The 141,093-nt window shown below is 55.0% G+C and overlaps 1 protein-coding gene across 1 annotated transcript; it reads left to right on the top strand.

Annotated features, from left to right (window-relative positions):
- Window positions 1-28,400: 28,400 nt before the first annotated feature.
- On the top strand, window positions 28,401-112,869 carry CUNH10orf90 (chromosome unknown C10orf90 homolog). The gene is made up of 8 exons (XM_037051285.1): window positions 28,401-28,405; window positions 29,525-29,621; window positions 75,709-76,816; window positions 99,853-100,052; window positions 102,082-102,259; window positions 108,530-108,593; window positions 111,756-111,855; window positions 111,941-112,869. Exons 1-8 carry the CDS (start codon window positions 28,401-28,403, stop codon window positions 111,977-111,979), a joined length of 1,791 nt encoding a protein of 596 aa, XP_036907180.1. The 3' UTR covers window positions 111,980-112,869.
- The last annotated feature ends 28,224 nt before the right edge of the window (window positions 112,870-141,093 follow it).

Raw genomic sequence — 141,093 nt, 5'->3', positions numbered from 1 at the left:
TCCTGAAGAGAAGGACTAGGCTTTGCGATCTTGCATTGCCCTCCAGGGTAGCAGTGGCAAAGTGCACAGGGGGGTCGCCACACCCAGCTGCTGAGCTGACCAGCGGACACCCCCTCAATTTGAATCATGGGGGCGAGACCCCACCTTGCCACGATGGGGTCACTCACTCGACAACGATCTATTGGGTGGGCCTTGTGTGCCGGCCACCAGTCTGGGGGCTGAGACTGTGGCTGCGAGCAACCCAAGGCCTGGCCATGTGGGTCTGTCCATCTCCTGGGAGAGACTGACAGAGGGAGCTGCGTTGTCAGGTGACAGGCTCTGCAAAGACTAACGGGACGAAGTGAGGTGGCAGCTGAGGGGGGGGGTGCCCTGCCTCACACGGAGGTCAGAGACGACCTCTGGGAGAAAAGGGCTCGTGAGGGACCCCTACGAAAGAAGGAAGTAACTCAGGTGGAAAGTTGGGGGAGAACAAGCTCCTGAGGCTGGGACACTGTAGGGTGTTTGAGGACAGCCTGGGGCTGACGAGCATGCAGTCGCGGGGGTGACACTGGGGGCCCTAAAACCAGGTCCGGGAAAGGCTTCGAGCAGGGCGGGTGTGCCCTGTGGGTCTTCAGTGACGTCCAGCCGAGAGTTCATCGGTTCTGGGAGTTGCCGCCAGGCAGGGCCCGGGTCTGAGTCCGAGGCCCTGGGCTGTGCTCTCTGTTGTCACTCTGTGTCCCCCCTGGAGGACAATTGTGTGGAGCATTTCAAAATGAAATTACATTGTTAGTATTTCACGTGAGGCTCTCCAGTAGTGCTGGTTAATTTGTGGCCGTGATAAGTATGTGTGAACCTAAGTGCTTGCACATGTAAATTAAATAGTTTTGTGTCTAGTAGCCCCCTGAAGGGTCACTGAGGTTTCTCTGTGCCCCTGTGAGGCCACAGCGCTGCTGGCAGCACTGGGGACCACAGCTGTAGGCGGGGCATTCTGGCCACCTCTGGCGAAGCCCTCATATCATTCAGGCTTCTAGGTAACCGGGGACTGCTAGGTGGTGGCAGAGGGGCCACTAAGTGAGTGGGAAGGATGTCCCAGAGCAGAGTCCTCAGACTCTGAACACCTGACCTTGCAGCCGATGAAGCATCTTCCTCGTGGCGTGGGTGGGGAGCACCCGGGGGCCCCTCCATGGGCACGGCCCCACCCTGGCCAGGAAAACCGCAGATGTCTCCAGACTTTAACAAGCATCCCTTCGAGGCTGAAATAGTCCCAGTGAAGAACCCCTGGCCTAGGCCTTAAAAAACCACATGGGTAGAAAGAAAGCCTCAGGTTTGTTTTTTCTTGGTGGCTGAAAGGAGAGAGCAGAGGCTCACGGTGGGCGGGGGTGACAGAGAATAGGAAGTCGGGTCTTGGCCAGGATTAGAACATCGCCCACACACCGAGAGGCTGCAGGTCTGATTCAGGGCACACGCCCACGTTGCGGGTTCCACCCCTGGTCAGAGTGCGTGCGGGAGGCAACTGGTTGTTGCTTCTCTCACACCAGTGTCTCTCTCTCTCTCACCCCTCTTCCTCTCTCTCTAAAATCAATGAAAAACATATCCTCAGATGAGGGGCAAAAACAGAAAGAATGGAAAGTTGGGCCTGGTCTCCTCTGTAGCCTGATGAAATTATTCCTTAGGTGAGCTGGAGAACGCTCGTGTATATGGAGTTTGAATTATTTCCATCCACTTGACAGCACATCTTTCATCACTCCTGTGTCCCAGGGCCGTGACGGATTCGTGGGTGGAGGGGGCAGTGAGTGTGAGAATGAACCAGAGACGATCCTTACAGATGATTCTAATGCTTAAGGCAGAGTGCTGCGATGGGGGAAAATTCGGGGTGCTAGAAAAAATTAGTGGAGGAACACCCCAACCAGCTCATGAGAGAAAGAGGCCATGAAGGGGGTTGGAAAGCTGGGAATCCAGAGGAAGTGAGGGTCAGCTGGCCATGGGGCGGAGACAGGGCTGGGGTGGGGGTGGGGGCGGAGAAACAGCGAGTCCAAAGTCTAGGAGGTGAGAGAAAGCATGGTGTGTGGGGAATTCAGTGTCGCCGAAACTGGAAGTAACCGTGGGACCTGCACAGACGTGTGCTGATGAGTTAAAGCAACGTTGGGGGGAGTCCCCTGTACATGTTCATCTGTTACCACATTCATCTTACAGAGGAATTTTTATTAATACCGAGAACGATTGGAATGGCCTCGGGAAATGCAGTCCCCAAGACTGTCAGACTGCAATAACTAAGCTGGGACTCTCATTCCTGACAGATGCCACTAAAAATAAACATGCATATGTCATCATTATCATAATAAACAACCAGCGTCTACTAATGCCTTCCACGCACAAAGCGCAGATGGCAACAATAGATGGGAAAGAGAATTTGAAATGAGTATGACTTTACTCACTCAGCAAATATTGATTAAGCACATGCCGTGTGCGCGTCCTGTGCCAGGCACGGAAGACACGAGCTCCTCTGCACTGCCCCTGATCGCGAGGAGCACGGGGTCTCACCAAAGACAGCTCACTCCTGTTTTGTCATCTGTAGACGTGTCGTATGCACTGCTAAGAAAACGTGGAGACCTTGCTTGTGGATGCGCAAAGCGAAGGAGTCGTGACTAGGAAACACGTAGAAGGACGTCCAACCTCATCAAAGTGTAGTTGTTCACAACGTGTGTATCGAAGTCAGCACTGTCACATGAACTAGTGAAGAAATCATTCTAGGAAAATAGGGAAGAAATAATTCAACAGGAGGAAAACAGCTACCTACTTGAAGATGTTTGTGGCAGTATCCTCTATTCTGAAAAATATCAGAAGCAACCTTAAAACTTGATAGTAGAAAAAATTATGGAAATTTTTGTGAACTCCATCAAATATTGTGCTCATTTGTGGCAGAAGGTTGCAATAATATGAATCATACTGTAATACTTATGCCAAATTAAAAAGTAATAACCAGTTAGATATGTGAAATAAAGACCAGGCAAAAATCCTGCCTGGTCTTTACTTCACATATCTAATTTAATTCAACAATTATACATTTAATTCAACAATTAAATGTATGATTGTTTAATTCAATGGGAATAGAGATTATTCCCCTCCTGCCATTTACTGAAGTTTAGAAAATGTTTCTGTGGCTTCTGAAACCAAACATACTAAGAACAAGTGATTAACATTGAGTCCCCCTAGCCTTTTCTCCCCTCTGATGAGTGAAAAAGACTCCAGATTTCCTGAATTTCTCTCCCCTCCTCTCCCTTCACCCTCCAAGGAGGGTTGTCTATTTGCCCTTGACTTCAGCCACGGAAAATAGGAGAGTGAAGGAAGGTAGGCAGGAGAAAGGGGCTCGAAAACTGATGCTCAGGAAATACAAATAAAACTGTTGAATTCTTTTAAAATTCCTTAGTTCCAACGGACTGTGTTTTTTTTTGGTCGAGACAGTGTCCTGGACATGAGCCACATGGGTGACAGTTTGTAACATACATTTTAATGTGGCTTGATTTTGTATTAGTTAAAGCAAAAATGCTAAAGAGGTCAAGACAGTGTTACCCTGGGACAAGGACAGACTGGAGAGCCCGGACGAAGACTCACATGCAGAGGGCCACCATCCCAGGACACGGGGCCACAGCGGTGCCTGGGGGGGCAGAACGCCCGAGTCTGTTCTGTGTGCGTCAGATACATTTGGTTCCAGGTGGATTTTGAAATGTTTTACCTGAATGTGAAACCCGAAACCGCTCTATTGTAGAAGAGACCACTGGGAAATCTCTTCATGAGTGTAAGTTAGACAGAAAACACCAACTGTAAAGGAACACATGATTCAATTAGATTATTTAAAAATTCAATTAAAATTGAGAACTTTTGAACATCAACAGACTCCATGTAACATAATGACAGGACAAGCGACAGCGTGGCAGAATGTACTTGTGACGGATCCAACAAAAGCTTCATATCTAGCATTCAGAATATATGAAGACTTTCTCTACGGAAAACCAGCCTGAACGGGTTCTTCACAATGGCCAACAGATGTATGCAAAGGTTCTCAGGACCATGAATCCTGAGGGACATGCAGACTCAAGCTACAATGAGATACCACCCACCAGACTGGCTAAGGTAAAGCAGACAGTATGAAGTGTTGGTGAGGAGTGGGAGATCATGCCTTGCTCGTGGGAATACGAACTAACACAGTGACTTTGGAAAGCTGTTGAGCAGTCCGTTGTACAGCTGAACGTCGGCCTGCCCTGCGCCCAGCGATTCCGCCCTTGTGAATATTCACGGCAGAAATGTGTCCCGGAAGACGCACTTGACAATATCCCCAACAGCATTATGTGTAATGGGCGTTAATGGGAAACAACCGGAATGTCCATCAAGACTTGAAAGGATAAACATACTGTAGCAAAGGGTAGGTGTTCTGCTGCCGAGAGGGTGTGAGTAAAGCTGAGCGGAAGAACCAGACGCAGAGCCACGCTCCCCTTTGTGTTCAGCCCCACAGTGGGAGGCCTCTGGTTCTGACGGAAGTCGGAGTGGCTACCTTGGGGCGGGGAATGCGGTGGGGAGGCCTGAGGGAGGCTCTGGCTTTTTAAAAACCAGGATGGTGGTTTTCTGGGTGTGTTCATGTCACAAAAATTGTCAAGCTGCCCCTTTGTGGTTCGTTTCTGTTTGTATGTATGTATGTGCCAAACTTCAGTAAAATGGACCTAAAGTTGTTTGACATGTGGGGGGAAAGATGCGAGTGCTTGATTCCTGTCTTCAAGCAAATACAGGTTTTTATTTGAAATAAGGAAGGAGTCTGGCTCGTACCAGGTGAGTGGGAGGTGAAACAAGGGGGAGTGAAAGCAGCAGAAGAACCAGGGCAGGCAGGAAGGAGGCCTCGTGGAGGATAAGGACGATTCAAATGTGATGACAGTGTGTGGGGAGGTGACCGTCTTGTAGAATCTTCAAAAAGGAAATAAACAGCATCCCAGCACTGAAGGGTTTCATGTCAAAGTCAGGAGCAAAGCGAGGTAAAATAACGCATTTCACGGATTCCAAGGTATGCATGTCAATGCTTCTGAAACCGAGATGCATCACCCAAGGCACTTCGCAATTAATGGTAGTGTCTGGCTTTCTTAGGTGCAGAAAATAATGGAGCATGAATATAAGATTGTAAGATTGAAAGGCACCTTTCATTTGATGAAATATGGTAATGAAGCCTCTTCCTGCTTCACACTGAGGGAGGCTGATTCCCTCAGGAGAGCGTTTTCCATCCCTCCTGAGGGCTGTTCTGCGGGAGGGTCAGAAGGGGCCTCATTCATCAGGGGTACTCGATAAATATCAAGGGTGGGCCGTGGCTCACAGCCAGCTCTGAAGAAGAATCAGCATACGTTACCATTTAGTGCTCCTGGGTTTGCTGCCCGGTGATCGCTTCTCTCTGACTGTCTAGAATAATGCACATTCGTAACGGCAACATCAGGCGGGATGAAGGGAGAGCCTGTGGTAGACGGTGCTTCTCTGTCAACCCCGAGGGTGGGGTGAGGGGACGGAAAGAGGGGGGCCCGGGCACATGCAGGGACACAGTTCCTGATACTGGAGCGCCTCGTCCTAGCAAAGACCTCAGAAGCCATTCAAGCAAACAAGCGACCGTGTTGGGACTGGCCATCCTGCAGAGAAGGAAGCGGGGGGCTGGTACGTCAGTGTGTGCCCCCACCCAGAGATTGGGTGTCCGACCACCACACATGCACCCCGGTAGTGAGACTGGTTTGGGCTGGCAGAGTGCAGGAGTCCAGCTCTGGTGGCGTGACCCAGTGCTTCGGCACAACCAAAGCCGTCTCTATGAGCGGGAGGACCAGCCTCTCCGTGCGGGTGTGCGGGCCGGCTGTGTTGCCTCGCTGTGCTGCCTGTCCTGCACCACGGGCGAGTGAACGTGCTTCACCCTGGGACTTCGGGGAGAGGTGTGGGGTTCAAGCACTGGTCTGCTGACATGCCCTGCTGCGGGTCACATGGGAAGGAAGGCACCCGATTTTCTCGTGTGGGGTAGGGTGTGATCTAGACTGTCATTTGGGGAGGGGGCAGCTCAGTACTGTTGTATTGTGCACCCTGAGGTTTCCACTTTACCTCTCCTTGGGAATCAGAGACAGGAGGAAGCTTCTCTGGGTAGGAAGAAAGTCGGTTGGGTCTTTTGACCAGGACTGGTGCCTGGCAGGCTGGCATCTCCCATTGTCTCTCAAGTCCGACTGAGTAGCTCTGGTTGGGAAAGGGACATACGGGCTGCCGGAGGCCTGGTCGCTGGTCACTGCTGCAGGTCTTCCTGGCTGGGGCGCTGACGGTCATGGCACCAGGAGGGAAGATATGCTGTTATTTTTCTTTCTGCCTGAGATTCAATTAGAGGAGACAAGCAAAGAGCAAGGATCAAAGGTCTTGCTCTTCAAGTGGCTGAACCACCACAGGTTTGGCTTCAGTCTTGAATGGCTGTTAATTAAGAAGATGGATCATACAGGCCAGGAAGACCAGCCTCAGACACCCAAGGCCCTGCCCTGACCTCTGAGGTTAAGTCAGTGGACAAAGAGCCACCATGTGTCACTGGCCAACAGAGTGCCGGCAGCTGCTGTAGTTCACTTGGCAGGACCCCTGTGCCTTCGTCCACATCTACGAGGCCTTCCTGCCTCTGGGACCCCCCCAAGGTGCAGGCTCGTCCCACCTCCTCCCTGCACGAATGCCAGCTGGATGCCAGGCTGTCTGCTCCATTTAGGGGGTGGTGGGTCCTATCTGAGTGATTATTTGGTGTGCATGTCCCCCACTTCCCATATCCCCTTATGCAAATCCTACAGGGGAGTCCTGAAAACCTTCTCCCAAGGCACCTAGTGGGGGTCACCTACTGCTTGGTGGAAGGGGTCACTCAGACACAGAAGCATAGGTGGTGGCAAATACTAGATTATTCCATTCGAAAGCCATTGGTTTAGGTGTGAAACAGACAGATTTGGGGGCCCATTTACAGGCTCATCAATTCCACCCCCAGAACCGATAAGAGGCTTGCAGGCTTGGAAAGAGAACCCCTCAGGCAGTAGGAGCAGAGGACAAGAGACCACCCACTACGGGCGGACCACCGCACCAGCCTCGGGGGCCCACGCGCCCACTGGCCAGCTGCACGGGCTTCTCTGTGCCCGGAGACATTGCTCACCCACACGCCCAGCCATCCTGTGCTCCAGCACCCTCAGAAGTCCCTACCACTGGGGCTAAAATCTCGGGCACCAATGGGGTGGTGGCACTCTGATGGCAGGCTCCCCAGCACACGGCCAGGTTGGAACCAGATGGACAGTGTTTGGGGTTTCATGAAGCTTCAGCAGTGGGGTACATATGCAACCTATTTTGGTGCCGTTGGACTCTTATCTCCTTCTCCATTCCCATAATGCCTGTCTCCTCTCTGTGGCAAATGTCACAGTGATCTGAGCAGAGACCCCTTTGTCTCCCAGTGGGGTAGAGATTAAGTCATTCTCATGTTCGGGTCTTCACCACGCCTTACATGCCAGAGGTGCGGAACTAAGTTGTGTGCTGGATGACCAAAGGAAAGCTTGTATTTGCTTTATGATTTCCTTGTATTTTATTTATGAATTTCTTATGTAATATGAACTTCCTTACATTGTGTTCCTGAAGGAGATTTGATTAGAGAATAAAATATAAAGAAATTAAAAGCATAAGTCAGATTAAATCATTATATTTAAATTTTCTATTTTTAATATTCCTGTTTCAAATACGCTTTCTTCCATAGATAGCATTACTGAAGTCCCATGATGACACATTACTAAGAAGTGTAATGTCTTGGCTTAGGTTCTGGGTCAGTCTTCTCTACCCTTCATTCAACAGAAGAGACAGACTTGGCAGGTGGTGGTGCACCATGGTACCCGGGTTGCTCGTAACCGACGGCTGTGGAAGGGGCTCTGGGAGAAGCCAGACTGGTCAGCGAGGCCCTTCCGGGGCCTGTAGCCCCACACAGCCTGGCCAGCCCAGAGCAGAAGCCCCCCATGGCTGATGTACAAGATGGGCTGCGCTCAGAGTGACAGACTGTCTCGGGACCCTGGGTTTCTGCACCCACTCCCGTGCCAGAGTCAGCACCGACCGCCTCTGCGGCTGCCATTTGCAAAAGGGCTCCGTGCGCACGTCTGCTCAGTACGAGCTGATGCCACCCTTCTCCACACGACGGTTCCACGTCTTGTCTTCAGGAGGAACGATGCCCTTCGGGTCACGGAGCAGTGCCGTCCCCTTCTGACTGTTAGTCCTCAGGTTCAGTGAGCCTTCGCTGGTGTTCGAAGGCTAGACCACCACGGAAGGGTATTAGCCCTAACCTGCCTTAAGATTGGGAAAACTGGTCTCTTGTCCAAGTGTCCCACGTCCACCCCCATGCGACAATCTAGTCCACAGACCTGGGAAGGGCAGGGGCTGCCCCGGTTTGATAGCTTGGCTTCAGGACTGAGTAGAAGTCATGGTTACAAGGCCCCTTGGACTTTCTCTAACTTGAGTGCATCCACTGAGCAAAGGTAAGCTGTGTCTATTCTTGACCTTGAAATATACTTGGAGGTGCTGCCCCATGTTACAAATGTTTTTATCCCCTTTATGGTGACTTAGTTCCCATCCCGCCCCAATGCTCTTGAGTAAGTCCCTTCGTTTCTGTGTCCTTCTCGGTAAGGGGGCATGAGAAGACCCCCTCCTCAATGTGGAACAGGAGGAGAGTGGCAGGAGTCCTGCTCACTCCCTGTCCCCAAGACACCTGCAATCTCGCCCGCTCTCGAACCTGCTGTACAGCTGCGTGGACTTCCCCACCCCTGCCTGCTGCTTCGGAGATGCAAGACCCAAGGAGGCCGGCCGTGTGGTGGGCGCACTCAGTCCCCCCCTCGAGGTCCAGGGAGACTAGCACGTGCCTCTGAGAGGAGGACGGCACCGGCTCCGGTGGCCTGCGGGCTCCCAGCTGCCTTTGTGGGAGGCCGGGCCGGGCTGCCCGTTCCCATTCACTCACAAGGGGGAGGCATCAGGCTATCCCAGTCCACAACCTCTCAAGAGACCACACGCCCACTCTGGCCCCAGGCAAAATGTTGGAAACCTCAGGGAAGGCACCTGTCTCAGAGAGCAGAGTCCACCCGACGCCCTTCCATCTCACTGGCAGGTCACGTGTTGTCAATCCGAGTTCCACTGACTGAGAAGTCATCGATTGGCCTCTAAACCAGGACCTGGCAAGAGTCAGTTTATCCACAGTGACTTAAAAGGGTGGGGGAGCTCCACAGAGAACTTGTCTGTTCAGTTGTTTTAGATAGGTTTTCAGATTTGAATTAACGACTGCACACTGTGTGTAAGTGTACTGAAGAGTTCTCCTGGACTAACTTGGGACAAAGTGTAGTGTTACGACTTCGGAGGTTAGGCTGGTGCCCACCGAATATGCAAATGGGGAGAGGTGTTTGCCTGCTTTCAAGGTATGAGAATACACGCCTCGAACATTAGTAGTAAAGACGTGTGAAATGCAACAGTGGGTATGCTTCCCGGCTGGAGCCCAGCGTTCAAGGCCGACTCTGCTCTAGAATGAGACACACATTTCTGCTCAAGGGCAAATCTTCCTCCTTGGAACCATTTGGTTGCCATTTGGAACGTGCTGGAAGCTGAAAAGTGCTAATTGACTGCTAATTAGCAACAGCACACACACAGCAAGTCTTTACTTTTTGGGAACACGTGCATGCGGGCGTCCTTCACAGAAGAGGTTCCGGAAGGACGTCATCTCGGATGGGCAGCGTTTCCCGGGCCCCGGGGGGTGAAAAGAGCAGCTTGGATGTCGCTGAATTAATGGAAAAGTGCACAGCCCACCTGCGAGATCGGGAGGTCTAACTTGTGGCGTTTCCACTTCGAAACACCCACCTACCCTGCTCTTCTCGTCCCCAAGAATCCCGAGCCTCTTTGATGACTGGCAAGTTTGGTCCTGGGGGTATGTGTCATAGGCAGCTTAATGGAGGGTCTGGAGACAGAGCCACTGGGATTGACGTTTCTCCCAGGAGGTGACATGCACAGCCTTGCTCTCTCCTCTCCAGGGCTGACGAGCAGAATGTCTGCAGTGATGGAATGTGTTGTACCTGCGCCGTCCAACACGGCAGCCTCTGGTGCAGCCTCCGCCTGTGGCCGAGGAACACCTGAAGTGTGGCCAGCGTGACCAAGTGACTGAATGGTTCACTTCATTTTATTTTAACTACTTTAAATGATGATAGCCATGCCCTGGCCAGTGTGGCTCAGCTGGGGGAGCAGTGGCTGGAGAGGTCACAGGTTTGATTCCCATTCAGGGCATGTAGCGGGTCTGGGTGTCCGGTCCCCGGTCGGATGCATGTGGGAGGCAACCTATCAGTGGCACTCGATCGCACTGATGTTTCTCTCCCTCTCTGCCTCCCTTCCCCGCTCTCTAAAATCAGTAAGCATGTCCTCGGGTGAGGATAAAAAATTAATACAGCCACATATGGTGCGTAGCAATCACGTAGGATAGGACAGCTCTGGAGCGTGCAGAGTGCACATCCCTGTGAAGTCCGCCTGGACTTTCGAGGTGGACTTGGGGCCACGTCTGCCCATCCCCCTTGGAGCCTGGCTAGAGTTTCCAAAGTTGTGAGGGTGGGGAAGCAGTTCTCGAATGGCCCCTGAAGCATGTGGCCACGTAAGGGGGAGTCCAGGTAGCCGAGGGAAGCCCCTCCAGGGTGTTTAGGAGTGAGTGCGGAGCTATGGTGAAGAGCACGGACAAGAGTGTGTGGCGGCGAGGGCGTGGAGAAGCTGGAACCCCGGTGCACGGGGGCAGGGTGGAGAAAGTGCAGCTGCTCTAGAAAAGAAGCCCGGCCCCTCCTCAGAGGGTGAACATGGAGTTACCACGTGACCCAACAACTGTATGCGGGAGGAATGGAAACACATGTCCGCATAAAACTTGAACGTGAATGTGCATAGCAGCACTACTCGTAATAGCCAAAAAGCGGAAATAACTCAAATATCTATCAGCTGATGAATAGGTCAGTAAAATCTAGTGGAATATTATCTGGCAACAACAGGAGTGGAGTACTGGGACCCAGTGCGGCGTGAGCGAGTCTCAAACATACCGTGCTAAATGGAAGGACTGCCACAGAGGGCCCCGTGCTGTGCGATTGCGTGAATGTCCAGAACTGGCCAATCTAGAGGCGACGGTGGCCAAGGGCTGGGGGATGCAGACGGAGGGCCGTGCCTGCTAATGAGTGCAGAGTTTCCTTCCTGGTCGATGGAGAAGTTCCAGGCTTCGTCGTGGAGACGGCCGAACGTCTCTCCGAGGAAACCGGAAACCACAGACGAGGGCGCTGGGATGGCTGGACTGCACCACGTGCGAATTCTGTCCTGATCAAATTGTTGTATTACGAAATGCTATAAACTAAAGGGCAAGTGGAAAAACGAAATAAAGAAAAACAGAACCAACATGAAGACGTCCCCTGCCCCCTCCAAGAGCACGTCTTGGGGTTGGCATCCTCGGTGAGACTTCCAGATGGGACTCTGCTTTCTACGAACTCGTCACATGTCTGTTGTTCATTTATTAACTGCGGATGGGTGGAGGTTTGAGTATAGCTATGGATTAAAGTAATGACTAGGAGAGCCAATTAATTCCTAAAGTGTTTTAAAGCTTTTGATTTAAAATGTGGACAGAATGAAAATAGAAATTCACTTATCATTCGCTCATCTGTCGACTATTTAATAAGCGCTACAGTGTGCCTGGGACTCTCGTCAGCTCTGCAGAAGAGCAGGGAATGGAGGGGGCCCCGCCCCAGCCCCCAGGACCACCCAAGCCTGAGGTGTTGGCTTGCACTCCTGTGGGGCCACTGGTCTAGGCTGGGAGGAATGAGAGCACATTCTATTTGGGTGGTTTTAGGAGGGTTTAAAAAGGTGCCATTTGTCACAGATGGGCAGGGGATGGTGCAGAACACCAGGATGTGTCCGCCCTTCCCAGGCCTGCTGGAGGAAGTGGGGCAAAGCTGGTGACAGAGAGGGAGGCCAGAGGGAGACAAAGAGCCATCAGCAGGAGCTGGACATGGCCAGCCCTCAGAGAGCTCAGGAGGAGGGGCCAGAGGAGTCACTGCCAAAACTCCTGCCCCTCCTNTGTTTTAAAGCTTTTGATTTAAAATGTGGACAGAATGAAAATAGAAATTCACTTATCATTCGCTCATCTGTCGACTATTTAATAAGCGCTACAGTGTGCCTGGGACTCTCGTCAGCTCTGCAGAAGAGCAGGGAATGGAGGGGGCCCCGCCCCAGCCCCCAGGACCACCCAAGCCTGAGGTGTTGGCTTGCACTCCTGTGGGGCCACTGGTCTAGGCTGGGAGGAATGAGAGCACATTCTACTTGGGTGATTTTAGGAGGGTTTAAAAAGGTGCCATTTGTCACAGATGGGCAGGGGATGGTGCAGAACACCAGGATGTGTCCGCCCTTCCCAGGCCTGCTGGAGGGAGTGGCAAAGCTGGTGACAGAGAGGGAGGCCAGAGGGAGACAAAGAGCCATCAGCAGGAGCTGGACACGGCCAGCCCTCAGAGAGCTCAGGAGGAGGGGCCAGGGGAGTCACTGCCAAAACTCCTGCCCCTCCTACAGCCTGCCTGTGTGCCTTTGGGTGAAGCCACCTGGAAGCCAGAGTCCAGGGAGCTCTGCCAACACGTTCCATGCAGGTTGGCCTACGGGGCCAGGCACAGGTGAGAAGGACATCCAGGGACCGGGGGACACAGGGCAGAAGGATGCACCACCAACACAGACACTTGTCATCTTTAGGGCCCGCGGAGAAGAGGCAAAGAGATGACATATTTCTGGGCTCCCGAGAAGATTCCAAGTAAAGGTCCACTGTGAGCCGGCCCTGACACGTCCGCCCAGGCAAAGAGGGCAGTTCTGGGGAGGGGGGTGCACGTCGCACTTGATCTTGTGAAACTGGGAGTCAGGTCACATCACAGCTCTGCCCCTGTCTCCCACGCCTCCCTCAGAAGGTACCCAAAGTCTGGCCCATGCCCAGGGCCCTACTCTCTCCCACGCAGATCTGGTCTCCCTCTCCAGCCAGGTGGCCAGGCCGTCACAGGCCATCCTGCAGGGCCATGGGGTTGGATCCCTCGCCCCCTCTGGTCTTCAATCACACGCTACCTTCTCAGCAAGCCCCGGCCAACAGCCTGGATCTAACTCTCCGCTGCTCTCTGTGACACTCCCCCTCCCTCCGCCTTCGGGGTTGCTATCCCTGTCGCTTGCAATGGACACTTCATTTATGTGGCTCATTGTCTGCTTCTCTTGGCAGAAATGAGCTCCTTGAGGTCCAGGGAGTTTTGTCTGCTGCGTTTGCTCTCGATGCCTAGAACAGTGCTGGCACTTAGTAGATGCTCAGCAAACAGCGGTTGAGGACAGGTAAGCACTGGCACCCACTGTGGGCGGGTGCTGCACCATTTCGTGATTAATTACCCCATTTTGCAGACTCGGAAACGCGGGCCGAGGGATGATACGTCTTGCCCAGAGCCGCAGCCTGTGAAAGGCGGAGACAGAGCATAGGAAGCTGCTGTCCTCTAAGCTTCTACATCCTCCTCCGAATCGCTGAGGGTGCCCGAGAACTTTTTGCTTCTGTACGTTCCATCTGTATTTACTGACTAGAAACAAGAACTCGGAAAGACTTAAAATGTATTGACTCAGTTAAAAGATAAGTGATAACTCTATTACCTCTTGACTTCATATCTTCAGCGAAAGTAACTTCTTTAAAAACAAAAGTTATGAGAAGCCTAAACCCGCGTGACACTCCTGAATCTCTCTGCGGAGGCCCGGGCTCGCGAAGAGGAGCTGGCCCTCTCGTGCCCGCCCCTGCACGCAGCCCATTGCTGCGTGTGTGTGTGTGTGTGTGTGCGTGTCTTGTTTGGGTCGGCCTGCCGCAGGCGTGCAGCCGGAAAGGAGGGCCGTCTTGCATGCCTTTATGTATGATTGTGGACTGTCTTCTCTGATGCTCTGCTCAAACTTGCCAAGTGACGGTTTCCCAAAGGCTAGTTGTGCTGTAACATGAAACCCGGTCAGCGAACTTTTCTCACTTTGTCACGTTAGAACCCCTGAGTCTTCCTGTGAATGTGTCTTTTATGCAGGTAGGGTCTTGTGACGTCATGTGTTGGTGATTTGGAAAATACGGCTTCCCCGAGTTAGGGAGGCCTTCTAAGTATTGAAACGTTTAGTTTTATAATAAGAAAAGTTGAATTCATCGGTGTTAACCTGATCTCGTCGGAGAAACCTTCACTCACTGGGAAGCTGTCAAGCTGGAGGAGGCCTTTGCGGTGCCATTTTCAGAATTCTAATTGCCCTTGAAATTTCCAATTTTACCACTGGCAACTAAGATTATCGGTTGTCTTCCTTAAAGTGACAGGTTTGTCTGTTCAGTTTTTTCAAAGATTAAGTCTGCCAAACGCTCGTGTCTGAGAAACCGTGCTTGGCCGTCAGCAGTTCTCCCGAGCGGAAATGCGTTTTGTGGGTGCGAGGGCTGGGGCCGGCCCTGGACTATCAGCGGGCCCTTTCCCACGAGACGGCCGAGGCACTACCGGTCCGTGGGCTGCTCACGTGGTCGCAGAGAACATCTGAAACACGTTTCAGGGGCGGCCGTGGGGTAGAAGGAACAATTTTTCTGGTCTCACCCAAAGCACTGTGAGGGGAGCTTGGCTCCTTTGCGCTGTTTTCTGCACGAGGGTGTCCTAGGGACGGCACAGCGACTGTCTGGGCGGGAGCTAAGGGGTCCGCCGTGTTACCAGCCATTACTTTTCTGCTGTTGGTGGACACGCTAACGTGGTGGGCAGGCCCCATCTCGACAGCGTCAGGGAAGTGACTGAACCGGTGGAACTGCGCGGGGCTCACGGGGATCGCCCTGCTTTGAGAGCCGCAGCTCTGAGAGACCCCACTTTGAAAGCTTCCTCCTGCTGTCCTGTAGGTCGCTGCCCCGTCTGTTCTCGTGGCTGTCGCCCCTGCTTACGTTCTCCGTCGTATAGTTGAGTATGAAGCTGGGACACTGAGACCCTGGCGTCGCATTCCTCCCCCAGGCCCAGCAGATTTGTGATGGGACGACAGGGACAGTCCCCAGTGTGCCTGCAGAGTCCCAAACAAATGCCCCGCCCGCAGCAGCTCCTTCACTGGACTCTCCGAACCCGATTCAGCCGCGAGCTGAGCTGTTCCTAGTGCTGCTCCCCGCCCACAGCCCACTCCCAGGCCCCAGAAAGATAAGCCGCTAACTGTACCCTAACAGGACATTGTGAGAGCCCCTCAGAGCGTCTTGGAAGTAGACTACGGCAGGTCAAATGCCTAGAGCTTTTTTGTTTTGATTTTGTCAAGAAGGTCAACATTCTGCACCTCCCGCATAATTTCAGCAGTAGCGTGGCTGCCCTGTGGTGTCCTCATGCTCTCGGGTCACAAACAACGCCGAGCAGCACATGGCCGTCAGTGAGAACCAGACCGATGGACGGTACTGGCTCTCACGTGCCCTCTCCCCCCAGCATTTTGGAACCCAGATCATTCCTCATGCTGGTGATAACCTGCAAGAGTGACATTATTCATCTTTTTAATATCATTCCACGACTCTAAAGACATTCACTTAATCCCAACATCAATATTGTTCCTGCCCTGGCTGATTGTGGCTCAGTGGACTGAGTGCCGGCCTACAAACTGAAAGGTCACCGGTTCGATTCCCGGTCAGGGCACATGCCTGAGTCTGGGTTGCGGGCCAGGTCTCCAGTCGGGGGCGTGCGAGAGACAACCAGTTGCTGTATCTCTCACACGTGGATGTTTCTTTTTCTCTCTTTTTCGCTCCCTTCCCCTCTCTATAAAGAGTAAATAAATAAAATCTTAAAAATATATACAATTCCTGATGGGCACTCCTGAGAAGCCCTGGGCCCCCAGGGCACAGTGGGACGGTACTCAGGGCTCTGATCCTACCCTGTGTTGCCTCTTCATTGCTACTCTGAGTTGAGGTTATTTCTTGCAATTAATTTCAAGGCTACTAATTTGGGCCTCAGTGGCTGCCACTCTCCACCTCAATTCATAGATGGAATTTTGAAACTTGAAGATCAAAGTCGGTTAAAATCATTTAAAAAATTACTGCAATTGAATTTTATTGTTGTTCTTATGTAAATTTTCCTTTGTGACTTACAGTAGTGCTGTCTCACAAGAAGCCACCTTCTTGGGGGTTTGGGTCATTAGCTCACTCTTGGGCTGTGGGGCCCCCCGTTCTTGGGCTCCACCCACACCCCCATCCCAGAGCAGGTGGGAGCCGGGAGGCCTCTGAGCCTGCCCTCCCCTGGCCACAGAGGCAGGCAGCATGCTCCCCGGGCTGTGGGAGCGGGGTGCTGCCCCTCGTTTCTCCTTTCCCGTGCGTCTTCCCAGGCCCCCACATGCAGGCCGTTCCCACCAGGGACCTAGGGCCGCTGAGGGGCAGCTCCGCCGCAGGAACTGTGGGACCCGCATCCCACCGGCTGCCCTGGGGGAGGAGCGTGTGGGGGGTGGAGGAAGCCAGTCCCGTCTCCGCCTCAGGTCTGGCTCGCCGAGGCGCGTGCTCCTTTGAGGGTGTTTACAGTCATCCATATTCATGAGATGTTGGCCCAAATTCTGCCTCCACTTGGAATAAATATGAAGCAGTTCTTCAGAATGCATTTTTTTCCTGTCTTAGTTAGAAGGTTAAAAATAAACGGCCATTAAGTGATTAGCGTGACTGAAGACACTGTGCGACATTCGTTTGAAAGTCAAGTTCTTTTTAGCATGTGTGATCCGTTTTCTTCGGCCCTCCCTTATCCAGCCGAGTTTGCCTTTCCTCGGAAATTTCCCGGGGTGGCAGCAGATCAAAAGGGTGCGCCGGGGCAACTGTCTACCTTTTACGCAGGGGCTATGTGGCCACGCCCCAAGACCCGTTCATGGAAACGTACGCCTGCCTCTTGCACCCTGCTGTGAAAATGTGCCCCAGCTGATTAAACTGTCAGCTCTTGTTAACATGCAGCCGCGTGACTGTGAAACTCCGGCTGGGCGGAGCTTGCAGGGAGGGCGGACAGACTGTTCCCTCCGTAGAATCTGGGTCTGTGATCCCAGTTTCAGCCTTTCAGGCCCTCAGGCGTTGAGCGCTGTGGTGAGACCCAACTGCCTCACCCTATGGCTTCTGACGGGGGAAAAATCCTAAAATACACTTAGTCGTCTGGGGAGAGGGAAGGTGCCCCTGTGCGTTTGTACTTCTGGGTTTTGTCCACTGTCTTTCCTGTCTTGAAGACAGTGGTGAGGTTCTGCCCAGAGGCTGTGGACTTTCTGCTCAAGCAATTTTCTATCTTTTAAGACAGTGCAGCACATAGTGGGTTTGCATTCCCAATGCCCCCCCCCCCCACCTCCGCCACCACTTCAGCTAAAGATCGAGTCTAGGAAAGGAAATGAAGGGTCAAGACAGCCAAATAACTCAGGCGAAAATGTTGGATAAATTCCCAGAAGGATTTGTTTTTGTTTTTTTTTTGTTGTTGTTGATTTTTAAATTTTTGAAACTGGCCGAAGCCAGGGCTCTCAGCTGATACAGAGGTTTATGTTTCTACCCTAGCTCAGTGAGACGGAGGTGTCGAAAGACAGGCAGGTGGAAGGTCAAGGCCACGCTGATACCAGGGGAGCTGAGAGAGGACAGATGGCTTTTGCAAATTAAATCTGTGTTTCCCGAAGGAGCCCTGGATGCTAGGAGTTGGTGGGGGGGCATTGGGGTGGGGGTGGAAGTAAAAACATCACAAAGGAACTGAGCACTCAGAGAGCTGTGTTCAGGGAAAGTGAACACAAGCACCACCACCCCCCCGCCCTTATCCAATCCGATCTCCTCTCCACCTTTGTGCTCACCCACCCAGACAAGTGTGTGTCCTCCCCCAACTCAGAAGGCGAAGGGGAGGTCGGCCGTGAGGCAGTCTCTGGGGGGCCCTTTGCTTCTCCCTTACCTTCCTGTGCTCACAGTCCTTTCTGTCACCCATCAGAAGTGCCCCCCAAGGTCCAGTGTTTTGTGATTCCTGGAAGCAGTGTGAGAATTCTGGCATAGAGAAAGTGTGGGTTGGTAGCATCCTGGAATAACTGCCTTTACGCGCATTAATGCACTTAACCTTCATGCTGACCTGGGAGGGAGCTGCAGCTATTAGCCCCTTTTATGGATAAGAAAACGGAGGCTTGGAGGGCTCAAGCAGCCCACCTAAGGTCACAGAGCTAGCAGGTTGGGGACAAGCGGGAGTCACACCCAGGTGTATTGTCTTATTTGTGCCCAGACCTGCCCCTCCAGGCTACAGGTCTCCTCTGGTATCTCACAGGTGGTTCCTGCAGCCCACAGCCCACCTCTTCTAGACTGTCTGTCCCGCTGCCCTCCCCCACTCTGTCCCTCTCCCTAGTGGCTCATCTGTGGGTGCTGTGTCATCCATATTACCAACGGTTTGCTATTCCGAATTTTGAACACTGCCCGCTTGGGATGGTTGTGAACAATGGGGTAAAGAGACATGACCATACACCACATCAGATCCAAGAGCCTCCCACAATACAGGCTTCCCCGGTGTTCTACGGGCAGGCGAGAACCAACAAGGAAAGCCTGAAACCTGCCCCTTCAACTGTGACCCACCACCCCTTGTGAGACACATCCTGACTTCAGAGAGGCCAGAGAGCTCCCAGCAGAGGGCACATGGGCTCCCACGCCGTGTCCCAAACCAGGGCAGCCTTGGTGGTGTAGCTCCATCCACCTGGGGCTGTGTGCTCCTGGGCCCAGCTGTGTGCCCAAGCGGAATGGGCTGGAGCTGGGAGTCTGCAGCCAGAGCCCCCTGGTTGAGATCCAGCCAAGTCCTGTCACCAGCTGGGGACATGCTCCGCCTCCCCATGCAGGTGAAAAACGAGATAGTCCGAGGAAAGTGCAGGATTGGCGCTCAGTGACTGCTCACTCACCGGTAGCTCTCATTGTGATGATGATCACTGTTACTATGCTCCCAGCCATCTGTGCACCAGGAGGCTCAGGGGTCAGGGGTGAATGAGCTGTCAATACATCTGGCGCCTGTCCTGGAGCTTGAAGCCCAGGAGGCGGTGATTGATGTCACGGTGAACCCCTCTGTCTAGAGATGGGACTCCTCAAAGGGCTCATTCTGCATTCTGAGCCAATGAGCCAGGGACATGTCTCCGGGAGCCAGGTCTGCGGGCCACAGTGGCTCAGACGTCGGGAGGAGGCCAGCTGCAAAGAGAACCATTGCGGGTGTGGAAATGGCTGGCCCACTGGCCCTGCCGCCAGGCTCCAGCCTGGGGCACTTTCACTCCATGGGGTGCTTTGCTGCACCTGGAGTCGAGACCAGTTCCCCACGAGAGCGTGAGGGTATGAGAAAGGCCTGTGGCAGATTCCCTGTGGGCAGACATGGAGCAGTCCACACTCCCTGTCCCTGTGTTTCCTCAGGAGGTGGCTTGCCTGTTATTCTGGGTCCCAACACAAAGTCTGGGCAATGGGAGCCTCAGAGCGTGGAGCCCGGCCACTGAATTCTAGGGTGCAACTAACAACGGCACCTCCTTCTGTTAATTTATTGTTAAATAGCCGTTTAAATTGGATGCAGTCACTGGTGCACCAAGGCACCCAAATGGTGAGAAACTGGAAAAACTGGTTGTTGGAGGTCGGGTGTCACATCCGATGCTTTGGGGGGTGGGGGTGGGGAAGGAAGATAAATAAAACGCAGGCCAGGTCTCCAGTGCCCCTCATCAAACTGACACCCAGAAGCACCCAAGGTACATCTCACACATTTTTACATTTTTGGGTTTGACGTTCAGAATATGAATGTGATGGGCCCTGGGGCGAGGGGCAGGGTGAGGGGCATTCCTCGTCTCTCCGGTGTCCCTGAGCGCAGGTGTGCCGGAGGATTTCACCTGCTTGCATTTGCTTTGCTCCTGTCGCCACGAGCATCTCACTGCCTCTGTTTCGCTCGCTGGGTGTCCCCAGTTCCTGTGCACACCAGGGCTCCGTGGAGTTCACGTTGAAGTGGCCACGGGAGAACAATGTTATCCTCGACGTTTTCCGTGGGACCGTCCAAGGGAAGCCAAGCCCTGCCCAGGCCGGACCCAGGCCCGGCAAGCCAGCTGTGGAGAGGCGGGCACCTGTTGCTCTCGGCCACAGGGGCGCCACCCACTTGCACCCTACGCCCCAACATGGAAGCCTGGTTCCCATGAACTGAGTCCTCTCTGTGCTTCACTCTAAGTAATTTCACTGCAGTGGTCAATATGAAAATCCTCAGGGGAAAGGATAGACCCATGGCTTAGAACTTAAGGGATTTCTTACCGATTCAGGGGGAAGCGAATGGTTCATCCTCCCCCTGAGTCTTCATCAACCACAAAGCTTACTTAGCTCTGAGAATAAAGCAAGCTTGTGGTAACGCAGTCCTCGGTGGAAAACCCACACCAATGTTTCCCCACCCAACCGTGTTCTCTATTTCCTCCTTTTAAGGAAGTAGTGGGTGTTGCAGAATGAAAGAAAAAGGCACTTTAATTAATACTCACAATTGGAGGGGGATTAGCACCCAAATCCCCTATTACCAGTCTTTCTAATCCACCTCTAATTGTATTTGCAGCTGTCAGTAAAGCACTTAAAACCCTCCAAAGCAGGGAGGGTGGCCAGAGGGGGCGGCTCACCCCGGCGTCTGGGAGGCGTGCACGTGGGCCCCGCCGGCCTCCGCCTTCTGGTCTGCCCCGACTGCTGTGACTGGCCTCCTGGCTGCCTCCAGCTACTTTGGCTCCGCACACACACTGGGCGCTGCTCCCGGTGCAGGGGAGTGCTCCGCCGAAGGAGCCCGGGTCAGGGAGACATGCCGCAGGCCTAAACCAAGGTTCACCAACCCCAGCAGAAATGCCTCCCAGTTCTCGGCTATTGTCAACAACGTACAGCTCAAAGCTCGCCAGCATGTACGTGCAATGGTCTGTTCAGAAGACAGAGTGAAGCTCGGTTATAGATGATCAGAGCCAGCAGATTCTTCATCACTTAATCGAGAGAGGGAGCGAGAGAACAGGAGGTCTCTGTCATCTTGCCCCTCCTCACACCGATGCCAGAGACCAGCATGCTCCCCATAAACTCATCCATTCCGCTCTGTTTCTACAGCCTGCTGCTCACAGCGGCTCAGAAACGCCACTGTGCACAGGCCCGACCCTGACTTCGCAACCGCTTCCCTCCTCACGACCAGCTCCCAGGCCACCTGCCAACGAAACGATTTGCCCAAAGAGAAGCTTAATTACGGGGCTGGTGGAGAAAGACACAGACAATGTGTATGAACCGAAGAGTCAGCCTGCGAGGGGCGTGATGCCTCACAGGTGTGACGGACACTTACGTCATAACCTGCTAGATGGCATAGCTGGAGGGCAAGGTGAGTCTTCTCTAAACACCTGCTTCTGGTGGATTTGATGTCCAAAGACAATTCCCCCATGGTCAGACTACGCATTTTTCCAAAAAGAAAGACGAGAAGGGGATACTTCCTGATTTTTCCTCTCTCTCTTCCAGGAAAAGCCCATCAGGGCTAATTATCCTGAGTTTATAGCCCCCTGCACCGGAGGGGCACAGCTGGTTCTGGCAGGCTTGTCACTTCAGGGCCAGTGCTGGTGGGGAGCAGGTGGGGGACACGGGGGTCGGTGTCCTGTGTGTGCGACCGGTTCTGCCGCCGGTTGGTGATGGGCACAAGGATCACAGGCAAGTCCTGGAGACCTCCTGGGGGCTGGGACAGCTGACGAAAGAACAAGGCATGTTATGCTAGTCTCCCTGTTCTGACATGCAGTTCATAGGCACGCCAGAGAAATAGGGCATCTGGGTGCCCACGGGCCGTGTGGCCAGGTCTTCCCCGGTGTCCTGGGAGGAGGCAAAATGCGGGCCCGTTGGGTTCGGAGCTAGTAGAGGGAAGAACCTCATTTCCGGTCAGCTCAGAGGGGGGTGTCTGTTGTGCGTGGAGCCCCCACCTCGTCCCCACATTGGCGCAGTGACTCACTGGCACGGAACTCTGAGGGACGCTCATGTGCCAGATGGCAGAACCCAAAACTAAGGGTAGAAGCTAAGAAGGCAAAATGTCATAGGGATAAGTACAGCCATTTCCCCACGCCCAGTCGGTTGTCCGACTCTGGAGACAGAATCTGCCGGCGGCTTCTCTCTGTTCTCACTCCTTTCTAGATTACTCTTCCCAACAGCCAGTTTTTCTGTGAAAATGCAAATCTGGCCCAGTTCATACTTTCTCCACCCTTGGAATGAGTCTGGGCCAATAGCGCACTTCCCGGGGCTGCACGGCACCCAAGGCCAGCCTCCTCTCCAGCCTCCGTGTCCCACGCCACTCCGCCCACACCAGCCTCCCATTTCCTGGGACACACTGTGTGCTCCGCCCTCAAGCGTGTGAGATGGCCCTTGGCCCCCCCTGGAACGCCCCCGCTCCGAGTCCCTGCCAAGCAGCCGTCCGTGCTGGCTCCCAGCACTGCTGTGACTCGGGCGGTGATCAGTGAGCATCCTCCTACGAGGGTCTCGGGGTGTCCCAGGGTGGGCCCCCTGGGTCACGCGGTGAACCTCCGTGGCTGGACCTGGCTGAGATCGCCCCGCCTTCCCCACCACGGCACGTGCAAGTCTGCCACAGGCTCGGCAACACTCGGGGTCGTCACTGTGGGCGTGTAGGGACAGCTCACTGTGCTTTAACTTTCATTTCCCCGATGACCATGGACATGAAGGTCATTTCACGTGTGTATTCGTCATGAGTCCATCTTTCTTGATGACATGTTTGTTTAAATCTTCTGCTTATTTCTTTAAGTCGAGCTGCCTTCTCGGGCCACACCCTTCTCTGTGCAGTGTGGACACGTGCCTTATGCCATGTGTGATACAGACATTTTCTTCCGACCCATGACTTGTCCTTTTACTTTCCCAGCGCTGTCTCCCAACAGGAGGGCACGGCAGTTTTAAAGTTTGAGGGCCCGTGTTTTTCCTCTTACAGGCGGTAGTTTCAGAGTTGTAAGGAATCTTCGCTGCTCTGAGGCACAAAACGTGTCTCCTTAGTTCTGTCCTGTAAATTTTACAGCATTAACTATTACATTCAAGTCTTCGATCCATTGCAAATGAACTTTTGTAGGTGGTATGAGGTCAGGGTTGAAGCTCATTTCCCCTCCACGGTGTCAGGGAGGGGAAGCTGGAGGACTTTGGTGCCCACGATGAGACGCCATGCTGGGGTCCGTGCCACGGAAAGGGGTCCAGGTGTGAGGGCTGGGGGTCCCAGATCCACCCCCAACTCAGCCACCCCCTCCACATTTCACTGGCCTTTTTCATGGGGTTTCATTGGAACACGGGGTTCCATGTGCAGGAATGCTAGACTCCTGTCTACCCCCTGAGGTACGCATGGGATGGAGCAGCTGTGGCCTGGGCAGGGTGTGGTTTGCCCAGGGGGTGTCTGTGCCGGGACCAGAGCCCGAGGCAGGTGCACGGCACGCCCCCACGCCCCTCCGCAGTGCCCTGGTTGAGAGCTGCTGGAGATGCCACAGAATCCCTCATTTGCAGTTTGCCTCTTCAGCGTTTTAAACATTGAAAATGGGCAACCCATAGAGCTAAATAATTTAGGTCTTTTTCTGACACTGTCACTGGCAGGGGGAGAGAGATGGGCTGTCAGGAGGGTGGCAGTCGTCCAGAGGCTGGGCAAGCACATTCGGAGTCTCGGGGTGACGGCCGATCTGTCACCAGCTGCGTGGCGGAGGTCAGCCCCGGGGCTGTCCATCAGGGCCTCCCCCACTTTCTGCAGTGCAACCTGATATTCTCACGATCCGCTCGGGTTTCCAAAGACTCCACATTCTCGCAATTTCACCGATAACTGTAAGTGCAGGTGGAAGCACAGCAAGTGCTGGACTTTGTGGTTCAAGAGCAAGGCCAGAGGATTCGGGAGCCCTTAATGAGGGCTTTCCGGTGGCAGGGAGAACATGAATGTGTTCTCTCCATGCCTCGCTCCCACCCAGATTGTCTCCTTCCCACTGTGCGCACTGCTGTGCCCTGCTCATTAGTGACAGCTGCCCCGATCCTATCTGAGTGAGCGGCCATCTACCTTCAGAGTCCTCTGAGGCTCCGGACTTCAAGGCCACTTTGTCACCGGCTGCTCCCTGTCCTTCCCTGTCTCTCTTGACAGCCCCTCCCCTTCTCCAGACCCGGCACCTCGGTGGGGCCTGAGCTCCCTCCTCTCGTCTCCCTGCCCCGTGTCTCTGGGTGGGTCCCTTTGCCATGGTCGTGAGCACCAGCCAGGTGCCACCGATGGCCTCTTTACTTCAGCTTCCGTCTGGACTCCCCCTGTCCCCACACCTGTCTGTAGGACTGCCCACCCGTGCCTCCTCCCGACAGCCACTCAGGCTGGAAGCTCTGTTGACCTTCCCCCCAAATCTTGTGCACCCCTTCCCTGCCCCCAGTCTGACCAGTTTCAACGATGACACGTCTTTCACCAGGCCCTTCACTCCAGGGTGTAGCCAGCCCATCTCCTCCGCCACGTCCCACCTGAATGCACCTGTCAGGTGCATCCTGGCAGCTGCCCAAGTTTACTCCCAAGGGAGGCTCAGAATTCCTTCCATTTTCTCTGGCCTGACCTCTCCTGTCAGGGCCCTGGGGTACCCTCTCCGTCTGGGCTCCAGAAATGTGCTCTTTGGCTTAATTAAAGCAGAGGTTTTATTGGCTGCAGCTGCTGAGGGCCTTGGCTCCAGGACCCTGTCCTTGTCCTCCAGTCTCTTCCCCTTGGACAGACCCTTGGTGGCTCTTCCTCGGCACACCTGGACACAGGACCAGGTAGGTGTTTCTACGTTGGATGTGGTGTCGCAGCAGAGCCCTTTCTGAGATAACTAGGGCCGAATGTTAGAAAATATTTTCTGAAGGCGAGATATGGAACTAGGGCATGAGTCATCTTGAACATTGAATTTATCGTTTACATCTTGGAAAGCTGGGGAAAAATAAGTTACCTCTGTTTTGAGGACAGAGTTAGTTGTTTCTGTGTTCAGTAACCTTCAGGGATTCCCTAAGTCGTGGGTCTCAAGCTTTAGTAGCATCAGAGTGACCTGGTGGCTTCCTAAAATGCAGGTTGCCGTGCCAAGAAGGTCACCCAAGAACCTGCGTTTCTCTCTAGGTCCTGGGTTGTGCTGCTGCAGCTGACGCTGTGGCCTGGGGACCCTACTCGGAGAGCCACCAACTTTACAGCATAAGGTCCACATGGTCCGAGGTCTTGAATCCGGTGCTGCTATGCCTGTCCGACGCACACGTGCTTTACCTTAGCCATGGGGGTGTCCTCTGTTCTTTCGTATCGACACTTGCCCACACCTGCGGAATCTGACCATGTGGCCCATCCTCCCACCCTTACTGTCTCCCTCCCTTCTTTCCTTCCCTTCACTTTCTTCCAGAGCTAAATCCCATGTTCACCTTGCTTCCTCCCTTGCTTAACTTTGCCCTGAATAGCTGGGAAAGAATGTCCCAGCAGGAATCCTGTCCACAGCCTGGTCCCCCTCCATCCATCCTCCACGCAGTTGGGGACGCCGTGTCTGCTCTCTGCGTAGACCCCTGCCCGTCTCCACACTGGCCACAGCCAGCGTCTGCCAGCCTGGGGGTGGGGGTGTGTGCTTTCAGGGGAAGGCAGTGCCTGTTAGACCCTCCCGCGGAGCTTCCCAACCACGCGCAGGGTGTCACAGGGACTGAAGCGTGGGGGCATGAGAACTGCGAACAACTCTTTTAAAGGTGAGGACATTCTAAAATTTCAAAATAAAATAAGACTCTAGAATGCTAAAGAGGAATATGGTTTTTGACCCATGCCACCAGGTATCAGGAGTGTCTGCCAGTCTTGAGTCAGCGGGGCTCTGAGAGGGGACAGTGGGTCCCCTGTGACACAGCAGGGGCAAACGCTAACCACGGGTGTCTCCTGCAGATGGGAAGGTCCAGGTGGCTCCATGTCCCCGCACAGCACACGCGTGACTCAGGTCATGCTCCTGGACCCCACACTGACCACCAGCTGGGGACGGTCACCAGGCTTGCTGGACAGATCGCAGACTGGCTGCAGCTGTCGGGGTTTCCCTTCCAGTTCCAAGTGTGGACCTTCTGCCCAGTGTGGCTCATCCACCCCACGAGCCTGCAGGACCCTGGGGAGCTGAGTAGCTGGACACTTTCCTGAGAACGCGCACGGTGTGTTCCTGAACACGGAGTGCGGGGCTGTGGCCAGCTGTGACAAGCTTAGACACCGAGGCTGCTTTAGGCAGCAGTCGTCCCAGGGCTGAAGCTTTGATGGGGCCCAGAGCCTTCCACGCGCAGAGACGCTGCCCACCGGGCCTGGCTGACGCCCGACAGAGACACGCCCAGGAATGACTACATGGAAGGACGGGGCAGAGAGCGCTCATGATCACAAATGGGAAACAGAATGCGATGCCCGCAGAGATGCGGCGCCGTTGGCTGGCTAACGGGTGTTTTAGGCGGCCTAGGGTCTGCTTTCAATACAACATCTCAGGCAGAGGGGCATGACTCCTGAGGGTGAGAGATTTTCGGATTCTTCCAGTTAGAACTCGTAATGCTTTTTCCTCTCTAAATGTTTCAGAGATGAAGAAAAATTACTTTGGGGTTTCATGTACAACTCTTGAGTGTGACTAAAAAACATTCCTATGCTAAATCACGTGTGCGCGCACACACACACACACACACACGCTTCCTGCAGTTTGGTTTGGCAAAGTGGACTCTTAGGCCAGTTTTTAACAAAATCATAGATTTTGAGCCATTCTCACTAGCAGTGATTTTTGCCCCCCAAGGGTTGTGTGGCAAGGATGTCTGGAGACGTCTTTGGTGTTTACAACTGGGGAAGGGGTCCTGCGGGCCCCTTGTGGGGAGGGGCTGGGATGCCGCTACATGCCCTGCAATGCCCAGGACAGATCCCGCAACTGAGGAGTATCCAGCCCCAAATGTCCAAAGTGTCATCAGGGATGAGAAACCCTCCTTTGAATGACTTTGGGCCACTGAGAGGACAGCCCGTTGATCTGTGGTTTTGTGGCATCACCACCCCTTTGTAAGGGTGGTGCAGGGTGCACACCTGCAAGTTTGAAGTAGCCTGACACACCTGTCCCTTCAAGACTTTTGGCTCACTCCTTGAGACCATCGGAAGTCGCATGGGGTGCTGCTCGCATCTCTGGACCACACCGTTGTTACAGTGTTTGGAAAACAGGGAAGAAAAGTAATTATGAAATGAAAATAACCAAGTTGAAAAACACATACCCCCCTCATTCACGTTGGAAGTGATGGTGTCATTTATGTGCCCCCACCTCACTCCTACAAGTCAAGGGGCTTTGTCTCCCGTCCAACCGTGGAGATTAATGGGGAGTCAGCAGAGCGCCCCCCTTCCTGGTCGAGAGGTCACAGCAGGTGCTGTCACAGTGCACGCTGGGGTGTTCAGCAGGTTGCAGGTGTCCAACTCACTCTCCATGTGTTGAGTGTGCTTAGGTGTCGCCTGGGTTGTGGAAAAGGGAGTCAAAAAGACACCGGTCAGGGAAGCAGAGGACGCGCCTGCGCACTTTGAGCCCATGACACGGAGCCACTGAGGTGGGGTCAGGGAGGAAAAAGTCCTGGTCTGAAAACAACCCTTCTAACTGAGCACAGACCTGGGGCGGGTGGAGCTGCCCAGGGCCTTAGTTGGAGACACCAGGTCCCCTGCTGCTCGTCCAGCGGACGTGCTGAAGGACATCCGAGGAGGAAGCCTAGAAGCAGGCCGAACTCCTGAGCCGCTGGGGGATGACCGGGTAGATTCTCGGCCACTGCTAGGACACACGGTCCGTACCACAGCCAGGACGCTCCTGTGTCCCCACGCCGGAGCCCACTGTCCCTGCCACAACCGGGAGTTGGCACCGAGGCTGCCAGCCTCAGAATCACGGGGCGCTCTGCAGCTGGAATGTGGCAACAGCCCCCCAGCCAGTGGGTCCCACGAAGTTCCTTCCGCTCTTTGCTGTTCTTTGAACCCAAGTCCAGCAGGGGCGCATCTGATTGGTGGCCTCCGAGTCACATGTCTGCTGCCTAGCAGCAAAGTATGCTAGGAAATGTAGTTTTGTTTGCTCCTCTTTGTTTGAAGATTCTGTGCTCCAGGCCAGCATTCTGTGGGGCTCACCTTTCAGGCAGTTTTCAGAGTGAGTGGGGAAGGTGTTCATCCCACTCACACAGCCACGTGTGGCAGCGACTCCCGAGTGCACGTTTTACACCGGGGAGCACCGGCTGCTGTTGGTCTTAGACTCCGGCTGTCGGTGTCCGGCCTGTGGGGAGGATGGCTGCCTGTGAAAAGACAAGGCAAGGTCTGCCCCCTGAGGAGGGAGAAGAGAGGAGACGACCCGCGGGCACGAAGGAGCAGCCCCTGCACAGGGCCCAGGACTGCCTTCGGGGCGTCCGCTGCAGAGAGGGGCACAAGGCAGGACGCACGATGCGGTGAGGCCCTGGGATCAGACCCCCCGGGCAGCAGATCTGCGCCCCCCTCCTGGCCACCCCCACCCAAAGAGGCGCTCCTAGCAAAAGGGCCCGAGGGCCCCACGGCTGGCCCCAGGGTGTGCCGCCCCGCAGGTTGACTCTGGGGCTGGGATTCTCACCACAGTGGGGCTCTTTAAAGGTCGCGCTCCTCTGAGTTCTTCAGAACACCAGGCCCAGTGAGGTGTTCCTGCCGGCCCCACATTGCCAGAGGGGCCAAGCCAGGCCGAGGGGTGGGAAGGCCGACCCGGCCCAGCCCCCGCTGAGCAGCAGCAAATGTTTGGCAGGCGGTCCCGGAGCTCCCACTCGGCAGGGCTGCTGGTCTAAGTGGGGCATTTCTCCGGCCAGCTGCGGGCCAGTTGTCGGCCTAGACACCCGTGGCCCTGCCTGGTTAGCGCACAGTGGTGCCTCCCCTGACCACCGTGATGTCATGCCTCTGGACGACAGGGCCGGGAGCGCGGAGGGAACTGCCAATGCAGCTGGCCCCTGCGGGTGGGCCAGCGGGAGACACGCGCCGGGCAGGGCTGGGCACAGAGCAGGTGGAAAACCTGGGCCGTGTCTTGTCTTGTCAGAGTGGCCTTTTGCTTCTTCACTGTGGTGAGAGAAACCAACCCTGATTACCCTTTAGAGAAGTAGGTTCGTCAGAAAAGCAGCAGACCTCAGCCCCAGAGAGGAGGTGAAACCCTGATCTCTGGAGGAGAGAGCCACCCCCCCCCCAACCCCCGCCGGGGCCGCAGAAGAAGTCAGGTGTCCTGGCTCTCCCCCAGCGCTTTACCTTCCGTGCAGCCCCGCCCCACGCCCTTCCCTGGTAGCTTTCCTGCGCATTCTGGATGCTGGCCCGCACCCAGGTGCATTCCTGCCAGTCAGGTGTCTGCCCTTAGGAAACGGGCCGCAGCCCGCGAGAGGCGCGCTGACGCAGCACCCAGACACCAGACGCAGGCGCGCGCCCGTGGGCGGAGGTCGTTCCCAGACAGACCGTGCGCTCCGGAACTAGGCACCCGGGTCTGTGTCTTGTCCTCTCCGTGTGAGAGGTGTGTGGTCTCGAACAAACCGTCTGACCTCTGAGCTTCCCTGTCTGTGAAGTGGAGCTAATAACAGCCCCGGGCGGGGCCGCCGGCCCCAGGAGGACGGAGGGTTAGCGCGCCGACTGCCTGCGAGGAGCCTGCCGTGTGCGTGCTCGGTAAGACAGAGCTTTGTTTCCATTACTGCATCAACAGATATTTAGTGTGAAGTGTTCTGTGGCAAGCCAATGGCGGCTTTCAATACGCCGTTGCTCCCGAGAAATTCGCGCTGTTTTTGTCTTTTCTCCCACCATGAGTAGTGCACAAGCAAAGGGCTGCACAACTTCCAACGGTTTTTGGTTCAGATGGGGTTCGGTGACATTTGCTTGGTGTGACTGCATCTGGAAACACAGATATGTGAAAGAAACCCTTTTGGAGTGAAATCTTACCGAAACACCTGTGTGCAGGCAGTTGCTAAGTCTGCCCTGGGGCCATGCTCCCTCCGATCGGGGACGCTGGTATGCGGCCCCCTGGGCAGCTGGCCCTGCACACCCACCGGAAAGGCAGAGCTGACTGCTACAAAGACGCGTGCTAAACCGTGTATGGAAGTGCACGTGCCCTGCGCAGACCTGCACCAGGGGCCGGGGCGCAGGCAGGGAGCCAGTGAGCTTCCAGGGTGGAGCGGCACGTCGGGAGGGGAAGTTGGGGTGCAGGGTGGGTGGGTGCTGTCCCTAAGACCTCTCAGAGAGGCAGGGAGGGGACTCTCGGACGAGAACTTGAGGCAAGTGCGAAGGGGGACTGGGGGCAGGCCCAGGTGTGCTCAGGGGCCAGCCGAAAGGGAAGCAAGGCCCTGGGGGCTCTGCTGAGGCAACGGAGAACGGAGGGCTGTCTTCTCTGAGGGGCACAGGGCTCTGACCACCTACACCGGGACCTTGTCCGTGGTGCCTCTTGGGGTGCGGCTGCCTGAGGTCTCGAGGTTTTTGCGTGAATCTGGTGTCCTCGGTCCCCAGTCCAGCCCTCTCAGGAGGACTTGTCCTTTCAAGTCCCTGGTAGTGAACCTTTCCGCGCTGCGTGGTGGGTCAAGGGTAACCCTGGGGCAGGGTCCCCCTCCCGCTCCCCCACTGCCCCCCCATCCTGGGAGGCTGTGCTGCTCCTTTCAGCCAGGAATGTGAACGGGTGTTTCACGTGTGCGCTCTGCCTGCCCCGTTGACGTGGGAGGTGAGAACTCATCCATTATTCATGCCTTGTGCCCCACCTGGCCTCCTCCCAGGGTGCAGGGACACCCTGAGGACAAGCGGCAGGTGGCAGTCTGCAGCAAGAGCAGCCTGGCGTCCTTGGCCAGACTGGGCTGATCCTGGGTGACCCAGGACACGGGGCTCCAGGGCAGCCCTCCTGAGAGAGCCACCCTGGGGAGCCTCCCCTGTCCCTGGGCTCGTGTGAGATCACGGGAGCCCCCGTGGGGTGAGCAGGGAGGAGCCCGTCTCAGGAAAGTGGCCTCCCCGGCCGCACCCCCCCACCCCCGCCCCATCGGTGAGGAGTGTCAGTGTTCCCAGGAGGACATTGCTGGTCAGCAGTGCGCATGCTGGGCTGCCTGCCATATTGTCTGACCCGGTGGCTTGGGGAGGGGCTGAGGCCACTGATTCCCCTGGCAGTGGCTGCAGCTGTGCACCTTGCTTTTGTGGAAGTGGGCACAGCTGGGGGCCCACGCTGGGGGCCCTGCATCCTGGGGCGGGAGAGGCGCAGCCTTGGAGACCATGGCCCTGGGGGGACCACTGCCGGGGGGCAAGCACCCACTGCAGAAATGGGTTTTTAGGATCTGGAAAATGTATTGTGAGTCAAATACTTTTACCTTTTGTCCTTTTAAATGAGATCACTTCCGTCTGAACCGTGGGAAGTGAGGAAAAGGGTAGAGCCCAGCCCCGTGCACTCCGGGGACTCCAGAGTGAGGTGGTGGCGGGGGTTGCCCCTCCCAGGACCCATGGTATTCTGGTTGGTGTCGCCTCCTCTTGGGTGGGACACCTTCAGGAAGCTGTAAGAACTGCACCATGGAGAACGCTTTCACAGTGGCTCTGAAAACCTACCCCGGGGTCTCCGTTAAACCGGTCTCAGGAATGTTAACGGGTTCTCCCAAACTTTTCAGACCCAGTACAAATCCTATGTAGTCTCTAAATTCTCCTAATTGAGTTTTTACATTAACTCCTTTTAGTGCTTAAAAATCACGGAGCATCACATTATAGTGGCATGAAATAAAACCGTGCTAAGTGGGTAATAATATATTCACTCCTTTTAAGGGGTCCATTTGAATGCATCAGATTGCAGCGAATTAAGGAACCAGCCAGCAGGATGGGAGCTGGTGGAGGAGAGGAAGGCAGTGTGCAGCGTCCCTCGTGCTGGCACTGGTGGGCACGGCTCTCCACTGGCCGACCCGCCTCCAGGAAGGCCCTGCCCGAGGGCTTGGGGTCTGCAGGCATGCGGTGGGCTGCGTGAGGGAACTACAGGGCTCGAGAGAACGCAGAGAAAGCGGCACAGACCGGATGGGAAATGCAGCAGGAGCGTGGGCCTCGGCCAGAGCTGGGCGAGCGACAAAGCGCAGTGCTCACGGGGAGCGTCGGCGCCACTCACTGTTCAGAGATCTTTTCAGCGCATGCTGCTCTCTCCGTGTCACAGGGTCACCGTGACACAGTGGCACAGCACCGGGTAATGCGCTGGGTCACCTGCTACAAAGAAGCATCGCTTCTCCTTTTTCCTTTTCCTTCATCTGAGAAAAGTGTACCGGTGACGCATGCTGCCCGGCTCAGAGGGACTTCCAGCGTCCGGGGCCCTACGGAATGTGGCCGTCTCGTGCCGAGGGCTGATGTGGGTGGGGACAGCCGTGGGTCATCCTTTCTGATGTTGTTTTGGCCGGTGACGCATTTATAACTCACAGCCATTGGCATGGGTGGGTCGTGCCGGGAGCTCAGGCCCACGCCACCTCTGAGCAGCCCTCACTCATGTTGTTCCCCAAGGCTTGCTCTTCTCTGTGCTCAGCTGGCCCTCGGGGTCTAATTTTTTTACTTTTTCAGTGTTCATGCCTATTTTCAAAACTTTTTGCTGAGATACACCCTTGGCTCAGACCCCTGTGTGGCCTGTCTGAGTCTATCCTGTAAGAGGTGGTCCACAGCGGGTGGCGTCAGGCCATGGGCCCCTCGAAGGAAGCAGGTCTCAGTCCCCCAGACTCAGAGTCTGGCACAGGGTGGCCTTTCCAGATTACTAGGAACGAAGATCAATTTAAGCTCCTTCACATAAAAACCGTTTATCGTAAGGATTTGTGGTGCAATAAAGGAGACAGGAACCCCAGGAAGACCTGCTTTTTGGTATCAAATATAGCTCGAAGGACAGCTCTCTCGTCCCTCCAGCCCCTTCCACGGCTGCCCGTTGCCTCCCGCCCCCTGCAGCCACCCCAGGCTGGGCCTTACAGGGGGTCCTTGGTCCCTCTCCCCCATGACTGCTCCCAGATGGTTCCCCTTCCTCTCTGAGAAGCCTGCTGGCTTTTCCTTGCATGCTGTGCCCCCACTGTGGGCACTGGCTTATGCCCTGGCCACACCCCCAGCACAGCCCTGTCTCCAGCCCTCTGCAGCCCTCCGAGAGCCCATGAGCCTCGGGCTCCATCCCTCAGCCTGCCTGCCCATCCCCTGGCACCTCTCTCTGCAGATGAGGCCTCTGGGACGGCACTGATGCACAGACCCCCAAGGGGCAAGGCCTCACCTTCCCCACGCTCAGCCCCTGAACACACCCCTGCCGTCTCCATCTCTCCCCTCTCCATGGCAGGCAAAATTCTAAGTGCCCATCCTCCCAGTCTACGCACCCTTGAGTGTGGGCCCCTGCTGTGAATGGGGTGGGGTGTCACCCCGTGAGTAGGACACCAAAACCGCTGGATTCGGGTTAGTCATAAGAAAGATGATTGAGGTGGGCTGGATGAAATCAGGGGAGCCCCTCCAGGGTCCAGCCCTTCTTGAGGGCAGACGTGTTCAGTGCCAGGGAGGCTTGGTGCTGACCTGCAGACCAAGGGCCCACGGGGTGAGGACCTGAGCATCACCCTGAGGAGCCAAGGGCAGCCCCTGACTGACAGCCGGTGAGGAGACGGGGACCTTGGTCCTCCAGCTGCAGGGGACTGAATCTTTGCTGGTCCAACCTGAATGGGCAGCCCCTCCAGCGGCAGGTGTGAGCAGGGTGCTGGCTCCCACCCCTTCCAGCCTGTGGCCCCTTGAGCCGGGAGCCCAGCCACCCAACATGCCCTCAGCGAAGCAGGAGACAGCAAACCTGCATGGAGCTGAGGGGCGACGCTGCTGGCTATGGGCCTCAGGGCAGTGGCAGGCACTGCGGTGTGGTGCAGTACGGAGATTTGCCCGCCCTCTGCCCGTGTTCCAAGCCCCCCTTGGCTCCTGTTCTCTGTTGTACAGATGCCTGGGTCTTCTCTCTGACACTGCCTGCATCGGCACACAAGCCTGCCCCACCCGAAAAGCCCCTTCCTTGGCCACGCGTCTCTCTGGAGAGACCAGGTCTCCGTCTCCTGCTCAGGCCAACTTCTCTAACGTGGGCGATGGTCTCCTATCTGCACCCCTGCACCCCCCCTCCAAGCCTGCTGCAGCCCTGTCCCACCCAGGCTGACAGGGTGGCACCTCTGTCCCAATAAGTCTTGCCCTCCTAGCAGCGGAGGACTGTCAGATCTTCCTGCCGGGGCTCAAGGACATCACGCTTTCCTAGTTAGCTCTCTTCATTCACCAGCCGTGTGTTGATCCGACCCAGCCCAAACTGTCCTCTCCTGTGCTCCCCCCCCCACCCCGGGGATCTCACATGATGAAAAGGTCTCCCTCTTTCTACAGCCGCTCACCCACCCAGCGCGTCCTTAGGACGTGTAGGGCGCGTCTCAGCCTGGACCTGTCTAAATGAGACGTCCCACCGGCTCCCTGCTGCCCCAGTAGGACATCTAGAGATCGTTTCCAGTCCCTTCCCTGGCCACCTTCCCTGCATGCGCTCCGTCTGTCACCAAGTCCCTCCTCCTAAGTGTCTCCCTTACCGGGCTCCCTGCCTCCACTTTGTCCCCTCCTCTCAGGTACAAGTACTTTTCTGAAAACATTAAACCCCTGGTCATCTGCGCCACCGCCCTTAGCCGCCAGCTCAGCTCAGTCCACCTCTGGACCCTCAGTCTCACCAGGGTCCTGTCTGCCCCCAGGTGTCCTGTCTGCCCCCGGGGGTGGTCTCCGGGGGGTGGTCTCCCACTGGAGCACCCTTCGCCCGTCCCCCGCCAGCTGCCTCCTCCTGGCCTTCAGGTCTTCCTCAGAGAGGCCAGAGCGGGCGTCCCCATCTCCCTCATTCCAACCCTTGATTCCCACCCCAGAACCGTCTGAAACCGTAAGACAGCCCTTTCTGATGAGGCCTGTCTTCCGAAGGGCGAGGACTCGTTCCAGTGTCTTTGCCATTGTATCCCCAGCACTTAGCAATGCCTGACCTGACACACAGGGGCCCTCAAATAATGCTCGTCAAATAAAAAAAGCGATGAACAGCAGCAATTGTCGGTGTGCTATCTTCCGAGCACAGCTATTCCCTTTGATCTGCTCAGCAGCCTCCTCACGTAGGCAGATGATCATGAATATTTAAAAGGTAAAGAAACCGAACTGGAGCCGAGCGAAACAGTGTGCCCGTGGTTATCTGAGTGAGATTGCCCGAGTCGGGACGCGAAGGCGGGCCCCTGGGTCCTGCTCCAGGCCGGCGGGTGGCCGTGCAGGCACAGGGCTGTTAAGGGGAGTCCGTGGCACTGATGGCGGAAGAGTAGTTTGAAAGCACAGAGCTGCGGGAGCAGCGGTGGTCTTTGCCGTGAATGTGGAAGCAGGAGGCAGGTATGGAGGGACTCTGTGTTTTAACCAGCATGTCCTCAGTGGCCGGGAGTCCCGTGTCAGGGCCTCTTGCTTCCACGGTGCGGTGGAGGGTCTGAGGCTGAATCTGTTTGGTTTCAGAACAACAGGGGGGAGCTGTGGGGACCCGCCTCTGGATCCTTCCGGGAGGGAGGCGGCCCTGGGCCACGTCAAAGGCCGACCTGGCCATGCCATCCCTGCCGGGTAGAGCGCGCGTGCAGGGCTGGCTTCTTTCTCATCACTTTGTTTTCTGTTTTCAAACCGGTCCAACAACAGGGAACTTGAGGGGCCTTGAACCAGCCCAGCCTGGGAGTGCCAAGCAGAGAGGTGCTCCCTGGTTCAGGGGAAATGCTGGTTTCCAGGTGCTAACAAAGGGCATTTTAAAGAGCAGAATGTGGGGCCGGGGGCCTCCAAGTGCCTTACTGTTAAACAGCAAGTGGGTTGGTGTGCAAGTTTGAAAGCTCATGTACAAATGCTTATATGTATGTGTGTGTGCACATGCACGCAGGCACGTATGTGTATATGTATTTAAACCTTGGGTCCAGCGTCTCACTCCTAAACTTAGGAGCGAGTCACACACAGAGGTCTTCATTTTAACATTTAATCAGATGATGTGGGGAGACCGGGGGTGCGTGAAGGACACGGGCCATCACACAGCATGAAAGCGGGTGACAGAGGAAAGGAGGACAAGGTCACTCTGGGTGCCGGTGTGGACTGGGGACCGAGCAGACCGCTCCTCCATGAGGCGGAGGAGGCTGCTGTGGCTTCGGTCCGCACCTGTCCGCCTATGAGGCGCAGGCCCTCTGTGAGGCTGAAGACAAGCACGCTGCAGGTCTGCCGAGGTGACGCCCAGTTAGCACCGTGCATCGGAGCCTGCAGGCTGGCTGTGCTGGCCCGCCCACTGCTCACCCAGTGAGTGTGGGGGCCTGGTGCGTGGCGGCCTATGGCTCTGGTTAAACCCGGGCAAAGCCGGGGCAGGACTGCATTCCCCTGTGCCTCTGGGGCAGGATCATTTGTGTCAGGCGGTAGGTGCTATGGCAGGTACATGGTAGGCGTGCCGTGGGCTGGGACCCTTGTGTTGCTGGATGAACTCTGCCCAGTGAGTGTCCAGCTGAGCCTGGACAGTGAGCTGATCAGTCTTTAAAGGACTCGGCACGAGCTCCGTCGGGGAGGCCGTGGTGTTTGCCCCTTTCTGTGGTGTAAATCCTCCCACTGTGGCCAGTTTCAGGCCATCAGTGCGATGCCACAGAACCCAGAGCTGGGGAGAGGCACACACTCGTCTCTCACAAGCCCACAAGAGCGGCTCCGACACACCCTGGCACACGGCCGTGAGGCACGAGCCGAATCACACCCCCAAGTCCTGGGGTCCGTTTCTGCAAAGTGTGCACACGCAGCCTCGTGTTGGCAGTTGGGGTGGTGTGCGTTTAGTCCACTGGAAGAGGAGGGGCACTCCGGTGGTGTTACTGCCCCGCCGGGGAGTTCTGGCAGGCTTTGCCCCTCGATCTCGCGGCCTCTCCCCTGGTCATGGGACTCTGAGTGGCAGGCTACAGAGGCCCGGGCACCCACGCCATCAATGCTCACTGAAGCTGATCTGGACAACCCCGAATCCGAAGTCATCCCTGTCCCCAGGGAAGGCAGGGAAACCACTAACTGAACTGCAGATGGGACTGTGCCCACTGGACAGGCAGGACGGGCTGTCAGCCAGGCCACGTGGTATCCAGGGCAGTGTAGGGAGCAGGCAGCAGAGCCTAAACTTCAGCTAGAATGTCGGGCCTGCTCCGTCTCGTGCACCAAGACGGAGGTTCTGTCTCCCACTGCCCCCACCCCAGGGCAACCCTCCGGTCCTGTTGGAAGAACACAGGGAGCAGCAGGGACCAATGGCTGTCCTGGCAGCCCCTGGCCTTTGGGCTGCGTTGTCACCCTGGGGGAGGGGAGGGGAGGGGTGGCCAGGCAAATCCTTTATTATCTAGGGTGGTGCGCCTGAGCATACAGACTTCAGGGGACAGGCCTCCTGCCCTCCCTCCATGAGATCAGTCTGGGTTGTGCTGGCTAAGAAGGCGCCCAGCCCCCAGGCAGGGTGCTATAGGGTCTTCGGCTCCCCCAGGCAGCCAGTCCTGCTCCGCTGGCCCTGGCTGAGAGGGGACAAGCCAGCCAGCCCCGCAGCTGGGGGTGGCCCCTCTGGTTCTTCAACTGCCAGGAATTAGTGCTTCATCCCAGGCCTGGGGACCTTCCTAGTGACAGCTTTTTACCCTCCTTATTGAGCTCTCAGTGGGGTTTTTTTCTCACTTAGCTTTCAAATTTACACCTCCGGTTTCTCCCTGCACTCCCCTCCGGAGGTGTTGATGGGTGTTTAGCAGGCGGCTGGGCCCCGGCCTGACCAGGCTGGGTCCCTTCCTGTCGGGCAAGTGCTGCCTGCTGCTGCCCCTGTGCCCCGTCCTCACTCTGCTGGGGACCAGGCATTGTTCCTCTGAGAGTCCCCTTGTTCAGTTCGCAGCTGCAGACCTGGGAGGTGACATTTGCCAGCCACATCCAGGCCTCGTGGCAGTGCGGCTGTGCTGCGTGCGGCTGCCCCCAGCGCGGAGAGTGAACGCCAGCTTTTATTTTTTCAGTCAGGTCCACCGAAATTTCAGTCCCACAGCCCCAAATCCTGAGAGCGGATTTTAATGAACCCAGCAGAAACTCGTACCGCAGTGATAAAATGTGATTGCCTGCAATTTCACGCCCACACCCGCGGCTCCGCTGCAGAATTACAGCGGGCTCGCGGTCTCATTGCCACGGAGACACCCGTTCCGAGCACTCGGCCTCGCCCGACGCTGGCACAGAGTGTGGGCTGGGTTTCTATCAGGACCCCAGGGGCAGAAGCGCACGGTACCGCCGCTCTGATTCATCGGGGTGGGAGCCCACTCGTCAGACCTGGGGCAGGCTGTGAGCTATCTAGTCTTAGGGCACTCTGCAAAGATTCTTTCTTCCAGATGCCTCCCGACTTTCTTCTGACTATTTTGATACTTGGGCTATCCACACTGACTCCATCCTTGGTCCACCCTGAACACCTGTGTGTGAGCGGCCAGGGTAGGAGCCAGGGCATCATGCTTCTGCCTCACTAAATGTGTGTGGAGTTGAGTCCGTTTCTCGGGGCCTCTGCAGGCCAGGAGACCCTGCCTGGGACACGGCGTTGCCTGTCTCCGTGCGAACTCTGAGCTAAGCATGTTTTTCTGTGCTGTGCAAGGACTGGAAGAAAGATAATGACAATTACGTGACATTCACATCTCACTGCCCATAAAGCGTGGGGGCGTGGCCAGGCCCACCCATTTTTGTGTCAGCCCCAGCCACTCTCCGAGGCAGTGGCCACGCTGAACAGTTGCAACAGAGACCATGTGGCCTGCAAGGCCCATGTCCATTGTCTGGCCCTTTGCAGGAAGTGTTTGCTGGTGGCAAGGTGGCCGGATGGGGAGGCCCCCCATCTGTCATGACGGACCCCTGGGCTGGTGTTTCGTGCTCAGTGAAGAGATGCGTTTGGTGCCCATGTCCACAGGGATCCACAAGATCCTCTGCTGTGAGGCCTGTGCCCCCCAGTGGCACTGAAGGTCTCTGTAACAGGCCCCGAGGACAGCAATGTTTATGGGGGGCAGGGGTGGGCATGAGACAGTGTCCACTCTGGTGACGTGGAGAGGTCCCCAGCCATGCTCCAGGAGTGCCAGCATACCACGTGACCTTTGTCACTGTGTCTTGAACGTTCAGCCAAGTAAAAAATTGTTTTTACCCATGAAGCAAAGTGGAAAATTAATTCCAGGTTTCCTCCGGTGGAAAGCAAATGCAGGAATTAAAACCGAAGGCTGTCGTCGCTGGTGTGTTTTTGTCTTAGGCTGAGACTCACCCACTGAAAACCGGGCCCTTGCTTATTGTGTGCTGAAGGTTTCCTGCTGGCTGGTGAGAAATGTCCAGTGAAAGGGGAAAAGCCTTTTACGTGTGGCTTTGTTCAAAGAACAAACCTCAGGTCACGGAGGGGCCAGCGCTGTGATGGCGTGAAAGCATGACATTTATTGTTAAGAGTGAGCACGATAAACGGAAAAATAGTGCAGCCTCAGACAGCCACTGTTATAGCAGGAAATAAAAAGCCCAGAAATTTAAAAATCCCAACATCACACAGGTCCCTGAGGTGTTCCATCTCACATCATCGGTGACAGGTCATGGGATGGCACACTCCCTCTGGGGCAGGCGAGGGTCTAAATCCAGTAGAAACCCATCAAGCATTTTGAACACGACCAGGGGCTATTAGTAAACTCTACAAAAAATATTCCTGACTTCTTGCTCAAGAAAACCAACTCTGGATTGAGCTGTCATATAAAATACCCTGACTTTGCCAGTCGGGATCCTACGAAAACAAGTTAAGACCGGCTGGCTGCCCGGTTGCCTGATTGGTCGGCTGTGTGGCTGGCTGGCTGGCTGGCTGGCTGGTTTGTTTAAGCCACTAGACTGCTGCTTAGATACAGCAAGAGGACTCTCCTTCCGTGATCACGTCCACCAGCACGGACCCAGTGGTGGCAGGTGCACCGCGCGCTGCCGGGCTCTGAAGCAGGAGAAGAGGGCGCGTCCAGCCACTGGGAGCAGGCCCGCCTCTGCGCCGAGGCGTGTGGCTTTGCCTCACTGCCCAGTCGGCTCCCAGCGGCACATCTGAACATCACTGTGCAAGGCTGATGCAAACAGGCCTTACTCTTGTTGACGGAGAAGTGACAGGTGACAGTGAAGGCCACCGGCAGGAGGGCTGTCCGCTGGGCCCTTGCAGCTTGGCCCTCGGGGCCTGTTGATGAGGAGAGTCTTGTATGGATTTCCCCACGCAGAGAGTGGTGCCCGTGACAGTGGGGTGTTGGGAGATGTTGAAAATGTCTTCACTGCTTACTTTAAAAATTGAGGGGAGCGTGGAATCAGGAGGAATTTCCAAGTATTTAATACCTATCGGGCACAGGCACAGACCCGTGGGAATGAATGTGGCTGCTGACAGCTGGTTGCAGTGTTCCGGAGAATGTGGGTCAAATGCCATCAGCAGGTACTATTTTAAAGACACTTCTGAATAAATTACTAAATAAATTATTTCCTGCTTAAAGCGAGACATGTCGTTTACGTGGAAAATCCACTTTTCAGAGTACGGCGTTTCTCAGAAATTCCAGCAAGGAGATGATTGCACATCGGCACCCCCGAAGGTGTGTGGCCACCCCTTCCCCCAGGTGGCCTGACAGAGGTCATCCAGCATCATCCACTTGACACCTGCCAGGCGTGGGCGGGACCGGGGTCTTGGGAACGTAAGGTGCACAGCACGGCCTCGGTGGCCCAGCTCTGTGCGGGGAAGAAGAGAGATGGGCAGGTGGGTGCTGACCAGCGTGAGCACCCATGGGAGAGGCAACATGGGGGATACCGAGAATCACAGAGTGGGGGGCCCAACTGGGATCGGGGCTCAGAAAGGACCTCCTGAGGATGCGCAGAGGAGTCTGAGGGACCAGGAGTCAGCATCGGGCAGGACAGGAAAGGAGGGGAGAGCGTCCAGAAACACGAAACCACGGGCGAGGTGACGGGAGGTGCATCCTGTCTGGAGAATTTCAGCAGCTCTGTGGTGCTGCGTGAGATGAGGCAGGCCGGCTGGGCGAGGGTCAGGTTACAAGAATGCTCGTCCGTCTCGCTGCGGAGTTTGGATTTCATCCTGAAGACGAGAAGTCACTGAAGGATTTCGAACATGGAGGTGAGGGTGTGAAGAGGTTCACGTTTCGTTTTAGAACGGTCCTTCTGGCACCGAGGCCACAGGCAGGAGATGAGTAATAAAGCTGGTAAAGTAACTCAAGCCTGAGCTGATGGTAGCCTAAGCTGGGGTATTAGCAGTTAGGATCAACAAAAGTGGACTCGAACTAGGGCAGGGAGAGAAGAGGAAGGCTGGACAGGCACATCACCGCAATCCAGGCATAAAGCGGCGGACTCCTGTCAGGAGGCCGTGAGAGCAGAAGGGCTTTGAGATGTGGTAGAAGCGGCAACCAGCAAGACGCGGTCACTGTTGGCGGGGAGCAAAGTGGAGGGTGATTCCAGGCTCCTACTCCACACTTCATTCCCCGGAGAAGGGACGGGGATGGGGAGGGGGGGGAGGGGAGACTGCCTTCCCTTTGCAAACGGTATTCTTTTCTGGTGGTGGAAGGCATACAGGACTGACACAGGAANACCAGCAAGACGCGGTCACTGTTGGCGGGGAGCAAAGTGGAGGGTGATTCCAGGTTCCTACTCCACACTTCATTCCCCGGAGAAGGGACGGGGATGGGGAGGGGGGGGAGGGGAGACTGCCTTGCCTTTGCAAACGGTATTCTTTTCTGGTGGTGGAAATCATACGGGACTGACACAGGAAATCTGAAAAGTCCAAAAAAAAAAAAAAAGAGAGGGAGAAGAAAGAGGTTGCTCATTTATGTTCTCCAGTAGAGACATCAGTTGGGACTACGTGTGTTGACACGAGTCTCGATTGAAAGGTTGAGAAGAAAAGCAAGTTCTAGCAAGGTCGGGACAGGGCGACGCTATAAACACCTGGAAGCACACCAGGGAGTTCCGCACGTGGCTGAAGGAACGGCGCACACAGGGCGTGTTCGTCCGAGAAAAAGGTGTTGCCGGGGTACTTGGGGATGATGCAATCGGGAACAGGCATTAATTCTTCTGGTAACGTTGATTTCTTAAACTGAGTGGTATTTGTTATTCATCATAACTGTACAGGTCTTAAATATATCACGACCTTTGAAAAAGTCATCAAGCCCTGGCTGGTGTGGCTCAGCAGATGGAGGGCTGGTCTGCGAACCAAAGGGTCGCCAGTTTGACTCCCAGTCGGGACACATGCCTGAGTCTGGGTTGCAGGCCAGTTCCCCAGTAGGGGACGGGCGAGAGGCAACTACACACTGATGTTTCTCTCCCTCTCTTTCTCTCTGTCCCCCTCTCTGAAAATAAAAATTAATAAATTAATTTAAAAGTCGTCAAAAACCCGTCACTAAAGACCATCACTGTACGGCTGCCTCAGGAGCAGTCCTCTCCCTGCTCTCACGCAGAGCCCTTACACAGATGCACTGGGCCCCGCAGCCCTGCCTGTCCCGCTCCGGGCCTGGGCTCAGGCCTGTACACAGGTTCCTTGTCTGGGTCACCGTTGGGGGCACGGGTGTGTCCGTGATGTTTGACGTGTTGGCGTCTGCAGGATGTCTCCATGGCCTTTTCAAAGCTCACACAGCAGTCTGAAGAAACGGGGTGTCTGGGGTGTCACTAGCAATTACAAAACCAAGATCCACGATCCCTGTCACTGGGAATGAACTTGAAGACACCCTTGCCCCTGAAGGGTGATTTGTTTCTGCCCTGGAAGAGCAGCCCCCACCGGGGAGCCCAGTCCCGTGGTCCCCAGCACACAGCCGGCAGATAGTCCCACAGACCGGCTAATCAGATGAACTTCATTCCCAGTGCCCGGCTGAAATGAAGAGATAATTTTGCATACCGTGCATTTATTGAAATTACATCAAAATAAGCAGCGAAGGAAATTTTCTCTTTGTGATATAATTTCAAGGATCATTTCGTGAGTTTGCAGCTAGAAAAGCTCCAGGTATGCCAGGTGTGCTGACTGCGGGGGAGGCGGCCGTGCTGTGCAGATGGAGAGACGGCAGGGCCCCTCGGGCCCCCTCCACCCAGCGGTGCAGCACCCCGTCCCGGCCCCTGCCTCTCACCTTTCAGCGCCTCTTCGTACCCGCTGCCGCCATTCTGAGTCCTTCCATATCACACATCAGGCATCGTTTCTCCGGCCTGGCAGAGTACCCCATCACCACCACGGGGCCCAGCTCCCTGCCAGTGGTCCCTGGGCCCCACGTTGGCATCACCAGACTCTGTGCCGGGCAGCCAGTGGGTCCAGGGAGTACCGGAAAGTGCAGACTCGTGTACTATCTGATGCAGGCTGCGCCCGAGTTTCCCAACACCCGTGAGCGTGAAGACTGCTCACTCCACTGACTCGCAGGCACCGACCCAAACCGAGTGATTCCACCGGTGGTTCAGGGCAGGTGAGAACGTGTGGTCCACTCGGGTTCGGACAGACCGGCTTCTGTGGAGTGTCATGGGTCCTGAGAGACAGGTTTTTTGAGGTGAGGTAGCTGTCCCCACAGAGAGGGGGGACTGCCATCTGCTTCCTTCTGTGACCACCTCCACGGGGTGCTGGTCTTTCTCGTGTTGAGCCAGGTGTGAACTGGAAGAGTCGGATCCGCTGGTGTTGGACCACGTGTGCTGGGAGGCACGTGCTCCCAGGTCGGTCTCTTCTGGGTCCTTTTCTCTTTGGAAGCTGGTGCTTGGAGACTTCTGTGTTTTATGTTTTGTTTGCTTCTCCCTGCTCTGCCCCCACTTGTCCTCCCCAAAGCCCAGTCCATTCATCCCATAAACGCTGAAGATTTACCCAAAGTCCACTGCGAGTTACGAGGAGGTGACATGCCGATGAGCCCGGTGGAGGGGGTCACCACGCTCCCGCCCTTACTGAATCCCCTGGTTCTCAGGTTGAGTCTGACTGGTAATGTGCACACCTGGGGAGACGCTGCTGCTGTTGTACGGACCCTACTCAGGTTGTCTTCTCCGAAAAGAGGGGATATTCAGGGAGGAGTTTCCGGCATCTTCCCAGCCTCCCCAGGAGGCCAGGGCAGGGAGAATGAAGGGTTCTGTGTCTCAGGTCCTTTGCAGCATCTGATAATCAGGGGCCTCCCTCCTCTCGGCTCCTTCCCGCTCTTGCTGCTGCCTTGATTGTGCCCTTGTGTTGCTGAATACCAGCCCTCGCTGTAATCAGCGAGGGGTACTCATTTGAAACAAAGGTGTCTTTGACTTTCATACGCATTTTCTGAGACAAAAGGAAGAACAGAAGTGGTTGAAGAGCTCTGAGGTTAAATTTAAAAGGTATCTACTGCTCCTGTAGTGTTTCCAGAGAAACCTGGTCCTAGGGGATGAGGGTGGGAAGAAAAAAATCCTTGTGGTGTTGAAATGAACACTAATATGTTACTAAGTTCTTTGAGTGGTTACTATGTATCTTGCTTGGGCTTAGTGGATTTTTATTATGTTTGGTGGGATGTCGTGTGTTTGCAGCAGAGCACGCAGATGTTAGGTGTACAGCTTTCTGCATTGTTACACACGTGTGTAAGTCTGTAACCACCGCCCAGATCGAGGTGGAGCGTGTCCCAGGGGCCAGAGGCTGCCTCCGTGTGTCTCTGTTCCTGGAAGAGCGTGCAGCGCGCTCTCCTGGGAGCACATCCAAAGGGGACGAGGCCCACACCAGCCGCGTGTGGGAGTGGCGTTCTCCACGTTCTCCCTAGAACGTGTGCTCTCCAACGTTTCAAGTCTAGCCTTTCAGCAGCGTCTCCCCAGTGTGTCATCCTGGTGATCCGTGGTGGCGAGCATGTGCTCACGGGCTCCTTAGATTCTGGCTTTCCTCTTCCATGAAGTGCCTTTTCAAGTCCTTCGCCCAGTTTTAAAAAGTGTGTGTTCTGCCTTCTTATTAATTTGTAAGGGTCATTTCTGTATTGAGGACAAAGATACATGCATTGTAGATATCTCTTCTCTGTTTGACTTGATTTTTCATTCTCTTAATGGTGAAGATGTGTTCAGGATTTTCCTGAAGTCCAATTCATCCATTTTTTGTTTATAATCAGAGTTTTGGGGGCTGCTTTTAAAGAGAACGCTGCCTGCCCTGAGTCATGAAGGTATCCTCCTGTTTCCCCTTCAAAGCACCTACTTTGACCTTTCGTGTTTATCTGACATTGATTCCCTCCTGGGATGAGGCAGCGTTTGAGGTTTTTGGTTTTGTGTTCGTTTTTTCCTGAACTGACGTGCGATCGATCAGGATCCTTTACTGGGAATATTCTCCTCCCCCCAGAGTCCTGCAGTGGTTTGCAGAGTATTTCACGTGTGGTGTGTGATTAATCTCACAGTGGCCCTCAAACGGACACACGACACACGGGTGCTCGCCCCACCACGCGTGTGAGGAAACCGAGGCTCCAGGAGTTGGAGCACCCCCCTGCCCCTGCAGCGAGAGCTCGGGGTTTACGTCTCTGCCGAGACGGGCTGCTCCCGCATCTCCCGTCACGCTGGGCACACACTGTGGCCACGGGGGGAGGGCATGCCGCGTAACCAGATTGCAGGACGGGGGGCATCGTGTCGAACCAGGTGCGTGTCTGGTGCAGTCAGTGTCTCCTGGAAGGACCCGGGCCGGCTCCCGTCAAAGCAGGCCTGGCAATGTCTGAGCACCGGACAGAGGAGCCCCAGTGGGCACGTGCTCTGTGGGAGAGCCTTCTTCGGGTTCAGCAGCTGATGAAGGTGTTATCGGTCCCACCCTGGCAGGAGAACACCTGGCTAGGGGACCACCTGTTCAGTCTGTCCGTGCCGTGTGCCAGGAGGACGCCCCCGTCTGGGCACGCCCAGTTCTAGCAGCTGTGTTTCTCCAGGCTTGGTGGACGGAGGTTCCGGACCCGTGAGGAGATGTCAGGGTGGGGGCTTCTGTCCTGGGACTGGATGCCACAAGGACAGAGGCAGACCACACTCAGTGTGGAGAATGGTGACCCAAGGCCCTCGGGGCAGGAAAGGCAGGCCCTTCGTTCATTCACCAAACGTGTACCAAGTGCGTGCTGTGTGGTCCCAGACACCGGGGAGACGGCCGTGAACAAGGCAGGCGAGCTCCTGCCCCGGGAGCCCACGTGCAGCCGAGTCTCTTTATAAAGGTGCTTTTCCATCGAAGGGTCACCTGGACTTGAACGGCCTCCTCCCCTCCTCCCGGAACTTTTCCACTTCCACTGGCACTTTGACAACCCAGTCTCCCTGGGCCGTCCCCCTAGGCGACCTCCTAAGGATTGGGTATGGAAGGGGCAGCTTGAAGTACCTCGGAGAGGCAGTGGGCCCTGTCTCGTTTTAGGGGAGGAGTTCAGTTGCAGGCATTGCTGTTTGCAGTTATTATAAATGACACGCAGCTGTCCTCGTCATCATTGTGCAGTAACAGAGGCCTCTCCCAATTCTCAACATCACCTTTCGTCAGAGCGGAAGGCTCCGCTCACCAGGAAGGGAGCTATGTTTGGACTCAGTCCTGCCAAACACTGGTCCCTGTTCTCCTGGGCCCTTCACCTTGAGACGTGATGTGAGCTGGTCTGAAATCGAGCCTGTGGCCTAAGAAACGAATGTGGAGGAATCGCACCTGGTCGGGGATCTGTGTCCCTCGGACCCGCTGACACTCAGATGGTGGCCGCATTGTTCTCCTCTTCGGCCCTGATCTCCAGTTTCTGATTCCAGTCTGTTTCCACCTCAGTGTTTGTTTTTTTTTCACCTAGGTGCCTGACCATAAAATACATTATCTTACAAATTCAGTCCAGTATACACATATACGGTATTTACTCTGTGAAAGTCTATGGGGTGTATGGGACAGGGCGTGTGGGGAGGTGCCAATGAATAGGACCTAGCTCTCAGCATTGGTGAGAGAGGACCCCCCACCAAACACCAGCAACTCTCGCACCTCCAAAGTGGACTGGCCACCATGGGGCCAGTGCTGGTGGTGCAAACAATCACTAGTCACTAGACATTTCCCATGCGCTGGGCCCCCTCGCTGCATCTGCAAATGTTCTCTCTAACCTCAGGGCAGCCCTTCCGAATCCGTTTAATTACCCTTCATGGCAGAACGAGGCCTGCAAGGGATGAATGGTACCCTTAGGTTTTGGGGCTGCCACGTGAACAGTGAGGACCTAAATCCAGGGCCATGTGGCCCCAGCCCTTTTCCTGAGAGTGGGACTATATGTGGGGGGTGGAGGGGGCAGATTAATCCTGGTTTATAGAAGGGCAGTGACATGGGATTTTTAAACAATTAAATGTTGGACAATGTTTTGAAACAGTTGTGGGTTCACATGTGTCTTTAAGAAATAATACTACGGAGACTTTCCATGTCCCCTTTGCCTTAGTCCCCCGCCCCCCCCCCACCATGGTAACATCTGACAAAACTACAGCACAGCATCCCAGCCTCCACCCAGTTCAGACACAGAACGTCCCGTCCCCCCTCCCTCCCGCCACTCCGCCTCCTGGCCCTGGCGGCCACGCGTCTGCTCTCCTTTTCCTTCGTCTCGGCGTGTCCAGCACGGCGTGCAGACGAGCCATCCAGCGCGCCGACATTGGGACTGGCCCTGCTCTCAGCGTAAGAGTTTGGAAATCCATGCGGGTGGTTGTGTGTATAAATAGTCCGTTCCTTTTAATCACTGAATAGTGCTCTGTGATAGGCATGGACCACGACTCGTGGGTTTTCCCCCAGTCTTATTGAGAAATAATTGGCATACATCAATGTACAAGTTCAAGGTGTACAGCATAGTGGTTTGGTTTGCATAGATTGTGACAGGGTTTCCACGGCAGTTTAGTTAATGTCCCTCCTCTTGTACAGAAACAGAAAGGAAAGCTATTCTCCTGGCAACGAGATCTGTTAGGACCCACTGCTCTTGAGACGTGGTTCCTGCCTCCCGACAGTGGTGTCAGCTGCGGCCGTCATGTGCGTCATGCCCCTGTNGCCACCCCACCTCCCGACCCTGGCGGCCACACGTCTGCTCTCCTTTTCCTTCGTCTCGGCGTGTCCAGCACGGCGTGCAGACGAGCCATCCAGCGTGCTGACATTGGGACTGGCCCTGCTCTCAGCGTAAGAGTTTGGAAATCCATGCGGGTGGTTGTGTGTATAAATAGTCCGTTCCTTTTTATCACTGAATAGTGCTCTGTGATAGGCGTGGACCACGACTCATGGGTTTTCCCCCAGTCTTATTGAGAAATAATTGGCATACATCAATGTACAGGTTCAAGGTGTACAGCATAGTGGTTTGGTTTGCATAGATTGTGACAGGGTTACCATGACGGTTTGGTTAATGTCCCTCCTCTTGTACAGAAACAGAAAGGAAAGCTATTCTCCTGGCAACGAGATCTGTTAGGACCCACTGCTCTTGAGACGTGGTTCCTGCCTCCCGACAGTGGTGTCAGCTGCGGCCGTCATGTGCGTCATGCCCCTGTCGTTTCTCGTCCTGCAGCTGGGGGGCAGTCACAACCTACTTAACCATTCAGCCCCCGAGGGGTCTCTGGGTTGTCTCAGACCCCGGGCTCCTCTGAACGAAGCTGCTGGGAACAGTCCCGTGCCAGCTTTTGTGTGAGCGGAGCCTTCCTTGCTCTGGGCTCAGTGCCAGGGCGCAGGTGGTCGGTCGTGTGGTAGCCGCGTGATCGGTTTCCAAGAACCTGCCAACCTGGCTCGCAGAGGGGCTGCCCGTCTCGCACTCGCAGCAGCGTCGCACGAGCGACCCAGTTCTTCCGGCTCCTCGTCAGCACTTGTTGCCATCGGGTTCTGTTTTAGCCACGCTGCTGGGTATGTGACGATGTCTCGTTATGGTTCTAATTCGCATTTCCTGAATGGATGAAGGTTTTAAACATTTTTCCATGTGCTCACGTGTCATGACTTTGGTCACCCTCTTTGGTGAAATGTGTCTTCATGTCTTTGCCCATTTTCTAGTTAAATTATTCATTTTTCCTACTGTTGCATTTTGAGTTTTATGTATTCTAGGTGCTAGACCTTTGTTGGGGATGCGGTTTGCAGATACTTTCTCTCATTCTGTAGTTTGTCTTTGCATCCTCTGAGCAAGGTATTCACAGAACAAAGTACTTAGAACACAACTTACCATCTTCGTCTTTTATGCTTGGTCTTCGCCAAAAAGTCCAGAGCGGAGATTTTTTTTTATAGATCATTCTTTTGGTGTCAAGGCTAAGAACTTTGCCTAGTCCTAGAACTTGAAGATATCCTGCCTCTTTTTTCTAAAAAAAATTTCAGCCTTACATTTTGCATTTAAGCTCATATACCCTTTTGAGTTAATTTTAGGGTGAAGTGTGATGTGAGTGGAGGACAGTTTTTGGCGTGGGGGTGTCTAGTCTCTGATCGCTCCAGCGCCATTTGCTGAAAGCCTGTCTGGCCTCCACTGCATCGCTTTTGGCCCTCTGTCCAAATCAGCCCCACACGCTTGCCTGGGTCTGGCTCTGGGGCCTTAACTCTCGTCCACTGGTGCGTGAGTCTCTCCCCATCCAGGCTGCATGGCCAGCTCACGGGCTGCTGCGGGCCGACACCTTCACCGTGTTGGGCCTTTCAGGCCAAGAGCGCACATGTGTCTCTGCCCACATTTTCTTAGGTCTTTCATCAGCGTTGTACCATTTTAAGCACGCAAGTTCTATACACGTTTTGTCAGATTTAAACCTAAGAATTTCATGTTTTTGAACAATTACACATGGTGTTGTAGTTGGGCATTTAGTATCCATATTTTCATTGGTAGTATATGGAAATACAGTTGATTTTTGAAAAGTTTATGTTGTCTTTTGCAACCTTGTTGATCTCACTATAGTTCCAGTTCTAGGGATTTTTTTGTATTGTTTCCTTGGGATAGTCTAGGTGGATGGTCTTGTCTTCTGCAAATAGGGACCATTTTATCTCTTTCTTTCTAGTGTTTGTACCTTTAATTTCCTTTTCTTGCCTTATAGCACTGGCTAGAATGTCCAGAATTATGTTGAATGAGAATGGTGAGAGCAGGCGTGCTTGTCCTCTTACTAATTTTAGGGGGAAGACATTGTCTTTCACCACTGTGCAGAGTGTTAGCTTTAGGCTTTTGGGAGATTTTTCTGAGATTCTTTATCACGAATGGTGTTGAATTTTGCCACGTACTTTTTCTCCATTGACAGGATCATTGACTTCCTTTGCCTGTGAACACGGTGAATTGTCCCCCAAGTTTTGAACATGGATTGTCACCAGGGAAAGGACGGGTTTCAGAGGGACCGTCCCCGGCCGTGTGCTGCACGATCACGCACTTGCCCCACGTCCGGAGGATCAGTTCTGCTCTGGCTTTGCCTGGTGGCTGTGCGGTTTCTTTGCCCCCAATTCCATCATCCTTCTTCATGTTCATTTAAGATAATCTTTCTATAAGACAGCCACGAGAGGAGAGGCCAAATGTCACCCACTCTGTGGACTCTCCCGGTGGGAGGGCAAACACCCCTCTCACATGCTGGGCTCAGTGGGGAGTGTGTCCTGTGATTTTGTCCAGTGAGTGGCATGGGAAGCACTGTGCAGCCACGTGTCATTTCACATGAGGACCCCTCAGCAGGGGGTGTGGTGTGGAGCCAGGGGTGTGGGCACAGCTGGAGGCAGGTGATTGACAGGCTGGGGATAGGCAACGGACTCACATCCCCGAATGGGCTTCACCAGACCTGAAGAACACAGGTGTTGCCCTGGTCAGTGAGCACCTTTGGACGTACAGTGTCAAACCTCCGAAGGCAAGCGTGTGTCTCAGAAGTCACTAGCCAGGGCGCTTGGGCTTGGTGCAGCCCATGGCAGTATTTGGTTGGGCCCCAACAAGTTTTTGTTTACTGTGAATTAGTCAACAATGTTTTTAGAATTTGGAAGATTTCAAATATGAGGCATAGAGTTCATTTAAAAGACCAAGAAATCTGGAACCTGGACTGTGCTTCCGTCTGCGGTGCTGAGTGGGGAGGCACCTGCCCTGTTGTGGGTGGGGAGTGGGGGGGGGGCCTGTGGGGGTCGCTGGGCTCTCCACTTGCCCCTCCCGCCCCCCAGCCTGCTTTCTGCCTCCACAGCACCCGCAGGCTTCTGTAGCCATGGCGTCTGGGACCCTGGGGGACAGCTGAGGGGAGATGACAGCCCTGAGTCTTAGCACGCTCTGTCCTTCAGAGAAGGTCAGATAGACACCAGCTGTCGGAGTGTTCTCAATACTTCCATTTGAAAAGGGATTTTCTTGAAAGTAATGGCACTGCTAATGAAAATCGATTTTTCTTTCCAACAGTTTATTTTCCAGAGAACAAACACAGGAGCCTTAAATGTTGTGCTAATGGTAGGTGGCAGGGGCATGGAGGGATGGAGCGTGTCACCTCTGGGGAGGAGAGCGTGGCTGCATGGGTCTTAGCCACAGCTGTGCCCTGAGCAGGGACTCGGGGGTGGGACGAGGGTGACTTCCCTGTGGACTGAGAACTGGGGGGGCACCTGTGTGGTGGGCCTCTCTCCCACACTGTGCCCGTACCCTCGTCACACGGGTTACATAGCATCGTCCACGCATGACCCGCATCCCCTTCCAGGACATCACCCTGTGAGTGCCTGATAACATCTCACATTCGCTACCCATCGAAGATGTCCCTGGGGCCATGAGGGTGCTTTATTGGAAGGAACCCGTCTCGCCTTCCTCTTGGGGACCCTGTGAGCACCCCCACTCCTGGGGGAAAGAACCACGCTGCAGGGAGGGACACCTGAGAAGTCAACAGACAGGGCCAGCAACACATGCGTCTTGACAGATGTGTCAAAGCCTGTCTAGGGTGTCGCACGCAAAGAATTGAATGTTTATTACACCGCATTATGGAACGACATAGTATACATTATAATGAGAATGATGTGATTTTCAGTTTTTACTGCTGTACAGTGTTGTTTGCATACATCACATTCAGGTAAGTTATGGGTGATTTAAGGGATGTTCAAGGGCAGTTAGAGAGCAAATGGTCCTTCAGTTCCTTCTTCCAGGCTCTCAAACCTAACAACACCCATTTGCCAGATTTTTATTTTTATCTCTTCCTTTTTAAACCAAACAGCCCCACTGAGCGTGCACATCTATCTGTCTTGGAGCACATGTACAATCGGATCCTGTAAGTGAAACTGATGTGTCGCAGAGTGCGTGCATTTTAAATGTTGCAGATGTTGCCAAATTTCCACCCCAGGGTGCTGTGCCAGTTTACCCTTGAGCCGGAAGTAGTGCGTCCAGAGCTCACTTTCCCGTGTCCTGACTGGATTTTTTACAGGGTGTGTGTGTGCGTGTGTGCACGCGTGCACGCCAAACTGAGGGAAGGATGAGGTGTCTCCTTGTGGATTTGCAACGAGGTGACACTCACACGACACAGAATCCAGCATTTGAAAGTGGATGGACAACCGTCCAGTGGCGTGTCGCACACTCGGCGTTGTGCAGCCCCCACTGTGTCCAGCGCCACAGTATTTCCATCCCCCCCCCAAACAAAGCCCTGCGCCCACCAGGCAGTCACTTCCTAGTCTCCCCTCCCCCTGCGCCTAGCAAGCACTAAGCAGTTTCTCTTCAGTGGAGTTACCTGGTCTGGACCCATCCTGGAAGGGGAGTCACCCAAAAATGGCCTTTGTGTCCGGCTTCTGTTGCACACGGCAGGGTGTTTTGAGAAGGTTGTAGCTGGTGTCAGCGCTTCATGCCTTTCTGTGGCCGAGTATCATCCATCGTATCGATACGCTGCGCTTTGTCCGTCCATTCCTTCACTGATGGACATCTGGGTTGTCTTCACGCTGGGCTTTTGTGTGCAGTGCCGATGTGAACAGTGTGTACAGGCCTTTGTCCGAACACTGCCTTCAGCTCTCTGTGATGTGTGCATAAGATCCTGCGGTCGCATGGCTGGTGACTCCATGTTTCTGCAGCGGGGGTACCGTTTCCCGTTCCCGCCGGCGCCGTGTGAGAACGGCCGCTTGCCCGTATCTCAGCCATCACTTGGTATTTTGGTTTTCATTTGTTTTGCTTTCGACTTAATTAGAATCACCCTGGGGATGGGAAGTGTTATCTCATTGTGGCTTTAATCTGCATTTCGTCAACAACTGATAATGTTAGGAATCATTCATGTGCTTGTGGGCAATTTGTAAGGCCTCCCCGGGGAAATGTCCATTCAAGTCCTTTGCCCATTTTTAAATTGGGTCGCTTGTCTTTTGGTTGTTATCAGTGTTCTTTACATATTCTGGATTTTAGATGCTTATCAGAAATACGATTTGCAAATATTTTCTCCCATCCTATAGGTTGTCTTTTCACTTTCTTCGCAGTACCCTTTGATGCACAAGGCATTGTTTTAACTTATTTAAACATTTTTTAAAATTGATATGTTCCTAATTGCTAAAGAGCTCCAACATCTTTTAATGTATAGGATCCCATTGTGTTTTTCTTCTATGAAACCCATGTGCAAATCATGTTCTCACTTTTGTATGTTCTTTTAATTAGCGTCATGATGAGTTACCTTTGTAGACTGGATGCTAATCCTTCTAGTATTTTCCTCCCGGCTGTTGCTTGTCTTCTCATTTGATGGTTTGATGTGTAATAACATTTGTCATATGAGGCACTCATTATTTTATAGTCCAGTTGTTAATCTTTTATGGTCTCTGTATGTTTTGTCTTCTTTAAGAAGACTTTCAGTATTATTAAAAAACAGCCTATTTTTTTAATTTCACTTTTTTATGTTTATACCTTTCATTGAATTTCAGTTGAGTTTTGTGTGACTTTAAACATGGACCATAACATCATCTTATCCTCAAATGAATTACCAATTTTAGATGCGGTTCTATTCCCTTTGATTTGAAGCGCCCCTTTGATAACCCCCAAACTGCGAGGGTCCCCTGCTCTCCGCGTGTCCCACGGACCCACCCGTCTTTTCCTTTGCTGAGACCACACGTCGGAACTGAACGGGGCGGGTCTGACAGGCGGTGCAGCAATGTCCCTCTGTGGCACACCCTCAAAATTGTCTTGGGTGGTCTCTCGTCCACACGCATGTGTGGCTGAGATTGTCAACCTTATATTTTATCTATGGTCAGCTTTTCTTAAATGTGGGATTTGTAAATTAGTTTGGGCGGGAATGACTTTAAACTTTCAGTGTTTTTCATCCAGACACACGGCACACCCACCCACACGCTCAGCGTTTCTTTTGTTTCCTCCGGTCTAATTTCGTGATTTCCTCCCCACAGATCTAGGCTCTTCTATGTGAGATGTGCCCCTGGGCACATCATACTTTTCCTGCCGTTGTTAGCCTCGCTCTTCGGATGCTTTCTGTTTCCTGCTGCTCTTTGTAAAAGGTACTGGTTCTCGGTGGACGCTTTTGAGTGTGGTAAATGAGCCCTCCCTGTAGTCCGAATAGTTTTCAGCTTCCCCCCTTGCCCTGAGGTCCGAGGTGGACACAGTCCTGTCACCTGGAATAATGGGAGTCTTGTCTCTCGCTCCCCGACGTCCTGGCTCGTGCTGCTCGGTCACGCTCTGCTGGCCACACGCGCCCCACGGTCTCGGGAAAGCTCGCTTTGCTCCCGTCTTCTAGGGAGGCGTTGTTTGGCATTTTCTGTTCGTCACAAGAAGTCTCCTTATTTACATGAAATTTTTAAAAAATCCAGAAGTTATGTAACAGGTTTAATTGGTGTACACTAGAAAAGTTTATCTTACAGGCTCTTCCAAATTCACTAGTCTTTAAAGTTTTGCCCATTTTTATGAAATCACAAAGTACATGTCATACTTCTTTTGCTTCATTAAACATTTCCTGGTATCAGATTTTGTACTGGGTGGTTTCATGTGCCCTGTATTTATAGAATGACTATTTCTACAGCAGCTTGGCTGAAGGTCTGTGTGAAGCGTCAACCCATTTGCTCTTGCCTGTTGATAATGTCGCAGACAGAGGGGCTTCTTCCATGCGACACCCCCACCCCCACTGCAAAGGGGGGGCGCTGCAGAGGCCACCCCGCCCAGCTCTGCTGTTTTTCATCGGGGGGCAACCTTGCTGTGGGGTGAGCTCACCTCCGCCTGCCCATGATAACCTGATAAATGCTCTGGTGCGCAGCGGAGACCCAGCGTGGAGGGCTGGCCCCCGTGCGGTTCTGCTTTTCCTGCAAAAGGCACTGATGCGGACTATGGTGGAGTAGCTCCCTGTTCCGAATGTCGTGGACAGCACTTCTGAAATGCCCGCTGTGCCATCAGGGTGCAATTGTCCCCCGCCCCTCCCTGCCTTCCCCCCGACACGCTGCCTTGCTCAGCTCTGAGGGAGGCTGCCGGCTCTTTCTCCCGGTGGCCCTGGAGACACGAGGTTTAATAAACTTCAAAGCTGACTTTGCTCCGGGCTCAGCTTTCTGCAGCGGAGGCGCAGACCCTGGCTCCAGCTCAGACGGCCCCGTGCCTCCCATCCACGTGCTACGGAGGCCTGGGGCCCGGCCCCCAGTTAGCGTTGCTGCTGTGCTTGTGGAGAAGACACTCGCTGGGGGGCCCAGGAGGGCGCATCTGGAAGACTCTGGAATGCCAGGGGGTTAAGAGCGTGGGCTTTGGGGCACTCCTGGGAGATGCGGGGTGGCAGACAGGTGGCCCCACTTGCCTAAACTACAGCCTCCCTGTATGTTCGATACAGTCAGTCACACATGTGGCAGCTGGGGGAGCTCAGCAAGAAGGGAGATGACCCACCTCTAATAGTGATGGCAGGTGGATTAACTGTAATATAAATGAAACATTAACGTTCACTTCCTAAGGCCTCCGAAACAACGTACTGCACACTGGGGGCTTAAACACAGGCATTTGCCCTCTCTCAGTTCTGGAGGCCAGGAGTCCAAGGTCAGGGTGTTGGCAGGGTTGGTACCCTGTGAGGCTGCAAGACCAAACCTGGTCCATGCTTCTCCCCCGGGGCCTGGAGGTTTGCTGGCAGTCTTCGGGGTTCCTTGGCTTGTAGAGGCATCCAGCCTCTCTGCCTTCGGGTTCACAGGGCGTCCTCCCTTGTGGGTGGCTGTGCCCACGTTTTGTAAGAATGACCCGCTCTACTGAGCTCATCTTAGCCTGAGGGCCTGTGTAAAGGCCTCGTCTCTGAATGAGGTCACATTCTGGGGGACGGGGGCTTAGGGCTGCAAGCGATGGATTTGGAGGCATGGCAGGGGGCGCCATTCAATCCGTGCCAACTTTCGGTGAAGATGAGCTGTGTATCGGGCAGTGGCAGCGGACGGCGTGTCTCGCCCACTCAAGGCGGCCGTGTGCTCCGCCTTTATTTCTAATGGGGAGATTCAAGACAGATTAAAGGAGTATGGAAAAACAATTTTTTTCTACTCTATATACACACAATCAAAATCTCTGCTGCTGCGGGTTTAAAGTAAAGACTTTTCTCGCTACAGAGCTCCTTCCCCTCCCGGGAGCTTCAGACCGTGCCTTTAATCACAGGCCTCGGAGTGCAGCGTGGTGCTTTCCCGTCCTGTAGCAGGAGCCTGTATGAGCACAGTGGTGCATTCGGGGATCTCTTGCAGCTTCCTGGGACTGGAGGGGAAGTGAGCATCTCTTTGCAGGAGCGTGACCTCAGACTCTCTGAGTGAGCCGCCTGGGCTTTGGCTCCCTCCCAGTAAGGTGGACACAGTCTGTGTTCGTTCTGGGAGAGGCAGGTGCTCACAGAGGTGACTGTGAGTTCCACAGAGATTGGCCACAGGAAACAGCCACGGGCAGATCCGGCCGGGGCACTGAGAGTCAGCACCGAGTCCCCAGACTGTGGGGACAGAGGGACTGGAAGCCTACCCAGAGTTTCCAGATCCACCCGCTGCTCCCATTTCTGTCCATTGGCTGAATTAAAACGGCAGCAACGGCCAGACCTGGAGTGTGTTCGAGGCACTTGACCGTCTCGGCAGAAAGATGAGGGTCATGTGGGCCGGTGGCATTGTCGCTTTTTTCCCCCCTGGGAGTGAAAGAAATGCAGCACAGCTGTCCTCCAGCCATCTGGAGAGAGCTGTGCGTGTGCCTTGGACCTCCGTTTATAACACCAATGATGCCCCCAGGGAAGGAGGGGACCGAGTACCCCCCACACAATAGCCTGTGTGCGGCCAGTCACCTTCCAGCCAGATCTCGGGGACTGAGAGGCTTGGGGAAAACGAAGGCCACCCTTCACTGTAAGAGCAGGCTGGGCGCAGGATGGGACATCGAAGAATGAGATGGCCATGAGGGGTGCCCCAAAACTCTGGAGGGACAGGACCAGAGCACTGGTTTGGGCACCAAAAGCAGGCATTCTGAGGCTTGCACTGCAGGCACAGACTCTGGGCAGATGCACCAGCCTGGGGTCTGCACAGGCAGGTAGCCCTGAAGTCTCTGGGGCACGGGGGCTCCATGCAGTGGGACGTGCACCCTGGGTGTGTGTCTCGGGTGGCTCCCTCCGGAAGCTGACTCAGGCATGAAGGGACTGCCCCCATGGGAGGGCGACACTGTGGCTGAAACTTCAAGAGGAGAAAAGTGGAGGGGACACAGCAGATGCCACCTCACAGGGGATCTGTGTGTCCCCTGCCCCAACCCCCCAGTCTATGCAGACATATCTGGGGGACTCTGGTCCAGCCTGGCTCCAGCTCTCACACATCCTGACCCCAAGGAATGGTGCCACGTGGACACCCCTGGAGAGCCTGCACTTGCCATTCAGCCCGGCTCACATTTAATTAGCTCTTAGACTTCTAGGCGGCTGCCATATCTTATCCTCTGCCGCGTGCCAGACACCGGTGCTGGGAGCTCTCCCTGCAGAGAGCTGCACGCCAAGTGGGTATGGGCTGCCTGTTGGTGCACAGCTGGGACACCGGCTCTGAGAGGCTAACTTGGCCAAAGTCAAAGTCAATATCAGGTCTTCCGATGCCCAAGTTTGTTCCTCATTGCTTCGCCCCCCCAGCACCAGGTCAGGTTGTGAGGAGGTAAAACCCAGGGGCGGGGGCAATGGCTGACCCGATACAGACAGGAAAGCGCGCTGGAAACAGAACACTGGTCTGCTTCTCCTGGGCAAAGGCCTGCAGAGGGAAATGGTTGGGGCCAAGCCCCAGGTGGTAAGACAGAAGTGCCCTGTGAGTACCACCACGAGGCTCAGTGAGAACCCGCGGTCTGCGGCCGTGAGCCCTGCTGCGCTTGTAGGAGGCTTGGCCACATAGCAGCAGGCTATTTTCTAAAGAAAACACTTTTTCCTTTCTCACTCTGCATCTGAGTCTTGACCCTACTTACTGGGGGTCCCTCCAGGGTGATCCCACTTACACCAAGCCCAGGAAAGCCTCCAGGCCAAAACTCAGAGAGTCCCTGGGGCCAAGCAGGTGCCGAGGGATGGGACCAGGACGGAATTGTGATGGCAGCCGCTGGGATGGGCCTCAGAGCCAGCCTCCGTGGCCTCTCAGAAGGTGGCATTTCCAAGGAGGCAGCTCAGTCACTGAGCACCAGGGCCACCCAAGGATCGGGAAGTCACCTGCTATAGGCACACAAAGTCACAGCTGGGATGGATGAGAAGGAAGGGAACCCGACTCAGCCCGGGCAGCCTGCAGGCTCAGGGCAGAAAGTCGAAGTCGGCCCCAGCTCCAGGCCCGACTTACGACCTCCGAGCTTGGTGTCCCAGATGCAGGGTGAGCCGCCTGTGTTTCTTGGCAATAAGGCAATCATGGGCTATTTTCAGCCTCAAGAGGGTAGCTGAGTATTTGGGAATTCCACTTCATGTTGTTCGTCTTTCGATCGTGTAGCTGTAGCATTTCTCATATACCTTAAATGTATTTGCAAATATCGTAGGCCAGGCTGGGCCCCCCCTTTCGTCTTTCTAGACGATGTATCCTCACAGGCAGAAGTTTTTAACCAGGATGACATCTAATTTATCTTTTTTTTCCTTTATGGTTATTACTTGCTGCTTAAGGAGACTTTGCCTACTCCTAATTCACAAGGATATTCTGCAGTGTTTTCTTCTAAAAGCGTTACATTTTTCATTTCAGGCTTAGATCTGTGATTTGTCCCAAACGAGTTTTTTGTGAATTGGGTTGCACGGTGCATTGCCCCCACCCCACCCCGAATATCCAGCCATTCAGCCCCGGTCCCGGGACAGACCCTCCCAGCTTAAGACAAACCGACGACGCTGTTTGCCCAGCATTGCATTTCCTGCGCGCAGCTCTCGTTGTGGTTGCCTGTGTCTGTGTTCGGGTTTCCCAGCCTTGGCACGGTTGGCATGCGGGAGAGTCTCCACCGAGGGCCGTCCTAGGCGTCCCAGACGGGCGGACGGGTCCTGGCATCCCAGACCTCTGCCGGTAGCTGCTGGTGGTGCCCCTTCCCCACACCACATCCTGACAACCAGCATCTCTGCACATGGCCACGTGTCCCCGGCGGGCCCAGGTCGGCCCGCGCTGAGAAGTATTGGTCTCTGGTCATGAGCGACGTTGATCTGTGATTTTCCTTCTTTCTTCCTCGGTGTCTCTCACGTCCCGTCTGGTTTGGCTGCTCGCCTTCTGCTGGTCGCTGCTTCTCTCGAGAGTTTTGTAGTCTTGGCGTTGTTTCTTCCCCAAGTTTTTGATAGAATTTATCTTTCCCAGATATGCCTGCGGGCTGCCTGGAAGGTTTGGTTGTCTTCCAAATGGAGGGTTTTGTTCTGTTCCAGACTCACATGCCCCTGTCTCCCCTGAAACCGCCTGGGCCTGGAGATTTCTGTGTAAGAAGGCTCCTCAGTGAGCTCATTCCTTTAACAGCAACCGGACACAAGATCTCCTCTTTCATCTTATGTCCATATTGTATTTCTAAAGCAACTTGGACATTTTTTTCTGTATTGTTGCATTTACTCGCATAAAATGTAGAGTATGTCCTTATTAAGCCTTTTCACGTCTGTAAACCCTGCGGAGGTGACATCTTTCATTCCCAATAATGGCTGTTAGTATGTGTTTTTTTAACTTAATGATTTTATCGACTGTGCTGCACACCCTGCCCGTGCGCCCCTCTGCCCCGGAACCTGCTCAGAGCAGGTCGGGCTGGTGCTTCCGCCGCAGAACTGCCGGCCGCCGAACAGAGCCACCGCGTTCCTTGCTGTCCTACAACCTCATGTGCCCAAGCGGGTCTTGCTCCTCATCCGCAGCTCAGCTCCTGAGGCCAGCAGTTTTCGTTTTGCTCCAGTCCCCGCCCAGCCCCTCCCAGTCCTGCTGGCCCTGGTTTTCAAGCAGCAGAAACTGGCTCTTCTGCTCTTTCCTCCCGGGCACCTCCTCATCTGCTTCTTCATCTGAGCTTTTGTTTCACTTATCTGTTCTTAGGCTCCAGACTGGAGGCAGTCGCTCCTCTTTGCTGGACACCCTGGACGTGCTGCTTGCCCCTCTCGCTGCCTCCCCGGCACCCAGGGATCCTCAGGCGCCTCCCCCGCTGTGTCTGTGCACAGACCAGGCTGGGGAGCTGTAATTACTGAAGCTCCCGCTTTGTCTCCCTGTCTAAAGGTCAAGTTCATTAGTGAAACTACTTTTATCTCATCATTCTAGTTTCTGGTTTCTGATGTGCTTGTTTTGCAATCAAGAGTAAAACTGTTGAATTATAATAACTAGCACCATGAACTTTGGCTAGAATGGGAAGTTGCATACCAGCTCCATGAGGATAGAGATTTTCTGTTTAGTTTGCTCATTGCTGTGACTTTGGTGTCCAGCTCGTGCCCAGCCCAAGGCTGGTGCCATAAAAACGTGTGCTCATTAAATTTAAAAAGAAAAAAGAAAAGATGTTATTGGCTCCTCCCTATGTCCCAGGCCACATGCTAAAGATTTTCTGGGTGTCTCCCTCAGCTCTCACAACATCCCACGAAACAGCATGATCCGTTCTTATGAATGGGGAAACTGAGGCATAGAGAAGGCAAGTGACTTGTCAAAGTCACAACCTGTATAAGGGGTCCAGCTAGATTCACGTCTACCTGTGGACACCGAAGATCATTCTCTGATCCTCTGCCACACTCACGCCACTGTCACTGAGGGCAGGCACACGGACACGACATGCTCCCTTCACCGGAGAGTCTGAGAACCATCGCTGTTTCTTTAATTCATGGAGGTGGGGCACGGGAGACATTACCAAGCAGATTTTTTCTAGAGCTTCTATAAAAAGACAACCCTATTTTAAAATGAGTAGAAGATATGGGTAGACATTTCTCCAAAGAAGACACGTAAATGGCCAACGAGTGCATGAGAAGGTGCACAGCACCGCAGGTCTTCGGGAAATGCGGGTCAGAACCACACTGAGATGCTGCGTTGTCCCCACCAGGAGGCCGCAGTGAAACAGCTGGACAGCAAAAGGAGAGGGTGGGGACCCCCACACACTGCTGCTGGGCACAGAAAACGGCATGGGTGTGGTGGAAAGCAGTGCGGCGGTCCCTCAGAGAGTGGGGCTACCGCAGGACCCCGCCGTCTGGCTCCCTGGTGTGCACCCGGGGGAAGGAAGACCCATGTCTGCACAAACCCTGTGTGCCGATGTCCGCAGTGGCGCCGTGCAGTAGAACCTAAGCGTAGGATCCACCCACCTGCCCACCCGCCGACGAACCAATGCACCCTCTGCGATCTACTCACGCAACACGAACACACACACAGTGAGTGTCGTCAGCCGTGGGAAGAAATGGAATTCTGACACGCGCCGCAACACGGATGCACCCTGAAGACGGGGTGCTCACATGAAAGCCCACACGTTGTCCAGTTGCATTTACGTGACGTGTCCAGAAGGGGCAGATCCAGAATGCATCTGTTCGCGGTTTCGGGGGCCGGGGGCGAGGGAGAGTCATGGGTGTGGGGCTCCTCGTGGGCGTGACCACACGTTCTGGAATTAGAGAGTGGTGAAGGCAGCATAACTCTGCGAATATACAGAAAGAATTGAATTATACACTTTAAAAGGTAAACTTTAGGGTAAAGGAATTCTATCTCAATAACGCTGCTGTTTAAAAGAAAATCAACTGCAGAGAGAGAGAGAGAGCGAGCAGCTCAGCCCTGCTAGTTGGGGTGTGGTTAGAAGAGAACCGACTGAACACCGGAGGTCTGGGCTCTTGGAGGGGTGACTGGGCCCGCCTGACCTGGCCACACCTAGGCAGGAGCCCCTGGGGTAAGCCCCGCCCCCTCCGCGCCTCTGTTTCCTCTTTTTGTGAGGTGGGGGGTGTGGATGCGCAAATATTGAAGGCAGCCTTGCATCCCCATGTGCCTGCACACAGCAGGGGCCAGTTTCCCTGGCTCTGCCTGGGTTCTGGGTCTCTGGTGGCAGGAGGGCCAGGTAGGGACCCCAGGTCTTTGCTCCACTAAGTAACAAAACCACTCAAAACAAGACACACGGCAGGAGAGAAGAGCAGCCTGTGATCACTGCCTGGAAAGGCCAGTTTGCAGTTTGTCCTCCATGAAGGGACCAGGGCCTCGGCAGCGTGAGGGCCCGGGCTGAGCTGGCTTTCTTTCCCCTGGAACCTGGGCTCTCCAATCTGGTCCAGCGACAGCGGCCTGTGAGTCACGTGGCTCCTTGTGAGGGGAGGAAATTCGTGCTGACACCTAACAAAAACATTTGCATGGCTTGTTTGTATAACGAGCCCCAAGCTGACAGCTCCACTTGGTCTCGCTGGAGCGTGTGGCTTGCAGCAGGCTGGACGGGGCTCTGCAGGAGCCCCTGCTCCTTCCCTGAGCTCCTTCCCTGCGCGTCGGTGGTTATCCAGCCCCGGACAGAGAGCAAACAATTCCTCTTCTCCTGTCCTGCAGGCAACTGCCCAGGTCCTGAGTCTGGCGAGCAGCATCACGTGGCAGCCTGGAGCCTACCTAGAGGGGACACTGGGGGTCTCTTTCTGGTCACTGTTCCTGATAAAGGTCTCATCTGAAATTGAGCCGCTCCGTGACTTCCGGTTCATGGGAACCCAGATTCTGGGTCCAGGAGTTTGCTGTGAAAGTGCCTAACTCTGCGGACATAGCCGTGTCCTGCTTTGGGAAAGACATGAGCCAGATGCCTAGGTCACCACCTGGCACGCAGACCCCTTCCCGTGCTCCCAGTGCCTGGCCATCTGGCTGTCACAGAGCTGGCCTGGGGGCAGAGCTGGAGATGCCCCGAAACCACGCCAGCCCCACACTCCAAGCTACGGCCATGGAAGCCGAGCCCCAGAGGCGGGCTGACCTGCCCAAGCTCACAGCCGAGTGGGCAGGGGGGACGGGCCCCGTGTCCTTGCTGCCCTCTTCTGCCATATTGTGCTGTGTCCCTTTTAGGGCCAAAATAGAGGAGAAGCCAGTCTCTTTCCACCTCTGTCACTGCTTGCTTGCCGCCCAGGCCCTCACTCCGCAAGGCTGCGTGTCGCCGGGAGCCCAGAGGAGCTCTTGGCCCTGCCACCAGGGCCGTGGTTGTCCGCAGTCTGGGCCGCCCCCAGCCTGGGGGTGTTTCTCTGAGCAGGGAGGCATGTCTTCCCTCTTGCTCACTGGAGCCCACCTGGAGGTGTTGGGGTTACGTGTCACCACCTGTGCGTGACTGCTGACCTCTGTCAAGGACAGAAAATGAGACCTACTGGCTCCCTCTCTACCATGCGTGTGGGTGACTTTTTAAAGATGACTTTTAACAGTTTACTAGAATTACCCATGTCTCTCTCTGCCTGACCTAGCTCTCACAAAAAGGACTCTCCTGTTTGCTAAGAAAATACTAGGTAAGTCCAAGATTGGACCACACGGTGAAGAACTGAGAACTCAGAGCAGGCACTCAGAGATCTCCGCAGGGCCACGTTCACGGCAGCAGGGCTCTCAGCAGCCAGCAGGTGAGATAGGAGCTGCCCAGTGACCGTCGGTGGGTGAGTGGAGGGACAGCGCACGGTCTGTGCACCGTAGAATATTGCTCAGCTTTGAAAAGGAAGAAAACTCTGCCATGGGCTCTGGCACGGGTGAAACGTGAGGATGCCATGCTGAGTGAGGGAGCCGGTCACAAAAGGACAAGCGCTGTGACCGCACAGTGGTGAGGTCCCCAGAGTGTGCCAGCCCCTAGAAGCAGGACGTAGAATGGCAGGTGCCTGGGCCAGGGCCGGAGAGCGGGGGTCATCATGTGGTGGGTGCAGAGTTTCAGTTTTATAAGGAGGAAAAATGGTGTGGACGGGGGTGGCAGTCCCACAGCAGCGTGGCTGCGTCTTGTCCCTGAACTGGCTGTGTGGACATGGTGACGATGGGCCCTTCCAGGGTGTGGCTTTTACCACAGCTAAGGAAAAGAGCCATCTAAGGATATGGCCAAGTCCACCTTGGGTCTCATTTCCTGGCGAGGACCCCTGTGCCGTCTTTGTCTCTGTCACCCCAGCGCCCAGCTCAGCTCCGCAAAGATGTTGGGTGCTCGGTCAGTGGGAGCTGAGTGGGGCCAAGGCACGGCCACCTGGACGCCGTGCACGTGGGCTGGGCACCAGGATTTACACACGTGCAAGGTTGCACTTGGCAGCACAGACTGTGCGTCCAGGGGTCTCACCTGCCTTCTAGGTCCACCCCTTAACAGGCAGACCTGGGGGCCAGGCTGGGACACTCAGTTTCCAGGCATTTCAGAAATCAGCGAGAGCCCAGGTGGCTACAAAACTAGTAGACAGGCTTGCAAAACATCTCCATCACACACTGTGATTTTCTGGGAGAGGTGACAGTTAAATATGTAAAACGGTGGCTAATAACACATCGCCTGCTTTCAAGGCCCGTTGTGTGACAGGCCCTGTGTGACACCCTCGAAAACCTGCAATGACCTCGCTTCACAGTCCCAGCCTGTCCGGGCGCCTCTCTGGCTGAGGAGCGAGCAGAGGCTCCTTCCAGGTCGGCGCTCTGGAATGTGGTGGCACCAGAGGTCAGCCTGGCCCAGTGCCAAAGCCCAGGCCTCTCCATCAGCTTCCGAAGCTTCATGATGGTGCGGCCCCCACCCTGCACCCCCGTTTCTGCAGGCACAAAAGAGTGTTGAAGAGACGCCACTCACACCCAGCGTCTGCCTTGCAATTAGCACTCAGTGTGTCAGTATTGGTGGTCGATGCTCTAGTAGCAGTGACCAGACTCCAAGCACCTTGGGGTCATCTGGTGACATCCGTGTTGGCCCAGTGTTTACGAAACTGCTTACCAACACACTGTGCATGCGTATACTGACCCCTGTTTGCAGCCGGGAGAGGGGGAGCCCTGTCCTCAGGAGCTGGCGCCTGGCACCTGAAAGGTGAGGCATCCTGCAGGTGATCACACCGCCCCTTGGCCGTGGCCGCTGCAGGCTCACCTTACACTGCCATCCGTCTCTGCCAGCGCCATCTGTGGCTCCGGCTCACGGTTCAATGACTTCTCCAGTTCATTACTTGCTGCTTCTCCAAAAAAAAAAAAAATCACAGTTTCACCGGGTTTTATCTGTGTTGCTCATTATAAGCTCCCTCCAACATGTTTGGGTGTAAATTATCCAGCAATGCTCATTATAGTTTATGTCAGAGGTGTTTAGATTCAACCATATGAAAACCCATCTGTCTGGTAACGGCTCGCAGGGCAAGCAGAATGTCACACTGCCCGGGTTCCTGGAGAGACCGGCTTGCAAAAGGCGGTGCTGTTTTATTGTAAGCAGGTTAAACAAATTAACGTTGGGATGTCGTCCGGATGCATTTTCATACTCAGGAAAACATTTGCACAGTAAACATTCTCTCCTCGGCATTAGAACGGGAGTCCTCACACCCAGGCGGGAAGTAAACGAGGACTGAGAGGTTGGGGAGCAATCGGAGGCGCCAGCATCCGCCTGGAAGCAGGAGGCGAGGCAGTCCTTTGTCGGGTCGCACTGCGCTCCGCAGAAAACCTCCAAGGGATGGTCTTGCCCACGTCTAACCCGCCTCCGTCATAAACATCGCAGGGGTGATTTCTGTCCCTGCCAATGAGAAAGGGCACCGAGGTGGGCACTGCCCTGCGGCCTGGTGGCCACGTCGACATGCTGGTGACATCATCGCTGTGGGGAGAACGTTTTGAGGTTCCTTGGCTCCGGGCGGAAGGCGGGGGGCCTCAGTGTTCCGAGGGGAGGTACACGTGTACGCTGTGCCTGGTTTTTCTCTCGTTTAGCTGAACATGACCTCGTCATTAAAAGACCTTTGAACCTGAGTAACATGTTCCTGAAGTGCCAGTGGGGTCCCATCAAACAGCCCGAGGAAGGTAGGTTCCATTTTTTCCCCGCGACCATGTGACCCTCATCAAAACGCAGAATATCGCGCTCACGCCGTCCGCAGTCAGCCAGCGCGCTCAGTCGGCCCGGCTCACTGCCAGGCGCCAGGCAGGGAGGACAGGACATCTTCTGAGGATTGAGGTCCACTGGGGACACTGACTCAAATGGTGGTCACAGGGCAGTGTTGCACGGGTGTGTGGCCGTGACAGTCGGTCAGGGTCACTGTTGTGGGCTGAATTGCATCCTCTTAACAATACATGGGTCCCAGCCATGATGCCTGTGGGCGTGACCTTGTTTGGAAGTAGTCTTTGTTTGTATAGGCCGTATTCGATCACACTGGTTTAGGTGAGACCTTAAATCCAATGTCCAGTATTTTTATCGAGGGAGAGAAGTTTGGGGACATGGGGAAGGAAGGACACAGGAAGATGGCTGTGTGAAGGAGGAAGCAAAGGTGGCAAATATGCCACTGTATGTAAGCCAAGGACCGTGAAGGACAGCCAGGACCCACAAGGACGTTCTGGGCACTGTGCTGATAAGGGCTGGTCATGTCGCTCCATCCTTTCCTGGAACTCCAGGAGGTGGGCACTGTGTTGGTCTCTGTCCCTCAGCCGGAAACCAAAGGATGCTCAGTAGCTTGCCCAAAGCCACACGTAGCTAGAGACCCTGGGACTTCCTGGTCCGACTCCAGGGACTGTCAGGACCGCAGGGAGGGTGACCATCTAGGGTGGGGTGCTGCCTCGGTCCTGCCCACTAACAGCCATAACTGGGTGCATTTATCACATGTGAACCCCACCCTCATCCCACCTCGGCCTGAGTACTTCACATACGTGACCCTCGGTGCTTAGACAAATGCAAGGCTGGGCAGGAGCGGGGCCCGCATTTTCTGAGTGAAGAGGCCCAGGGTGAGGGCACATCCTCAGGTGTGCCTGGCCTGGCTGGCCCCCCGGCTGGGGCAGACTACAGAGCCGGGGGCCCGTCTGCGTCAGCTTCACCATCAACAACCGTCATATGCTGATTCTGCAGAGATTGTGAGGCCTCCGGGTCTCCTGTGTGTGTGTCATGGAAACTGGTCTGTGCTCATTGTCTCGGTGGCCATCCTGTCACTCAGTAACGGGTGTTGGTGGGGGCACAGCCACGTGTGTGGGTCAGAGCTGAGGGGCTCACCCACAGACGAGATGGGGCGTCAGTAGGTTTTGGATGGGTGGGTGGTGGCCCTTGAGTTTCCCTCGAGCCCTGTCCTCATCCATCTGCAAACCTGCCAGACTCGAAAATACCGCAGCCCATGATTTCCCCATAAAATGCTTGAAATTATATCTAAAAAATGCCTTTGATGATTGATAAAATTTGATTTAGAGGACAACTTTCTTGAATTCCTTCTTTCTCACCTTCTTCCTTCATTCCTTCTTTCTCCCCTGGTGCACCAGCACCTGGGGTGCCATTCTTTGCAGGCTTTTGAAAAACGATTTCCCCCAGAATATCTGCATTGCAAGGGCCACACTGTTAGTTGGGCTCGGGGAGGGGGCCACGCAGCCTCTTACCTTTAGTCGCCTCCCTGGGTTCGGTTTCCATCCTGCATTAGCAGTAGATGCCCAGGCAGAGGGCCTGGGGTGGCCCGGTGGCCTGGACATGTGCGTTTCCCTTCTAGCCCATGCTCTGTGGGCATGCAGAGCAGGCGTGCAAGGGAACGGATCCTATAGAGGGTCCCACGGTCTTGCCCACTGTTACCGATCTAGCCGATGGCGGAGCCAGGACTGGACCCCACCCTCTGGTTGTAGGCTCACTACCGTGTACTTGGACCTGACCCTGGTGACACTCTCAGCTTTCCTGTGGTAGGTGTTTATGTGGAAGCTGCCCACAGGGTCTCACTGTCTTCACAAGATTGTCACAAAGTTGCCATCAGATACTCGGACGTGGTTTCAGTATCGGGGTCCGGGTCCCACCTTGCTCCTTGGGGAACGGCGGCGTTAGGAAGCCAGAGGAGAGCTGGCCTGGTACTTCACTCTCACTTACCTCTGGCGGGTTGGGAAATCCAAGGATGGGATCCTCGGCTCTCCTGCGTGGACACTCGGGCCACGGGGGGATGTGAGAAGGGGGCCCCGTTCAGTCACGGCCGAGTCTAGGAACATGAACAGCAGAAGGGGGGCGCGTGCAGCCCAGCACACCGAATGGTAACGAGCCCAGCCTACGCGGAGGGCGGCAAAGCGAGTGGGGACTCGGATTCTATTATAGAGTCGCCTGTCCTGTTATCTGTTCCTGTGCTGAAAAGTAGCAGCGACGCTGTCTCCTTTCACCTAGGGTTACGGGGCAACCAGTCCCGTCCGGGCAGTCTGCGGGCTGATGTTACAGAGAAGAAATCTGGCTTCGCCGAGGTAACACGTGTCTCTAACCTCTAGAATAGTCAACCGAAGGGCCAGCTGTACAATAGGGTCGCTGGCCTCCTTAGGCTGTGCTCCCAGTTTGTCCGGCTTAGCCCAAGGTCAAAGGGACATGGTGGGAAATCTCCCCAAGCTGACCGAGACCTGTGACGTCACAGTGTGCAGTGCATCCCCACATGCAATACGCCTGCTCAGTGCTGCTTTCATAACCTTCATGACGGTGCGTGAGCTTGCAGAGTCACGGGCGGGTGCAGTGGGTGCCTCTCAGTGTTAAGCCCCAGTGAATCCACCGGAGACTGAGAAGGAAGCCGGAGAGCGTCACGGGAAGGTGGAGGACAGGGGCCCTGAGATCAAACTGCTAGTGCAGGCTGTTAAACCCGCGAGAAGGGCCAGTGGTCTCCAGGGGGGAGGAAGAGGAAACGTCCTGTTTACAAAACGAAAGGTTTCTGGTTCTAGAGAGCGAAGGATTCTGAGCACAGTGCTTAGTAGAGCCTGGCTGCCTGCTGCCAGGCTTTTCCCATTGGCTCTCTCTGCCCTCCCCGCAGCCCTTGGCGGGGAGGGACGTTCATGGCACCGATTCTGCAGATTAGGAAGCTGGAGCTCATGCTCCTCCGGTGCTTGGCTCGCCCCGGTCTCTCAGCTCCTTGGCTGCCTGGCTCCCGCACTCTGTCCTTACCTTGCTCTAAAGGGCGCGTTTCGGTCAACAGAACTTCAAATGCGGACTTTCCTGCTGGAAAGAGGTATTGGGGAATGTAGGTTTACAAGAGACAGCTATTGTCTCTTGCAAGTGGACACTCTGCCCCCAACTCTGGTGACTTTGAGAGAGAGCAGAATTCTGTGAAGTGTGCTCTCAAAACGGATGAAAGCAGCAAGGTGTCTGGAAAACGTAAGTTTTCTCCTAAAATGCTTGTCGTGGGTATTATCCTTGGGTTCGGCTCTGTGTTTGATGAAGCCTACATTCCCCCGTGACCCCCGGCCTGGAGTCCTGCAGGATGCAGGAAGGATGCTGTCCTGGGCCCCGAGATTCAGTCCTCACTGTTTAAAGCAGGGAGCTCACCGCCTGCGGATGTGAAGATGCACGGTGTCACGGAAACGGCTCCATGGAAACGAAGGCCACACCCAGACTGGTCGCTGCTCTTCTCCAGACGGGCACCCGCCGGAGGCCTCTCCTACCTGTCCTTCACATCGAGTGGGCAGATCTCGGCCTGTTCCTGTTGATGCTAAAATTAATCAGTGTGGTCACTAGTGATCCAGAGCTGGAGGCCATGTGGACGGATGTCGACAGCACCCTCGCTCACACGCTCACACGCTCACACGCTCACACTGGCTCATCTGCTTTGGAATGACCCGGGTCATCGGTTTGACCCCGGCAGCAGTGTGCCTTTGAGATTGCCCTCCTCACTCTGAGCTGTCGAGGCCCGTGCCTGGGCGCGCTCATCCAGTGGTGGAGCCCTCCACACCCAGGCCCCCTCGTTGTGAGCCCACCTCTCCTGCCGAGCCAGCAAGAGGTCCCTGTCTCTTTGCAAAATCCGCGGAAGCTTGCAGACGGCGGTGTGCACTTCTTCGACCAGACATTGATTCAAATGGAATGAACTAGGGAACAGAGTTTTCTTCCTTCAAAATACAATGTTTAAATTTTCCTTTTAACAAAAGTAATGGCTGCTCCATGTAGACACTTAGGAAAAAGCAGAAATAGACAAATAAGGAAACATTTGTATCTGTTTATCTCCATTAGTTTGGTCCTGCATCTCCTTACACGGGGCTGTAACACCACAGCTTTCATAGCTGCAGGCACGCTCCCCTGTCATTGAAACTCTGTAATCGTTTTGGATTTTTTTGTCATTTCTGCAGACGGCGATAATGCATTTCTGCAAGCCATCGTGTGCTTGCCCAATCCCCTTTCAAAAAAACCTGGATTCTTGCCAGCTTTTCCCGGCTCTATGTCACCCTGCATAGAACCCTGTGCTTTCTAGTGAATGCATGGGCAGAAAAGGTTCTGCGTGGAGGAGAAATGCTCCTATTTTCTCATTTGTCTTAAAACCCTCTCTTCCTATTGCTACAAATCAAAGTGAATGCATAGGTTTCAATACATCCTTACAGTCAGGATGAAATGCAATGCCATTTCATCGCGACTATAAGGGCGTTTTCAAACCTATGCATCTGCCTTGGTTTGTAGCAATTGGAGGGATGACACAGGGGCGCGACTGGAGCCAACACGCTTGTAGCTAATGTGGAGGTGACCACAGTGTATCTGTGGGGAGATGGGACCCACAGATCCTTCTGACAGAGAGTGTAGGCTGCAGAGCAGCTCTGGGAGAGGAAGGAATCGTCTTGTGGAGAAGCATCGAGATTGCAAAGCTACAGATTAGATTAGGTGCTCATCCTTTAGAGAAACACATCTTTGCGGAAACGGAAGCACCCTCACTCCGGTGGTTCAGGACCCGCTCACTCTGGCCATCCACTTGGACCTATGAAACGGTGCCCTCCTTGGTAACAGGCGGTCAGGCAGGGACAGACGGTTAGAAACAGTCCCTAAAGCGTATGAGACGATGAACGCTGTTGCCAGCTCTACAAAAGGACTCAGCGTCTTCCAGCAGCGTTTATGGGAAAGAAAATGTGCCCGTGTGAGCGCGCCGGTCAGGAACCAGGGTGGGGGGGTGGTTTACCAGCCAAGCCAGACACCAGATCCAGCCGTGCATTTGACCCTCTGTGGCCTTGAGCATCCACTTCAAATGCAAGACTGATTTTTCTCCTTTGGACTCTTACATCAGTTTGTTTTAGATAAAAGATCTCCTTTTTCAAAGCCATGTTCAATTAACCCAGGATGAAGGACAGATGGAGTGACACACTGCAACTGCTTAATTGGAGAAGGTATTTGATGTAAAGGATGCTGATAGCTTTTTAAGGAGAATTTGCCCAGTTTCCAATGCAGTAGGTGACTTAGGCACACCAAACAGCCCCTCTGCCTCATGTCCTCAGTCTCGCAGCCCCAAAGGACACCTGGACACAAAGAGATGGGTTGTAGTCTGTTAGCTGTGTCCCCCAAATTTACATTAAAATCGTAGCCCTCAGTGCCACAGAACATGTTTGTATTTGGAGATGGGGTTTTAAAGAGGTCACTAAGCCCTGGCTGGTGTGCACTGAGGGTCTGCCTGTGAACCAAAGGGTCGCCAGTTCGATTCCCAATCAGGGCACAAACCTGGGTTGTGGGCCAGGTCCCCAGTAGGGGGCGCACAAGAGGCAACCACACATGGACATTTCTCTCCCTCTTTCTACCTTGCTTCCCCTCTGTCTAAAAATAAAATCTTTTTTAAAAAATAAAGAGGTAATTAAGGTTAAAGGAGGTCATTAGGATGGCCCTGATCCAGTGTGACCAGTGTCCTGATAAGAGAGTAGGACACAGACCTGCACCGAGGAAGAGCTTGTGAGGACACACGGGGCAGACAGCTGTCTACTGGCCGGGAGAAGGCAGCTAAGAAGGAGCAGACCCTGCCAACACCTTGATCTGGGGCTTCTAGCCCCCAGAGCTATGAGAAATCCACGACTATTGCTTCAGCCCCAGGCTGTGTCCCTTGTCGCTGCCGCCCAAGCAGAGTGATACTGATTTTTAAGACGTCGGGTTTTATCTTTAATTATTTAATGGGTGTCAGTGAGCAAATAGACTTTGGTAAATAGATCTTCCCGAACAGGAGTGTGATGCGTATCAGAGCATGTGGGGTTTCCTTTCTCACTTCTCTCTGTTGGTCGGGGCTTTTGTCAAAGCTGTGTCTAAAGAGCTGAAAAGTCACAGGACAAGTCACTCTCATGACCCTTGTCCCGGTCAGTCGACTACCTGCTGATGTCATCTCCAGCCTGCTAACACCATGAGACCAGGCAGCGTCCTCAGCACAGAGCCTGGCTCCTGGAAGGCGCTTGGTGAGTGTTCGTCTGGTGAGTGAGGGGAGAAATAGCTCGCCCCTGACTGGTGTTCTGAAGATCTGAATGTGTGTCTAAAAAGATTACATTCAGTCTGGATCCACATCACCGAAATGTCAGCGCGTCGGGCGTGTGATGGCTTATTTCTATTTGACAACTGAAGTGCATTCACTACAAGTTCACTGAGGCATGGTGCGATGTTGATGTGAGTGCCCCCCGTTCCTGCGTACCCCCGTACCCGTCGAGATCAGATACACACCGTGATGCCTGCTGACTCACAGGGCAGGCCAGAGCCTGGGGCTGTCCCCCGCGTTCCCACCTGCAGAGGTCCCGTGACCGTTTCGGGCTCTGCAACCCGCTGTGATGTAGGGAAGGCAAGGGCTCTTTTCTCTGGAACCGGCTCAGTCAGCACGGCCCCACCACCCCCCGACCCCGGGCCCAGAACAGGGTCGCCCCGCCGTGTTCGGCAGCTCCGCAGCCTCAGATTCCGGCTGCAGCTCATGCTGGCCATCGCTGCGCTTCCCTCGTCACCTGCCTGTGATGGGGCTGAAGTCACAGCCTCACTGGCCAGGCCCAGGTCGGGCTGACTCAGGGGCACCCGCACCCTCTCCCAGGTGGCTCCCTGGAGTCCCTGCAGCCCTGGGCTCCCGGCTGAGCTCCGTCTCCTTCCAGGCATGGAGCCAGGCTGACCGTCCCCAGAGTCGGTCATTCCTGTCCTTTCTCCAGGCTGAGGTGATGTGCACTCGTTCCGAGAAGCGTACCCCTTGTCTCTGGTGCCCCTCGTCCACAACCCCACCCCACCCCCGGATCCTGAGCCTGGAGGCCCGGCGCCCTCTCGATGTTGTGTTCAGGCTCCGAGTCATTCCTGGAATCCCCACAGCCGTGACTGTGTCTTGTCCTGCCTCTGCAGTGGCGGGGACCCAGGCTCCTCTGGGGGCCATGGCCCGTCTGGGGGCCCCTGGATCAGGATGGGCCTCAGGAGACTTGAGCGATACCCCAGCAGCCTTTCCACGCCGAGGCCGGGTGAGCACCCTAATCCTGGGCCTCATCTTCGCTCACCCTGATTGGCCCCAGCTCTAGGGAGGGAGGGGTCCAGACCTGCGTGCTAAAACCAGGTCTCCAGGTGGTGGTTATGCAGGGGGTCACCGGCCCACACTTAGGGAAGCATTGCTCAAGGAAATAGATAGTACTGCGGTTGCCGAGACGGACATTTTTCTCTTCAAAGAGCCGCCCGAGCCAGAGGTGACCCTGCTGGCTGTGAAGTTGTAGGTGCCCAGGGACAGTGATTATGGGAACTGAAGTGGCTGACGTGGGGGGCGGGATCGCCTCTCAAATCCTAGCACCCTGCACGCAGACGTCTTGTCTGTCACAGCAGTCACGGAAAGGGCTGTTCCAGAGACAGGAAGGGGAGGAGCCTCGGGAGCGCGGGGAGGGTTTCTCAGCCTCGCCTACCTGCTGCAGTCACATGGGGACCTTCAAAAATACTGTGGCCCGGTGCCCCTTACCCACAACCCCCCACTGCCAGGGGCTCTGACGTCACTGTTCTGGGATGAGGCGGCCCCTGGGGCTCCTGGGCTCCCAGGGAAAACACCTGGGCTGCGAGCCACCAGAGGTCCATCAGGGCCACCTGGAAAAACTGCCAGTGGTATTTGAGTATTTTTTTAAATATTTTATTTATTTATCTTTCGAGGGGAAGGGAAGGAGAGAGGGAGAGAAACATCAATGTATGGTTGCCTTTCGTGCGTCCCCTGCTGGGTGTTGGCCTGCAGGGAACTGGCCTGCAACCCAGGCATGTGCCCTGACTGGGAATTGAACAGCGATCTGAATATTTTTTTAATGAAACAAGTTTTAAGATGGCTCTCTTGTCTACTTCTCCTATCTCTTGTCATCCTTTGAATTTGCAATTTCCCACTTGTCTCTAAAATATGACCACGTGGGCAGTGGTGGAGACGGCGGTGAAAACCGAGGGAGAAGGGAAAACCGAGGAAGTCGGGCCTGCCCTCTCCCCACGTGGAACCCTGCAGGCCCCGCCAGGCTCCCCACGTGCGGCGCCCCATCAGAAGTCCAGCTGCAGAGGACGTGAACATTAATCTGAACAAGAGGACAGTGCCCCTGCACTCTCTCGTCGCGTCTTAGGAAGAGGGCAGTTTGCTGTCACCACATGCAGGCTGTTCCCAGTGGCTCCGTTTGAGTTTCTCAAAGTGCGCTGCTCCCTGGGTCACCCACATCGGAGCCTCGGGGTGGCCCTTAACCTGCAGCCTCCTGGGCCCCACCCACAGGTCTCTGGAGCCTGAGGAGCCCGCCCCGTGACCTGCCCCGCGACTCCCTGGAGCATTGGAGGTGCAGAAATGCCGCTGGGTGCGAGCACCCAGGGTGCCCTTGGGCTCCTGAGTGAGGACTGCGGGCAGTGGGGGCCGGGTGGCTGCCAGCGTTATCTTGGATCCCGTGCGGTTCCGTGCAAGGGCTTGTTTTACACATTAGAACCGTGGGCGTCCCAGTGGGGACTCAGGTCCCTGTGAGTGTCTGTGGGCACTGGGTCTGTCAGTCTCTGTGCAGCTTCCTGGGGTGTGTCACCCATGCACACGGCAAAGACAGCAGGGACGGGGGAGATTTTTTCTGGTTCACCACACTGTGTTGAAAACTGCAGTTCACTGTTTCGGACACATGTGATCGGCTGTTGGAGCCTGCGGTCTGCTGGTTCAGAAGCAGAAGCCGCCGATCGTTACGTGGGCAGTGACTGGAAGGCAGCCAAACTGTGCCTGTCTTGGCCGACCTCAACCCCTACCCCCCGGCCCGCAGCCCCCACCCCACCCTGTCCTGGTCCATTCTCAGGGCCCCTGCGCCTGTCGGGCAGTTGTCAAGCTTGAGTGTTTGATGGACACTGTTTCGCAGTCTGGGATTTGACCCCATGATGGCAGCACTGGGGAGCGACTGGGCTGCGACTGGGTTCTGGTCCAAACCAGCAAAGGGAGCTAGGGGTGGAGTATAGGGGCTCCCCATACTCATACCTGCTCTCAGAGGAAAGATGGCCCACCTCTCCACGGGCCCACCCCGAGCCCGCACTCTCCTCCGAGCCCATGTCGGGGGCCCCGGGGCCTGGTGGGGGTGACTAGAGAGATTTCACGATCCCATCACACCCACACCAACAAATGAGCTGCAAAGGGACACCAGCCGCGGAAACCTCTCCCCGGTCAGAGGCACGCTTCAGAGCGCACCGTCAGCTCATGCACAGATCTGGGCTCCTCGGCCTTCAGAAGAGATGCTCACAGGGGCGTCGGGGTGGGGTGACAGGTCTTGGGGGAGAGTGCTGGCCACCACCGTGTCCCATTGGCCACTGAGGGTTCCCTGCCTGTGTGCCAGTGGACTGCTTGAATAGTTGTGATCTTTTTCCATTTGCAGGGGCCTCTGGCATCACCCAACCCGAAAATGATTTCGTCCACGGTCATCTCTCAGCTGATGGATGAGAGCAAGTCCAAAGAAGACAGGGCTGCCCTGCCTGTGCTGTGCGCGGACCCTCAGCTTCCCGTGTGGCCTGTGAAGCGGGCTCTGGCCAGTTGCAGTGGGGTCACCATCGACAGGGCCTTCGCCTTCCTCCCTGGCCAGCTAGGGGTTCAGACACCAGCCAGGGCTCAAGGACTCGAGGCTGAGCGGCCCCCCAAAGAGGAGAAGCCGGGCGGCAGCCCCCGAAAGGGGTTTGCATCCATCACCATCACAGCCAGGCGTGTGGGCCCCCCAGCCAGCAGCCTGGTGTGGGGGGCTGTGGGGGACCCACTGTGTACCAGGTGCAGGGCACAGGACCCTCTGCTCAGGGACCCTTCTGTCCTGGCTAGCGGAGCCCATCCAGGTCAGCACCGAGGGCCTTTTGCCGGCATGGAGTCCTCCAGAAACAGCTCTGTGATGAGGCTGAGGTTCCCCGAGGCCCACATGCAGCTGTGTGATGGACACCAGTACTGGGTCACCAGCGTGGACCACAGAGAGAACAGCTTTCCTCCTGACCCCCCACGGTCAGGAAAGAGTCCGCTTTTGTTCAGCTCCTGTGTCCACCTCAGGGTGTCTCAGCAGTGTCCGAATGCCATCTACTATCTGGACAGACCCCTCTCCGTCCCCATGGAGCAGACGCGACTGGCCAGCCCCAAGATGCACAGGTCCGTCCTGTCCCTTGACCTCCGCTGCAGTTCCCACGGACTGACACCAGATGGGGCAGGCGGCACAGCCAACTCGGGGCCAATCAGCAGCGCCCTGAAACCACAGCTCACCAAGGGGGGCCCTGGCCTCCTGGGCCCACGCTGGACCCCGGCGGTGCCGCCCACGCTGGGGCGGGTGCATTTGGGGACCACCACATGTCCTTGGGGTGGCTCCCCTCCATTGGACGATGCAGAGTTCGCCGCCGTGGGAGCTCAGCAGATCGCTGTGAGAAAAGGGGAGGAGGCTGCAGCCACGTGCTGTCACACCGGTGCCCACACCAACCAGCTGTCCATTCACATTCCCGGCTGGAGTTACAGGGCGGGTGAGTGACGCGCCCATCCCCCGTGGGGGCTGCCCCACAGGCCCTCCCCACCAGCCAGGTGCTGGGTGTAAATGCCCCACCCGCATGCACAGGGGGTTTCTCCTCCAGCCAGTACTCGGAGGGGCCACCCTGATGGAGCTGCCTCGTGGGCTGCGTTCCTGGGTGGCCGTGGCCCGCTTGGGGTAGAGGTTGGTGCTGCCTCCGTTTCCTTAGGTGACGCTTTCGTACGTGGCGAGACTTCCCTGGAAGCTGTGTTTCCAATGATACTTCCAGACCCCGTGTAATGAGTAGGGAACAGCAGCCCCCAAATGAAGTTAGTTTAGGCCCGCGTGATTCCCATACAGGCCGGGAAGGACAGGCTGCCGCCCATCCCAGAGGTCTTGTCTCTGATCGCAGTGTCTGCACGTCCAGGTCCCTAGAGTGCTGGCCTCTCCACTGTCCAGCCTGGCAGTTGGCAGTTAGGGGCTGGCTCTGTAACAGAGTGAGTGAGTGTGTGCATGTGTGTGAAGTAATTATAGGGCTTTTTCCTCGGGCGTGTTTTCCGGGGCAGCTTGGCCAGGACCTGTGGCTGCGGCTGCGTGGCCTCCCTGGGCTGGGGAGGACCCCCAAGGCTGGCAGGGCCCCTTCCCTCCCTGGGAGGTCAGGGAGGCCAGAGTTCCCCCTTCCTCTGGGCCAACTTTCCATTTCCTGCTTTACTTTCTGCGAGAGACTCTGGTCTACGAATCAGCGACTTTCCACTCGGGGGAAACATTTAAAGATGCCCACAGTCAAATTGAAAAGGCAGCGTATGCATGATGATTTTACAGTGCAGTGTCTATCCATTAAAGCTTTACTAATTAATAAAAATGACTGTGGGACATTTTAAAGCCGTAATGGGCGCAGGAATATGAAAGGATGTAATCAACAAGGGTCCGCACAGTGGACACTCAGAGGTCGGTAAAGTGACGGGCCGTGGCTCCCAGATGGATTAGACCGTGGGGGCGGCCGAGAGGTGTGGATGCAGCCTGGGGTGAGAGTCGTCCGCAGCGTCGGGCTTGCTGGCACAGGCCTCACGCAAATAGTTTAAGAACTCGCTGAAGCCATCAACTTCCTCTTCCTTGGTGACGACGGTTCCGGAAACACTGACCTACATTGTTGTGAGCCCCCGTGGGAGCACATTCTTGTCTTCCTGTCTCGGGCTGTGAAATAGTCGGATTTATGGCTCTTCCGCCAAAGCAGCTTTCGGATCACTAGAGCCAGGTCTCTCCTCCACCCCCGAGGAGGGGCGTGCGTGCACAGGGAACACTCCCCAGCGTGTCTCCGGCTCTGGCTGTATGGCCTGTGGCGGTGTGACTGGCTGTCGTAGGCATGGCATCGGAGTTAATGCTATGTCCCTGGCCACCCCCACCCCCTGGAGAAGAGTGTTCTATCCTGGAGGTTCACCAGTGGGACACTTCAGTGGCCCTGAAGCCCGTGGCCTCGCTCGACCATTTGGGGACAGGTGTTCATGGAGGCCAGGTCACCTTTTATAGCAGTGCTGACTGCTTATGTTCTGGCACAATGATCGGCAGCGAGCCACACGGGCACTCGAGGCTGTGTCCATGTCTGGGTAACTGGAGAGGGGGCAGGTTTGGCGCCCTTGGAAGTCCCGTCCAGCCTGAAGACATTTCTGTTCTATTTGCCCTCAGTGAGGTTTGTGAGGTTCCATGTGACGCTGGGTCCCTTAGTCCTGAAGTACAAAACCACAGAACCTTGGGCTCACTGGGCACGGGTCTCAAGTACAGGGCGGGGCTGAAGTACGTTTGCAGTTGTTCGTTTGGGAAATAAAACAGTAATGCTACTACGAGGATGAACTCTGTTTTGCATACTCCCAACTGTAAACCTGCTTTCGCCTCACCCTGCGTGTGCGGACATGCACACCCACACATATCTGCCCCCGCACTTGTGTGCTCTCTCCCTCAAAGCCGATTCGCAATGACATGCGCTTCTTCCCAGGCAACAGGACACGCTTCTCGTCCACACCATGGAGCCCATACCTGAGATGCACAAGCTCTAACTTCCTGCCGCCCGCCTGGCACTTCCAGGGGGAGCTCGCTGACCTTCAGTCTTGACAAAGCACTTCAGCCGCGATGCAAGTGCCTTTCCCACAGTTGCGACGCCCCCTAAACCCCGAGAACTGTGGCGTTTTCCTGTCGGAGGGCTGCAGTCTCGTCCGGCATTCTTGCCGGCCCCCCAGGGACAGCGGCTAATGCTGTTAGGCTTCTTCCTTCAGTCGTGGAGCCCAGTGCTCTTCACCTGGTGGATTTCCAGACGCCGCCCGAGCGGAATCCGGTCTCGCCGGCCTGCTGACATCCGGCCACACAGTGGGGTGGCCTGGGAGCTTCTGCAAAGGCTGTGAGGCAGTCTCAGTGCGGGTCACTAGGTCTTTGGTCAGTGAGTCCCATGCACTGTCTCCTGGGACATGCACCCCAAAAAGGTGCTAAGATTCGGGGAAGAGGGCACTTACGGACACTCTGCCCAGTTCAGATAGGCTGTGACTGCAGGACAAAGGTGCTAAGGGACACAGGGCACCTGTTCTGTTTTGGGGGCCTTGAGCCTAGGAATCGGCCCCCTCTCTGCTCACCCCTCCATCCCTGTGTGTTTATCTCTTTGATCTCCGCCATTACTAAGCACCCTGCCAGCACCTGAGACGTGGGTGTCGTACGAACCTCTGCGCCTCACAAGGGAGACTTTCACCATCGTTATTGCCATTGTCCTTGTCATTGTCATCCTCATCCTATCAGCCATAACGTGGGCTCCCAGATGCTGAAGCCTGGCCTGCACCCACTGCACCCCTGACCGTGCACCATCCAAGCCATTCTGCGGAGAGGGCACCGTGACCCCTGTTTGGTAGTGAGACAAGTGAGGCTTGCAGTTTAAATGGCCTGTCCAAGCCCACGTGGCCTCAAACGCCTGAGCCCACAGCAGTCCTGTGTGCCTGGCCCTGCCGTGCCCTCCCCAGGGGCAGCCCTGAGCGGGGCCCGCCTCCACTGTCACTGTCGGAGGGGCTGTTTGAAGGGCACTCATGGACTGTGTCTGGGGGACATGTTAGGAGAGTGAGCCGCGCGGTTCAGTGTAACAAGCCCTGGCGTTTGCCTCAGACACAATCTGCTGTCTCAGAAACCCTTCCCCGTCTGAAACCTCATTCTCCGTGGTGCGCTATGGGACATATGGTGTCGACCCACACAGCCCCCTGCTCACCACGTACTGCGTGCCTGAAACAGCGCTGGCTTCCACACGCTGCTTCCTGCCAGTTCCACCGTTCATTCCATCCCTGGAGCCGAAGCGTCCCCTGGTCCTGAGACATCCAAGCACATGGAACAAAAGCATCGGACTCTTTTAACTGCCTTTGGAGAAGATACTGACAAGTGCCGTTCTCGTCCATATCCACCTGCCCAAAGCATCGATGTTCTCTGGTGGACCCTCTGTCTTAGACTCTCCCAGTCGGGCACAGGCTTCCAGTGGCGTGGGGCCCAGGAGTCTCCAGTGGAGTGCGGTGCCACTGGTGGTGAAAGACATGAAAGCCGGGAGTGGAAGAACTCCCACGGGACTTGTTGCCGGGGCACCTGCGGAGCGCTGTCTGCTAGTGTCCGCCACCAGACTCTGCCCCGCAGCACTGAGTGAGGCTGTTTCACGATGGGAGGACGGGAACTACTCAAGGGACGATGATGTCCCAGACGGCGTGTGTTGGGACGAGCCTTCTGGAGAGCTTGCCTTGGACTCCACTGCATGCGCCAGCTCCCTCCGGGTCTCTGCCACTGAGCACCGTGTCCAGTGGCTCCTGCTGTTCGCGGCACTTTACAAAGATGGCTTTTACTGACTACACAGTGATGTGCATTGTGGGCGCATCAGAGTTTAGCTGTGTCTTTGTCGCTGGTCCTTAAAGTTGCTACTCATTTCTCACTTTTCGGAATGATAGTAGTGTGAGGACTTGACCCGTAGGACTGTTCTCAATTGAATTATTTCTTTTTGAGAATAAAATCCTGGAAATGGAACATTGAGGTCAGACTGTGTTAGCCTTTTTTGGTTTCTTGACCCTCAGTGTCAAGTGAGACTCCAGGAGAAACCCAGGGGAAGGCCCTTTCTGAACCTGGCCACGGTTAGCAGCGATTTGCAAAGTTCCAGATGAAAAATAGTGTTGTTTTTTTCTGTTGTAGCTGGTGTCTCTGTGATTGCTGATAAAGGGGGAGACTTTGCTTTACAGTTCCTGCTTCTCACCTTGACCTTGGCCATAGCTCACTCAGTGTTACCCGCCCCTCTGTCGCCTCCCGTCTCTGGGCCTCAGTAGTGGCAACATTTGGGGCCAGATCACTTTCCGTTGAGCACTGTGGGGTGTTTCACAGCATCCCTAGTCTCCATCCATCAGATGCTATGGCCTTCCTGCCCCACTAAGTTGTGACAAACACAAACGTCTCCAGACCTTATCTGGGGGCGGGGGAAAGACAACGTCACTCTCTGTCGAGAACCAGTTCCCTGCTCTGTGCCCAAACCTCCTTCCAGCTGTGGCTGTGGACCACCCCCTCCGAGATGCTCGCCGCTCCCCGCTCTGTGAGCGACCCTCAGTGCATCCTCCCAGCCCCATCTCTCCAGTACTGACCCCCAGGAATCGTATGGCCTTTCGACGTGATGTGTCGTATTCCCTGTGTCCCAGGGCCCTCCTCCTCTTCCAGACAGCACTGTCGCTGAGGTCAGGCTCCAGGTCTGAGCCTCTGGCAATGACCTCTCCACGCCCAGCCTAGCGCACTTGCTGGGGCCCGGGTGTGAGCTGGAGGGCAGGTCATTCTGATGACCCAACAAAGCCTTGCTGATGTCAGGCACTTGAAAGCTTGCTGCCTTTTCTTCTTCAAACCACCTCTCCCCGTGGCCATACTGGAAACCTCTCCGGCGAGGAAAGGGTGGGGAGTCATGTGATACCCCCTTTCCACAGGTGGGTGTGGAGAGCGGGGTGGAAGCTGTAGCCTCCTCACTGGGTTTTAAAATTGGGGGGAAAGTCTTAAACAGTTGTTTTTCTGTAAGAGCTCAATACGAGGAACCAACTGACGTCACAGAACGACTTTATTGCCCTTCAGATGGTCAAATTCAAGGCCTAAAAACCAAAATGTGTCAACAGTGCTACAGACGTTTTTTGAAGGTGTTTTTGTGTAATACTTGGCAGACCCGGAGGAGTCTGTGTCGTCTCCCCAGAAACCGAGACCGGGACGCTCAGCCCCGCACCCGGAGTCCGCATGGCCTCTGGGGCACGCCCACGACAGCCAGCCCGGCTGTCTCTGTGCAGAAGAGGGCTTTTCTCCTTCTTCCTGATTAATGCCCTCGGTGCGTGAATGGGTCCTGTCCCCACAGTTGTATAGGACAGCCATTCTGCTGGGCCACCTGCTCAGGTTTGCCAAGGGGTGAGAAGAATGGACTCAAGGCCTGTAATGGGCAGACGGGACGGTGGTTGCATTTGTAAATGGGGACCCAGTGCGCCCCGTGAATGAGAGTAGTGATGAGCAGGGTGGCCGAGGGCAGCACTGTGGGCCCGTCCCGGTCTCGGTTCTGACGCTGCCAGGCGCCGACCCTGTGCCCTCTGAGGGGGTTCACCGAGGAGCACCGAGCCTTGTGGTACATTGTGGGAACTCAGCACCTTGTAGTTACCACCAGTCCCTAGTCTCACCTGAGCTGTCTTCAGGAAGTCAGTTTAGACATGATTTTGGAAAGAGGACGTGGTAATGGCGCGGTGAATTCTGTAAGGAAAAGTATTTCAGATATAGCTGACCCTAGAGAAAAGCAAAAATAATGTGAGAAACAGTTGATGTGTTTAATTCCTTTGGCTTGATGGCGTTTGTTTTATTTTGTTTTTATTTTTATTTATTTTTCTGCTATTTTCCAAATCACCTTAAAGCAGAAGCTTAGATCTTTCCGTGATCTTATTTTGTGTTACTAACATTGGGGAATAAGAGATGGATGACGATGGTAGGACCAGCCATAAACTCATTTTAAACTGCGTTGCGCAAAGAGTTTGTAGTTGAACGAAGAATCTTGTCCACATCCCTACCACCGGGTCATTGTTTCCTGTGTTAGGTCCTAGCCACATGAAGGCTTGGGAGCCCCAGCTCACATGCAGCGTCCTAGCGCCACGTGGCTCGGTGTCTGGTACCTCGGGGTGTGGAAAGGGGGTCTCGCACAGAGGAGGGCACCAGGCAGACCCATGTCTGTGCCAGCTCTTGTGCTGGCATTGGAGTCTGTGCCGCCCGGATCAAGGGCTCTGTTCCTGATCAGGTAGGGGTAAAAAATAATGTCCCTTCTACCTACATCCCCCCTGGGGCTCCTGTAACAAAAGATACGTTTAACAAGAGAAACTCAAATATGTTCATTACCATGTATTTGTCACGCGCACATGGGAGCCGCCCAGGGGAAATGGTAACTCAAAGTGGTGGCTCAGAACTCTGGCTCCTATGGCGTTTTCCACGAAGGAGAGTTTTGCGGGGAAATGGCAGGAGACAGGAAAGCAGGTGTGGGTGTCCATGGCTCGCAGAGGGAGAGGTGAAAATATGAAAGGAAATTAATGGTGGGTGTGCAAATGCTACGCTGGTTCCTCTGGTGGCGTCTCCAGGCTGACGGGGTGAAGTGGTCCCCGGGGAGGAACTTCACTCCTTCTTGCAGAGGAGAAAGGAGGGACACCTTTGGAGACTTATGTCATGCTTTTGGGCAAATAAGGGGAGGGCAGAGAGCTTTCCTTGTACCTGTTTATTCTCAGCTGATGTTAAAAGAATCCTGATGTTAAGTGTCCCCTGGGGGGGCAACATCATCCACAGTGGGGAATCACCGATCTAAATTAGGAAACCAATGATTGGTACCGTACTATTAACTCAACTATAGGCTCTATTCCAATGTCACCAGCTTTCCCACTAATGTCCTTTTTCTGTTCCAGGATCCCATCCAGGATACCGAGTTGCATGTAGTCATCATGTCTGGTTATGGTAATTTTTGACATTCAGAAGTTATCCTTAATCTTTTTCCCTTTGTGTTCACTGACAGGCTTAGAACAGACTTCTTTGGCTTACATTCCTGTCTAACTCCCTTCTTTAAACCTGGAAGCCCTCTGGGTAGATGTCCCCCGAGGGTGCGAAGTCACCAGTTGTCCCCCAACTGTCGATGAGATAGTATTTCTCTGCTGGTTGAAAATGCCAGTCATGTGTTAAGTTGGTGCTTCAGCAGAAATTTCCCTGACTTATGCCATTGTTTCATTCCAGAATTTCATGCCTCTTGCATTTTGTGACTCACCAAAGCTATTCTTTTCCTGTCAGTGGATTGAAGATGGTGAATGTCTTAGACACTAGTAAAGAGAAACTGCTGGCATTAGATGTGCTCATTTGGCAGGAGTCAGGTGGTGAGAGACTGGCTGCCATCGTGCCTCTCCAAAACTTGGTGATTTTGTTTTTAAAATGCCCCCTCAACCTAGTCCCTGTCTCTCTGAACTGGAACACCCCAGGGACCTCATGTAAGTGCACTCATACAACATCTGTCTTTCGGTGACCAGCTTTTTTCGCTTAGCATAACGTCCTCCAGCCATCTGTAGGGTGGCCTGCGTCCTTACTGCCTTGTCAGGGCCGAATCGTCAGGGTCTGCTGTGTACACAGACCACACTTGTGTGTCCAGGTATCTGTTGGTGAACGCCTGAGTGGACACCTGAGTGGACGCCTGAGTTGCTTCCACTTCCGGCCCAGTGTGAGTTATGCCGCTGTGAGCACAGGTGTGTAGGCATTTGTCTGAGCCTCTGCTTTTAATCCTTTGGGCCTCACCTTCCCAGCAATGGAATTGCTGGATCCGGTGCTGATTCTGTGTTTGCTTTCCTGAGAATCCCTGTTCCAGTTTGCACAGCCGCTGCACCCTGTTACATTCCCAGAGGCAAGGCACACGCTTACCCGTTTCTCCACGCCTTCGTTCACACTTGTCACTTTCTGACTCCCCGGGAATAGCCATCTTAGTGGGTGTGGTGTTTTGTTGTGGCTTTGGTGTGTGTTTCCCCAAGTGTTCCCCAGTGACACAGAGAACACTCTCAGGGTCTTATTGGCTGTTTGTGTGTCGTCTTTGGAGAAATGTCTATTCAGATCCGTCCTTTATTCAAGTTATTCTGTTGTTTCTATCCCTCATTTGACAAAAGCTTTACTATGAGTGGATGTGGAACACTGGTAGACTTTTTATGTACCTGTTGGGATAATGATAGGATTTTTCTGTTTGGTAAACGTAGGGAATTCCATTGCTTTTCTTATGTAAACTAACTGTATTTCTAGGTTAAACTCTAGTTAGTCAAGATACAGTATATTTTTTAAAAAATGAATATGTCAATGGTTTCCTCCTCTCCCCTCACTGCCTCGCCAACTCTGGGCCCTAGCCCTGATAGGCACCAAGACAGGCCACGGAGGGCACAGGACAGCCTGCTGAGCCCCCTCTATTTAACCCCCCCCCCCCCCCCCCGGGGCTGGCGGGAAATGTGACGGCTTAGGCAGGCCCCGCCTTCCCTTTCATCGGCGGCGCTACACGTCGTTCAAACCTCCTGGGACCGCCGCCGTAGCGCATTCGGTCGGTCATTGACTGAAACGTCGGTTGCCACAAGGCACACGACAGTAGACGCATCTTACCCGGTCTCGTCCTGTCTTCCTTCCTTCTGCATTTTCCATTGACAGTGATACATTCAGCAAACTTTTCTTAGGTTTCTATTCTACTTCACTAATTCTGTTTTGGCTATATTTAAAGTCATCTGTTTTTCATTTTAATTGGTGTATCTGACATTTCCAGGTGCGCTTTTTAGGATCACTCTGGTCAGTTGCATAGTCTCTTGCCCTGCACTTAATATTTAATTAACTCTTTTATTCCTTCAAACATATCAATTATTTTCTACCCTGTATCGGACGTTTCTAATATCTGAGGTGTAAACGGGTCTGATTCTGCAATTCGCCTTGTTTGCTGACTTTGGGTAATGGTGTTGGTTTCTTGTGTGCATTGTGATTTCTGATTCATATGTTGGGTTGGCCCAAAAGTTCATTTAATTTTTTTCTGTAAAATGAAAGGCATATTTTTCATTTTCACCAATACCTTCATTGATTTGGATATTTTGAGTATGTCGGCTATCTCCTGCTATTGGCTTCTAGTGGACAGAGGCCGGGGAGCTGCTAAACGTCTTCCAATGCAGAAGACGGCCCACGGCAGAGAGTTGTTTGGCCAGAATGTCGATAGTACAGGAAACTTCGCAAACCACTTCGACACATTCAGTCAATCATAGCACCTTCTCTACTCATGGCACAAATCTTTTTTTGTGTGCGTGTTTCAGTTGTGTTTTTACCTTTCTTGAAATAATAATGCATAATATGCCAAAAATGTTATATAACTTCTTCCATCTTCAGTATCAAATTGGTTGCCCAAAAATTCACCAATTTTGACAAGTATTTTTAAATGCTCTCTGATACGGCAGCTGTCAGTATGCGGTCTCACAACACTGTTTCGAGTGAAGTTGGAGACAACCAAGCACCACTAGAGCCGCTCTGTGGAAGAAACTAACGGACTTCTTGGCCAACCCAATGCACTGTTACTATGATTCCTTCTTGGCCAACCCAGTACACTGTTACTATGATTCCGAGCTCACGTTCATTGGAACGTTATCTGCAGAAAACCCAGAGAGTTTTCTGGGTTTTTTTCTGGGACTCTCTGAGCCCCCCCAGAGAGTTCCGTGCTCGTCTCAGGTGGGCTTACACTGTGCTAACTTTTGAGTTTATGGTTGCTCCTGCTAAGCAGGTCGTGTGAATTTTGGCTCCAGTCCTGAAAGGGGATCAGCTCGTGACCATGAACTGAAATTCCATGCCGGGGTTTCCAAGTTGCATTCCTACATCCTCAAGTGCCAGGTTTTGTCTCCTGGGCTCTGCTCGGCCTTAACCCCCAGGCTGTAGATGAGCAGAAATCAGCCACAGCCCTCAGGACTTGCTCCCCACTGTTTTCCTGGAGGGTGCTGACGGGGCTCGGGCCACCCCACCAGTGGAGCCGTACATGTGAAATATGCAGTTATGTTCATTTCCAGAGTTTTTATTTGCTTTGTAGCATAAGAGTTTGGGTAGCCAGTCCACTGTACTGCAGAAAATACAAGAAAATACACTCCTTTATTTTTTTCCAGTAAAACTCTAAGTCGGCCATCCTTTAAAAAAATAGTGTTAAGATATATGGGATTATAAAAATTTTCATTTCCAGACTAATTTAATGTTCATCACTACATTGCTAATTTTCCTGTATATGTATATTGTATGCCTCTTCATTTGCATAATCAGACTTAAATGGTGTCTATTCTCTAAGTTTTTTCCTAACAAAAAACCAATGTATCCTTTTATTGGCTTTTTCTAACCTTATTAGAGTTTTCTGTTTTAAAAACTCTCCGCAAATATGTGAAATAGGTCATGTTCGGATATGGTGACCTATGCTTTCGACTACGAAAGCCAGTCAGCTTGCTTTCCAGTTTTTCCCTAAAGAAGAATGTGCCTTCATCTTGTACCTGTGTTCTCAAGTTCTGTTTTTGGAAGGAGAAGTGTTGGAGAAATGACTGGGATCTTTTTAAGGCTTTCGATTCTTTATTAACAATTACTTTACAAAACATGGCCGCAGCACGCACCGCCACTGGCCTGGTAGGAGAGACAGTGTCCTGATGGTCTTCCTAGAACTGAGTGTCACATGGATATTGTTACGCTCCGCTCATTTGATAGTGTCTTACTCTTGTTGAAGTTCAAATTTCAAGGGAGGGGGAATTGTTTGTTATTGGCCGTGAATGTTTCCTACTTAAGAGACGATCACTCGTCAATGTGCCCTTCAGCTCTTCGGTGTCCGGGGCCTTCCCCAGAGCCTCCTGCACCAGCCCTACCATGTCACGGGGCCCTGGTGGTCAGCCTGCGCCATCTGGGCCAGTGGGTGGAGACCCGGAATCATGGTGAACTTGCACTTTACCTTTCCGCTACTGGACTCCCATCTCCTTGCCTTTGGAGAATTGGAGCTGTTACGACAACACCAATAATGCTAGAGCTGGACAGACCAGATGCACCGAAGACCCGGCACGCAAACATAGCACATTTTCAACCTTCACTGGAAGCGGAGTATGGATGAACTACTGTGCTCCACGCAATACCACGAAGGGAAAGATAACTTTCTCTGGCCCAAGATACGCACGAGCTAGAGAAAGAGAGAGAAATGCAAAACGAACCCAAGCCTGCCCCGCAGAAGCATCTGATCCTGGGCTGAACCCACAGGGCAGGGGCTCCTTCCCAGGGAGCGAAGAGCTTGTTGGTGTCTTGGGGGAGATGCCATCAGCCGGGTGGAGGAGGACGTCCCAGCGGTGGGAGCCACAGGTGGCAGATACCGAAATGCAGAAAGTCTTAGAGAATGACAAATGGAGCATGTCCCGGGCCCCTGGGGGCTGGAAGGGTTGCAAACAGGATGTGGTAACAATGGAAAAGAAGTTCTGGACCGAAGGCTTTGCCGTGGGCTGGGCCCTGGGGAAGCTCTGAAGCCCAGGTGCGGGGCAGCAGCGGCGCCCAGCTGGCAGGAAAGCTGTGTTGATGGCGTGGATGCGGAGTCTTATTCTGCAGACAGGCTCCTATTTCCTAGTCCGAATACATCGATGATGTCAACTCACAAACCCGATGCGTGCATTTTGAAGCAACCTCCACTGGACTAAAACGTCATCGATCTTTTCAGACTCGGCTCCCTGCTTACCCGTGAGCTGGTTGCTCTTCTCCCGAGCAGCAAGGACGTCCACACTCAGGCACCGAGTCCGGGGTGGGAGCCAAAGGACTGGAAGAGGGTCTTTAACATGATGTGAGTGGATGTGAGCCGTTAGTTACATTACGAAACTTAAAGCACAAAAGCCAGAGCCTCTGCAGCTGAGTTGAATTAGTTCCTCGACCAGAAGAAGTCGGAGTGTGAGTCTAGGGAAGACTAGCGATTGCTCAGTGGGCAGCAGCGTCGCCCATTCCACCTGCTGGGCACGAAAGGCTCTCTGTTTGATAACACGACTCCCAGCTGTTCCTGCCCCTTCCAGACCTGCCGGCCACATGGCGAGCAGGCTTGCTTTTTATAAGATTTACTTAATAACAGCCTCACTGGTATATGAGGCTGTATGTAGGTATATTTAACTACATACCGTGACTGTCTTGCAACATGTTGCTTCAGCCAGCAATACCTTCCAGATGGTAATTTTGAAACGCGGTGAATCTGTGAATGTCGCATGTCGTCTCATGTTACTCAGCGAGGGTCTCTCGTGTCATAGGTGCAAGGAACTTAAAACTGAGGGTTGCCCAAACCAAACTTGTTCCTTGACTCCCTTCCCAGCAGAGAAGCTGCCCTTCAAAATGCAGACTATTTCCGTCTGCAAGAATCCCAGACAGAGCCTGAGCACCCTGCTGTCCCCGACACCACACCAGGGCTTGCCCTCTGGTTTGCGTGGCCAGCAGCGCTGATCTCCGGCTTCCTTCCCGGAAATTGAGCTCCTGGGGCTGGACCAGTGGTTGTGTCAGAACCGGAAAATTTGTAATTGCAAATCCAGGGAAAATCCAGAGTGGCAATTACCCATTCTGGAGGAAGTAAATTATTTCGGTTCAAGTGTAATTGCTCTCTTCGCTTCTCTGGCTCCACTCTTGTGTGGCTTTTGTCTAATTTTCCACCCATCTGGGCTTCTGCCAAGATAGTACAGAGGGAGAGTGTCAAGTTAAAATGGGTCAAGTTTGCCACCTGGTTTGCAAAAGTACTTGGGGCAGGAAAGGGCTGGAACCGGCACCCACGGTGAGGTGACTCGAATGAGAGAGGTCCACTTGAGGTCTTGCAGATGTCCAGCCCCCACTGAGCTGGGTGCACACAGCCCCCCACCCCCTGCTTTGCCCCTTCCAGCCAAATGGGTTTGCAGCCCCTGCCCGTCTGGGGCAGCAGGTCAGGTGAGGAAGGGTCCCAGCACGCTCCTGAGCAGAGTGGACGGTTCACAGAAACAGAGGCCGGGAGAGCACAGAGCTGGCTCTGCCGTTCGGGAATTAGTCTTCATCTCAAAACAGGCTTCCCTGCGGTCACCAAAGTGGAGAGTGCCAGGGCCCTCCAGAATAACCAGGCTTTGCTGCCAGGAGAGCGCGGAAGGAGTCATCCTGGTTCAAGGGTTCCTCCTTCTCACCCATTCTGCACCCTGCCCACTCTGAGGGCTGGCAGCCATGTCTCTGCGCTGACATCACATCCCTGGTTCCTCATAGGAGTCTCCACCCTAAGACAGTACCTTTGAATTATTGAATTAATGTTGACCCCCAAGGAACTGTCCAAATTGCCCCGACGATACTTCTGGGTGGAGGTTCTCTCTCTCTCCATCTACCGATCCCTGGCAGGCAGGTGTGTCTTGAGGATGTTGCCAGGCTCCTCGTGGGCTAAGGGCCCTTACTGAGACATGGTGGTGTGAGTTACCTGACAAGTGTTTCCCGAGTGCAAGGTGTCAGCCAGGTGTCAGGGAGGTCCCTGCTCATGGGGCTTGCTATTGAGAGGATAGAGATGGACGACAGAGGGGAGAGTCGCCGTGAGAAAGTGTGAGAGGCAGTGAGAGCTTCTGTAAAGCACTGAAAACGGTGTGGTGAGTTGGCACCTGTTGGCTTCTTTAGAGGGATGGGTCAGGAAAGACGTCTCTGAGTGGGTGACATTTCAGCCAAGATCTAGGCGACAAGAAGAAGCCCACGTTGTAAAGGTGGAAAGGATGACCACTTGGGGCAGAAGGGACAACTGATCAACAGCTCTCGATGTGGTCAAGAACAGAGCTGGCACCTTCCAGGGTCAAGGCCAAGGCCAGTGGACCCAGAGAGGAAAGGGAGCAGGGGAGGGGCCTCGAAAGCCAGATCACTGTGTTGGGAGAGCTGCAGGTAGCATGGGAAGCTGTTAGGATTTAAGCAGAAAAACTGTCATGGCCTGACTCACATTCTACCGAGCTGTCAGGTGGAAACAAGACAGGACCAGAGCATTAGAGTCACCTGGGCGAGCAGTTTGGCGAGATGGTGAAGCGCTCACAGGGTCCTTGGGTGTGGTAACTGCCACGTGGAAGAAAGGAAGGAATCAAGGTATCGCCTAGATTTGGAGGTAAATAAGTCACGGAGTCATTTTCAAATGCATGAGACAGTGCGTGGACCTCGGACAGTCACCAGCCCCTGGGGGCGGGCTGCACCACCAGGCAGATACTGGGTGTGTCTGCAGGTCCCAGGCCCTGGACCAGGCTGTGCGTGGAGGCGTGGCCCCATCTAAAGATGCCTGCAGGTTCGAGTGACTGGACAAGCAAAACCATGCACAATCCTACGCAGAAATTAGAAATGGTAACATCAATAGAAGACTGAGCACATTTAGCCACTTAAAGAAAATACGACGCCTACAGTGGCGAGGCGGACCAGAGGTTCACGCTCCCGTGCTGCTGTTTCGGGAGTGTTGCGTCTGGGCCGTGGTGCGGTTACGGTTGGAACAGTACTAACACTTCACCGCCACCTTTTCTGCAAACAGGACTTTCAAAGGGTGTGTGTATGTTTAAGCATGATTGTATTATATGCAAGAAAAAATTTTAAATTCCTGCCATCCCTAATTACATGTGTCTAGTGAACGTTGTCAAGACTTTCTAAAAANGAGCGCGGAAGGAGTCATCCTGGTTCAAGGGTTCCTCCTTCTCACCCATTCTGCACCCTGCCCACTCCGAGGGCTGGCAGCCATGTCTCTGTGCTGACATCACATCCCTGGTTCCTCATAGGAGTCTCCACCCTAAGACAGTACCTTTGAATTATTGAATTAATGTTGACCCCCAAGGAACTGTCCAAATTGCCCCGACGATACTTCTGGGTGGAGGTTCTCTCTCTCTCCATCTACCGATCCCTGGCAGGCAGGTGTGTCTTGAGGATGTTGCCAGGCTCCTCGTGGGCTAAGGGCCCTTACTGAGACATGGTGGTGTGAGTTACCTGACAAGTGTTTCCCGAGTGCAAGGTGTCAGCCAGGTGTCAGGGAGGTCCCTGCTCATGGGGCTTGCTATTGAGAGGATAGAGATGGACGACAGAGGGGAGAGTCGCCGTGAGAAAGTGTGAGAGGCAGTGAGAGCTTCTGTAAAGCACTGAAAACGGTGTGGTGAGTTGGCACCTGTTGGCTTCTTTAGAGGGATGGGTCAGGAAAGACGTCTCTGAGTGGGTGACATTTCAGCCAAGATCTAGGCGACAAGAAGAAGCCCACGTTGTAAAGGTGGAAAGGATGACCACTTGGGGCAGAAGGGACAACTGATCAACAGCTCTCGATGTGGTCAAGAACAGAGCTGGCACCTTCCAGGGTCAAGGCCAAGGCCAGTGGACCCAGAGAGGAAAGGGAGCAGGGGAGGGGCCTCGAAAGCCAGATCACTGTGTTGGGAGAGCTGCAGGTGGCATGGGAAGCTGTTAGGATTTAAGCAGAAAAACTGTCATGGCCCGACTCACATTCTACCGAGCTGTCAGGTGGAAACAAGACAGGACCAGAGCATTAGAGTCACCTGGGTGAGCAGTTTGGCGAGATGGTGAAGCGCTCACAGGGCCCTTGGGTGTGGTAACTGCCACGTGGAAGAAAGGAAGGAATCAAGGTATCGCCTAGATTTGGGGGTAAATAAGTCACGGAGTCATTTTCAAATGCATGAGACAGTGTGTGGACCTCGGACAGTCGCCAGCCCCTGGGGGCGTGCTGCACCACCAGGCAGATACTGGGTGTGTCCGCAGGTCCCAGGCCCTGGACCAGGCTGTGCGTGGAGGCGTGGCCCCATCTAAAGATGCCTGCAGGTTCGAGTGACTGGACAAGCAAAACCATGCACGATCCTACGCAGAAATTAGAAATGGTAACATCAATAGAAGACTGAACACATTTAGCCACTTAAAGAAAATACGACGCCTACAGTGGCGAGGCGGACCAGAGATTCACGCTCCCGTGCTGCTGTTTCGGGAGTGTTGCGTCTGGGCCGTGGTGCGGTTAGGGTTGGAACAGTACTAACACTTCACCGCCACCTTTTCTGCAAACAGGACTTTCAAAGGGTGTTTGTATGTTTAAGCATGATTGTATTATATGCAAGAAAAAATTTTAAATTCCTGCCATCCCTAATTACATGTGTCTAGTGAACGTTGTCAAGACTTTCTAAAAAATCTCCCCTTTAGTAATTTTCTTTACAGTGAAATTCTCTGGATGACAGTTCTTACTTTGAACCTTAATATGGGCCCTGCCACGGTCGACTAGCTGGCGAACCCTTTCGGGGTCCCAGGCGTCAGCCCGAGGGAGGGGCGCACTGTGCGAGGGACAGCAGGGCGTGACTTACGCTGCGCCCAGTGTTCAGCAGAAGCTCCTCTTGCCCCACCCCAGACCTGCTCAGCGTCAGGCCCCTGATCTGCTGCCGTAACCGACAGGGAAGGGGACCTCTCAGGCAGCTGTCTGTTTCCTTTTTGTTTGTGTTTTTACAATCTTGAATAGAAACAATACATGTGTTTTCCTTCACCATGTTTTATTTTTAGAAAATCTGGAAGATGAAATGCCTTCAGCTTGGCCACGTGACACTCATTAGCGTTAATGAGAGAAAGGCCTCTTCATGGAGAAAATGAATCCCCCCCCCAAATGTATAAGAAACAGCAGACCCGTGGCCACGTGGAGGCCTGGCTACAGGGCACGTCCCTAGCTGTGTGCTCGTGGGTTGGTGGGGGCTCGCCCTGAAGCCCCCTGGTCTGGGCAGGGCGGGCCCTGCCAGTTGGCCGAAAACCCCATGCCTTATTGATTCTCACTGAATTGCCTCCCCAATTCCAGGGCGTACCTATGTGACCCCAGGGCTTGGGCCACTGCGACATTGACCTTGGACAGCTGTTTAGGGTCTAGTGGAGTTTTAGCCTGAATCTCCCTGCTCTCCTCCCCACCCCAGGGCCTGTGTTATCAGTAGCCAGGTGTCAGGGCGTCTCAGAAGGTGAGGAGAGTGACAGAAAGATTCGGAGGGGCCGGGGCACCCTTTCAGGCCCCTTTGTGCATTGGAAGGTCCCCGCAGAGTCTCAGATCTTCCCCGGTCCCCGCAGCTCCTGCCACTTCCTTCTTGCTCACCTGCTTCCCCCAAGAAAAGCCCCTGACATGGCGCAAGGAGGGGGTGTGCACATTCACGGGACAAGACCTGAGCCAGTGAGGCTGAAGGGCAGACCCCCTCCCCCAAGCCCTCCCTCGCTCCCTCCCCCAGGTGTTCCCCAGAGGATGGTGGCTTGGTTTGCCCCCCTAAAGGACAGCTCTTATCTTCCATGGAGGGGGGTACAGCCCCTAACCCACACTGACCTTCACCAGCCTTCCTCTGCTTAGCTCAACAAAATGCACAGGAAACGCAGTCCTTGGACGTGGGAATGTGACCTGGGTCAAAGATGGAGCAACGGACTCTGCCTGTGTCTCCTTGTACGTGTACGTCTTCCTGAATTTGGAATAAGGACTCTGTCCACATCCTACTGAGGATCGTGTTTTTAAGGCTGTGCCTTGCCTATGGGCTGTCCCAGAGCTGCTTAAACCATAACTGAGACTCACCTGTGCACAACGCTCTGTTCTTTCGGAGTTTTCATGGTGTTGGTTTCCTCTTCGCAGGGCAGGGCGGTTGCTGTCCCATTGTGCAGATGAGTAACTTGAGGCCAGGTGGGCCTCGGGGCCAGTGGGACGTGGTACCAGGCAGTAGGAGGGCCCAGGTCTCTGGGCATGTGTCCCAAACTCCTTCCGCCGTCTGTACGTGGAACTCCTTCCCTCTCTTGAAACAGTGCCATGCCCCAAACCCCACCGGCCATCCTGGGAGAATCTGTGCTCTCGTCTCTCCGTCTCTCTGGAGGGCCGCTCGGTGCGTGGCGAGCAGAGCTGACCTCTGTGGGGCCGGCTCCGAGGAGCTGCCCACGCACCTCTGCTCAGCAGCAGACTGACGGGCCCTGTGAGCCAAGCTGAGAAGCCTCAGGGTGTTTTAATCCTCACAGCACAGGACTGCGCAGCCCCCGTGTTGGTGCCACTCCTGCGCGGACCTGCCGAGGCCAAGAGTGACTTTGAACGAGGTGAGGGTTGCTGCTCTGTCCAGTCTGCTCTAACCTGTCACCAAATGCCCGTGTTCAAAACCGTTTACGCTTGAACTAACTTGCAGACATGGTACAGGAGTACATAGAGGGTCTCGTTCCCCTTGCCCCACCTCCCCTGAGGCTAACGTGTAAGGTGCTAATGAGGACCATTTTCATAAGCGTTTTTCTTAAATCAGCCAGCACTAACGCAGCCTCAAGACGGTCTGTGCCTGGAATCTCTCTTTTTAAACGGTGCTGCGTTTACTCCACAGTTTGGCCCCAAAGATTCCTTTGAAAGGCGTCAAGGTGAGACGCAAAGATGGCTCCTAGCATGGCAGGACCTGGAAGAGCGGGGGAGTGACGGCTGGCAGTGGCCCTTCCAGAGAGATGCCTCAGAGCGGGGCACCCAACCCCGTGGCCCGACGGCTGTGAATGCAGCCAACACAGAATCGTACATTTACGTAAAACATTATGAGATGTTTTTGTTTTCGTTAGGGTTTGTGTATTTAATGTGCGGCCCATGACAACTCCTCTTCTTCCAGTGGGGCCCAGAGATGCCCAAAGTTTGGACACCCCTGCCGGAGAAACCTGGTTGGGGCACTGAGAGGTTTAAAGGCTGAGTGAAAACCAAATCGACCCTCTTTTTCCCTAGCGTTTTGAAATGCTGAATAAGTTAGACAGTCTGACCCAAAAAGGGGAGGGGAGTGGGCGTGGGACAGGAGAGGGCGCAGCCTGCAGTCACTCTGTGTAACTCACGGCCAGTGTGCACGTGTGTGTGAAACAGCGAGCAGCGGTCTTACCCCGGTCTTCTCCGCGTCAGAAGGAAGTCGTTGCCTCCGCTGGCCGGCCTGACACAGCCAGCAAGAGTGAGTGTGCACGGGGCCTGTCCCCTGTCCCCGGTCTCGCCTGTGACACGTGGGTTCAGGAACCGAATGGGATTCCCAGTGACTTCCGCCCTCTCCACATTGCCCCACAGGGAAGGCTTTCAGTAAAGCAGCGGTAAGTTTGTTTTCACAAACAAATCCCTCCCCTTGTCGGGGCACAAGGGAAACACTTTTCCTAGATACAAATGCTCACCGTGCCATTTAAGAAAGCAGTTAAATGTATTTCCATTTTTATGTACTTAAGTGGTCTCTCAGGGCAAGCTCGTAAATGAAATGTTTCGTTTCTTACGACTTACTCTCAGAGGCAAAAATAAATAGCTCAGCAAGTCCATACTCAGTGGGGGCGGTCGCAGGACATTTGGCTGCTGGGATACCACCTGCTGATTTCACTGGGAAATGACAGTCGTTTGGGGAGGGAATGAGGAAAAAGGGGATGGGGGACAGGAGATGTCTGAGCCTTGTACCCCTGGGAGACTGGGCAGAGGAAGCCAGCAGGCAGCAGGGGCTTGCTCTTCCCTGTTGGCTGTGGCCTGGTTGGCCAGCCGCCCAGGCCCGTTTGGCCACCCGATTCAGCCTTCGTTGCTGTGTTCACGTGGCGTGTGCTTCTTTCTCCTCAGAGGCCCTGGGGACTCTCTCCAGCTCTGATTTTCAAAAATAGCTCTTCAAAGGGAGTAGCGTTCTTTGCAGAAGGTGCACGCAGGGCCACATGTGTCCAGCGGAGCTGGGGCTGACGCAATTGAGCTTTGTGAACAGCTCGGGCAGAACCAGAGGAGTGATGTCAGCCAGGCGAGGAGGGCTGCCAGGGGCCCGGCAGGGTGGAGAAGTGGCCCAGAGCCATTTTCATGGGAACCCCACAGCCCTGCAGTTCACTTCCTTTTCTGACAGGGGACCCCAGGAGGCATTTATATCTGCCCCAAATGGCATTTCCAGATCTCGTTCTGGAGGAGACTGGGGTCGGAGAGGCAGGGAGTGGGGGAGTCGTGGGTCAGGTCAGCCCCATGCAGCCTCCAGACAGGGGGTTCCTCGCAGCCGACGTCCCGAGGACACAGAGCCCTCGGGGTGCTACTAGATCCCGAACTCTGAGATCCCGAGGTCCCTTTCCCACGGCAGGTCTGACCCTGGATCACACTGATGAGGCACTTCCGATTGGCTCTTTCACGCTGTTCATCCGCTGCACAACTCAGCGCGAAATCAACCGGTTTCCGGCTGAAGACCAGTGACCACTGAGTTGAGGTTCAGGATTTGCTTCTGGGGCCTGGGATTTCCATCTTCACCTTACTTGTACCCCGTGAGTCCCGGGCAGGTTCACACCCGTTTTCTGTTCATTTTTGTAAAGAGGGGAAAGGTCGTCATACGCTCAAGTTATGGCCCGAAAACAGTGGTCAGAGCAAGCGTGATAATGCTGATAGTTACTCTACTGTAGTGTTACCTGATGTCAAGATTAATCTTAGTTATATGAATGTTATTCTATAAAGTGGAATTACATAAAGTGCATAAATATCTTGCTTGTATGCATAGGTGGGTTTATCAAAATAGATAACACGCTAAAAATAAAAATAAACAGGTAATACTATTGCTTCATTAGAATAGTAACTTGATTTCCCAGATGAGGCCGGGCAGCTGCTAATGGTGGAGGAGGGCTTTGAACCAGGTATCTGGCCCCAGGGAGGAGGTGCTTGACTCTATGGCCTACGGTCAAGTTCACTGGAATCCCTACAGGCACCAGCGAGCCCCGCCCCTTCAGAGGCAAATGCAGGGGAGCAGCGTGAATGAAGGGCTCCCTAGTGGGCCCCAGGGAAGTCCCCTCAGGAATGGCTGTCCCGCGCTGAGGGCAGTGGTGGCCCCAGAACCCTGGGCAGCTCCGCAGCCCACCTGCCATCTCTGGGAGAGCGCCGTGTGCTGAAGTCAGGGCGTCCGATGTGCCTGCATTCTCAGGTGTTTTGAGCACAGCCCTCATTTTATTTTCAGTAGAAACAAAAGCCTTTTCTGGGAGCAGCGAGAGGCACCAAGGGGCCACATGCGCCTCTCTGTCCCCACAGCGGAGCAGAAGCTGGTTTAAGGTGTTTGTCCCCACGAGCCCAGCTCTCCACGAAGCCGCTGTCTGTCTAACAACCTTTGCAGCGTGCAGAGTCGAAGCAGCAGCTTCCTTCTGCAACACAGTGTCCCTTTACCCCGCGTCTTTGCCCCTTATGAGATCTGGGCACCTCTCTGCAGGGAGAGAACGGGGTTCTGGTAGAGAGTCCCCGAGAGGCAAGGAGCGAGGGAGGTGGGGCAGAAAGTGTTTGTGGTGACTGGTGAGAATGGAACCCCTGCTAATCCCTAGCTCTTCATTCATTGATACGTGGAAAAGGCATTCATTAGACACCTACTGTGTGCCAGGCATTGGCTCAGTGCCCCCTGCACTCCAGGCTGTCTCAGGCCAGTGCCAGAGCTGTTGGCATTGCAATTGTGTCTGGACGCTGAGGACCACGAAGAGCTGATGGAGGGAGCGTGGCGGATTCGGGGTCGGGGGGTCAGAGTGCAGGGCAGCGGGGAGGGGAAGTCTGGACCCACGGCAGGGCCAAGCCCTTGGAGGGGCAGAGACCGAATTAGGTCTGCTCTGCATTAGATTTGTCTCCCAGACAGTGTGGAGCACGGACGGGAGAGAGTGGGCTGGGGGCTGGGACCCAGCTGGAGACAGTGCAGACCCGTCCCTGGGAAGGAGGGGGTCACAGCAGGGGGGGCGCTTCTGGGAAGCAGCGGGCACAGCTTTGTGGTCAGCGCCGAGGAAACGGGTGTGCCGGGGCTGCCTGTGGGTTGCTGGGCCTGGCGATGGTGTTGAGGGCGAGGAACGTGTGGCTTCTTCTGAGTAGGGCGCTGGAGTGAAGGTTCATGACAGGAAATGGAGGTGCGTGTAGAGGGGCACTCATCCTGGCTGGAGGGGCTTGTGGTCAGGTCCGAAGCAGGGATGGAGCAGGGCAAGAGCAGCGTGGGGGAAACCCTCGGAGACAGCAGGTGCTCTGAAGAACCAGGGGCAGGGGGAGGTTTTGAGAGCCTCTTCATGGGGTCTCCTTGGCTGCAAAGGAGGAGTGCTGGTTGGAGGTGGGCCTGGCGAGACTCCCTGTGGCTGCCTGTCCTTCCCCCACAGAATGTGTTCCTTCCGGGCACCTGGACGCACCGGCAGTGGCCTGGCCCGGCCCTCAAGGGGGTTAAAATGTCCTGAATGTGCTGACCATGACGTGTGCCCCCTGTAGGAACGGGGGGGGGGATGGAGCCTGGGGGGAGGGGGCAGCCTCTGCAAGGACCGGGGCTCAGCCTGGAGGTCAGAGGTCTCCGGTCGGGGAGGATCAAAGCAAGGTGGGGACAGAGGAGGCGTGTGGGCAAGGACAGGAGTCCCCGTTGAGTTTCAGAACTTGGGGGGCTGGGGAGAGTTTGGGTTTGGTGAGGCTGTTGGGGCATACGGCAGGGGCGGGGGCTCCGACAGGGAGGCGGGCCCGGGATAGACTGAAAGGACACTGTGTCCCAGGCAGAGGAGCTGGTCAGTGACAGTGAGTGTGTAGTGACGCACCCTCCACACCCAGACGCCGCCCTGCCCACAGTGCCATAGAACAGCTCCCCCTGGGACCCAGTCCACAGAGGAATGTCACCGTGGCCTGAGAGTGGGACCAAGTCCAGCTCGAGACGGGGCTCCACTCCTCTGTCTCACAGCGTTAAGGGGACAAACACAAGATAAATGACACTCTGCCCACTAACAACCAACCTGTAATCATTGTACAGGACACACTTACTAGGGAGCATGGAGTAGAAATGTTTCTTTTCAACGTGAGCAGAAGTATTTGCACATCAGGAGCTGAGGGAAAACCTTGCAGCATGATTGGCAGAGCCGGTCGTGAGTCTGGCCCTCCGCAAACCTTCCTGTCCGTGACTGGGAGGCGGGGGGCCCTCTGACGAGCCACAGTATTGCGACTTAATGAGGCCCATGAACAGCCCACTGGCGTTTCTGCTTTCAACACCATCTTCTGTGTCCAGTGGTGCTGGGGAGCCCAGCAAGCATCGCTCAGTGCCCTCTGACCCGGTCCCCGACCCTCTCTCTCAGGCGATTACACGTGCTGTGACTTGGTTGTGAAGTTAAAGGAGTGCCAGAGGAGCGAGGCCTCCGCCACACCCACGCCCGCCCCCGAGCCCGCGCCTATGACACCCCGGCCGGCACCCTCCGAGGAACCGGAGGCCCCCGACCTGCAGGAAGACATTTCTGAGTGCCAGCAGATGCCTGCCGCTGCCTCCTTGACCTTGCAGGTAAGGCCTTCTGCTGCCTAACTCTGGTTCCCGCCAGGGGAGACCCTTCCTCGGGGTTCTGTGGTCCCACAAGCTCAATTCTGCTTCTGAGGCTGCAGACCTGACCCCCCTCTGCTGTGGCTGTGTGACTCTGGGCAGGTGCCCTGACCTCTCTGGGCCTCTGTTCTGACCGTGTGAGTCGTGGAGATAACGAGACCTACTCCACTGACCAAGAGTGGGGGGCACGTTATCTCAGCAGTGGCAATGGCCACAGCAATGACAGCCTTTGCTGAAAAGCTTTGGTGCCTGGGTGTGGGGCAGGTCGCTTCATAGGTAACGGCACCTCTGTCCTAAAGGCCCCGCTTTGGGGCAGGGTTCCCTGTGACCCTGTCCTCAGACAGGGCCACAAAGCCTTTGAAGGATGAAGGAAGTTGCCCCAAGTCAAGTGCGTGGTGGCTTCCACTTGGCATCTTCTCCGGGTTGTAGAAGGAAGACGTGCACATTTATAAAGCTCGAAAGCGCAGAGGCGGAGCAATGAGAAGGGCAGGCACCTCAAAGAACGCCCTCGCTCCCGATGGACTGACAGCCACACCTTCTGGGAGGGCCCTTGTGATGGTGTAAACCGCCCTGTACACAGGGAGGTGGCCTGTCACCGGCCCCTGCACCCTGGGGCCCAGCAGGCCCACAGGGCGGGACTCATGGGGCCCCGGAGCAGCCTGAGCCTCCAACCTCAGGACAGGCTGTCAAGGCAACAGCCTCAGGACAGGCTGTCAAGGCAACAACCTGACCAAGAGGCCATTCCCAGAGGCCAGCCCTCCAGGCCCCGGGGACTTGCTCCAGGTCCTTGGGACGGTCTGGCTCCAAGACGACCCCTTTCCTGGACCAGCTGCCAGGGGCTCGTCCATGAACAGAGGGGGCCCCCAGCACCCTCCCTCTGGGAACTCTGAGCTCCCCGAGGGCTGGGAAAGGAATGGGCAGTGCCTCCAGTGGGCCTTTGCTGAGGACCTACTATGCGCAGAGCTCAGGTACTGGCTGTGAAGGATACAGTGTGGGTGAGACACAACCTGAGCCTTCAGGAGCTCGTGGGCCAGCATGGAGATTGACACGTGTGAGTCCCTCCTACACGAGGTGGTCTGTGGGGCACCCAGATGCTCGTGCTAAATGGGGGACCCCAGAGCTTACTGGGAGAGCTGGGGCTCAAGCCGATGGCTGTGGCTGGGGTGGTAGCCGAGGCGGGGGGCAACTGGAACAGAGATTTTCACGGAACAGCTGGCCGAGATGAGGAGAGGCGTGGCCCTGCCCCAGTGGAGCACCGCCCAGCTACAACAAGCCCGATTTTAGCATGTGTCACGCGGGCCACCTCTGTCTGCCGTCCAGCACCAGTGCGGGGGTTCCCAGAGACGATGGACGCCCCCAAACACCTGGCCCAGGGGTGGTGCTCTTTGTCAGCAGACCTGTGTGGGCGGCTCAGTGCGTGGCGTGTGCAGGGGCGCAGGATGTGGGCCGGAGAGGGAACGTGGGGGACTCTGGCCTGCTATGCGGGGCGTGCAGAGCCATTCTGTGAGGCAGACAGTTTGCCAAGCCCCTGTCCCTGGAAGGGGACATTACATGGGGGGAAGACCTGGGTCTGCGCTGCCTCAGGAGTCCGGCCCCCAGCAGCAGCAAGTGGCTGAGGGGTGTCCCGTCCCTTCCCGCCCCTGTGTCTGGGAGGCAGAACTTGGGGTGATCCAGTGCAGGTGTGTTAGAGATGAAGGGACTGGCAGGGTGGAGGCAGGGACAGGCAGGCATCTGCCTTTGCTCTCGTAGCCTGGCTGCTGGTGACGGTCCGCCGTGCTGCCGTGGGGCGCTGGGTGCTGGTGGGGACGGGGGGCCTGCCCACAACAGAACTTCAGCCGCCTTTCCGTGGGCTCTTGCCAGAACACGGTGACACACATATGCGCTGCGGCTTTTGGTCTCTGAGCATCGTCCCTCCGATCGGCTTCCTGACCAGATCGTGCACCTTTCTGCGACCCTTCTCCTAAAAATAACGTGTCTTCTCGGCTCCCCCCAGGAAGCCCTGGAGGTCCGGAAGCCGCAGTTCATCTCCCGCTCACAAGAGCGGCTGAAGCGGCTGGAGCACAAGATCCAGCAGAGGAGAGCCCAGCGGAAGGAGAGCCCAGGGCCGAGGCAGGGCCCGCTGCCCGTCCGCGCCAGCAAGAAGCAGTTCACCGTCCCCCACCCGCTTAGTGGTGAGTGCGATGGCTGGCGGGGGGTGGGGCTGGGGGATTCTCAGGGCTGGAGCCCGCACCCCAGGGGCTGGTCTCCACGCTGCGGCTGGCGTACGCAGAACCTGCATTCACCCCAAGCCCCGAACCCTCAGTCTCACGAAGCCGACCCCAGAAGCCACCCCGCTTCGGGAGATTCCACATGGGCACAGAACCCAGAACCCAGCAGGTACAACTCAGGACACAGTTCTCCACGAGGGCCAGGAAGGGAGCCCCACCGCTGTACAGCCAGGGTAGCAAAGTCAAATTCTTGGCCCCTGACCGACATTTGCAAGAGACTCCCTTTGCCCTTCATAGATTGCAAAACAGACCTCAGCGTGGGGGTCAGCTCCCACTTGTCCACATCAGTGCACGTCCTCTCGGAGCCCCTTCCATGCGGTGAGCTCCGGGCACAGGGGGCCAGCCTTCGGGGGGCACGGAGCTAGGGTCCTGCTGAGCCTGTGGGGCGGCATTCCGTCACGTTCACCAGAGAAGGGGTCATCGGGACCCCATCCCCCCAGGCCAGGAGCTGAGACAGCAGAGTGGGCTGGAGTGCCCTCCGCCCTCCCCTGAGGGAGCTCGTAAACCGACTATTAGAGACCAGCAAGAGAATGACAAGAAGAGACGAGAGTGAGATCGAGGCCCACAGTGTACCCTGACGGCCTACAGCTGGGACCAGGAAACCCAGAAGCCAGGGGGACCTCAGATTATTCCTTCGGATCGGGGAGCAAGGTCTTTCTTCCTAGGAAAATGTTCTGGCCTCCAGGACGAGAAATAGCATGCCACAGGACAGAGGGAGTTGTCACAGGATTCCTGTTAGCCCCCACGGTCCAGCAGGCCCTGGCCCTCCTTCCCCAGACAACTTTCGGGGGGCTAAGACCCAGGCAAGGGCAGACTTGAATGTGTCCTTCTCTTGGCAGGGGATCTGGCAAATGTCTGCTGCTCCTTCCGTGGGGCACTTCCCAGCAGGCTAAGGAAGGGAAGTGGACAAAAGGAATGTGCCGAAGGGTCGCCCCCTGGCAAACGGGCCCCCCACAGTGCTTCCAGCCAGCTGGCAGGCTGGGGAAAGGCTCTGTCTGCTGTGCTCTCCGGGGCTGTTGAGTCTCCAACCCGATGGGGAGCCAGCTGGGTTGAGGGGCTGCCCTCTCCGGCTGCCAGGACAAATGTCGCCACAAGCGGGAGTCCCCCGGGGTGAGCTCTGGCTACCCTTGTCCTGAGGAGGGTGGCAGGGTGCCACTGGTGTGAGGGCCGCTGGCCAAACAGTTGTGAAGGCGCAGATGGTCGGGGAAACGTGTGTGTTGTCCGCACACAGCGAACAACAGCGCTGTAGGGCTCGGTGGGCTCACATGTGCACAGAACGCGGTACAAGCTATTGAAAGGGAGCGACTGAAAAGCACAGGGCTTCCTCTCCAGTCTGATTGCCTCACTTTGTGGAGGAGAAATGGAGACCCGGGGGCATCTGGGGACTTCTGTGTGAGGCCATTCATCAGCAGTGGTGCTGCCTGGGTTCCTCACCCCCTGGGCCAGCACCCTCCCAACCCAGCTGCGCCCCACGGCAGGCCCCCAGTGGCCTGGAGCACCATTTGCCCACCATCAGGGACACTGCCTGGCCATCTGTGTGCAGTTTCTGGGAACCGCTGTCAGAAACAGTTATGGGCTGTGTGGCAAGAATGATGGAAATGGATGCTCTCAGGGTCTGGAGGCCAGAGTTCAAAGCCCAGGCATCCACGGGATTGATCTTCCCTAGAGTCTCCGTGAGACCCCGTCCTGTGCCGTCGCTGGTCTCAGGTGGCCCCTGGCAACGGTGGTTTCCTCGGCTCCGTCTCCAGTGGCCTCCCCTCTGCCCGTGTCTCTGGGCACAAACTTCCTCTTCTAGGGACACCAGCCCTTGCACTGGGGCCCACACTCATCCAGTATGACCTCATTAACTCGAGGTCCTCTGTGAAGACTCTGCTCCCAAATACAGTCGCCGTCACACATCCAGGGGCTCGAACCTGTCTTTGTGGCGGAGGCACAGTTCTATCCACTGTGTCATCCTGTGGTGTTTTGCCCAAAACAGATACACTTGTAAGTTCCCCTTCCTGTACATGAAAATCTCAAAATGGTGTAAAAAGAAGGTGATCAGACCAGCAGCTGTAAGTACCTGGGGCACCTTTCGACTCCCCACATCCGAGACAGTCCCAGCGGCCCACCTGCTGTCGGCGGGGCATGGGTGCGGGTGCGAGGCCACCTGCCCGTCCTGCCGTCCGTGTGTGTGTGTGTGTGCGTGTGCGTGTGCGTGTGTGTGTGTNGAGGCACAGTTCTATCCACTGTGTCATCCTGTGGTGTTTTGCCCAAAACAGATACACTTGTAAGTTCCCCTTCCTGTACATGAAAATCTCAAAATGGTGTAAAAAGAAGGTGATCAGACCAGCAGCTGTAAGTACCTGGGGCACCTTTCGACTCCCCACATCCGAGACAGTCCCAGCGGCCCACCTGCTGTTGGCGGGGCATGGGTGCGGGTGCGAGGCCACCTGCCCGTCCTGCCGTCCGTGTGTGTGTGTGTGTGTGCGTGCGTGTGCGTGCGCGCGCGCGCGCCGGGTCAGTTGAGACAGGTCCTGAAACCAGAGCCTCCTCCCTATGAGCTTGGGCGGGTGAGAGGCAGCGTGCACGGCCCCTTGAACACGTCTGGAGCGCACAGCTTGTCCTCGGCCTGTCAGCTGGCAGGCCGACATGAGCGGAATGCAGGTGTTCTCCGTACATGCCGAATTAGTTCCCAAGTCGTATGTGTGAATGAATGAGCTCTGGCTGCGGCGTCACGACGTCTGTTAGGAAGGAGACTCGGTTGCTTGCCGAGGGGGTAGCCGCCGCTGATAGGGGCTGGCCCGGTCATCTCGATTCAGAACAGACCGGACACGCTCAGGCGGGAGCTCTGGCAGCTGGCACGTGCCCACTGGGGCAGGGGCTGCCGGGACAGCCATCACCTGACGTGCGGGGACAGTGACGATGAGGGCCGGAGGTTCAGCTCTGCTTCCTGTTGGCTGATGAATTCTGAGCCGTTTCTACGGCCCGGGCAGTGTGCACGTGTGCCTGCACACGCATGTGAGTGCTGTGTGGGTTCCCAGGTAGAGGCGAGAGGACTTTGATGCAGACCGGCCATTACTGCGGGACCCGGAGGTGGCATTAGGGAGGTCCCTCCTACAGCCCAGCCCTCCTTCCTGATCACCACGGCGGCAGCTGGAGTTCCCCAAACTAACACGTGTCTCTTTCCCTGCCCAGGAGCCACCTGGGCCACCTCTGCGTGGTTCCAGCAGTGACCCTGGGAATATCCTCATCTGTCTCTTAGCACACCTCTCTTGAGGACCCACTACGTGCCATGCACAGTCCCCAGTCTCACGGATTTCCCCAGATCGTGAGGAAAACGTGTAGATAAAGAGGCAAAGATGTTGGGATTCTTTAAGTGTCAGGGCGGGAGCTTTCATGGGTTGCCATGGAGACCCAAGCCATGGGTTTGCTCTCACCTGGGGATGGAGGAGCCCCAGACTGTGTTAGGGTGAATTGTGGGGTGGGGTGGGGGTGCGGGAGCCCAGGAAGGAGAGGGCGCTGGGTGCTCGGCTCAGCTGGACCGCAGGGTGGGGTGTGGAACGTAGAGGGAGACAGGGCCTGAGATGAGCCAAGAAGGCTACACGGCATTGTGTGTGTGCGCGCTGCTTCCGAGCACAACCGCATTCCGAGCTCCAAGGCTGAGGGAGGATCGCATAGCGTGGCTCCCTGGGAGATGAACTGGGGAGGTCAGTCCAGGGCAGGGACCTAGAGTGCACACGGGCAGCGGGGCCAGAGGTGCCTGGGTGGCAGAATGAGCAGCACATGGTGACTGCCCGAGTGGAGGAGAGACGAGGGGACCCCAGGAGCTGCAGGAGGAAGGCGGGGGACAGTCTCTGCTCTCAGTCCACAGTCCAGTCTCCAGTCTGAGGGCCTCGCTCTCCTTCCCGTCTGCCAGCCAGTCCATCTCTGTCCTGTTCTGAGTGCATTCCTTGAGCCTGGCTCTCGTCGTCCCTGCTGGGCTTGGGGCCCAGCCTCTGAGCCGCCCCGGATTCCATCCCCACCCTGCAGCCCAGACCCCTTCCTGCCCGCTCGCCCCACCTCCCCCATCCCCACCTCAGGTAGCGGTCTCGATCAGGGGCCCCGAGCCCCTTGATGGGACCCTGTGTCTCTCCCTCTCTGCCTGCTCTCACTGCCTGCCTCAAGCCCAGCCTCTGCCTTCACCTCCGCTGTCCATAGCGCGGGCCCTGGGCCGCGGGGTGAGTTTCCCATCACCGTCAAGCTCTTTGCTCGTTACGAGTCACTGCTGCCACCTGCTCTCACGGCTGCAGCCAGGTGAGAGGCCTGGCAGTGCTCACAGCCCAGGTGGCCTCACTCCTGTCTCTCTTTATTCCCCTGTCGATGTCCTCTGCGTGGTTCTTCTAGGTGGTCCCCTTAACCTGTGAACGTGTAGAAAACCCATCAGGAGCATCCCTTCTACCACAAAGCCCGTGCCCCACCCCCACCTGACTGCTCCCATCCACTCTCTTCCCTTTGCAGAATCATGGCCCCTGTGTCCCTCTAGGTGCCCTGCCTTCTTGCCTCCTTCATTTTGGATCATAGTCACGTGGGCGGGCCAGGAAACTCTCCCGAGGTGGAGAGTGCCGGTGGGGGTGTATCACCCCGGGTCACTCCGGGAATCCCTGCTGTATGTGGCCGAGCAGACGGCATTGGCCCACACCTCCAGGTGAGCCAGCCGGGAGAGCCCTTCCAACCAGGCACCAGGGGAGGAGCGGCCTTCGCCGGGAGGCACGGCTCCGGCAGGGCTGCCGATTCGTGGCTGGAGCCAGTATCCTATTAAAGTGGCTTTGCATTTCCGGAGCGTTGAGCTGGAGAAGCGCCCGCCGATCTGACCCAAGAGGGCAGAGTTCATCGCAGCGACAACTGTGAGCCGTTCACCCCGTGGCTCCCGCCACTCCCGCCGCAGCCTCCCCGCCGGCACCTGCCCTGGTCTCGTGCACGCTTCCCCTAGGACGTGCAGATAATATTTGGGGGTGGTTCTCCCGGGATCACTCACAAAGGAATTTTAAAATGTGTCTGTTGGGGAACGGTAATTGTTGCTCCATGCGTAAAGAAAACAGGAAGCATGGTGTAGCTAAAAGGTCGTTTCCCCAATTCAAGGACATTTACATGGACGTTGTCATTAGTGCCCTTCTCAGACTGATGACAAAGGTCGTGTTTTTAAGAAATCCGGGAGAAAACAGATCGATTTCTGTCCATTGATTAAAAGCAGACTAAGGAAAGGGTTCTTTCCAATTACCCTAACGAAGGGAAACACACCGAGTTGCAGAATGGTAAGGAAAAAATGACTTCATCGGGGATTCTTGTGCCAGTTGCCTCAGTGTTGCTTTCCAAGTGGTCTCCCTCTGTCCGGCAGTGCGCCTCAGTGACGAATGTCGCAGTGACTCTGAGGATGTGAGTGTCCTCGGCAGTGAGGAGGGAGTTTGCCCAGTGTCTCCACACCACCGCGGTGGGTGGTTTTCACAAAAGGTCGGGGAAGCCCTGAAACAGGGGCGAACACCACCTCTCCTGGCCATGGTGAGACATCGCTGTTTTGTGGTGAAGCGTGCCATTTGGGTCACTGTTACTATTCGAGTCCCTTTAAACAGGTACCTTGAACTTGCCGTGTGAGACACACAGAGGAAATGTGGAAAGAGGACACCAGCTCTTCCATATATATAATGTGTGTGTGTGTGTGTGTGTGTGTGTGTGTGTGAGAGCTGGAGTGGATGCCAAGCTCCCGGGGGCTCAAAGCATAGCAGCACCTGCCCTGAAAATACCCTACTGGGACAGTGCCCTGTCTTAGGGGCACCAGGACTGAGTGTGGGGGTGTTTGTGGGTGGGATGCCTGTGCCCCCGGGCCCTGCCCACAAGGTGAGAGGGAGGCACCCCGGCCCTGCCCCTGCAAACCCCGACTCCGTCCCTCCCTACGTGGACACACAGACGGCCCTCTGTCCGTGAGGGGTGTCAGACGCCAACCTGGTGCTTCGTGCCCTGGGGCCACAGTTGTCAAGACCTGCCTGTGGGTTGAGGTTTCCTTGGCCTGTGAGTGTCTGCCGGAACCGGCAGTGTCTGTGACAGGCAGGGGCCTGAATGAAGGGTCAGGAACAGTAGGTGCTAAGTTCTCTGCAGTAATTCTGCAGACGGGTGTGACACTGTGCCTTCCGAAGTTAACCCTCTCTCCATTTTTTCCAGACAACTTGTTCAAGCCCAAAGAAAGGTGCATTTCGGAGAAGGAGATGCACATGCGCTCTAAAAGGTACCCTGGGGTTTTGTTGTGGGTCTGGGGTCGGGTTGGGTGGTGTCACGGATCCCCGCCTTGTCCGGCGGGGCCCGTTTCCAGGTCTACGTGTAAGGTCTGAGGTCTTCTTGGCCATGAATTTGAAAAGCTGGCTCGAAGAAGTGTGGTTGTCGAGTTTTGCCTCCGAAGGTTAATGCCTTTCTTGGAAAATCCTTCGGAAAGTAGTGGGTCTTGGATGCGGAGCCGACCCGGTAATTGGTCTCAAAGAGATCGCCAGACTCACCGTGGGGACGGCGCTCCCACCTTCGCTCTGGGCAGGTGCTGGTTGGCCCTGTGCACCTCCCAAGGTAATTGTCCAAGGCTGAGAGAAACTGGTTCTTCGAGGGCCCAGACCATGGCGAGGCCTGTGGGAAAGGACCCCGCCCCGGAGGCTGATGGCACGTGGGCTCCAGGGAAGCCGCCGGGGGCCGCAGGCGGGCCTTTCTGGCCCTGGCTCCCCGGAGAGCCAGGCGGCCCGCTGCCCACGAATGTCCCTGCTCCGCTCGGCTTCTGGCTGTTCTAGACACCCACTAATTCTCACCCACCCGGTGCACACACAGGCTGCCATTCTTCCTCGGACCTGGCCCCCTAATCTAAAGGGGCTAACTCAGCAATGTTGGCCAAGTTCACATGGGCAGAATGTCATTAATTTATAATAGAGTATGTAGCAGTGGGAAGAATCATGATAATCAAACCAAACAGAGGGGGCTCTCCGAGCAGCCTCGGCAAAAGGAAGAATGCGTGTCTCCCGCTTCAGGCAGCGTCTCAGCTGTTCCCGTGATGACGTTGTTTCCGTGATAATTAGCCAACTTGGATCATCTGTAGGAAACCTCTGGGTAAATGAGAACGTGCGAGCGAGGAGAAGGGGGACCGTCCCGTCAACGACCCGCTTCACGCCGCTCCAGCCGAGGTTTTAAAGCGCCACCGGGTTTTGAGACTCGCGGTTTCAGAAGTGCGAAGTTATGCGCGCCTCGTGCCAAAAGTATTCCCTTTCAGTTTAGCGAAAAAATTCAGCCAAATCCTTGCTTCTCAGTCCCCAGACCCAAAGCTGCTATGGCGGAGCCTTCCAACGAAAATAATAGATTTCAAAACAGCGGCCGTGGACAGACCGTGTCACCCCATCATTCGACTGATGACACTTGGACAGGACAAGCGAGGGCGGCGATGGCCCCGCCTCACTGGCTCCCCTGGGTTTCACTCTGCTCAGTGGGCTGTGCTCTGGGTGGGCTCTGCCCGTGGCCCCGAGACTTCCCCCACCCACAAGAGTCCCCTGGCGCTTCCTTTTGTATCCTTTGTTATTGACTATGTTGCTAAATTCCATTTCCATTAAAAAAGTTCAAATAGGAGAGATGCAGCTAAAGTCCCTCGTGACCAACTAGTCCCATCCCACCCCCTCCCCAGCCCGGGCCCCTCCGGACCCCTGCCTGAAAGTGGGCGTTTTTGGTGCGCGTGCGGATATCTAAGTTTCAGCCATCTGTGGAGCCATGCCTTGTCTCTCTGAAGCTTGCTTTTTTGACTTTTTAGTGTGTCTGGGAGGTCTTCCTGGGACAGGCAATGTGGATATAGATGATTTAACTCATGGGTTTTAACTCTGCAAAAATGGTCTGTTATGTAGATGTACCAACATTTCTTTAGGAAACTCTTTAAGAAAATACTGCAGGCCCTGACTGGCGTGGCTCAGTGGGTTGGTGGTGTCCCATAAGCTGGAAGGTCGCAGGTTCCATTCTCAGTCGGGGCACAGGCCTGGGCGGCGGATTTGGCCCCTGGTCAGGTGTGAAAGAGGCAGCAGATGAAGGTTTCTCTCTCACGTCGATGTTGCTCTCCCTCCCTCCCCCGCTCTCTAAACATCAATAAGCATGGCCTGCGGCGAGAATTAAAAAAAAAAATACTGCCCCGGAAGCCCCAGGGGTGAGTTGTGGGAATTCCCACCTCAAACTCCCCACGTGGTTCAGACAGTCCACATCAGGGAGACGGTTCTCCAGGTCCAAAGGGGTTTTCACTGTGGAGCTTGTCAAGACTCAGCCTTCCTGCAGCTCCTTGCAGTCCTTCCTGGAAGTGGCCACGTGTGTCCACTTACCTATTCCAACCCCATTGATGCCCACCGGGCGCCAGACCCTGGCAGGCACTGGGGTTTCCAGGTCGCTGTGCTGCCAGTTGGGGACAGTCAAACAGACAGGGAGGTCCGAATCCCAGCCGAGGGCCTGGCCAAAAGTCCACTGGCGTCTCCGGCCTGGGTTCCTCCTCTCACGATGGCAGGACACCATGCCTCCCCCGGGTGTCATGAGGGTAAATGAGAAAACTCTGGTCAGGTGAGTGGCCTTGTGCCCAAGAACCAAGACAGCGTCAGGCTCTGACCTCCTGGGTGTCAGTATTGTTACACTTTGTGATTATTATGGTAACGGGGGAACCTGTTGGGCACAGTCCATCTGGCTTTCACACCGGAGAGAACGTGGAAAAGAGCTGTTTCAGACGGGCACCCTGTGCACAGTGGCATGAGGGTTCTGGCGGCGGGGACCACACCATCCTTGCACGCGGAGCAATCACGGCTTGGTGTCGGTACAGAAACAGTTGCATCAGCAGCAACAGGAAAGGAGTGTCCAGAAAAGGGGTCCCTGGGGCTTGTGACTTGGAAGCCCCTAATTTTGCACCAGGACAAGAGCACCACACCTACACCTGGGACGTGCTTGGAAACAGTTCATGTGGGAGTGTGGTCGGGGAGGAGGCAAACCTCACGCGCAGGCATGTGCCTTTCTGAGCTCGACTCCCGCGAGAGTCCCGCTCCCTCCACTTGTTTGCCACGCCTTTTCCAGGTCCCAGGAAGGCAGACACTGTGCGGCATCGAGGGGTTTGGGGGTAGGTTTGCCCTCAAATGCTGGTTTGGAATGTCTTGTTTTACAAGGAAGTAGTTAATGACCACGGAGAACAGGGGGACCAGAAAAGCAACTTCCAAAGGCACAGCGGCCTCTTCTGCGGGACCTACCTGGGACTCCGCGTGTCGGGCTCTGGCTGCCGGGGGACCCCTGGGTCCCAGCGTCTCAGATCTGGGAAGGCCCGTGAGCAGCAGAGCCTCCCTTCGACAGGTCGGGATGCAGGCACACGTAGTCTTGCTACCTTTCACAGTGTTTTCTGCGTCTGTTCCAGAATCTATAACAACTTGCCGGAAGTCAAAAAGAAAAAAGAAGAGCAGAAGAAAAGGCTGATCTTACAGAGTAACAGGCTCCGTGCGGAAGTCTTCAAAAAGGTAACAGCCCGGCCGCTGGCAGGGGCAACATGCAGGGCACGCAGATGCCGACCCCGCACTTGACCTCTCTGTGTCCTCCCCCCAGCAACTGCTAGACCAGCTCCTTCAGAGGAACGCCGTCTGACCGCAGGCCACCCCCTGACCTGCCGCCTGGACCTGGGACGGCTTCAAACGCCGGGTAACCCATTAAACTTAGCGTGAGCTACGTGACGTCAAGCACTTATTCCACTTTTTTATTTTATTTTTTCATAAAGGAAAACCTAGGTTCCCGAATTGCTGACCCAAACCAAGCAGAAACGGTGACACTTCGGGAAGTGGGTCAGCAGATGGGGGTGGGGGTCGCGTCACAGAACCCACCAGGTCCCTTCCCTTCTTACTTCTGAAATTTCTTTTTTGCTTCTGCTGTCCCCCGCCCCCGCCCTCCATTCCCACTTAGGCAGAAGGGCCTTGCACACCCACGTGGGCTTAGATCCCTGGGGGTCACTTTCCCCCCCCATCAAATTGCTGGGACCTGAACACATCACTTTTGCTGTACCGACTCCAGCTTCCACCAGCTCTGCAAACCCGGACTCCAGGTCACCACAGGGTGTGTTTAAAATCTCTCTGGACGTGCGTGTTGCATAGTGCTAGGAGCTGTGCCCAAGAGCAGGGAGCAAGCGTCCTGGTGCCTGTGACCTGAGGTGGGGGCCAGGCAGCCCTCACTGCCCCCCATCCCCCCCCCCATTTCTTCATTTAGCAAGAATCTGTTTCCATGGCCCCTGTCAGGGCAGAATCCACTGAAAATAACTGTAGGCGACCTCAGTGTGCTCTGCACTCCCACTGTCCCCACCCCCCATGATGACACCCTCCCACCGCTGTCCCCAAAGAAGGGCTGCCTCACTAAAGACGGCCCGCCCGCTCCAAGGGTGCCTGCCGTGTGTCCTTGCAACATTTCCTGTGTTTATAAGCGTGTGTTTGGGGAGCTAAGAACCTACTAGTTTTTATCAAAAATGGAAATAAATGCAATTATTATAAAAAGTCAAACATTGCTCTGTGATGTGTTTCGTGTTGGGAATAGAGCAGCTCAGTGAGAAGCACTGCAAAGCCCAGCAGGAGCCTCCGGCCTGCCACTCACTGCCCCTGGCACCAGCACAGGAGCCTGGGCCTCCCCGTTGCTGGGGGAAGAGGCCAACTCCCAGAGAGTGGGGGAGCGAACCACGCAGAGCAAGGCTCGGGATCCCAAAGGCCCCAAATCCCACTAGGGGGCTCCCCAGGAGAGAGAAGGAAGCTCAGGGGTGAGCAGTGACACCTGTCCCCACCCCTCTGCCCACTGCTGCACACCTGGCCCCTTTGCTGGGAGCCTCTGGTCCTCTCCCGACACCTCCCCCTCCCCTGCCTGCCCTCCCCTGGGGAGGGGCACGTTGGTTGTGTTGCATCGGAGCCTGTGCCATCCACCCTCCCGAGACCATCTCGCTGTGTGATGAGGCAGCCTCTCTGGAGTCGTTGCTTGGCTGTGCGGCGCCTTGGTCTGCACCATTAGGATCCAGTTGGGAGCAAGAAACCACACAGGAACTTGAACAGGAAAGTTCATTGTGTGTAATTATTAACAAAAACAGAGGATGGGAATGAAGCGGGATTGGCTGGTGGGAAGGGAATGGAAATTGTGTAGGTGAGAATAGGAGACAGAAGGACCAGCATTGCCCCCAGAAAGAGTACCCCACCCCTGGGCTGCCGTCTAGATATGGAGGAGAGGACAAAGCTGTGGTTCAGGTGACAGAGAAGTTTCCATCTGGATAGAACTGGCCGGAAATCCACTCTCTGGGATGCGCAGGGAGCTGGCTCAGCTGAGGCCCTGCAGTGTTGGGGCTGCAGGAGGGAGGGGCTGCAGAAAGTAGCTGGTGGGGTGCTGTTCAGTGCGGGGACCTGCTGGGCAAACTGTCTCAGGTCCAGGAAGCCATGCCCCTCTCCTCTTGCTGTGTCCTCCAGCTCCCTGTCCTAACAGAGCTGGGCGTCCTGCAGTGGGCAGAGGAAAGCCATTTGCAGCTCCCGGATCCATGCTAGCAGAGCAGGCAAAATGGGTGACTTGGGAGATGAGAGACTGTGAGTCCAACCACTGGCCCAGCAGGTTCTGTGAGCTTATTGCCGTCCCCGATCCACGAAGTGGAGATGCTTAGGGTACTTCCTCCCTAGGGCTGTCGTGGGCTAGAATAACGCAGCGTGAGCCCAAAGCAAGCGCAGGGGGGATGTTCCCTGCCCCAGGCAAGCAGGGGCAGAAGGGGGCGTCCTCTGGAGCCCTGGGCACTGGGAGCCCTCAGCCTGGCAGGAAGAAGGGGAGCCAGGAAGCCCCCAGAATGCCTGGTGCTACCTTGGCAAAAATCAGTCCCAGGAACAGGGTGCTTTGCAAACAGACTGTTCCGCTCCAGGTCCTCTTCTATCTTAGAAACAGTCTCAGCAGTGCAACTGAACTGACCCTTCAGGTTAATTCCGGTGTCTCTGAGCCCATCAGGCCTCTTCCAGGGTGTTTCACTGAACTTCTGTTTACATTTTTAATCGTTGATTGAAAGCACTTAAAATCAAATCAGTATCAGTTCTGGAAATTCCAAAGGTCCCACTGTACCTTTGGTTGACATTTTTCAGAGTTTCAAAAGCTTCTCCTAACCAGTAATTGGAAGTCAGGGCCCATCCACTTCTAGACTCTTCTGTGGCACTTCCCGAGAGTTCAGTTTCTGCCCGCTGACATCTGAATGTTTCAGAACATTGCCTTCTGGAGCCAACGTGCCCGTGAAGTTCTACCTCCTTCGCAACTCTGACGCCGAGTCCCAAAATTTAAAGAATAAATACAAGTCAACTTGGGATTAAATGCCACTGAAGAATGAATAATCTCTCTCTCTGTGTGTGTGTGTGTTTTCTGCTTTTAAAAAAGTCTCCCATCCTCCTACGCCCGCCCCCCAGGGCAACCATCAGCTTCTCTGCATCTACGCATCTGTTTCTGCTTATTTATTTGTTTTGTTCTTTAGAATCTGCACATAAGGGAGACGGTACAATATTTTCCCTCCTCTGTCTGACTTATTTCACTCAGCGTAACGCCCTCTATCTTCCTTCCTATTGTTGCAAGTGGCAAGATTTCGTCCTTTTTTACAGCTGAGTAGTACTCCGTTGTGCGTGTGCGCCATCTGGTTCGTCCTCTCGTCTGTCGATGGGCACTCGGAGTCGCTTCTGTCTCTCGACTGCCGTGAATAACACTGCCGTGAACACTGCGGTGCCTGTATCTTTTCGAATTAGTCTCTGTTTTCTTCAGGTGCGTACCCAGAGGCGGAACTGCTGGGTCACGCGTGGTACCTCTCGTTTTAATGGTTTGTGGGATCTTGGTGCCGTTATTTCACAGTGGCTGCGCCCACTTACCCTCCCAGAAGCACCACGCACGAATCCCCTTTGCTCCCACCCTCGCCAACACCCGCGACCTGCCGCTGCTTTGCTGGAGGCCTGCAGGATGCGTTTCCGAGGGCGGCTCCCAACGCAGGGGACTGAGGCGTCAACCGGGCAGGAGAGAGCGACGTCTTGTCTGCGCCGTCCTCTGAACAGCCAGCCCAGGACAAGGCGGCAAAGGGAAATTTTGGTCTCTGCTACACTGATGTTTTTCCCTCTTGCCGTTGTCGCTTTTCATTGTTTGTCCTTTTTTCTTTATTGCTGATGAGTGAATTTTCAATATCCGGCATTGTTTTCTGTTACAATAGAGTCCTAGCAGAAACCTAATGATTTCATATCAAATACGGAGGTAAAGGCTTGAGCCATAACCACTGACCCTTTCTCCCCAGAATGGGTTACCCATTTGCTGAATCCTCTGATTAAAATCGGACTGCAGGGCGCAGACTTCAGAATTTTGAAATTCTAAGTAGAACTTACCATTGTAACTTTAAGGATCAAATTCTGTCCTGGAGCTGATATCTTCCCACCTGGCTGTGTTTGGGGTCTGGCGTGGAGCCCGCCCTCCCCGAGGCAGTGGGCAGCAGGAGGTGGGGTCTGTGGCGGGTCCTCGGGGGCTCAGACCAAGTGGGTTTGGAGCGATTTGAAACGGACCGGCAGCAACAGCTCTAGGCCGCCTTACCGTGGTCTGCATGACCTCATGTCCAGAAATTCCTATTTTGGTCACTTGTCCTCCCTGCCAGCTGGTAATGGAATAATGGAAAATCGCCTGGGTCTCTTCGCCAGCACCGATCGCCAGCCGCGCTTCCTGGAAGCTGTGTGTGCCCCGAGTGAGTCAGCAAATGCTTGCTCAGACGGGCGAAGCTCTCTGGAAGGACTGCGTGAGACACAGCCCGCGGCTGGAGAGCAGCTGACAGCCTCATTCCTTGAGAAGCTCTCCCGTTTCGACACGTGTCGGTGTCGGAACGGCGGGCTGTGGCGGGTGTCCGACTGGGTCCCACGACCAGCAGGCTGAGAGTGAGGTGGGCCAGGTGCAGAGTGAGAAGGGGGAGTGCGTGACGTGGCCGCCCAGCTGGGCGGGGGCGCTCTGGGTTACATGCGACAGAAAACTGATCCGCGGTGTGTCGGTGCGAGCGGGCTAGTGTGCGTGCTGAAAGCAGGGGAAACGCTCGGCAAAGAGGCTTGAAGGGGTCTATCAGCGGACGGTGGCCCATTGCAGGGCTCCCTGTGTCTGAACTTCCATCAGTACTTGGTAATGACCCAGGCACGCACGGTGAGCTAAATAGAAACCCCTTGGAGTCGGCTGTCACTGAGCTGAGCCAGCCCGCCCCGGGATGAAGCGCTTGGGGAAGCCGGGCAGCCTTCCCTGTCTGTCCCAGGCTGACAGGCCCTTCAGAAGATTCCTCACCTCCCCCCACCCCGCCCCACTCTCTGCTCAGTCTGGCTGCTGGGCTGGGAGTCGGGGCCCTCGCGCAAATGTTTTCTGCACATGGAATGAAGCAGCGGCGTTGGCAAGTGTCCCTAGAACAGAGGGTTTTCTCAGTTCCTGTCGGCTGCCTCGGCTCTGATCCCCAGACCCCAGGAGACTGTCTGAGGCAGTTGTCTGGGGGGTGGGGGGGAGGGGGAAGGCTTGGAACTCCTTCCATTTTTTTCTTGCTGCTCAGAGAAGGTTTTGACGCCCATGGTCTGGTTGCTGCTCTTACCTGCCAGGTGGCGGCAGGGGAACGGAAATGGGACTTCAGGCCCGGGCCCTGGTCTCAGATCTCGGCGCATCAGAGAGTCCAAGGGGGGCAGGGGGGAGGGAGAGACTTTATGTGCCTCTGGGGTCTTCAGACGTGCTGGGCGATTCTTATCAAAGCTGAAAAGGGGAGTGAAGGATGTGTATGCCCTGCATTGCAACTGAGGAAAAATGAGGAATTCACACCTTTTTTGCAAGACCACCAGCAGGAGTGAAGGACGGAGGACAGTGTCCTGCTGGTGGCTCTCCGAGGGTTCTGCCCTCGAGAAGTGTCTGTCCTTCGCTGACAGGCCCGAGGCGCAGCAGCAGCTGTCACCAAGGTCAGGGAAAAGACAGCGCGCCTGCCACCCACGTTCCCCGCGAGAGACACGTGATGCCTTTCATCGCAGCCCGGGAGGCAGCCGTCCCGCCTGCCCGCTGATGCCAGCGAGGGGCACCCTGTGAGTCCCCTCACTGCTGCCGATTTGTGCAGACAGGAACCCACGCCACGGGTGACCTCCCCCGAGTGTCCTCGTGCCGGAAGTCGTTTCGCGGGGAGCAAAGGAATCGGTGGCGGCGGGCCGCGTCTCGGTTCCGTGAGGCCAGACGCGTGTTTAACATTAACGGCTGCTGCGTGCACGTGCCGAGGGTTTGGGTTTGCCTTGCTCAGAAGTGCCCCTGAAGGCCGCTTGGGCCGGATGCGGTTACCAACGCTGACATAATCACAGCTCCCAGGCCTGCTCTGTCAGCGGGAACGTTGGTTACATCAGAATGACGCGGTGACCCGGTGTTCCATTAGCAAGGCAGAGCCGGCGCCTCTGCGGGGGTGGCACACTTTCTCACGACGGAACCAGAGCGCGTGGACGGCCGCGTTTCCAGATGGTGAAACTGGTTCTGATCGGTGGGGCGCGTTTTGGTTGAAGCTTTCGTTTCGGATTGGGGCGTTCCCTCCCTGATGCTCAGTGGGCCATTGAGTGCGACTCCCTCCACCTTCCAGCCCCACGAGGTGGCTTCTGGCCGCGTCTGGTGAGCCTGTGGTGAACAGAGGGAGGGAGGGCCCAAGCAGGAAACTGCCGGGCCCAGACCCAGTTCAGACATTTTGAAGAATGATAGGTAAGAATTTGGGTTTTGAATGCTAACTTCATGCCACGCCTATGAGGAACACTGCTCTTTACTCACCGTAGGTTTCCAGGTGGGACTCAGTCACGAAAGATGGACAAGGGAAAGTCAAGTTTATTAACGTGTGTATTTCATACACACACACACACACACACACACACACACACGGGAGGAACCCGGGGCGACCGAGTCTCAGCCCTGCTCCCAGGGTCCTCAGGTAGCAGGGCACCTTCAGGAATGAAGGCTGCTACCCCCAGATTTCACACATGGAAGCCCTAATGCCCCGTGTGGCTGCCTTTGCAGATGAGGCATCTAAGGAGGTCACTGGGAGGTCACTGGGTTAAATGAGGTCGCGGGGGTGCGGGGTTGGCCCTGATGTGGCAGGATTCGCGTCCCAGTGAGAAGAGAAAAAAGAGTCTCTCCAAGTGCACAAGGAAGAGGTCATGTGCGTGCACACGAGGACGGCGGCCGCGTACGAACCGGCCCAGAGCCGAGACCGCAGAATGAAGCTGTCCTTGCCGAGAGCTTGGCCTTGGACTCCTCAGCCTGCAGAGCTGTGGGCAGTACGTTCCCGTGCGTAAGCTCCCCACACACAGTGGTCGCATGGCCACCTGAGCCGACGAAGCCAAGACCCTTGCTGCCCCCGGCAGCTGCTCTGCTCCTTGCCCACTCAGCGGTCATCTGCCATCCCCGTCGACAGCATTTGGACCTGGTGGACTCCGAGCTTGAGCCTGCTGCTTCTCCTTGCTGACAGCGTCTTCCTTTGCATCTGTGGGTGCGGTGCAGCCCCTGGGGTCTGCTGTGACTCCAGTGGGCCCCGCCAGGCTCTGTGCTCTGCTCTGAAGCCTTGGCTACAAGGACACTGTGCTCTCAGTGGCCAAAGTCTCTGGCGAGTTCACCAGCTGCTACCACGACCTTCCCCACCTGCCCACAGCACAGACTGGAGCTTCCTACGCCTTCCTACAGGCCCCATGCCCTCCTGTCCAACCCGGAGGAGGTGGGTGCTCTCTGTCCCAGCACGGAGACCATCTCCCGGACCCACTCCTTCCCCAGAGCGTATGATGTGCTACTGGAGCTCAAGGACTTTGGACAGTTACTCCCTCCTCCCCCACAAGGCGTGGCTTTTGAGACACTCGCTTCGTGAAAGATGTGAGGAGACTGGGCTCTCGGGCTCAAAGCTGCTGCCCAAAGCTCTCTCCCTGGTTTTCTGAGATGCCCCCGTTCCTATCTTGTCTACGGCTAATGCGCAAGTGTGCCCTGCATGCTTACAAGTCCTGTCCATTTCCCACTCACTGTTCTCAGAATAACCCCACGAGGCTGAGGTCAGTAGGCTCCGGATGGGCTGCCTTGAGCAGAAGCTGGCGGAGGGGGTGTGAATGTGTGTGCATGTTAGGAGAGTCGTTAGTTTCTTGGGGCAGCTGGGAGTGGGGACACCACGGTCCCTCCCGCTCCCTCTGGCCGTCTCCTCACCGACTGGCGTCTCTTGGTGCAGGTCGGCCCAGTGGCGGGTGTCTCTCCAGGTCTGAGAGAGCAAATTAGGTGGAAAAGTTGGCACATTCAGGGGGCATGATGCACACAGACTTTTCTGTAAAATGCCAGAGTCCCAGTGAGCACGGTGCGGTGGCCGCACTCTGAAAAGTAAGGGACCACCGGTGCACCCCCGACCACACCCCCCGACCCCCATCCCCCATCGGGCCTCCTGCAGGGCGGAAGCAGGGAGGGCGAGGATGGGTGTGCTGACTGGGGGCACCCCCTTTCTCCCCTGACCCAGTCTCTGACTTTAGAACAGACTCGAGTGCGGAGTGACCGTGGAGCAATCTCCATCTGATGGAGCAGCTGAGTGCGGAAGAGGATGGGGGGGCGGGGCGTGCCCAAGCTCGTGGGGACTGAGCTCTGAGCCAGGCTCTTCTCCATTTGCAACCCCAAGGTGACTCGATGCTGTCCGCGTGTCCAGGAATTAAAGGTACAGATGTACATTTGGATTTCACTGAAATTTTTATTAATTTTGCTCACACAGAAGAGGCATGTGCTCCTGGGAGGAGAAACTCTCCCTCGCCCCTCCTAGGGTCCCTGGCTCAGCCTGACAATTAAACAAAGACTAACAGGAGAAGCGCAGCCCCTGTAATTATTACACATTTTCCACGATCCCAGAGCCTTCAGGTGGCAATGAACACTCGAAAAAATTGTTAAACCTGAGCATTTTGACGAGGGTTTGATGAAGGATGGGAAGTCGTGGGAGAGCCTGGCCGGGCGGTGAGGTGTGCGCTCAGGGTGGTCCGAGGGGAAACTTAGCCAGGGCGCCTGCTCCTTCCCCTCTCCTCGGCCTCCCGCCTTCTCCTGAGATAAGGATGCCCCCGTCAGAGGCCTGTCTTCTGGTTGCGTCCAGGAGAAAGGGGAGGTCAGACTCCTCCCTGTTCCCACTATTGCTCAAATCCCCTGGGCCCAAGCCAGCCGTGGCGCCATGTGGTGGGATGGTGTGTTCAGACTTAGATTCGGGAATGGGACACCTTCCAGCTTCGGGGAGAGAAAATGGGAAAGTACTTGCCTCCCAAATTTGCATCCCCATCAAGGAAATACCGGCACCGCAGAGCAAGGAAGGAGGAAGTCAGTTTGTCGAGACCCAGGAAAACGGAGCAGCGTGAAGTGTCGCGGTTCTCCTCCCAGCAGCGGGCGGGGAGCCTGGCACCCACGGGCGTCGGACGCCTGCACTCCAACGTTGCCGTCCATCGGCGCTTAGATTTTCGTAACACCTGGACCTCACCGGCTGTTCCCCACTTTTCTTCCATCTGTCCGCGCTCCATCTGGGAAAACACAGACTGCACGGGTTCCCTCCTCAAAGTCAAAAGCAGTAGGACAGACAGACGGGCCCTTTTCAAGTCCAAGCAGAAAGTGCCCTTCGGTCCGAGTCACATTCTCTCAGGGGAGAAAGGCTTCTTCCACACACGCATTTGTGGATGAGGGTGTTCACACGCCCCAGCTGGATTCTTTGAAGCCTCACAGGTGCTCAGTGAGTGGATCGCATGGTGGGTAAGGGAGGGGGAGAGACTGGGGTCAGCCTCAGCCGGAAGTGAACAAACTTCAGAATTCTGGACCTTCCGGTTCCGTCAGTGCAGGGACTTTGTTCTGGGTGCAGAAGAGGCTGTTTCACACAGCGTAGGCCGCAGCGGCCGGTGAAGCCATGAAGTGCAATCCCAGGTCGGTAAGTCGTTCTACCGTCCACGGAATATATGCATTTCCCTAAACACGTGTATTATTAAACCCCATTGGATATCAATGTTATGTAATAATGCATTATTAAAAACAGTCTTTGCAATGCACATGTCAGTTTTCTGCGGACACTGCAGTTAGAAAACGCGAGGTCCCTTTCTGTCAATGTTGGTGAAAGGGCACCATTCTCCGAAAGCCCGTTGGGAATGACCGAGAGAGTCCATGACCTTCCCCCCGCAGATCGCCCCCCGGGTGGCGGAAGCTCGGGGCCCAGAGGGAGCAGCGTGTCTGTAAAAAGGCATGGGGTGGGTTTTGTGTTTGCTTTTTAGTGGGCGCTTTCTGAAACAGGAGCTGGAGTCCTGGAGTTGTAAGGACACCGTCGTGGTCACGTCACCACTGTGGCGACGTCACCACTGTGGCGCTGTGTGTGCTTGGAGACCTGTGAAGAGATTTGCAGGGGCGGCAGACTCATGGCCGTGAGCCGGTGGACGTGACATTCCTCTGAAGGAAGGTGCTGGCTCTGTCGCTGGCAGACAGGCCCTGGGGTGTCGCTCTGTGCGAATTCTCAGGAGTCACAACACGTCACACTCCAGGTCTCTGAAGGGAGAGAAGGAAGACACTGACATCCATGGTCACTGTCCCTGTAGAGGGACCCCCGGCTCTGGGAAAGACTCATCCCTGTGGCCTGCTGGGGTCACCCTGGGAAGGGCGCCCCCACTCATGGTTTGAATTCGATCAGCCTGATCCTTGGAGGGGCACGAGGGTCCGTTTCAGGACATCGCTTCTCGAAGTCTTGTTTGCAGCCTTGCACGTGACGTTCCAAAGTCACTAGACTGTAGCGATTTTCATGAACCCCCCCATCAAGTCAATGGCAAATGCGTGCTGATTGAGTGTCTACTTGGGGTGCTGGGCTGGACCCCAAGTGGGTGGAGCAAGAGGGGACACCACACAGAAAACCAAAGTGACCAGAAGGAAATAGCAGGTGAATAACGCATGAACACGTGAAGGCAAGACCTAAGGAGGGAGAGTCTACTGACCGTGAGCTGTGGTGAGAAACCAGCAGTAGCTCTGACTGCACAAAACCGAGGAGTGTCGATGTCGGACGGGCACAGTAAAGAAAAGGAGGAGGCAAAGAGCCACGAGCTGCTCGCAGCCTCATCGAGGCTTCCTGGAGGTTAGTGGAGATGAACGCTCCAGCAGGACGCCCGTCCGAGGACGCGAGTGAGCCTTTGCCGAGGGAAGGTGAGTGGTCAACACCTAAACATCTCTGGTTTAAGACAAGCAGTCACAGTAATGGAACAGTTAAACCTATCGATTTTTCCTTGTTCTCTAAGATTAGAAGAAAATACACTGAATGCACAGGGAACAATGTGACTTCCAGGGGTAGGTCGATGCCTCCCAGTCCCTGCCCAGTTCTGAGACATCTGTCCCCCGTGCACCTCCCCCACCCCACCAACCATGCCCACCTGCCCTAACTGTGGAGGCAGCTAGCTGATGGAGCCTGGGGTGCAGGGCCAGTGGGGATGCCACCAGGAGCCCAGGCTCCTGGGGGCACAAGGGGAGGGGTCAGAGCTCCGAGCTCTGCAAAGGAGCAGGCAGGCTGCCGAGGGTGAGTGGAGGGCAGGGAAGGCGAGCCACTGGGAAGGTGGTGCCCAGGCTCTCTGAGACCCACACTGGGGGCTAAATGGTGCTTCCTAGGGCAGGGGCCCTGAGACCCCCCCACCCCCCCCGGGGGGCCTCCAGCAGCCCCACCCCCACCTGAGCTGCTCCCAGTCTGGCTGTTTCTGACAACGGACTGGCAGGTCTGCGTTCCAAGGGGTGAGTGGATCAGCGGAAGCGGCAGAGCAGCCCTTCCCAGTGAGACCGCTTCTCAAGACGTGATTGAGGACTCGGGTCCGGGGACGCTGACTGAGGTACTGTTCGTAGGGAAACACTGGGGACAACCGGAACATCGCAGGGGGAGGAAGCTGGTTGCACCAGGACGAACACATGTGAAGTCGTGGCAGCGTAGTCCTGGGGGCTGCGAGGCTGGGACGGCGGCCACTAGGAGAGCGCAGTCGCCCGGCCCTGAAGCTGGCAGGAAGTGGCGTGTTATGCACAGGAAGTGTATTGTCACCCAAAGTCTATCAATCTTTCATGTTGAAAAAACACCACATTTATAGGTCAGTCGCAAGGGTGGCACAAAGAATTCCCACGTACCTTCCTCCAGGCTCACCGACTGTTAACAGTCTGATGCATTTGCGTTATTGTCCTTTCTCTCTACACAAACACTTGTAATACAGATAACATGTTTATTATGTGTATGTAGAAAGAAAAATATATATCTCTATAAAATATAGATCTTATATATATTAACATGTCTGTACAACAGGTGCTTTAGATAATTTATATACAACATGTAATCTTCATGTGACATATTACATGTATACATTATATGTGTGACATGCATGCATAGCACACATGCTGTGTGTAGTATTACACAGTATGTATTTTTTCAGAACTATTTGATAGTAAGTTGTAGAAATCATGCCCTTCTCTTCCTAAATTGTGACCTTATTTATAATTTTTATTTCCTCCCTATTTTTTATTCTACATTTTCCAAATTTTCTACATTTTAATTAGATAAAAATAACAGCTTTTGTTATCTTAAGACATAAATAAGAACTGTTTACTTCTCAAATTTTAAAGTTATTTTTAAATTATGGGCTAGACAGTAAGTTGATACAAATCATTTGAAATCAACTTAGAAATACATATTTAAATTTTAAAAGGAACATTTCTTTTGAGCTAATAATTTTTCCTCTGGGATTCTATTCTAAGATACTCTTGTAACACTCTAAAAAGGCTTTGTGTATAAAATATAATTACAGTGTTCTTCATAAGAGAAAAAGTACAAATAAGCCAAATGTCCGACAGGAGAGCAGTGTTTATGCAAAGTGATCCTGTCTCCATTTGTGGACATATTCACCCACAGAAAGGGCCCATAGGAAGAACTGTCCCTGCACCGGGAAGGCCGTGGCAACATCACTGGCTGATGATTTGGGTGGGTGGGGTGTGGAATGGGGGCCCCCTGCAAAGGCTTTCGTGGAGCCCCTGAGAAAGACAGGAACCCATCAGGTCAGCAGGTCCGGCTCGGCTCCCCTGTCAGGAAGAGAGAGCCCAGAGAGAGGGGACCCCTCTCCCAGAGACAGCACAGAGGGCCCCCCGAGCACAGCTGAGAGGACTGAAGTCTCTCACCCTTGGGCACCCAAGGTCATTCACGACCAACAGCTGCCCTCTCTCCTCAGCCCACCTGCCGCCTGAGAACTGTTCCCGATGAGGCTTCTGGAAGCCACCCTATCAGTCCCCCGGGCCAAGCCTTGGGAGTAAAAGTGCAAGTGGAGACTTCTCGACCTTTGAGCCTGGGGGTGACCGCTGGAGGGGTCAGCTGGCGGTGCCCAGAGCCATCAGTGCCCTGGTAGTGAAGACCCCCGTCCCATAAGGCCAGTGTTCAGCAACCACGGTACTGGGGGGGGCGGTGATGGGGGGACATTCATTTTGAAGTTGTAGGACAGTCCTGCTTTCACTGCACTGCACCTGTTCTCAAGGCCACTTGAATGACCTTGTGACTTAGTGTCCTCTGTGGGGGCGACTGTCCCCCACAGAACTCAGCATAGGCCTCTAGGTCGCTTCATAGAAGCTCAGCTACAGGCAAGCGTGGACAGACGTAGCAATGACTTTGAAATGCAGGGTGCTGGTCTCTGCCAACCTTCTCACCAGGGTCCTGGATAAATGTGGGGACTCAGGCTCAGGGTCCTGAGCAGACCCCAGACCGGCCACTGGCCCCCAAGGAGCCGAATTGGCCTATCTGGGACGAGGAGGGATGGGTCCTTCTCATGTGATTTGTCCAATCTTTCAAAACAAAAAATCAATTCTAAGATGAATGTGGCCAGAACTGCTGCTGAAAGAGAAAAGAAAGTCATTAAAAATAGGAACATTCTCAACGGCAAATCTGTCTCAGCAGGAGCGGCCTCGGTGAGGCGTCTCCAAGTTCAGAGGACAAAGATTTAGAAACTGCAAGAGTCTCGGGGACCTGCAAGAGGCCCCTGGGCCTGGGGTTGGGGGGTGGGGAAAGCAGCTGAAAGGGCGAAAATAGACAACCCCCAGGAATAGACCTCCAAATCCAAGTTTAAATTCTAAAGTTTGTTTCGTTTATCCCAACGGCGATCTGCGAGGAAGTGACATTTTAAAGGTCGGGGACCTGCAGGGGTAACGAAGGCCACCGTTTAGAAAGCAGCTGCTCTCTGATGTGTGAGGGGCGGCAGGCCACGTGCCCACGTGGGACCGGGGCCAGATTAGGAGGCCCGTGGCTCTAGGCACGAGGCTGGGAGGAAGCGGGGTTCGGCCGCAGACACCGCCAGTCCGCAGACAGCATGACACGTGGACGCGGAAGACACACTCGGGGCCCAGGGAAAGCGAGGCTGCAGGCTGGCCTGTGCCGCCTGCCCTGCCCGGAAGTGCAGTCCCTGACCCAGCCCCCGTGGTGGGAGGGAGGCATGGGATGTCTGCATCAGACCAGGTTTTAAAGTTGTCGGCCTACTGTGTGAGCAGAGAGAGACATGGCTCCCGTCTTCTGCGAGGGAAAGAGGGAGAAAAGGCAGCGCCCAGGGCTGAGCTGACCAGGCTGCAGGGAGCCCTCGTGAAGAGACCCCAACTGCCTCTCCGGGGTCCCCGAGGGGGCAAACATGCTCCCCTCCCCACCCTCTGCTTCCCTCCTACTCGCTCTTTGGAAGTTCAAGGTTTTCTGAGAAAACCCAGGGCAGAAAACCCAGGGCTCTTACTCAGGGAGAAGCCCTGAGTCAGCTGTCCGAGGGCAACTCCGGAAGGAAGCAGTGCCCAGACCCGGGTACGAGGAGGGTGTTGTCACACTGCCCCAGCATAGTGGTGTCAGGGTCCAATCTCACCTCCCTTTCAGAGGTGACTTTAGTTTTGGGAAAACCCAGAAGTCACAGGGCACCAAATCTGGGCCCTCGGGGGGCTGAGTCACCTGGGTATTTCGATGTTTCACCAAAAATCTCTGCATGAGACGTGGCGCATGAGCGAGCACATTGTTGTGATGAAGCTGCCAATCACCGGTTGCCCACGGCCACAGCCTTCTAATCATCCAAATGGTTTCCACAGAGGAATGTTCAAGCTTAAGGCAAAATCTGATGCAGATTCATGGCTCTGCTCACTCCATCATTTGGAATGTGACGGCCACACAGTACACGTGCTCACTCAGCAGCGTCTCCTGCCCCCACTGACTAGTACAGTGAAGTCGTCATTGTTCATGCATGTGCGTTCCAGTCCACTCTCCTTGGCTGCCAGGTGACACTGATGTCACACAAACCATTCTCGTATTAACAATGGCTGGACTTTTTCCAGACAGACCTCAAGTACCTCACTGGGTGGTAGGGAAGTTTGTAAATAATATATGTGAAGTGTGTGGACCATGAAAGTGCTCAATTAACATAGCACATCATAGCCTCATTTGGGAAACTGAATATCTACTCATCTGCCATCCAGAATATAATTCTTATAAAAAAGATAAGGCATTTTTATCCCACCAGCTTACTGTCAGGTTACAATTCAGATATGCAGGGGGAGGTTTCAAAAGGACATTTGTCTCTAAATCTGCCGCGACTCACCCACCAGTCGCTTCTGTTAATTAGGTTAAACTCTACCCACAGGACTGACAGGAACCTGGAGGTATTTTACCAGAAAATAAGCACCTAATAAACAAACATAGATACCTTTTACTTTGGAAAGTTGACACTTCTGTTGACACTGTTAAGAACTTTCTGAGAAGCTCAGGTTTTTTGTTTTTTGTGTTTTGTTTGTTTGTTTGTTGTGTGACAAAGGCCCCTCCTTTCTGGAAAGTCAGCTCAGCCCTGGTGCCCTGGGTCTCTGTGTTCCTGTGCGCGGGTGTCCCCGCTCCCTCTTTGCAGGGACACAAGAGGCTCTGTGTCACTTTCCAAAATAGAATTCACAAATAGGTCAATGGAAGAGCCATGAAATAGGTCAGTTGCCACAAATCCAAGCAGAAGGAGGAAGTGGGGTTCAGCTCTGGAAAGACGTCCTGTTTGGACCTCTGGTTCCTGTTCCATTGCCGCCTACAGGGCCATTTTGGGAGGTGCGTGAGCAGGTGTCACCAGACGCTCTGGTATCTGTGGCTGACAGCGTGCATTTTCTGTCTCCAGCATGGCCACCTCCAGGACAGAGAGTGTGGGTGCAGGACATGAGAACCCAGCTGGCAGACAGAAGCCTGACAGTCACTGGGAAGCCCAGCACAGGTGTGGGGACATCCCTCGTCTTGGGGACGAAGAAGCAGGGGCCTTGCCTGCCTCCGTGGATGCAGGAGGAAGTGACGGCTCTGAATAGCGAAAGCCTACACGTGGGTGATGCTTCTGGTATCCCAGTGGGATGCACGAGGCAGGATGTGGCCCCGGTGTCACCTCACCCCTGCCCGAGGGACGCTGCATTGCCTCGGTGCCGCCTCGGACTCCGTGCCAGAAGGACCCGGCTGCATAGATGACGCCCACCTTCCTTTCATGGGCTCCTCTTTCATGACGCGCTGCTTGTGGGCCCCTGTGGGTCATTTTCCCGTATGGCACATGAGAGCGCCTGCGTGTGCCCCCAGGAGAGGCAGCATTTCCCTGGGGACAAGGACTCGCATCTCCCGAGATGAGTTTGTAAGGCTCGTGGCACTGGGCCAGGTGGAAGGCGCTGCCTAATACAGGAGATTATACTTTTTAAAACCCATCAAATCTGATTTTTGTGACCACGGCTGCTCTGTGTGTCTGAGTGATCACCAACACCCATTTCTGGTTTCAAAGTTTTCTGACTCATGCTCTTGTTTACTTTTTCCATGGTTGGCAATCTCTCCAAGAAACCGCAGTTCTTACCCCTTGTCTGATTACCAGAGCAAAACACAGTTTGAGGCTGTTGGGAGCTTTAAAATAGTTTCATTTTGTTTTTTATTACATTAGAAAATAATACCAGAAGTAACAGCTTAGTTAAAACCCGAAGATTTTGGAAGATAGGACAAGTCCGGGCACAGGTGCCAGCTGTGGAGGTCAGTTCTAACTCGGCTACAACGGTCACAGGCCCTCGCTGGAAAAATCGGGGAGGGAATTGGGAGAGTGGTTTGGGGAAGACGTGAAACACTCACCTTCTTGGACCTCAGGCGCGAGGAGCCTCACCCGGGACTGCTGAGGTCACGGGCCCTGGTACCCACACTTGGGAAGCCGCACAGAGAGGAGCCACAGGTAGCGAATGGTCACGCATGGGTTCGTTTATTCGGTCACCCAGAAACTGCTGTCCGTTCTTCTTGCCAGGCTGGTGGGGGGAGGCCTGGGGCCATCAGACGCGGCAGCCGGGGAGTCGAGGCGGCGGGCCTGTGTGGGCCCTCTAATAAGGCAGGTGGATTCGCACAACTGTCACTATGGTACAGAGTGACAGGCCTGACACCAGGCCACACGGAGCTGGGGAAGTCAGCAGGGGACGGAGGAAAGACAACCCAGACGGTCGGGGCCACGGAGGATGATCAGCGGGTGGGAGGGGGACAAGCACATCCGCCAGTGGGGGAGGCGTGTGGGACCCCACGGAGTGCTAAACACGTCCAAATGCCGAGTGTCCTGTGGGGCTTCAGGATGGGGCTGGGTGTGGGGGTGGGTGAGAGAAGAAGCTGGGAGCACGGCTTATGGTCAAATCCCAAACGGGAGTTAAAAGTCTCAAATGCAGAGGGACCCACCAGCCATAAACTAAATGTCCCGTGAAAGAGATATGCTACCTTCTTGAAGGCAAGGAGGGTCTAGGAGGGTTCTGTCCAGTTTTCATTTGAAAGTGCCCCCGAGGTGCCAGGAGGAGGAGAACAAAAGCAAGAAATTGAAAACTTATTTGAACAAATAATGACGGAAAACTCCCCCAGTCTGGCAAAGGAAATAGACTTCCAGGAAATCCAGGAAGCCCAGAGAGTGCCAAAGAAGCTGGACCCAGGGAAGCACACACCAAGGCACATCCTAGTTACATCACTCAAGATTAAAGATGAGAAGAGAATCTTAAAAGCAGCAAGAGAAAAGGAGACAGTACCTACAAAGGAATCCCCTTAAGACTGTCAGCGGATTTCTTAAAAGAAACCTCACAGGCAAGAAGGGGCTGGAAAGAAGTATTCCAGGTCATGAAAGGCAAGGACCTACATCCAAGACAGCTCTATCCAGCAAAGCTCTCATTTAGAATGGAAGGGCAGATAAAGTGCTTCCTAGATAAGGTCAAGTTCAAGGAGTTCATCATCACCAAGCCCTTATTATATGAAATGTTAAAGGGACTTATCTAAGAGAAAGAAGATAAAAAATATGAACGACAAAATGACAACAAACTCATAACTGCCAACAAACAAACCTAAAAGAAAAGAACAACAATGAAAACAAAAATGAAGCAAACAACCAGAACAGGAACAGAATCAGAGAAATGGAGAGCACAGGGAGGGAGTTCGGTGGGGAGGGGAAAGGTACAGGGGAGAAGCAGCGTAATCAGTGGGCACGAAAGAGACGGGGAGAGAAAAAATGGTACAGGAAACAGAACTCAAAGAACTTATATGTGCAACCCATGGACATGAACTAAGGGGGGGATGCTGAAGGGTTGGGGGGACAGGGTGGAGAGGGAATAAAGGGGGGAAATTGAGAAAACTGTTTGTAGCATAATCAATAAATATACTTAAAAAATAAAAAACTAAAAGTGCCCCCAAATGAGCAGTGGCCAGCACAGTGGCCACGTGAGCCCCAGGAGCTGCGGTCGAGGGAGGGCCCCTGGCTGCCTGGCCCTGGGCCTGGGAGGAGAGGATGGACTCAGAGGTGGGACGGACAGGACGTGATGACTAACAAAGGAGAGGGCACGGTTGAGGGGGAGGGGGAGGAAGCGATCAGACATGACTCACGTTTTGGGCATGCACCCTCGGGAAGGGGCTGCAGTAGAGGACCTTGGGGTCAGACAGGCCAGCCTCCCGGCCCAGCCTACCCCTTCCCAGCCTTGCACTCCTGGGCAGGCCACGCTGCAGGGCCTGCGGCGGAGTGCAAAACCAAGAAATCAAAGTGGTCTGGATGACAGAAACCCAGGAAGTGGACTGAAATAACGCCAGTGAAGGGAGGGGGCTGCCTGACCATGGGGACAGGGACAGAGAGCCACACACACCCCCTGCGGTAACAGCAGGCCTCCCAGCAACACCCACCGAGTCGCTCCTTCCCCCTGAAGCAGNCAAGGACCTAATGAGAGAAAGGAACTAGGCCTCAAAGTGGCCCCCCGGGTGCAAAACCAAGAAATCAAAGTGGCCTGGATGACAGAAACCCAGGAAGTGGACTGAAATAACGCCAGTGAAGGGAGGGGGCTGCCTGACCATGGGGACAGGGACAGAGAGCCACACACACCCCCTGCGGTAACAGCCGGCCTCCCAGCAACACCCACCCGAGTCGCTCCTTCCCCCTGAAGCAGGAACTGGCCCCGCCCTCTGAGGAGGAGGAGGTCAGAGTCTCCGGTGCAGGGACCCACCCGATGAACCAGCCCCCCGCTTCCCATGGCCACGGGCGGATCCCCTTGCAGCTCCACGGCCCCATTTGGCCTCCACAGTTTCAGAGAAATCGAGAAACTGGAGAGGATCCAAAGGAGAGCAAAAACCATGATTAAAGAGAGTGAGAATAGGGCCCTGGAGGCAAGTTAAAGAAATTGGGGTTGATTTGACTAGAACAGTAAAGGGAAACAGGATCTGGACTCAAATTCATGAAGAGGGGCCAGTGTCGTCATTTCCAATGTCAAGGGCACATGTGGCAGATGGCCTCATTGGCCACCAGAGGAATGAGGTGCAGAAGCAGTTTCACAAAGGTACACGCGTCTTGGAGGGCTTCCCCGGGGGGTGACGGTAAAGGAGGGTGGCCTCTCGCCCTGGGAGGAAGCTGAGGGACTCGGGACCTGGGGCCGTGGCCCAGCTGCAGAGCCCCGTCAGCCCCAGCCCGCCTGGCCTCTGTGACCCAGTGCCTGCTTTCGGAGCAGAAACCTGCCAGGGAGTGGCCAGCCTGGACAGGTAAGAGCATCTTTGCTTCCTCCGGAGGGTCTCTCCACCCGAGAGCAAGCACGGCCTCAAATCCCACATTCTCTCTGACATGTTCGAGATACAGTTAGCAGCAGACGCCTGGGGGCTCCGCAGCAGCTGAAAAATCTGTCTCACGAGATCCGAAGTGGCAGTGTAGACCAGACTGCTTGCTCACCGTGCAGCGGACGGACCCAGAGAAGCCTGGGAAACTTCACAGCCCCAGAGTTTGCTTTGGGCGGCCTGGCTGCCTGTCCCCTGCCCACCCCACCCCCCCCCACTCCTGTAAAGCATCCAGCCCTGAGTTCACGTCCTCATTCGAGCACCCCTCGAAGAAGGAACTCAGTCTAGACGCAGAACGGCACGGTGGCCACCTTCCTCCCCCACCCCCGGCACCACATGAAAGCCATTTACCAACAGAGAGGGTAATGGGGCGATTGGTCAGTAAGCGGACACAGCAGACAGGCAGAAGGGGAAACTGGATGGCAGGGTGACTCGGGTGAGTATACATGGGGGTGGGGAGCACTCCCAAGTCTCTGATCCCCCAAGACCATTCTTTCTTTTGTTCGAATGGCTCCTTGAGTACTGCTCCTGTGCAGTGATGGACGTGTTGAGCCCAGAGGGGGCTGGGTCTTGGGGAGCAGGTTTCTGAGGAGGTGGACCATGGATGGTTGAAGCGAGAAGACCTACGGAGAGAAGAATGGACTGGGGTTACTGCAGGCTGAGAGGGCCATGGGCTTCCATCTCCCCGAGAGGAGGAGCTAAAAGATTAGGTCTGTTTGTCCTGAAGCGAGCGGGAGCGCTGGGCTGGGACCCTGAAAGCGGCTCCGTGAGCCTGTGTCGGATGCTCCGTCAACAGGTCGGACTGCAAGGGCGCTGACCCTTCGGTTCCGCAGAAGTCAGGCGCGGCCGCCTGTAAAACCCTGGCTCGGTGAGACCTGCCCCCATTTTTCATCAGCTTGTCCTCAAAGCGGACTGAGCCCCATGTAACTTGGGCAAGAAATAAGCACCCTGTTCATCGCAGGCACCCAGGCCGTTACTCCAAAATAGTCACAGGAAACGGCCTTGCAAAGGTCAGCTCTTCTGGAAAGGAAGGGACAACAAGCCATCTATCCGCAGTTGTAATGAGCAGAGCCTGGCCTCTGACCCCACACCATTACCTAACAATCCGGGATTGAATGCCGGGCGGCCTCCGCTTCCTGTGAGTGTGGGGGTCGAGGTCCCCTCCCGAGGCCGGCCCAGCCATCTGCAGGATCGGAGTCGCCCTCTGCCCAGCTGGCTGTCACTGACGACCCTGAAGTCCTCCAGAACAGTGCGTCAGCCCAGGCTCCTTGCTTTATAAAGACAGTGAGTGAGAAGCTTGAGCAACTGAGGCTGGGGGCCAGCACTTTCTCCCCCGCCCCCTTTGCCCTGCGCTGGCTGTTTCATTCCACCGGAGCAGCCAGGACAGGCTTGGGACACGCTTTGTCTTTCAGAGAAATTTGCACCAGGTTTTGTTTGTTAGTTTGTTTTCCTTTTCTTTCTTTTTTTATTTTGTTAATTGGACTTCTACAGCCAACTATTAAAGAATGAAAAGAAACAGGTTATTAGCAGAGAGCATGTGTGAAGTCTCAGCCCGGGGCCTAGCACACATTGGGTCTGTTATAAAGAGTGTAGCCAGTCGGGATGACTCAGGAGGGCAGCTGCTGGACCCCCGAAAACGAGTCTGTCCCACTGACCTCAAAGGAAACAACTTGTGACCCTCCTACACGGTGCTTCCGAAAGCTCCGTGGGACACAGTGATCACAACCACCTTCCCAGACCTTCCTAAGGGTCTCCAAAGCAAACGCCAGGGGTTTGGACTCCTCGCTGACGCCGTGCGGTTGGTCACGAACCCTCACTGGCCCCCCGGGAGGTTTGGGCTTTGCCTGCCCGTGATGAATGTTGACCCTGAAGTCAGGGTTGAAGACACAGACTCTGTCTGCAAACAGGTCGGGCCAGGTGCTGACTTACCTACCCCTTAGCCACATGACTGCCAGGAAGCTACTCAGTGCTGCACCCTGCGGTTTCCTCATCCGTACGTTCGGGGGGTTCTAAATGGACCACTGCGTAGGACACGTTGCAGCACAGGACTCTGATTCTACAGGGAGTGTAATAAATGCGGTTGTAGGTAACAGTCAAATGATCAATCATTGAAGAGGTTAAGTAACTGGCCCAGACTGTTCAATAGTCATGATTTCTCGGTTTGTCCCAGGGACAAAGGCTCTTGCAGGCAAGGGGCATTTCTCCTTGGTTTGCTCTCCTAAGCGCCTGGCGTGGGGTGGCGAGGACTGGTGGAGCGAGTGTAGGGACCGAGGAAGGGCTGGGCAGGGCCTGCAAATTGCCAGTAGGGCTGGATGCAACCAGAGCTTGGACCGGGGCCTGGCTTCCAGGAGGAGTGTTGAGATTCCCTGGCCCTGGGAAGGGGACCCTTGGGCCAGAGGGGCTTTTTTTTTTTAAGGCGTGTATTTTGTTGAGGGGTTTGACCTGGTTCTTGGGAGCATGGGGTGAACCTAAGGGCGGAGGGAGATGGTGAGGAAAGTTACATTCCAGGAGGAGGAGATGGTAAGAGAAGGAATTTCCTCAAACGTTGGCCACCCGCCTCTTAGAATGGGGGCGTGGGTCAGGAAGAGCGGGGGGTCACGGGACAGCTTTGGATAGGTGGTCCTTCCTGGCTCCACGGAAGAACCACTTGGGTCTTTGAGAACCACTCGGGTGTGGCTCCTCTCGGGAGATTCTGAGTTAAATAATGAGGGCGGGTGGCAGGGTTAGCTCCTCAACCCTTGGGCTTCTAAGAAGCTAAGCCAGGCTCTGAGGCGGAAGAGGTTGGGGGTCACCGGGGATTAGGACTTGAGGGCCACCACTCACCTCACTCGTGTTTCAGGAAATGCTCCCCCAGAGAGTCTCATTCCAAACGTGTGGGAGGGTGCCCAGGATTTGTATTTTCAAGAGACAAACCCAACAAGCCCTGCACCCAGCCGCCCGGGGGGTGGGCAAGAGCCAGATCTGGGCGGGCCCCTGGCTGAGACCCTGAGCAGTCTCTAGGACCAAGGGGTTGCTGCCGGGGGTGGGGGGTGGGGGGGGGTGTGGGGTGCAGGGGAGACCCATGAACAGAAAAGTTTGGGGAACATCTCCATACACCCTTTTCTGGGTCCATGCGACGGACAAGAAACGTGAGTCAATGTATCAATGTAAAATCTAAAGCAATACATCAAAAGCTTTATGCCCAGACTCCACGTGCCTGCAAGTCCAAGTTTATTTCTTAGGCACCAGACATCCACTTGGGGGCTTAGGGGATGGCCCAGGATGCCCGCCTGGCTGGGGACCGCCTTTCAGACCTGCCACCCGCGCTCCGCGAGTTCTCGGCACGCCGGGAGCGAGCAGCCGAGTCAGCATTTCCAGCTCAGACTGGAAAAGCTGGACCGTGCAGCCGAGAGTGCTCTTGGCAGCCGGGCGCCCGGGGCCCCGCGGCCACATCATCCCGGGGCGGGGATGTGTGCGCTCCGGGCCACGTCTGTGCCGCCGGGGCGCGCGGCCGGGGAGGCGCCCTGCACTGAGCCGCCCCCGGGGTGGGCGAGCGCCGGATCTGGGCGGGACCCTGGCTGGGACCCCGAGCGGTCTCTAGGACCCGCGGGACGCCGCCGGGGGGCGGGGTGCGGGGGAGACCATAATTTGTTCCGTGGTGATGAGACGGTGACCGTTGGCCGCGGATCCCTTTCACAGGCTTGCCCTCTTTCACTAACGATCTTCCTCGTCCCCACGCCAACTCGGACAGCTTGCTCATTTACTGCAACGGTCAAAGCTGGCTCGTGCCAGAGCAGCGCGCGCGCGCACACACGGGGGGAAAACTTTTTTTTAATGAAAGCCTAGACTAGCTCGTCGGCGGCGGCGCGGGCGCTGCGCGAGGGGTTCGGAGCTGACTCCCCGCAGCAGGAAATCCCTCGGGTCGCGACTCCCAGCCCCCGCTCGCCGTCCGCGTGGAATGGTGCGCGCTAGCCGCGGGACCCCGAGAGCTGCAGCACCGAAGGCCGGCGACCATGGCAGCGCGCCCTCCGTCCGCGCCCCCCGCCCGCGCCCTCCTGCTCGCCCTGGCTGGGGCCCTGCTGNAGGGCGGCCGCAGCCCCGCGCGGTCACACCCACGCTGCACCCCTGTAGCCAGTGTCAGCGCCGGGAAATCCACCGAAGGGCCAAGGTCACCAGCGCCTCGGGGATTCCCAGGGAAAGTCCTGTCTACTTCCCCGAGTCGGGGTGGGCGGTAACGTGCCCTCGGCGCAGCACCTGCAGGGAAGGAGGGGCAGGGCAGGGGAGGAGGCTGCTCCCCAAAGCCCGGNCCCTGCTGGCGCCCGGCGCCGCCCGAGGTAAGTGGAGGAGTCCAGGCGGCTCCCTGCCGGTCCTCTGCTCTCCTCGCCTGGGCTCGTCCGCCAGCTGCGGACTCACCCCCGGTGGCACCTCGCGCAGCCCAGGGGGGACGCCGGGTGGGCGGGGCTGCCCAGCAAAGCGCACACTGGGGCGCAGCGGCTGAGCCCTCGGGCTCGGGCTACGGGCCCTGGGAGGACAGTTCCTACCTCCCTTTCCACCACCACCACGACCACCAGGTGCCAGTTCCCGGGGGAAGGAGCGAGCACTTGGCTTGGGGCCGGGAAGCCGCCGGCGCGTAGCCCTGACGACTCGGCCTTGGGGCTGCGGCCTCGCCCCGCCGCCCCGTCCCCTCCCTCTCGGGTGTCATTTGCCAAGGTGTCTAAGTCTTGACATTACACGTGTCGCCAAGGATGATGCACATCGGGCCATCTTACCCTATTCCTTAGTGACACCTCCAACCCAGGCTCTGTCTGGGTCGACCCCCACAAAGTTCCCTTCCCACCCCTCCTCCCCACGGGTACACTTGGGGGACGCGCAATAACCACGCAGGTGAGTGAGTCGCCCCCTTCTCGAAGGCGAGCCAGCTGCGTCCCACCGCAGTCCCCATTTTTAAAATCTGACTTTTGTTTTCTTTAGTTTTCTCTCCCTCTTTGGTTAATTCCGGGTCGCTCCCGGGGCGTCAGTGGTGGCCAAACTCGAGCAGAGCGTCCCCGCCTACTGCCACTTCGTCAGTGGCTCGGTCATAAAAAATCGATGAAGTCCACCTTGTGCAGAGCGACAGCTCATCTCGAAGTGAAGGTGTGGCTCTTCTAGCTGGTCGATAGATCTAGATTTCCTCGAGTTCTGGCCCCTTAAAATCCGGCACCTGTGGATCCTTTCTTTTTTCATAATGAGGACTCACCCAGCAGGTGTCTTTTTAAGGACTCGGATGCTCCCCTCCGTCCTCGCCGCCGCCTCTCTGCCGCTAGAGGCGCTGTCGGCCTTCCAAAGAACGACGGCCCGGCCTCCAGCCCCACGTTTCCAGGGTTCTACACCCAGGCTTTCCCCCGCACCCCTTTTTCAACAACTGGCCGGAACCGTGCCCCGTTACCACGGTATGGTACGCTTTATTCTGCAGCCGCCACCGCTGCCCTCCACCCGTACCGCATCCACTGTAACGTGGCAGACACTCAGCTCTCGTTAAAATCCACAGCAAGCGAGGCCAATTTGGGAATCCACGGTTAAATCAAAGCGTTGCCCAGAGCTATGAAGCAGCAAGGAGGAAGCCAAGAAGGAGCGCCGCCGCTGGCTGCTGAGTTCAGGAACTCTGACCTGCGAGCGAAAATGAGAGCGCTCTCAAGTGTTTTGAACGCTTTTTGTACACGTTGGTCCTTTTGACTGTTTCTTGAGAAACCACTTTTTGAAAAACTGAAACGGAATCTCAAAGTGTGGCTGAGGCGGCCTTTGACTCCACACATGCTCTGTACCCAGAAACAGAATTCCACTGGACATGGACTTCTGTTTTATGTGGAAAATGTTCACTAAATCAAGCTAATAATAGGAAAATATTTTATAGACGGGGGACTTTTATTATGTCGTGACAACAGCTTTGGCGGGGAGACTTTTTCCTTAGGGTAGATATGATTCAGAATATAGAATGCAGGTTCGACCTAAACATTTTGAATGGGTTTCATGTGCGATCCCAGTATTCGTTTCTTCCTTATGCCGGGTTCCCCATATCAAGCCTTAAATCAGGGCCCCAAATCCTAGCCTTGAGGTTTTTTAAACATCCAAATGTACGATGAAACATTTCTTTGCGGTGGCGAGAGGGAAGGAGGAAGTGCTACTTGCCGAAGGCGGGGTGTATCCTGGCGTTTGTCTTGCTGAGTGTCATTTACCCTGAGCCCCAAACAGTGGCTCATTGGTACCTTCCAAGGGCGTGTGGGTCCTAACAGACCCTCCACAGAGCCTGAGGCCCCAACCCCTCTCCTCCCGAGTTCAGTCCTTCCCCAGTATTCCCAGCAAAGTCATGACATCCTCTGCCTTCTCCAGATGCCTCATGCTAGCGACACCTGCCAAGCCATCCCTAAGTCAGCCCTTTCACTCCATAAGCTGCCAGTCTCCAAAATATATCCCCACCTTCTTTTTATCTGTTTTTTCAGAAGTGCCTTGTCCTTGGTACGGCAGCCTCCTCGCCGGCCTGCTGGCTTCCCTGCCTGTCCCCGCACAGTGTATCCTTCCCAGCACCACGGCCAAAGTCTTCACTTTCAGTCACAAGTTGGATCACACAGGTTTCCTGTTTGAAACCCTCCAGTGGCTTTCTGTGGCTCTCGGGAAGAAAATCCAAACCGCAGGATAACCTAATCTCTGTTTTTCTCTCTGACCTCCTTTCTTATTCTCACTCCCTCTACCCCAACTACACTGGCTTCTGTTCTTTCCAACTTTCCAATATAGCATTGCCATCATTTTTAACAGCAACATTCAGTTTTGCGTCGTGAAGGCAAGTACTGTGCCCAGTCGAGCCAGCCCGTGCTCTAGGATTCCCTGTTATACCTCTTGCAACTTTTTGTTTTTCCTGGAGTTAGTGATTGCTTTGGTGTTTAAATGTGTTGCTTTGTGTGTGTGTGTGTGTGTGAGTGTGTACTAATCTTTACTTCCAGATTTTCTGGGAGAAGTATTAAATTCCTTTCAACATTATCAGGCACACCAGGTAATCTATCCATTGTTTCTTTTTTTTCTTCGTGTTACCCACCTGTCCCGATAGAAACTAGTTACTTTCTAGGTGTGCAGTGTAGCCATTGTCTCCACCCTTGTTGCCGGGATACCGGGAACTCCCCCTGCCCCCTTCCTGTGTCGGATCACCTGTCCTGTGAGCACCGTAACTTTCTCTTTCTTAGTTTATTCCTTGTTTTTCTGTGGAGCCCATTTCCTAGTAACGCCCCAGAGAAGGGTACCTGGGAGGTAACATGTTTTGGAAAATTTGCTACAAGGCTTTCTTTCACCTGCAAGTAACAGAAAACCTGACTACAGGCATTTTTTTAAGTTTCCTTTTCTTTACCTTTACATAACACGCAGTGGTGAAGTGAGCGGTGAAGTGGGTCGATGATGCTATTAGGGACTCAAGTTCTTTCGTTTGTTTCTGCCATACTTACGCGCTGGCTTTTGCCTTTACGCTTGCTGCCTCTTGGTCACATGGTGGCTGCTGTACCTCTTGGCATTGTATCTGCATTCCAGGAAGTAGTAGGACAGAAGAGGCAAGAGCAGAGCGAACCAAATCTGTTTTGTCAGAAAAATATGAATATTTCTGGAAACTTCTGTGGCAGATTTTCCCTTGGCCAAATTGTGGCCCAGGACCACTGCCAGCTGCACAGGAAGATAGAAAAGTAAATATTTTTAGCCGCTGCAAATAAAACTGAATCCTGTGAATAGGAAAGAAGGTTAGAATATGTGTCTGCACACAAATATCTATGTATATTTTGCCCTTCATTGCTAGTTTGTTTAGGTATGAAATTCCAAGGTGAAGTCTTACTTCCTTGACATTTTATAAGACTGTCCTTCACCGTCTCTCTGCCCTTTGCCGCCTGAGATCCTGATGGCTGTCTGTCCGTCCTTTGCACGTAGCCTGGTTTTCTGTCCGAAACTCGCATCATCTTTTCATCCCAGAATTTCCGCATATGCTGGTGATTTGCTTCAGCTAGATTCTTGTGAAGGATCATGCAGGGAACTCTGTGGGAGCCTTCCAGTCGGAAAACTTCACGCTGCTCAGCTCTGGGGGGTCACGTTGTGTTATCTCTTCCGTGGTCTCTCCCGCACCGTTTTTATCACGCTTTTCCTGAAACTGCGGTAAGCTGGAGGGCACAAGCTCCTGAAAACTCCCTCTCATTTTTCTTACCTATTTTTCATCTCTTTATATTTTTGTTCTACCTTCTGGGAGAGTTTGATTTCATTTTTCCAGTTCTGCTATTCAAGTTACTTATTTCTGCTATGAGATATTTAATGTCCAAGGAGTGTTTCTTGTTCTAGGAATGCTCCTTTTTTTTAAGTGTTCTGTTCATTTTTTAATAACGGATGCAAGATTCCTATGAACTCTTGAGTGTGTTTTTATTTTGTGAGCATTGCTTGGACTCACACCCTCACGTTGGCTTCGAGAGCCCCGCCCATACATGTGATAGGTAGTCTGTGACTTTATTCGAGGGCCTACGTTTCGGCTGTCTGTTAATGTTGAGTGATGAGCCCCAGGAAAGCCGGTGGGAAGTCCTGTGGCTTCAAAAGCTCACATTTCAATGTGGGGACCACCACGCATCAGGGCCTCTGTCATTCATTTCCCTCAGGCTGGTCTATCTGCCCACAGAGGAGCCCCACAGCCTCCGTGGTGCAGGGGTAAACCTGGGCCAGGGTCTGAGAGCTGAGCAGGGTTCACACTGACGTCTTGATACTCAACGTGGTTTTTCTTTTTAAAAATTTTTTATCAAAGTCTTTTGTTTTCATTGTGGCACCAGATGACCCCTCCCTCGCTCTCAGCTAGGCCCCGGGTCTTGAATACAGAACTTGTCTGCACCCCTGCATCTCCAGAAAAAACCATCTCCTGGTCTGTTGGGGACAGAGGGGCTGTCACCTTCATGTGCTGCCTGTGTAAGGACCATGGAGCTCTCACTTGCCCTTGGACGGCCGTGTGGACCATCAGAAGGGCCCCGGACCTCTGCAGGACCCGTGCCACCTTGGTGATGGCTTCCCTCCTCTGCAGGCAACAGAGCCCAGCTCTGTCCTCTCCGCCGAGTGGGTAACCGCTCACCTGTCCTCCACCCTCCAGAGCTCGGCTGCTTTCTCCTCCCTGTCACTGTCCCTGCAAGTCTTCATTTTGCATTATTATTAATTATTATTATTACTACTATTACTACTACTAGTGCCCGTGCATGTGCTGTGACATCCACAAGGCATCATGCTTTCATCACCACGCCCCCCCCCACACAGACGAGCTTCTGCCCCTCCCTTCTCATTGGGCTCGTTCCACTCCTTCCTGTGGAAACAAAAATTACATCCACTTTTTAATGTTTTGAAACTTTTTTTAAAGATCTATAAATACTCGGCGTCAACATGCACCTAATTAGATAGCTGTGGCAGCTGTGGGAGCGAGAAAGCTCTTTTTAAAAAATTTTTTAAGGACCGTGGCTACCGCAGCATCGCAAGGGACGCCATGTCCCGGTGCACACGCGGCCGTAGTGAACGCGTTACAGCTGCAGGGAGAATTCTTGTTTTTGTACCGGAGTGTGTTCCAGGGGCCTCTTTACGTGGAATCGTCCCTGCGGTGTCTGTATGTACACAGACAGCGTGAGAAGCGTCC

This window comes from Sturnira hondurensis, unplaced genomic scaffold, assembly GCF_014824575.4.
Source record: "Sturnira hondurensis isolate 20B ecotype Veracruz unplaced genomic scaffold, ASM1482457v3 Scaffold0007208, whole genome shotgun sequence".
In the NCBI taxonomy this organism is placed as follows: domain Eukaryota; kingdom Metazoa; phylum Chordata; class Mammalia; order Chiroptera; family Phyllostomidae; genus Sturnira; species Sturnira hondurensis.
This window is presented reverse-complemented; position numbering and strand designations above follow the sequence as displayed.

Excerpts from the sequence above, each read along its gene's own strand:
- CUNH10orf90 (XM_037051285.1), top strand. Across the intron at positions 102,260-108,529 it reads CGTCCCCCACCCGCTTAGTG|ACAACTTGTTCAAGCCCAAA; the intron begins GTGAGTGCGATG and ends CATTTTTTCCAG. Across the intron at positions 111,856-111,940 it reads GTGCGGAAGTCTTCAAAAAG|CAACTGCTAGACCAGCTCCT; the intron begins GTAACAGCCCGG and ends TCCTCCCCCCAG.